The sequence below is a fragment of the Erinaceus europaeus genome, chromosome 11 (genome assembly GCF_950295315.1).
Source record: "Erinaceus europaeus chromosome 11, mEriEur2.1, whole genome shotgun sequence".
In the NCBI taxonomy this organism is placed as follows: Eukaryota; Metazoa; Chordata; class Mammalia; order Eulipotyphla; family Erinaceidae; genus Erinaceus; species Erinaceus europaeus.
This window is the reverse complement of record NC_080172.1, coordinates 69961175-70104845: the sequence shown is the minus strand read 5'-3', so window position 1 is coordinate 70104845 and position 143671 is coordinate 69961175. Positions and strand designations below refer to the sequence as shown.

Here is a 143671-nt window from a genome sequence, read left to right as displayed (position 1 = left end):
GACTAACAATGGCTCCCCCTTGCTATCTATATCAAGACAAAATTCCTTTCCTTAGCTTTTGGAGCCATTCTTCTTTCCCTCTCTTTTAAACTTCACATTTGATTACTCAGCCAATCTATTGTGGTCAGGCTATTCCCTTCAGTGTTGACTGGCTGATTGTCTCCACCTGTTTATCCCCATTTTCCTTCTCTCCTTCATGTTGTCCCATTATATGTCCTCCTTTCCTTCCCCCTCCCAGCTTTGTCATAGGGACTATCTTGGGTTCTATAACCACTGTGACTTCTTTTCTGGTCACACCAGCTCACACTGATCCTTCCATTTATTTATTTATTTATTTATTTTACCAGAGCACTGCTCAGATTCGGCTTATGGTGGTGTAAGGGATTGAATTTGGGACTTTGGAGCCTCAGGCAAAAGTCTGTTTGCATAAACCCTATGCTATCTATTCCTGATGCTGAGGAATTATTCTGATGCAGTCTCCGCCCCCAGGTTTTACCACGCCTCGTGAAATCCTAGCATTACCCCTTCAACCAATCCTGCCCCCACACATCACCCCTGGTTGTTGGCCAATAAAAGGTCACTCACCCCCCCCCCCCGCTCTCTCTCTGGGCCCTCGGCTCCCTATCTCTCTCTCTCTGGGCTCCTTCGGGTCGTGCTCTCGCTCTCTCTGAGTGGTCAGGTAGTAGGGATGGCCATTGTTGGCTGACTCCACGTGGCCTGAGCTACACCCCCATCCTATAATAAAAATTTGTGTACCCCACTTGTTCCAGACCTCCTCTCTCTCTCTTCTCCGTGGTGCAGCCCGACACCTGGCCACAACAACATCTGGTGCCCATCGTGTTCCTCACCCATGCCCCGCTGGGTGGCCTGGGCTGAGGTCCCTAAAAGCCACCCAGATACAGGTAAGTGGCATCCGCCCACCTCTGTGGCCCCACGTTTCCCTCCACCATGGGAATTTTTTCATTTTATGAGATGTCCCAGACATTATCTCCTTCTCTCCTGGGACAGATTCATGCTCTCAGAGACACTTTAATTTTCACTACACCGTGGGTTCTCATAGTTATAATCGCAACTTACAAGATATGTACTACGTGGTCTGCCTTGAGGATACGCAACCTTGAGGCTGAGATACAAGAGTTAAAGCATATGTGCTTAAGACTTAGACGCCCTAAGCGATCAGCAGCTAGACCCAAAGCTTCTGTTCCCACCAACACACACACATGTTCAGAGGCTCCTCCTTTGACCCCGCTGATCCTCCTGGCCCAGTTCCAGTTTCCGGTTCTCTAAACCCACCTTCTGTTGACCCCGCAGTCCCAGTTCCTGCTTTCCTAAACCCTCCCCCTGCTGATACGTCATCATTAAGAGACCTTGTGGCTGAGATATAAGAGTTAAAGGATATTTTTTTCAGCATTTAAGGACCTTAAACCATGTGCAGTTCACCCCGAGAGCTCTGTCCTCGTAGATACGGGTTCAGTTTCCCCTGTGGCCACTACAGCAGTTTGCACAGCACCTTCCACTTCTGTAGCTCTCTCCCCAGCGTCATCAGACAACATCCACACCTTCCTGGTAAATGTGGCCCCCTCTAGACAGAACCCTCAGGCGTGGCACCCATACACCTCTAAAGAGTTCAGAGAACTCAGACAAGCGGTCAGGGATGACGGGATTCATGCTCCATGGATTAAGTCCATTTTAAGGAGTTTTTACCAGCACCTTAACACCCCCCAAGACTGGAAAGACCTGGCTTGTGCTGCACTCCCAGACCCTCTCTACCTTCAGTGGAAAGCATGCTTCCACGATGAATGCTCTAGACAATCACAGGAAAATAGTAACAAACAGGTAGAATGGAATTTTGATGCTCTGTTTGGAGCAGGAACATTTGAATCCGGAACTCAGCAGGCAGAAGGCAGGTTTCCAACCAGTTATTTTGAATAGGTACGCATCTGTGCAACACAAGCATGGGAAAGGGTGACCCCACCCAATGTAGATTTGTCAGTTTCCATTAACTCTCTTCGCCAAGGCACTGATGAATCATTAGCGAGCTTAATCTCAAGGGTGAGGACAAGCTTAGAGAGAAAGGTTTATAATCCTGACATCCACTCTCTACTCCTGCGCTCTATTGTCTGGGATGGCATGATACCACAATGCCATCAGGCATGCCTTAATCTTGAACACCTACACCCAGATAATTGGATTTTAGTGACACAGAAACTTACATCAGGCAATTATGGGACACCCGCTACAACACAGGTTTATGCAGTTACCCCACGTAATCAAAACGGGGCCTGCTTTCAGTGTGGTTGCCAAGGACATTGGCATAACCAATGTCCAGATAAGCTGCGACCATGCCTCCAGTCAGGGCAACCACGCCTCCAGTCAGGGCAATCCTGCCTCCAGTCAGGGCAATCCCGCCTCCAGTCAGGGCAACCCCGCCTCCAATCAGGACAACCCCGCCTTCAGTCAGGGAGCCAGAAGCCACATACGGTCTGTCCAAGATGTCGTAAAGGGTTTCACTGGAAGAGAGATTGTTGGTCAAATTTTCACAAAGATGGCACGCCCCTTCGGGGCCTGAGATTTTGTGGACCACTCCTGATTTAGAACGAGGTCACCCTTCTATGACAATAAAGATTGGCAATATTCCTTTTAAATTTTTGATCGACACGGGGGCAGAAAAGACAATCTTAAGGCAAGAAGAGGTTCCCCAAGATTGGGAACTTCTCCCCGGACCCAGTATACATGGAGTAGGAGGGGTGACCCCATCATTTCGCACACAAGATTTGCTCGTGTGGGAAGACCCTGAAGGCTCTACCAGACACTTCCGCCCTTTGGTAGCTGATATCAGCACCAACCTACTGGTCAGGGATCTTCTGGAATGTCTTGATGTTAGGGTATCCACAGATGCCTCTGCAGAGCGTAACACTTGCTCCCGCGAGACCAGATCTAATCAGCACCCCCAATATTAAACGCCACTGTTCATAGCCGAACACCCTCCTTAAGCTGGCTTTCTAATGAGCCTGTCTGGGTGGAACAGTGGCCTTTACCTAGGGGTAAGCTAGAAATTTTAAAAGAGCTCGTCCGAAAGCAGTTGTCCTTGGGACACATTCGTCATTCTCAAAGCCCATGGAATACTCCTGTCTTTGTGATTAAAAAGCACTCGGGAAAATGGCGCTTCCTTCAAGATCTCCGTGTGGTAAATAAAACCATGCAGGTCTGGGGCTCCCCCCAAAGGGGTTTGCCTCTTGCTTCTGCAATTCCCACAGGAATTCCAATCATAGCTATTGATATACAAGATTGTTTTTTCTCTATTCCCTTGCATCCGCAAGATTGTAAACATTTTGCCTTCTCTGTTCCATCTATTAATAACGCCAGCCCTGCTGATAGATTTGAATGGGTGGTGCTACCCCAGGGTATGGCCAATAGTCCTACAATTTGTCAGGAGGCTGTTAAATCTGCCTTTGTCCCATATATTCATAAGGGCCTTAAAGTTTTTCATTATACAGATGATATTTTAATATGGGGAAAATAAGATACAGATCTCTATGCCTTACGTGATTTTCTCATTCCTGCATTAAAGAAAAGCAGCCTTAATGTAGCTCCTGAGAAGATACAGCTAATTCCTCCAATATCTTTCTTAGGTTCAGAGATTTCTCTAACGCAAATTCGTCCCTTAAAACCTAATGTCACCTTTCCTTCTAACCTTACTCTTGCTTCTTTACAAAGTTTTCTAGGAAATTTAAATTGGCTTAGGCAGTATGTCTATCTGCCTACAAGCTGCCTCCAACCACTGTTTGACCTGTTGAAAGGAAACAAACAGCCCTCCTCAAAATGTAAGTTAACTCCCGAGGCCTCCACGGCACTGGAAAGGGTTAACCAGGCCCTCCAGAACATGCACCTTGTTTGATTCTCCCCCTCCTCTCCGGTAAACCTTCTAATATTCAACTCCACCCCCACAGTAGTAGGGGCATTGTGGCAAGACCATGAGGTTCTTGAGTGGCTTCACACACCAGTAGGAGGAACTCCAAGACTCCTCACTGAGATAGACGCGTTGGCATTCATGATTCGCCAAGGGAGAAATAGGTCTGTGCAGGTCCTAGGGAAAGAACCGGATTTAATTATTCTCCCCTTTTCTCTCACAGATACAGATTGGCTTATACACCATCATTCCTGCTTTGCCATAAGCTTCATGGGGTTTCCAGGACAAATAGATAACCATTTTCCTTCTAATAAATTGATAGCTTCTTTACCTTTTCTGCCTCTACTAGCACCTAAACTTTTCTCTTGGGATCCCATTCCTTCTGCTCCTACTATCTTTACTGATGGCGGAAAAAAGGGAGCTGCTGCCCTTATATATTACCCAGACAAACAATCTCCTAAACCTCTCTTTACTGAGCTTCCTGAGAATTCCCCTCAGTACAAAGAACTTTATGCTGTTTTCCTTGCATTAAAAGCTGTACCAGAATCCTTCAACCTTTTTTCTGACAGTGTGTATACTGTTAACTTACTCCCATGGCTTGCTCGTTCTTATGTGAAAATTGATGACAACCCACCTTCCCCTTTCTTGATTCAAATCGCCTCTATGCTCTGTTCTCGAACCCAACCACTGTATATTCAACACCTTCATTCCCACAGCCCTCTTCCTGGTTCCCTGTCCGAAGGGAATGCTGCAGTTGACCGCCTTGCCTCCACAGGAACTTTCCCAGTCTCTGTCTCTGATCCTGCTAATTTTCATTCTCTAATCCATGTTAATCTTAAAGGCCTTCGAGCTCAATTTCCTGATGTTCCTGTACCACAGTTAAAACATATTCTCACTACATGCTCTTCTTGTGCAAGTCTCATAAAGACACCTGCTATCCAGACCCTTGGGGTTAACCCCCGAGGTTTAAAAGTTAATGCTATTTGGCAAATTGATGTCACCTACATACCAAACTTTGGCAAACAAAAATATGTGTTTGTCTCAATTGATACCTTTTCTAAATTTATGTGGGCTACAGCTCAGACAGAAGAAAGCGCTAAAAAGCTTGTAAGTCATATGTTCTCCTGTTTTGCTGTGATGGGCTTACCTCTTCAACTGAAAACTGACCATGGAACAGTGTTTACCAGCAAACAATTTAAAGATTTTTGTTCTCTCTGGAACATTACTCATACCACAGGCATTCCCTATAATCCACAGGGACAAGGCATTGTCGAGAGGGCCCATAAAACCCTTAAGGCTCAATTAGATAAAGTTAAAGGAGGAACATATCCCCCCAATATCCAGCTAGCAAAAGCCTTAACTACATTAAATCTCTTTAATATTTACAATAATTTGGACCTACCTCCTATTATTCTTCACTGGCAAACACCATCTACCCTCCCATCCATTAAAGTCAAATGGAGAGACCCACTCAGTAAAATTTGGAAAGGGCCTGACCCCGTTGACTATGGGAAGGGGTTTCGCATGCGTTTTCCCTCAAAATTTCTCTAAACCTGTCTGTGTTCCTGCCCACCATGTCCGACAATACCCGCAGCATGGTGCTGTTATCCCTGAAGAACAAGAAATACTACAAGAGGACCAGATGCAGGATACATCCCAGGACCTGTAATACGACATGGCAAAACCTACAAAATCTGGCTCACAGAGACCTCTCTCCTACCCTTTCCCTGAATATCTTATGTTATAACTGGCCAGTTGTGTTTTGTGAGTGAGTGTGCTGAATGACAAAAAAAAATTTTTTTTGCATGATCCATCTGCTCCGAGTACTCTAAAAGGTAATTGGCTTTATATAAAAATGCTGGGTGCAGCCAAAGTTTCTGGAGACGTCCAGAAACATTCCAAAATTTTTGTTTTTCTCCCTCTTTTGATTTTTATATATAGTTTTATATGTAAGTGTTTAGTCTTAAACTGTGTGACTAATGACAGATATAAATTTGTTTTTAAAATGATATGTTTTTATAACAAAAGTTCTTTTTCCTCCAGTGTGTTATAACTAAATGTTTATGGGCATGTCTCAAGTTTGGTAACACTAATTTAATGGTCAAAAGTGTAACCCTACAGCTACATTATTACCAGACATGGTAAAAATTAATTTGCTGAGGTAACTAACTATTTAAGGTAAAAGTCTAAATGTTTAACGTGACTATACATTCCCAAAACTAAAATATATAAATAAAATAAAATAAATATATAAATAAAATATATATATATAAATAAATATATATATATATATAAATAAAATAAATATATAAATAAAATAAAATATATAAAATAAATATACAGGACACCTTTGGAGGGCCCCCAAAAGTGCCCTGTAAACTATCTTGTGGAAATTAATCCACAACAGATCTGGCATCAATCTGGCACTGTAAACGTTAAAATCATTGTCATGAAAATGCGTTAACTCTCTAAGCAATTTGAGTCTGTTTAAAATACATATTTTAACTAAAATTGGTCTCAAGATCCTGCTGTAGAGACTGCTACAGGAGGTCACATTAGATGACCTTTAAATAAAATCATAAAGATATTTAAACCAATTATAATCATCGAGGTATCAACTATAACAAACCTATAACTTGTTACAAGTTCAAATTAACCACGAGAAGCAGATTGTTTGTGTTTCTTTCACAGGAATCCCGGAAAAACCATCTAAACCCCTGCACACCCAGACATCACCCACTAGACGGCATGACTACAGTGACACACCCCCCAAAACCCTAGATGTCACTTAACGCAATCTGAAGAACCTGATACACAGACTCCAAGGACAGAACTTTCTTAATGCCTGCTTCCTGTTCCTGCTTCTGATTTGCCTGTCATGTGTTGGCGGTTCCAGCTGGCTATCTACAGAAAAGCAGAATTCCAGCGGCTGACCTCCCTCATGCAGCATCTCATCCCCTGCCAATTCGTCCCCTAGCCACCTACTTTGGACTGAGACTTGTATCGGACTTGCTGGCATACCCTATAGACATTTTACACAATTTTAAAGCAGCTTATTTCCCTTCATGCTGCTGGTTTTTTAGACTGATCCTGAGTAGTTCATAGACTTTACAGACTGTTGCCTTGAGGACTATACAATGCCAAATAGCCCCTCTGTTTGGTGGGTCATGCCCTCCCGCCTCCCCCTCATTATGTACCCTTGCCCCTTCCCCCTCCCCCAAGCAGGGAACGTTCCTTTACACACCAACCCTTCCCTTCATACCACACTGGCTTTTACTACTCCCCTACTTGTCCCTTCCTGTTTTGTTATATCATTTAGGTTTATGCCCAAAAGGTTTCTGCTCCATGATAGTCTTTTACAGACTTTGAACCAAATTATGCTATTACTAGGTAGAAATATAGAAGAGATGTAGAGATATTGTGAAGAGATGGTTGAGCAGGCTGCGCTTAAACCTATAAGATGAGTCCCTCCAGGTAAGTCTCTCTAAAGAGGGGTTGAGCACAGGGGGACACATAAATCTCACAAGGTTGGCAGCCATTTAAGCCTTCCCTTCTCCACAGAAAGTCCTACATCTTCCCACCTGAGCACGGCACTCTTTAATAACATTTAAGCCTGCTGCATTCCATTTTTCTTTACTGTGTCCATTTAGATATAAAGGGAAAGGAGGAGATGTTGCTGAGGAATTATTCTGATGCAGTCTCTGCCCCCAGGTTTTACCACGCCCCGCGAAATCCTAGCAGTGCCCCCTTCAACCAATCCTGCCCCCACACATCACCCCTGGTTGTCGGCCAATAAAAGGTCACTAACCTCCCCCCCCTCGCTCTCTCTCTGGGCCCTCGGCTCCCTCTCTTTCTCTCTCTGGGCTCCTTTGGGTCATGCTCTCGCTCTCTCAGAGTGGTCAGGTAGTGGGGATGGCCATTGTTGGTTGACTCCACGTGGCCTGAGCCACCCCCCTGATCCTATAGTAAAGATTTGTGTACTCCACTTGTTCCAGACTTCCTCTCTCTCTCTTCTCCGCGGTGCAGCCCGACACCTGGCGACAACAACCTATTCCAATTCACCTTTCTCTCATTGATTTAGCAAGGTTTCTCTAAGCTCTTTCAGAGATCAAATACTATGTTAGATGCTGGTGAACATGTATTAAACAAGAAAACATTGGTTCCTGACTTCATGAATAAATAATTGCTATGAGGGACACAAATAGGACACCATGATACAAAACAATGTGAATGTGTGCATTTAGGGTATGGTGGGCATTTTCATGGGATAATCACAGAAAGCCTCCTGAGGAAGTGACAAATGAGTTAAGAACTGAAGGATAGAGAATTAGCCATTGAAAGGGCTTGAGTCAATAATATGCCCAGTGAAAGAACCAAGATCATGAATATGTAGATTCCCAATGTAAAGGGAAAAAAACCCTGGCATTATGAAGACATTGAAATTCGGATGCTTTGGCTAGAACATAGATAGAAGGGCACAAAGTGAAACTAGAAAGGTGCCTGGGACCTGGTAGGCCATGAAAGAGATACTGGATTTTGTACAAGTTATACTGACATCCCCTTAAAGTGGTGAAAAGAAGTAATGGGTATATATACATATATCATTCTGGTTACTATATGGAGACTAGACTGAAGGAGAGGAAGAATAGAAATTAAGAGGAGAAGCCAAGATATTGTCCCTGCGTTCATCTAAAAGGTGAGCAAACATATTAACTTCAGGACTAAGAGACTGCCATTTTGACTTCTAAGTTCAATAATGCCTTTATTTGTAATGACTTTAAGCTTTGTGTTTTTTTTTTAATAAAGTGTATGCTAGACCAAAAAAAAAATAAAGATAGAAATTAAGAAACTTGTATAATGGATCAAGTGAAAAATGGTAACTTGAACTAGAATGATAGGGGAGGATAGAGGGGTAAAAGACATGTTTTAGAAATAGACTTAAAAAGATTTGTTGATAGTTTTACTTGAGGAATAAAGAATTAAGACACAATGTATATGTGTGATATGAGGGCAATATGGGTGATGGAAATTCAGAAATTAAATCTAGAACATGTCAAGTTTGAGTGGTCTTAAAGACAGCCAAAAGATACTGTCAAAGTGCCAGTGGACCATGCAAGTCTAGAACTCCTATGACCAGGCTGACAGAGAGATATTCTAGGATCATCAGCATAAAGGTAATATTTAACGATATGTGACAGGACAAGTTAGAAGAATAAGTAGAAGGTTTTGGACCAAGCAGTTCATATACTAGTGGGAATGACTGAAATGCAGGAAGGAGTGGGGTTGGAGGTATGCTCACAAGACCCATCCCTTCTTTCTGTATAGCTCTGGGCTTTCAGTATGGAGCATGGTGATGCTGACAAAAAAATAGAGTCATATTCTATCCTTGTTACTGGTGTGTCCCTCTTCCATTAGATGTAGAGTCCCTGGAGGCAGACATACATTGTTTTTGTTGGATAGGGACAGAGGTAAATTGAGTGAAAGGGGGGAGACAGAGAAAGATTGAGATAGAGACAACTGCAACACTGCTTTACTGCTTGTGAAGCTTTCCCCCCTGCAGATAGGGACCAGGAGCTTGAACTTGGGCCTTTGCGCATTGTAACATGTCTTCTGTACTGAGTGCATCATCGCCTGACACCCTTGTAATCACTTATACTCACATTTTAGTGCTTAGCACAATGCAGGGTGCAAAGAAAACAAACTCAGTGCTTTTTGATTAAGTGATGGCAAGTTCATCTTATAACAGTTCTTGCCAAATCATGGATTCAGCTACACATGCTAGAGATTAAAAAAAAAAATTTTAAACAAACAAAAAAAGACTTAAAAAAATCATCTCTAGAATTTTTTTAACATATTTTTATTATTTATTCCCTTTTGTTGCCCTTGTTGTTGTAGTTATTGTTGTCATTGTTGTTGGATAGGACAGAGAGAAATGGAGAGAGGAGGGGAAGACAGAGAGGGGGAGAGAAAGATAGACACCTGCAGACCTGCTTCACTGCCTCTGAAGCGACTCCCCTTGCAGGTGGAGAGCTGGGACTCAAACCGGGATCCTTACACTGGTCCTTGCACTTTGCACCATGTGAGCTTAACCCGCTGCACTACCGCCCGACTCCCATGCTAGAGATTATTTATCTCCTGGGCCAAGTGACAGTTCATATTTTATATCAACATTTCCTTACTGGTATTATTATACTTTTAAATAATAATATTTTAAAGGACTTATAGGTACCTAGTACAATGGGAGTGAAGAAAATTCTTGGGATTCTCCAGCTTCAATGACAAGGAACAAAAAACTAATCTTCACTGCAGTGTGTTGATATTATGAAACTGGCATTTAATTATTTACGTATCTTACTAAATTAAACATATATACACAGTTGTATAAATAGCATGTGTATATTAAAAGTTCTTAATGGCTCAACTATTGACAAATAGAATAGAGAAATCCACCAATGCCTTTTGCAATCCTGGGGAACAAAGTGACAGTAATCCATGAACCGCTGGAACCAAAACCATTTTGATTGAAGACAGTGAAGAAGACTGGGGTCTCAGGCAGGGCACTGGACCATATATGCTGAGAACCAAGTCACCAGAGGCTGGAGCATCAGAGTTCTTGCCACACAGCTGAGGCAAGTGCTTAGGTCAGACTGCCTCATGGGTAAGGGCTGGTGCCTCCAGGGATAGAAGCGCCTGGGGGAGCTGTGGGGTTTCTATGTGGAAGCAGGGAAAATGTAAGCTTCTGGAAGCTTGGCAAGGAAGATAAATAAACACAGGCTCCCAAGAGTCTTTAATGAGAAGCATTTCAACTTGGGCCAAAAAGAAAACAATCTTCAAAACTGAAGTCAGTTTTCTGTAACAATTCATTAGACACTGAATACCATTGCAATTTATAAGTTCTTTCTGTCCTCCAGCTGGGCTCACCTGTGAATCCCGGTCCCCTCTCCCTGCCACCATGAAGACTTCCACTTTTCTAGGCTGGGGCTTTTAAAACAGGTCTTTGGAATCCGAGAGGTCTTCATAACTACTTCTGGCTATGAGGGAGGGTTTTACAAGGGAGTCCTGAGTTCTTGTGTGTTAGGTGAAATAGAGGATTTTTTCCATGCTTCAAATATACAAATAAATGATTTTTAAAAGATTGATTTATTAGGGGATGTGTCATTAAAAATGTGACTACTAAATTAAGATTCCCTAACTTTTTCTTGAATAGAAGACTTGCGACTTGGGAAAATATCTGGATTACAGATAAGAAAGTGGCAGTAAGACTCAAGTTAGTTTGACATATGGAAATATAAGAGTTTGGAATGTGTAGTTCACCTGATAGAAAACAATATTACAATGTGCAAGAACCCGTGTTCAAGCCCCCAGCCCATACCTGTGGGGAAGGGGGAAGATCCATGACAGTGAAGCAGTGCTGCAAATGTCTCTCTGTCTTTTTAAAAAACATTTATTTATTAATTTTAATCTGATAGGACAGAGAGAAACTGAGAGGGGGAAGGGAGATAGAAAGGGGAAAAGAGGGGGTTTGGTGGTAGCGCAATGGGTTAAGCACACATGGCGCAAAGCGCAAGGACCTGCGTAAGGATCCCAGTTTGAGCCCCCGGCTCCCCACCTGCAGGGGTGTCACTTCACAGGTGGTGAAGCAGGTCTGTAGGTGTCTATCTTTCTCTCTCCCTCTGTCTTCCCCTCTTCTCTCCATTTTCCTTTGTCCTGTCTAACAACAAATGATATCAACAACAATAATAACCACAACAAAGGCAACAAAGAAGGGGGGGAAGAAAGGGGAAAAAAGACACTGCAACACTGCTGCACTGCTCATGAAGCTTCCCTCCTGCAGGTGGGGAATGGGAGCTTAGACCCGGGTCCTTGAGCATAGTAAGTGTACTCAACTAGCTGTGCCACTGCCAATCCCCCCTCTCTCCCTGTCTCCCTGTTTCCTCTCATTTCTCTGTCCATAAAAAACTAGTGTGAGGATGAGACAGACATAGAAGGGCAGAATACTACTCAGCTCTGGCATGAGGTGGTGCCAGGGATCGAACATTCAGTCTCTGGGTTCTCAGGCATGCAAGTCGAGTACTTTAATGGACTGTGATATCTCCCTGGCCCAGGAAATCTTGTCAGAGCCTTCTTTTTATCTTCTTTCTATGACCATCTTTTCCTTACTCCTTGGGCAGTACTGGTTGCCAAGCACAACTAAGCGCTGAGCCAGAAAGTTAGTAGCTGAAGCATGGTCACCTAGAGGCAAAAAGCAGATTGTGTTTGTTAGTGTAACCCAGATAAGGAGCCATGTGAAAGGGGGGGAACAAGCTTTATTTACACAGTCATCACAGTTGAGCTGCCTTTTAACCAAGTTTATTATTTAACTCCCTCCAGCATAAAATGCTTCATCACATGTGGGCTTCATCCTTTATAAACTGTTTTAAATGTGTCATTAAAAAGTTAGTTTGACAGTATGGAAATATAAGAGTTTGGAATGCGTGTATGTGTGTTTTAATATTTTGTTTACTGGGCTGGGAAGATAGCATAATGGTTATGTAAGAGACTCTCATGTCTGAAGCTCTGAAATCCCAGGTTCAATCCCTAGCACCACCATAAACCAGAGCTGAGTAGTGATCTGTTCTCACTCTGTCTTTAAATTAAAATCACTAAAATAAAAAAAAAAATTAGGAGTCAGAGAGCAGGTTAAGCGCAGGTGGTGCAAAGCAGAAGGATCCCGGTTCAAGCCCCCAGCTCCCCACCTGCAGGGGAGTCACTTCACAGGCAGTGAAGCAGGTCTGCAGGTGTCTATTTTTCTCTCCCCCTCTGTCTTCCCCTCTTCTCTCCATTTCTCTCTGTCCTATCTAACAGTGATGACATCAATAACAACAACAATAATAACTATAATGATAATGTTGGTCAGTACACCAGCTTACCCCTACTTAACCCTGCGGTCTATTTACATAACCTGTTACCTAAGAATCGCCCTGCCTGCAGGGCACTGGTTTAATCCCACTAGTTCAAACTGTCTTTTTGCTCTGCCCCCTCTCCTTGTCACACCCTGATTTCCACCAATCTCTTTTTGCTCCACCCTCTCTATGTCACATCCTGTTTCCACCCTACTTGGCAAGTATATATACAGCTGCTCTTCTGGTTGAATACACTTGGGATTGCCTTCCAGCTCCAAGAGTCCCAGAGTCTCCTGCGACGCTAGCCCGGCATGAGTTCCTGATCCCTCTCCCACACAGCAGCCTAGGTTGGCTCCAGTCGAGTTCTCTCCAACCCAGAGAGCACTTGCTTGGGAAGAAGCACCCTCAGGCTATCCTGGCATCAAATCAAAATGATTATCTAATTGTCCTGGAAAACCCATTAAACTTATGGCAAAACGAGAAAGGTGGCATATGAGCCACTCTGTATCTGTGAGAGAAAAGGGAAGAATGATTGAATCCAGTTCCCTTCCTAAGACCTGTACCAATCTGTTTCTTCCTTGGCGAACCATAAATGCTAAGGCATCAATCTTGGTAAGGAGTCTTGGGGCTCCTCCTACTGGTGTATGAAGCCATTCAAGAATGCCATGCTTCTGCCACAGTGCCACCACAATTGTGGGGGTGGAGTTAAAAATGAGAAGATTTACTGGAGAGGAGGGTGAGAACCAAACGAGGTGCCTGTCCTGGAGAGCCTGGTTCACTCTTTCCAGTGCCAAGGAGGCTTCTGGGGTTAACATACACTTTGAGGAGGGCTGTATGTTTCCTTTTAACAAATCAAACAGTGGTTGCAGGCAACTAGTAGGGAACTAAAGATACTGCCTAAGCCAATTTAAATTTCCAAGAAAACTTTGTAAAGAAGCAAGAGTGAGATTAGAAGGAAAAGTTACACAAGGTTTTAAAGGACGAATTTGCGTTAGGGAAATCTCTGAGCCTAAGAAAGATATTGGAGGGATTAGCTGTATCTTCTCAGGAGCTACATTAAGGCCACTTTTCTTTAAGGCAGGGATAAGAAAATCACAGAGGGCGAAGAGATCTGTATCTAATTCTCCCCATATTAACATGTCATCCATATAATGAAAAACTTTAAGGCCCTTATGAATATACGGAAAAAGGGCAGATTTAACAGCCTCTTGACAAATAGTAGGACTATTGGCCATGCCCTGGGGCAGTACCACCCATTCATATCTATCGGCAGGGCTGGCGTTATTAATGGAAGGAACAGAGAAGGCAAAACATTTACAATCTTGTGGGTGCAAGGGAATAGAGAAAAAACAATCCTGTATATCTCTAGCTATGATTGGAATTCCTGTGGGAATTGTGGGAATTGCAGAAGCAAGAGGCAAACCTCTTTGGGGGAACCCCAAACCTGCATGGTTTTATTAAGTGCACGAAGATCTTGGAGGAGGCGTCATTTTCCTGAGCACTTTTTAATCACAAAGACCGGAGTATTCCTTGGGCTCCGGGAATGACGAATGTGTCCCAAGGACAACTGCTCTCAGACAAGCTCTTTTAAAATTTCTAGTTTCTCCCTAGGCAAAGGCCACTGTTCCACCCAGACAGGCTAGTTAGAAAGCCAATCTAAGCATGAACAGTAGCAGTTAGTACTGGGGGTACTGGTCAGGTCTAGTAGTCTCACAGGAGTGAGTGTGGTGCCCTGCAGAGGTGTCTGAGGATATTACTACATCCAAAGATTCCATCAATTCTCTCCCCAATAAATTGGTGCTTATATCAGCCACTAAAGGATGAAAGCATCCAGTAGTCCCTTCTGGATCTTCCCACACAAGGGAATCTCGTGTGAGGAATGCTTGCGTCAACCTTCCAACACCATGTAAGCGCAGTCCTGGGAGGAGTTCCCAACTCTGGGGAACCTCTGCTTGTCTTAAGATTGTTTTATCTGCCCCTATGTCAATCAAACACTTAAAAGGAATTATTACCAATCCTTATCGTCATAGTTGGGTGACCCCTTTCTAAAACAGGGGTGGTCCATAAAATCTCAGGCTCTGAATCTGAACCATTCTCTTGCTCCAGCCAGTTATTTCTATGCTGGAAGTTCCCACACACTGAGCGTTCCTCCTTCCGCTCACCCTCTGCCATTGTTACATGGCATGGTGGGCTGAGCAATGGGTTGGGTTCCAAGCTGGGCTTCTGTTTATGGGAGAAGGGCGTGGCACCAACTGTGCGACCTGCTTCATTCCCTCTTGAAGGCGGGGCTAAGGGATGCCCCACACCTAGTTTAAATCCCTGTTTACATTTGGCAGGGGCATGACATTCCTATGGAACCTTGACCAACAATCTCTCTTCCAATGAAACCCTTTCTGGCATCTGGAACAAGGAATTCAGGGTCTCTGGCTCCCTGACTGGAGGCAGGGTTGCCCTGATTGGAGGCGGGGTCGTGGTTTATTTTCTGGACATTGGTTATGCCAATGCCCTTGGCGACCACACTGAAAGCAAGGCCCTTTTCGCTTATGTAGGGTAGCTGCATAGGCCTGCATCATAGGTACCTGACAAGAGCTTGACCTAAGGGCAACAAAAGGGAACAAATAAATAAAATAAATATTTAAAAAAATAATAAATAAATAAATAAATAAACTTAAAAAAAAAAAGAGCTTGACCTAAGATCCTGTGTAGCTAAAATCCAGCTATCTGGGTGTTCGTTCTTAAGAGTGATACAGGCCTGTCGGAAATCTGGAATCATGCCATCCCAGACAATGGATTGCAGGAGGAGAAAATGGGCATCAGGATTATAAATCTTCCTTTCCAAACTCGACTGGACCCTGGCAATGAATTTAGCCAAGGATTTGTCTGGTTCTTGTTGAAGGGAGAGAATGGGGGCTCAGGCTGCTCCTGTGGGTGGTGTTAACTGCTCCCATGCTCTTAATGTGCAGAGGCGAACCTGATCAAAATACCTGGGTGGAAACTTGCCTGTTGAATTCCTGTTTCCAAATGACCTGTTCCAAACAATGCATCAAAATTCCCCTCTGGCTGATCTTGACTATTTTTCCGCGATTGTTGTAAACATTTGTCATGAAAAAATGCCTCCCATTGCAGGAAGAGGGGGCCTGGGAGCATAGCGTGAGTTAAATCCCTCCAATCTTGGGGGGTATTAAGGTTCTGGAGCAGGCCTTGTAAAATGGACCTGGTCCATGGAGCATTAACTCCATCATCCTTAATAGCCTGGCATAGTTTTTTGAGGTCTGTGGTGGAATATGGAAACCAGGCCTGAGGTTTTTGTCTATTGGGGGCAACATTGACCGGGAAAGTGTGAACTTGCTCTGATAGCTGTGTAGCAGCGTGGGGAGGAGTCACATAAGTGGAGGCTGCTGGATAAGCAGTGGCCGAACAAGCAGCTGTGGAGGCTGCAGGAAAATCCGGACATGTGTCTGCCAAAACGGGAGCCTTGGGGCAAGATGCAAAGGGCTTAGGATGGGTCTGGATTGGGACAGGCTTTGCTTCATCTTTTAAGCATTTATGGTGCTGGCTAAGTGCTATGACCATTTGCTTTAATTCTTGGACCTCAGCCTCAAGGTCCCTTAGCCTTTTGGGAGTTTGCCCTATATATCCCGTAAAAGCTGTGACCATGGTCAAAAGCATCCATGGTGTGGCCCCGAGAAAAATGTCCCAGAGATATAAAAATTGTATGTAGAAAAAAGAGTATAGGATTTGGAAAAGATCATGCATGGCGGAGAGGTTCAGAAAAATAATAAGAAAGAAAAGAGAGGAAAAAAAAGAATCACAGTGCCTTAAAACGAGGTTGCAGATACCCAAATGGTGTATACTTATCTGGGATGTCTTCTAGTAAGTCTGCTGGTTATGTGTCCCTGTTTGGGTGCCAAATGCCGGGATAGCCTGAGGGTGCTTCTTCCCAAGCAAGTGCTCTCTGGGTTGGAGAGAACTCGACTGGAGCCAACCTAGGCTGCTGTGTGGGAGAGGGATCAGGAACTCGTGCCGGGCTAGCGTCACAGGAGACTCTGGGACTCTTGGAGCCGGAAGGCAATCCCAAGTGTATTCAACCAGAAGAGCAGCTGTATATATACTTGCCAAGTAGAGTGGAAACAGGATGTGACATAGAGAGGGTGGAGCAAAAAGAGATTGGTGGAAATCAGGGTGTGACAAGGAGAGGGGGCAGAGCAAAAAGACAGTTTGAACTAGTGGGATTAAACCAGTGCCCTGCAGGCAGGGCGATTCTTAGGTAACTGGTTATGTAAATAGACCGCAGGGTTAAGTAGAGGGAAGTTGGCATACTGCCCAACAAATAAAACAGGAAATATTTTTAATATAAAACAACAAAAGAGAATACTTTTAAAATGCATAATATACATTAAAATGCATAATATAAAATCAAAAACACACTATAACTTAAAATACATAATATAATATATTTCATTTATATTAGTGAGAGACCAGAGCACTGCTCAGTTCTGTTTTATGGTGGTACCTGGAAAGGAACCTAGGACTTCTACACCCTCGGACTTGAAAGTCCAGGGCAAAAACCATTGTCCTGTGCTCTCTCTCTGCACCTAATTTGATGCTTTTTGCTTTAAATTGCCACTGGGCCTATCACTCAGGCTTGATGCTGGCACTATTAATTAATTAATACACTGATCTTGGACCAATTTTGACTTTTTTTCTTTCTTTTTTTACTTAACAGGACAGAGAGGAATTGAGGAGGGGAGGTAGGGAAAAAGATACCTGCAGACCTGCCTCACTGCTTATGAAGTGAACCCCCCCCCCTGCAGCTTGGGAGCAGGGGCTTGAACCCTGGACCCTGTGCAGGTCCTTGCACATAGTACTATGTGCGCTTAAACGGGTATGCCACTGCCTGCCCCCCAGTTTGATGCTTTTTAAAGCACAGATAAATCTGTGAGTTTAAGGATTTTGTAGAATGAGCAGGTTTTGATCTTCTGGTTCTCTCATCTTCCCTCAGCCTTTCTTTCACACCCCAGCAAAGCAACCTTCCTGAAGAAACCTGATCACCCTCCTTCCCTTACCTGAAACCTTGAAGTTCAAGCTCCCTAAGAGCCTCTCCAGGCTCTCCCCTGACCTTCCCTCTCTCTGGGCTCATGCCTTCCATCCACTTCCACTAAAGCCCTTCCAGTTTCAGCAAGGTCTTCTCTGCTGCCGTCTCCTCAGTGGAGATGCCTCTCTCTAGCCTCCACCCAGGAAAAGCTCCCTCTTTCTAGAGGATTCAGAACACTCCTCTGCTGAGGCTCCTCTGTACCTTCAAGTTCTCCACTCTGATGTGCTCTGTCATTTGGTCTATTTCCTTGGGTAGTTCCTTATTCCATTCTAAGCACAGTTCTTTTTTAATTATTTATTTTTCATTATTTACTATAAATAGAGACAGCGAAACTGAAAGGGAATGAGAGCGAAGGAAGAAAGACACCTGCAGCATTGTTTCACCATCTGTGAAGCTTCCCCCCTGCACGTGGGGATTAGAGGCTTGAACCTGGATCCCTTCATACTATAGTGTGAGCACTTAACCAGGTGCGCCACTGTCAGTCCCCTCAGCATAGTACTTAATACTTGGGAATTACTTTCTATTAGCAGGCCAGGCAGTGGCAGATGTGGGCTCAAGCCCCTGGTCCCCACCTCCAGGGAGAAAGCTTCACGAGTGATAAAATAGAGCTGCAGGTGTCTCTCTTCCTTCCTCTCTCCCTCTCTATCTCCCCCTTGCCTCTCAATTTCTCTGTCTCTATCCACTAATAAATAAATAAATTAAATTAAAAATTACTCTCTATTACCATGCATGAAAGGACCCAGGTTTGAGCACTCACTTCCTGCCTGCAGGGAGAACACTTCATGAGCAGTGAAGCAGGTTTGCTGGTGTCTCTCTTTCTCCTTCTCTATCACTCCCTCCCTTCTCAATTTCTTTTATTTTTTAAATTTTTTAATTATATTTATTTATTGGATAGAGACAGTCAGAAATTGAGATGGAAGGGGGCGACAGAGAGGGAGAAAAACAGAGAGACACCTGCAGCACTGCTTCACCACTTGCAAAGCTTTCCCCTGTAGGTGGGGACCGGGGGTTTGAACCTGGGTCCTTGCTCATTATAACATGTGTGCCACCTCCTGCCCCCCCCAATTTCTATCTCTCCTATCTAATAAAAAAAAAAAGAAAAAAAGAAAAAGAAAAAAACGGCTACCAGGAGTCGTGGATTTGTGGTGCATGCACTGAGCCCCAGCAATAAAACCCTGGTGGCAATAAATAAATAAATGGAAAAAGAAATCACTCTCTAAATAGCTGCTGAGTGAAACCCTGCTTTAAATACAACTTCCCTCTCCTCAATTTGAAAGTACTCAGCAAAGGAAAAGAAAATGGCTGAAGTCTAGACAGTTTAAAAGAATCACATTAGCCTGCCTGCCAACCCCACCCATCTCCAGACCTTGCTCAAGGGTCAAGAGAAGTGAGACTGAAGCTAGACACAAGGACCCCAGTACTGCTGTGGAGCAGCCGTGAGCTCTCTTGTTCATAAGAGAGAGGGCCAGTGTGTCACTTACAGGGCCCAGTGCAAAATGGAAATGTGGGGCCTCCAATTCAAAAATCACTTAGAAATTAACTCAAAAGGTGACATGAGAGCATTCAGCAAGGCTAGAGCCAGGGCTGCCACACTGGCCACATCCTTGAAGCTGCCCCCTGGTCACAGCTACACCGTGATTTTAATCACAAGTTGGGGGTGGGGAGTGCTAGGAAAACTAGGGCAGATTTTTGGATACATTTTTTAGAGTAGCTTAAAACTCCATAAATGTGTTCTTTTTTTCTTGTGTCCCACCCTTCATAAGAGCCATACAGTTGTTTTCTTTTTCATATATCAGTGCAGATTCTATTGTTTTAGTTCACATTGTTTTTGGGAAAATAGCACATACTCCTTAGTTCTTAAGAAGTAATGTTACTGGGGAGTCGGGCGGTAGCGTGGGTTAAGCGCACATGGCTCAAAGCACAAGGGCAGGCATAAGGATCCCTGTTCCAGCCCCGGCTCCCCACCTGTAGGAGGTCGCTTCGCAAGCAGTGAAGCAGGTCTGCAGGTGTCTTTCTCTCCTCCTCTCTGTCTTCCCCTCCTCTCTCCATTTCTCTCTGTCCTAACAAAAAAATTAAAATAAAATAATAAGTGTTACCTATTTTCCAAAACCCTGCTACTTGAAGTGAAGCTGCACATCATCATTACACTCCATTTTATCCCAATACTTTTATGTATTGGGAGGTTTGCTTGGGAAGTCATAGGATTATGTTAAAACTTGTTTATCATTCTTTCCTGGACTTTTAAGAATTAAGACAGTGGGCCCTATCATCCCAATTCTCCATGCTCTTCAAATGCTATCTTATTTCAGAATAGCCTTGTTAGAGATAGTTACATTTAACTCTGAATAAACTTTTCTTAACCGATATCATTGTGATGAAACGCTGTTGGTAACTACTGACAATGTAAATGAAAAGATTTCTGAGAGGGTCTTTTCAAAACAACTGCTCCACAGTGGGTAAATTGACTTGCACTGTTGCAGGTTGTCCAGCAGGGGGCGCTGTGTGAGGACCGCCATATCCCCAGCCTGGCAGGGTCCCACTGTCTCCTGCTGCCCCCCTCAGCAGGTACCTACTCTGCTTGGCTTTCTTATTTGGCTCCTGGGTTGGGACAGTAATAACAGTATCACATACCACTAGGGAGATGCAACCAGAAGGGAGGGCATCCAAGAAGTCAGACTGAGGACCAAATGCCAGATCCCACCCAACCTTCTTGGTGAGGGCTTTCATCTCTCCCTTCCTGTCATTACATTTCTGCTCTCAGTGATATAGTGCAGGGCTAGAGAAGCTAAGACTATGGCTATATTTATGACACATCCTCATTTTATTCCTAATCTCTCTAAAACATAAAAATTTCCACACCTGGGCCTATAGGGCATGCACCTTGCCATGCATGCAGGTCAGGCTCAAACCTTGGCACCATTTGGGAGATGTTATGGCAACAAGGGAAGTTTCTTATAGTGTCTCTCTCTCTCCCTCTCCCTCTCCCTCTCCCCCTCTCTCTCCGTCTCCCTCCCTCTCCCTCTCTCTCTCTCTCTCACACACACACACACACACACACGAAAAAGTCACATGCACAAGGTGGTATTGGCATAAAATAATAAAAATAAACTCCCCACCACCTAAGACCATTTAAACAGTTCTGATTGCATCAGTTCTCAAAGGAGTGAGCTCCACTTCCTCACTGGCAAGGCATGGTTAACACAGAAGCCCTCAAAAAGGAAGCCATGGTGGCAGATGTCAAATGGTCAGCTCATTTGTTGCCTGGGGTACCTACAAGGCTGAGCAGACACAGCACAGCTGCTGGAGAAGAAGGAAGCTCTCAGAAATATTCAAGAGGAGAGAGAGGAGTTGCAGGTAAAACTGAGGAGCCCTGACAGAGCCCAATTTGTGCCAGTTTGTCTGCAGATGCATCTGCACCTGCCTCTCCTCTCACCTAAGAAGCAACACACACACACACACACACACACACACACACACACACACACATCCTCTCCACTAAAACACCTACAGCAGCTTAGAGAAATACACACAGCAGACTTCACTGCATGGAAACACAGTTAGCACCTCAGACGTGCACCTTGCAGGAGGCTCACCACTGGGTTGGAGGTAGGTGTGGCAGAAGCTGAGTTACATGGACTGAGCAGGGCCAGCAGAGGGGACAGCACAGGTAATGTGTGTGTGTGTGTGTGTGTGTGCGTGTGTGTAGGGGGTAGGGAAGCAGGATTCCAAGGATTGTGGAAACCCATGCTTTATGAGCCCAGTAATAAGATTTCACCTCAACAAAATTCAAGGTCATTCTACAGGTTATTCAAGTGACTGAAAATATCATTTTGGTCTTCTTTAATTACTATTATGGTTACCTTCCCAGCAAAGGCCATTAGTTGCTTCTAGAGGAAAAGCTAAGCAATGGGCTTAGGGTCACTCTGTCTACAGCTAGGATATCATGGCAGAGATGGGAACAGGACCCTCCAAGTACATTTCCTCTGTAAAGGCTTTTTTTTTTTTTTTTTTTTTTTGCCACTAAGGACAGAGACAGAGTGAGATCATAGTACTGAAGCTTCCTTTAAAGTGGGGAACCCCATAGGACCTTTCACTCAACTTGCATCAACAATGGTAGAGAATGTTCCATCCTCTGAAGGAAGGATGGACAACATCCTCTATGCACCACCCAAGGAAGATGGGTCCTGAAATTGGGGCAGCTTAGTACATTCCTACTCATGACCACAGAATGTGAGCTTAGATCTACAGGGATGCAAAGGTCACATAGGCTCCTAAGCTGAATATGCGCCCCAGATCACATCAAATCGATGGAGTTTACAGTCAACAATATTTATGCCCCTTGCCAATATTAGGGAGCTACTCTCTTCCCTGATGCAGCTTTCTGGTCCTTTTTCCAGCCATGACATCATCTCCCCAGACAATAACTTGGATCCACCTGCATATCAGATTTCAGGTTCAGGGGAAAAAAACAACTAGTATAGCCACAGGTCTTTTGGAATATAACAAAAATATAAACTTATCTGTACCACTCCAGCCTTTAGGTTCATGATTAGTCAACGACTTGTTTGGCTTTCTGTATTAACTCTTTTCAGTCACCAGGTTCCAGATGCTAGCATGATGCCAACCAGACTTCCATGGACAGACAACCTCAACAATGTGTCCTGGAGCCCCATTTCCCCAGAGCCCCACCCCACTAGGGAGAGAGAGACAGGCTGGGAGTGTGGATGAACCTGTCAATGGCCACGTTTAGTGGGGAAGCAATTACAGAAGCCAGATCATCCACCTTCTGCATTCCATGACCCTGGGTCTATACTCAGAGGGATAAAGAATAGGAAAGCTATCAGGGGAGGGGATGGGATATGATGGTGGGAATTGTGTGGAGTTATACCCCTCTTATCCTATGGTTGTCAATGTTTCCTTTTTTTATATATTTTATTTTCCCTTTCTGTTGCCCTTGTTTATTGTTGTAGTTATTATTGTTATTGATGTCTTTGTTGTTAGATAGGACAGAAAGAAATGGAGAGAGGAGGGGAAGACAGAGGGGGAGAGAAAGATAAGACACCTGCAGACCTGCTTCACCGCCTGTGAAGCGACACCCTTGCAGGTGGGGAGCTGGGGGTTCGAACCAGGATCCTTACATCAGTCCTTGTGCTTTGTGCCACATGTGCTTAACCCACTGCGCCACCACCCGACTCCCTCAATGTTTCCTTTCTATAAATTAAAAAAAAAATTAAAAATGGGGAACCAAAGTCAAACCTAGGTCAAGCACATGGCAAAGCAATGCACTATCCAAGGGAGCTATTTCACTGGCCCCATAACACACAGCTCTCAACTCTAGCGCCAAGATGTCCTACTTCGGGGCCACACAGTAATTTGTCCCAAATGAAACACATCTCAGCCAGCAACAAAAAAAGGCAGTTCCATTTTTGTAAGAAACAATATATTTTATTTTTTCTGACACCACAGCTCTGGTGAGTGGTTTTGTACCAAATTTAATGGAGGTTACACAGAACATTTTACACATGGGAGGGGGAGGCAAAGGGGTGGAACCACAAAAATCAAAAACGGAAGAAAAAAAAATCCTGGATAGCTTTTAGCATCTGATCCACTCCCATGTTAATAAAATTCACTTGGGGATTTCTAATAAAAGGAGAACAGAAAACAGGTGGGCAGGGGAGGGAGTGCCTGGGAAGAGGAGATGGAGGGCACAGACCATTGGGCACCCAGGGGCTGACCTTCCCTCCTGGAGCCAGGACCACGGTGCTCTGCAGGGGAGGTGAGGCTTCCGGGAGATTTATTTCCCCCAAATAACACCGAGTATTGCAGCTGCCAAAGGGAGACAGAGGAAAGAAGCTAGGCAAGGGGTCACCAGCAAGGGGCACAAGGGGAGGAGACACACTGAACTGAGGAGCTGGGGCAGGCAAGTGAAAAAATGAGAAAAAGAACATGAAGGTGGATTTATGGGTTGGGAGAGGCTGACCAGACGGTGCTGAAGAGCACTTGGACTGCAAACAAATCTAAGTGTTAGCACTGTGAAAACGAAAAATGCCCTCCCACCCCCTACCCCTTGCTGAACTTAGTTCCTTTTTTTATTTTTACTTTTTATTTTTTGTGCTTTTCATTAATACTCTGCTCTGAGGTCGTAGTTTGGTTTTTTTTTTTTTTTTCTATACACTGGAGTTGAAAAGAAAAATAGTCCAAAGGTCTGAAGATGGATTCTCCACCTAAGGTAAACAGCCCAGCATTCCTGTTCTCCTCTTGTCCCAAAGACTAAAGTCTCTGCTAAAAATCCCTTTTACAATATAGTACAGTGTACACACACACACACACACACACACACACACACACACACACACACAGAAGAAAAAATTAACAAAGCCCAAAGTAAAAAAAAAAAACAACACGAAACCAGAAAAGAATCCTGGGAGAAGCCAGTCCAGAGGACGTAAACATACAGAGAGAAACGGTGCAACATGTGACCATGGCGATTCTCAAAGCTCGGTGACAGACCCCAGTGCCACCGAGGGGTACCCAAGTCCACAAAAATAATCTTTCAAAAATAAATCTTAAAAAAAAAAAACACAAAAAATTGAACACATCTGTTGATTACATGGATGATTTGTTTTCAGGTAAATCCATACATTCTCGAGTTCCCCCCTCCCCCAGAGCAGCCCACAGGTCTCTGCTCTATTGCATGACCAAATGGCAGGGTTCCCGGAACACCCTCCTGGCAGCTCCCAGGACCTGGAATCTCATCTCGACAGGGGTCGGTGCATCCGACCGTAGCAGCTTAAAACATCATGTTTCCCGGGTTGCCGGGGCCTTGGCTGAAGCCACCAAGGCCCACATCAGCGGCCATGCCCCGGGGCCTCATCTGTGGGGGGATCATGATGTTCTGTTGGGGTCCCATCATGCCCTGCATGGACATCATCATGCCTGGAGAGCCCACGGGCCCAGGGTGGGTGTAGAGCCCAGCCGGCCCTCGGTCCTTGCCAGGAATCATGCCCACAGCGGCAGCCGGGTTGCTCATCAGGGTGGGTTGGCCGGGCATTGTGGATTGTGCTGGTGACATCATCCGATGGTGAGGTCCCATCATGCCTTGCTGGAGAAAGGCTGGTGGTCTCATTGGGTTGTGACCAGGCATGGAAGGAGCTGTGGCGAGAGGTATGTCCGGAGTCCCCACTGGCCCTGGCCCGCCCATGCCAGGTAACGCTAGTCCCATCCTGGGGGCCTGCTCCCCCATCATCCCCTGCATGTGCGAGAACCCAGGTCCAGGGCCCTGGGGCTGTTTGCGGCCTGGGACCTCCCCTCGTGGGAAGTATTGCAGTGTCTGGCTCGGCTTCTCCGAGGGAATAATTCGAGACAGGTCAAATTCAGGTATTCCGGTGGCTCCAGGTCGGATGACCTCCTGCAGATCTGGATCTGTAAACACTGAAGGCATGTTGTTCCCCAGGACGGCGAAGGAGTCGGGACCTCCTGGGCCTCCAGGCTTGCAAAGTGCTGCATCGGCTGAACTTTGGGGCAGGTTGCCAGGGCGGCCCAGGGGGCCTTCTCCGGGGAAACCCATGCCTCCTGGGAAGCTGCCCTGCCCACCGCTGGGGCCATTGTGAGGGAAGGGGACCTGCTGAGGAGGAGACTGCACTGGAGGGAAGCCCTGGGGGAAACCCATCCGTCCTTGAGGTACCATTGGAGGCTCCTGGGACCCATGCCCTATGATAGGATTGTGTGACATCAAGCCAGGCCCCATTGGGACCCCATGAGGAGGTATGTTGGGTCCCATGGCATTTGGAGAGGGCATCTGATTGGAGTGAGAGAGTGGCTGGGTCATTCCCATTGGGCTGAGGGTTGGCATTGGAACCACGGGATTTGGACCTGAAATTCGAGGATTTTGTGTGTTAATGCCCATTCCTAGAAGAATAAAGATAGAAAAGGAAATCAAAAACTACAATAAACCAAATTAACAACAGAAGCTGCATCAAATGTGCATGGTCCTATGTTGGGAAAACATACATCATGTTAATCCGTCTCCAAGAAGATTATAATATATCCTGGGGCACACTATAAGACATGTACTGAGTCTTAAATTGTGTGGCATGAGAGTATATAAAAGATAGCTAGGATGAACACCTCCCATATGAAAAATGACAAGTTCATATATATACTCAAATGAATATAGTCTTTTTCACTGGAGATACTTTATCTAGAAGAAAAGAGTTGCCCAAATTGCTTTAAAATGGTTCTTTTTGGACAAAGTAAAAAGTCCTGGGAGTCAGGCGGTTAGCACGCAGGTTAAGTGCATGTGGTGTGAAGTGCAAGGACCAGAGTAAGGATCCCAGTTCGAGCCCCGGCTCCCCACCTGTAGGGGAGTTGTTTCACAAGCGGTGAAGCAGGTCTGCAGGTGTCTATCTTTCTCTCCCCCCCTCTGTCTTTCCCTCCTCTCTCCATTTCTCTCTGTCCTATCCAACAACAACAACAACAATAATAATAAAAACAAGGGCAACAAAAGGGAAAATAAAAATAAAGTCCTACAAGTCCAGAAATAAAAAATAACAAGCGAAACAAACGGGACATTCTCAATTGGCCTTCATGTTGTCTTAGAACATTTTTAACTCTAGGCTCTATCACATGTGGAAAAATTAAAGAGTTTTCCATTGGGAGAGAGTCAAAACCAAAATCCCAAGACAGAAGTCATGGTCTGTGTGCCACTCACTCAGTGTGAACATGTCTTAGAGTGTGTGTGTGTGTGTGTGGGGGGGGAGCTGGGCTGATAAATAAGTCAGAAGTAGACAGAGTAGAGAATAAAGCAACTCATTCCATCATCACTGCAGCCCCGAACAAAACCATTTTCTGAAAGGTAGGGTCTTTCTTTCCCCTGCTTCTTCCTATGATCTAAGGCTGCCCTCCCAGAGAAATTACTGGAGAAATTAAAACATGCCAGTTAGTATGCTAACAAATACACTGCCTTAGGGGCTGGGCAGGGACACATACAGTAGAGAGCACACGTTACAGTGTCCAAGGACCCAGTCTGAAGCCCAGGGCCCCAACCTGCAGGACTGTGAAGGTTGTGGCACAAGCTGTGAAGCAGTGCCACAGGTGTGTCTCCCTATCTCTCCCTTCTCTTTCAATTTCTCTATCAATAAATAAATAAATAAATATTAAAATGAATAAATTGCTTTCAGTACAGCTCCAAGAGGAAGGACCCCCTCGCAGGCCAAAAGAAAAAAGGAAGGGGGTGCACCAAACTATCAGGTCTAAAGAAGCATCAAAAGTGCAGAAAACGAGCTAATATGGAATTAAGCTAATAAAAACCATCATGGGTAATTCCTTCTAGTCAAGACAATTGAATAACACAATGTTCTGACCTGTTGAATTTCTCTGTCCACTAAAGTGTATGGCTACTGAGAAAACAGGTCAGAAGTGTGGACTTTGTGGAACACTGGCTCCAGATCTTGGCTTCCTAACCTCTTACCTGGCATGTTATTCATTGATGGCAAGTTGGGAGAACGAGCTGGAGGGGAGTCATCATCTGAGCTGGCCACAGTCTTGATGGCATCGTGATACAGTGGGGTAGAACTGGGCATTGCGAACTTAGACATTCGAGACATCATAATTGAGAGTGGGTTCTGGGAGAGGGTAGGCTCTGGAGGCATGGTGTAAGGTGTGCTAGAGGGCAGACTTCCGGGGAGATTCACAGAGGCAGGCTGGCTGGCTGCAGGAGGTGGGGGTCCACCTAGAAGAAGGCAGAGGAAAACAAGAATGGGCAGAGCATTAGATTCCTCTTGAAGGCTCCTGGGCCTCTGATTATGAACTAGCAAAGCCAGGAATGAGACAGATGAACAGGACAGTGTTATTAGGCTTGGGACATGAATCATCAATCTTCTAGCCATGCTCTGTGTGTGTGGAGAGGGAGGCTGGAGCGTGATGAGGAGGTGACGGCTCAGCAGATGGGAACACAAACACACCAAGGCCACATTAGGAATATCAGCTCAAGCTAGAGGAAAACGGGCTACAGACTACTGCTTTGCAGAGAAGGGAAATGAGCAGGCCTCTTTCCCCCACTAATCACAACACAGAACTCAGCTCAGGTGTTAGGATGACATGAAGCTAGAACAGCAATCTTAGCACAGGTACTAATGGCATTGTCTAACCCACACTCCTGACTGATTTCCTCCACCAATATGTCTGAGCCTGTGATTTCTGAGGGGAGGGAGACCCTAACCCACTGTACTGCTTAAGCAAAACTGCTCCCCAGCAGAGACAGGCACTTTAACTTGGTGGGAGAAATCTCTTACTCTGATTCCAGTCTTTCTCAAGTGGAGATAGTCCGGACCTAGCATTTACCCCTCTGAGCTCATCTACTGACCACCTCTGGTGTCACTTGGAAAACCACCATCATCAGTAAGAGCTGCTGCCAAGAAGAAAATTCTGACAAATTGCAAATGATCTGTGACAACAGCAATCTACCAAGGAGGAGGTTTTGGTAGCCATTTCTCTGGTCAATGGGTATTTTACAAGAATGACTCAAGTCTCATAAATGACATAGTGGGGGTTGTATTGTTAAATGGGAAACTGGGGAATGTTATGCATGTACAAACTACTGTATTTACTGTTGAATGTAAAACATTAATTCCCCAATAAAGAAATAATAAAAAAAAAAAGAATGACTCAAGTCTCAACAGCCTCCCCTCTTTGCTTTGGCTTAGACTCAGAGGGCAGAATCAGAGAAAGTCCTATGAATTGAAAAAACAAAATATATAGTCAACCCATACCTGTTAACCTTGGGAGAACTATGGTGGTTACTGCTGGAGAGGGATGGGGGCCCAGGACTTTGGTAGTGGGGGTGGTGTGGAATTACACTCTTATTAGCTTATAGTCTGTGAATTACTATTAAGTCACTAATAAAAATAACAAAATAAGGTCGTATGTATGCACTGTGAAGACATTTGATTTCACCTTTGATTGTTCACTGTGTGATGTCAATCATTCCATGAAATGACACTCACTTCCACTTTTGAAAGGTCCTATTAGACAAACACCCTTGTATTAAGAGCCCAGGCTCCTGTTCCAAGATGGGCCACTTACTGTGTATCAGTAAGTATCCCCATGGAAATAATGATTATACCCCTTGATAGAAACATCCATCCTGGCAAAGGTGGCCTCCCTTGGCTGCATAATCCAGTGAGGAAAATAGGTTTTTGTTACCATCAACTGTTTCACTTAGAGGCGGGGAAAGACATAGCACTAAAGCTTCCTCCAGTGCAGCAGGAGCTGGGCTTGCACCTGGGCTGTGTGCACAATCTAACCAATTTTCCCAAAGCAACCAGTCCATGTTATGAGCACTGTGGCTGCTAGGCATGCCTATGAGGCTGGGCCATACTGACCTGACTCCACACTGGCCAGCATAGCTGGGGAGGCCATGGTGAGGGGCGCTTTATGGTTGGGAGGGATGCCAGGACTCTGGAGGGGGGGTTTCGGAGAGGAGGTCCATCCAGGTGACGGGGCAGGAAGCGACGGAGACTTGAGGTGAACAGGCGAAGCAGCAGCAGACCCCAGGACAGGCGGGGATTTAATGGAAGCAGCAGCAGCTGGGCCTGCCAGCATGCCTGCCAGCTGTGATGGAGTCTGAGGGGACTTGAGGTTCCCCGAGGGGGAGCCCAGCATGGGCGACTGGACCTGGCGCATGGTGGGAGACTTCAGAGGGTTGATGCCGGGGGAGTGCACCTGGCCGCCTGTCACGGATATATCCAAGGGCTTGCGCCCCAGGCCGCGTTGCACTGGAGGAGCTGTGTTGAGGCTAGTGGGGTTGTTGGGAGGGTTGAGAGGTAGTGGTGGCATGTGACTGAGCCGGCTGTTAGTCCTTTGGTCGGGCCCAAGGGGTTCTCTGAGATTCCGCAGGCCGCCGCCGCTGCCGGGACCCTGAGACATGGGGAGAAAGGGCCGAGGGCCCATGCCGTACTCTTGCTGGGGGTGCTCTCCGAAGGGCAGGGGCACCATCTTCTGCTGAGTGGGCAGCAGGTCGGTGCCACCTGGGCGCAGCTTCATCATCTCCTCGGGGCCGGCCGTGGCCTCTCTCAACTTCTGAGGTATCATCTGAGAGTTGGAGCCCATGCTGATGTTCAGACCCACGTCACCCTTCAGCCCACCAGGGACCATCCCAAACTCCAGCTCCCGGCTGGGGCCCATCTGTGGGGGCATTCCTTTGGGGAAGTCGCCCCTCGTAGGGCTCAGAGGGCCCTCAACTGGTATCCGGGGGAAAATGGGGTTGTTGCTGGGCTCCAGATGCCGCTGGGCACCAGGCTGCAGCATTCTGTTCATCTCTAGGCCAGGCCGGATGCCCTCCATGCTCATGCCGGGGGGCAGACCCAGCTGCTTCTCTGCCAGCTGCTGCTGAAAAAGCTCCTCTGACAGCCCCTGTGGGTTGGGGAAGCGCTCTCCTCGGCCAGGCCCACTGAACACGCCCTGGCCACCAGCAGCGAAGTTTCGACCGTCTGGGATTTTTGGCACGTCATCTGGCCAACTAACTCCGGACAGACCAGGTCTGGAGGCAGGGTTGGGGACAGCCGGGCCCTCCATCTCTGAGTTCATCATGCCCGCAAACCCAGGGAGGCGCATCTGGCTGGCTGGCATGTTGGGGTGGGGCGCCATGCCCCTGGGGGGCAGGGAATGCGGCATGTTGAGCCCATCAGCAAAGGGTTCTGCACCCCCTGGGCCCCAGCCTTCACCAGGGGTCATCTGGTAGGGTGGGGGTGGCCCCCGGACCACACCACGAGGCCCGTGCTGGTGGACCATCATGTCCTGCAGGGAGCACTGTTGTACTACCACCTGCTCCTGCTTCCTCCGCTTCTCCTCGTAAAACTCCTGCTGCAGCTTCAGCCAGGCAATTTGCTCGGGGGTCATGTGATCCAGATGGTCAGGGCCTATGGGCCCGGCCTGGGCATTCATAGGGGGTGGCACCATCTCCTCTGGAGAGAAGGGCACATCCCGATGTCCTTGAGGGCCGAATGGGGCGCCCACGTCTGTCCGGGGCCCAGGTCCTTTACCTAGGCTTTGGGATTGTGCCATCATGGCCTGGATTGGCCCTTCTGGCTTTTTCTGAGGTCCATCTAACACCCCAGCATTCTGCTGGGGACCTCCGCTCTGTCCACCTGTGAGTTCTTTCTCATCAGGGAAAAGCATCCGTTGGATATCTCTGAGCGTCTGGAGGGAACGCTCCCGGTGCTCCAGCTGCTCCTGAGAGAGTCCATCTGGGTTCTCTCCCAGTGTGGGGGGGTCCCCACTGGACACGGGTGGAGGTGGGGGTGCTTTGGGATCCGCTGAAGAGCTATTGCTTCCCTGGGAGACAGGGGTGACTGCTCGGTTATTGGGTGTGGAGTTTGGCCCGGTGGCATCTGGGGGCAGTGGTGTAGAGCTGGCAGGACTGCCAGCAGAAGGGATCAGCTTGTTCTCCCCAACAGGACTCTCACAGTCCAGGGGGCGCGGGGGCACGGCAGGCTTGGGTGCTGGTGTCGGAATGGGTGGCGTTGGCTGTAGCCTGGCATTCTGGGAAGAATTCTGGTCCTGACTGACGGGCCCTGGGGGCTGCTGTGGGAGAGGTTTCGCATCGTTCCGAAGGGTAGAGGGTATCTGTGTGTTCTAAAGACAAAGAGAGATCGGAAAAAGTCATGGGCGAACTGAACAGAAGGGCAATAGAAAGAGAAGGATCTGCTGCTATAAAGGACTCTTCCCAGTCACAGTGATGTGCACTGACTGACACTTGGGGCTGGAAATCCACTCTGGACACACAGACATTCTGATTTTTTTCCCTTTCCACTTTACTGTCAAATGCCATCCACCACCCCCCGCCAGAAAGATTAGGTTTCAATAACTTTTATGAGCATGCCAGGGGGAGAGTCACTCTGCCGAAGAGAAAACATCTAAGTATCTATTTCAAGGAACAGGTTTGATATCACATGTCTACTATGTGTTTCTGATTCAGGGAGAGATTATTTTCTTGGTATGTGGGAGGCTGTACCTGACGCCTCTTTCTTTTCCCTGAAAGTATAAGCAGGTCTTAGAAGATTTCTCACTGTCAATCAAGGGGTCTGATGTTCTCACAAGGAGAAGGTACCTGTCACTAACACTGTGGAGGCAGCAGGCAAGACCGCTCCATTTTGGCATTTCCTCTGGCATGGTGACTACTGAGGCACTCCTCTCCTTGAGTTTCCAAGCGCCTGACAGCTCTGGTTTCTGTTTTCGGTCTGTGATCACTGATTCTATATTTGATAAGAACCTGTACATTAACTGCAGTAAGATAATCTGTAGGGAGGAAGAGTCTACAGGGAAATCTGAGGCCATCTAGCTCATGGTGCCTCTTGCTCTGTTCTTCCCAATCGACAAAACACTGTCCTTTGCACAGCCTGGAGGAATGCTTTATTATTTATTAAGGACCAGTGCTGTACTGAGTTCGGGATGAAGGCATGATCACCTATGACAGATAATAGGGACGGCTGGCGATGTATGTGAGAGAGGCACTTGTGCTCAAGGTCTAACCCTTGGTGTGGCTGAAGGTACTGAGAAGGGTTAGCAGAGCAGTTCACACACTGCATCTGCTGGTTCCCCACCAGCCTCCAGTGGGCCATGGGATCCCTGTGAGATGTTCATGTTGCTCCTATGTGTTTACTTAATCCAGTCTGCATCTGTAAATCCCTATGGTGCCCCTACTTACCTCCCTACTTGCTCTCTGGAATGATGACCTGCCTGTGAGCTAATCTGCACACCGAGAGTGCTGGGCATCCCTGCCCAGGAACAGTCTATGTTTCATCAACAGACAGAGTATCTCGAGCGCTCCTACCCTGCGGATGTACGCGTAGGTGCTGTACATGCAGGCACCATGAGCACATGTCTGCAGACAGACATGGTGTGGGGGAGACTAACTGAACCTGAGTGATTCTGTATGACCAAGGTGCTTTCTACATTCCTGGCTCCTTTACTGGAGTGTGCAGGCCACTCAAATTTTTCTTCCAGTGTCTCATTATAAATATGGCTTTCTTGGCCAGGTTTTGTTTGTTGGGGGTGGGCACAGGCTGTACAGATGGTAACCATAGCAGAAGACAACAGTTTTGTACCACCTTTTAATTTTAGGTTTAGAGCTATAGTGATCTATTTCCAGGTCCCCTTAGAATTCCTTTTCTGATACCATTTTAGGACCAGAGAAGGTGGAGGTGGAGGTGACAACTACATTAAGAGCTATATTAAGCCAAAAAAAGGGAAATGTTGGTTTGAGATGCAATGCACCCATACATTCCAGAACACTGTAAATTTCAATAGAGTTAGGGGAGGGCTAGGATAATGATCATGCAAAATCTTTGCTGCCTGAGGTACCAGAGGTCCTAGCTTCAATCCCCAGCACCACTGTAAGCTAGAGCTGAGCAGTGCTCTGGGGTCTCACTCTCTCTATTTCCCTCATTAAAAATGTATGATTTTGGGAATCGGGTGGTAGCGCAGGGGTTAAGCGCACGTGGCGCAAAGCGCAAGGACGGGCTAAGGATCCTGGTTTGAGCCCCCGGCTCCCCAACTGCAAGGGGGGGGTCACTTCATAAGCAGTGAAACAGGTTTGCAGGTGTCTTTCTCTCCCCCCCTCTGTTTTCTCTTCCTCTCTCCATTTCTCTCTGTCCTATCCAACAATGACAACATCAATAACAACAACAATGAAAAACAACAAGGGCAACAAAAGGAAAAATAAATATAAAAAATTATCAAAAATGTCTTATGTTTTTAATATAAATTAATACATTAATTAAAAAACATCTTTATTTTTAGTGTGTGTGCTTAACCAGGTGTGCCACCACCTGGCCCCTATTTTTTTTAATATTTATTTATTCTCTTTTGTTGCCCTTGTTGTTTTACTGTTGTAGTTATTGTTGTTATTACTGATGTCGTCATTGTTAGATAGGACAGAGAGAAATGGAGAGAGGAAGGAAAGAGAGAGGGGGAGAGAAAGATAGACACCTGCAGACCTGCTTCACCGCCTGTGAAGCAACTCCCCTGCATGTGGGGAGTCGGGGGCTCGAACCGGGATCCTCACTCTGGTCCTTGCACTTTGCGCCACTTGTGCTTAACTCGCTGTGCTACTGCCCAACTCCCCCCATCTATTTATTTACTTATTTATTTATAAAATATTTATTTTCCCTTTTGTTGCCTTGTTGTTTAACACTATTGTGGTTATTATTGTTGTTGTTATTAACATCGTTGTTGTTGGATAGGACAGAGAGAAATGGAGAGAGGAGGGGAAGACAGAGAGGGGGAGAGAAAGACAGACACCTGCAGACCTGCTTCACCACTTGTGAAGCGACTCCCCTGCAGGTGGGGAGCCGGGGGCTCGAACCGGGATCCTTTTGCTTTGCAACACGAGCGCTTAACCTGTTGCACTACCGCCCGACTCCCCCACCCCATTTATTTTTAATGAGAGAGATACAGATAGAGAGCCAGCGAGTGAGTTAGCGAGTGAGCGAGCATGTGCTGGGAGATATTTCACTCAGAAGAAAAAATAAATTAAATAAATTGGGCCAAGAAGGCTATCCAGTGGTGATATTGTGAATATATAAGTCCCTGGGTGAATTCTCTGGCACATATTAAAAAAATTCAAGGGCCACTGCATAATGGTTATGCAAAAGATTTTCATGTCTGAGGCTCCGAGTTACCAGGTTCAATACCCAGTACCACAAATAAGACAGACCTAAGCAGTGCTGGGGGGGAGGGGAGGAATCAATACATAATGTAATCTTTGAAAAATGAAAAATGGGGGAGCCGGGTGATGGGGCAGCATCATGGCGCACATGGCGGAAAGCACATGGAACGGCATCAGGATCCCAGTTCGAGCCCCCAGCTCCCCAGCTGCAGGGGGGTCGCTTCATGGGAGGTGAAAGCAGCTTTGCAGGTGTCTTTCTCTCCCTCTCTGTCTTCCCCTCCTCTCTCGATTTCTCTCTGTCCTATTCAACAACAACAACAGCAATAATAACAACAACGATAAACAACTAGGGCAACAAAAAGTAAAAAATAGCCTCTAGGAGCAGTGGATTTGTAGTACAGGCATGGAGCCCCAATGATAACCATGGAGGCAAAAAGAAAAAGAAACATGGGAGCAGGTGGTGGCACACCTGATTAAGCACACACATTACAGTGCTCAAGGACCCGAGTTCAAGCACCTGGCCCCCACCTGCAGAGGGAAAGCTTCACGAGTGGTGAAGTCGGACTACAGGTGTTTCTGTCTCTCCCTCTCTATTTTCACCTCCCCTCTCAATTTCTCTCTGCCCCATCTAATAATAATAAATAAATGTATATACACACATATATACATATATATGTGTTTGTTTAAAATAATGAAATACATAGAGAATATATACTTTTAAATACGTACATTTGCTTCTTTAAATAAAACATAAACATTAATGTATGTGTATTCATTTACCCTACTATATGTAAGCATCCTCTAGTCTTGAGTTGAGATGCACAAGGAATGTAAAATTTCTAAGTCCAAGAAAGTAAATCTTTGCTATATGTAGGAGATGGACTTAGCTGACAGATAACATCATCTTTTATTGTGAACTATTACTTCAGTCATTTACCTTTCCCCATTCCAATATCAGAGTTCCTGTTTCCTGAAAACAGGGACCGTATCTTGAATCTCATAGTTGTCCCCTTAGTACTACACACACATACACACCCCACACACATTTGATCCAGGCATGAAACAGACCAAAGTTTTCAGAATTTTCAGAATACTGAAGCAATTAAAAGCACTCTATGGCCAACTCACTTTGAAATAAAAGTAATCATTTTGAAAACCACTAATGCTAATTATTGTTTTATCAGCCTGTGCTTAATCATTTCAGTTTTAGTTGTTGTTATTTTCTCTGTTCAACTAACTCAAGAATGTTTTTTTTTTAAAACCTGGTCTGTACACAGGATCTGAATTCAGAGTCCCAGAGATGGTTACATGAAGAAAATGCTGATGCATAACTCCTCTTTCATTTTGCACCTTTCCTCTCCTTACCAGTTCACCGAGCTACCAGTTCTTCAGGGGAAAGCCAGTCGGACGTGATCACAGAATGCCAGAATTAAGTTAAGTGCCCAGAATATAACTCAAAAGCACCCAGACTACCTCCCTATCAGATCAACTCACCACCTGACACTTTTATAGTTACTGTAGAACCATTCAAACACTATCCCATCTCCAAAACTACGTACCAGAGGGGCTGTGCTTCTCTCTGTCTTGCTGTTGGAGATGTTCTGGATGTGGAAAGAGACAATAGTTTCAACCTGGCCCTTCAACACAGCTTCTGCAGCTCTGCAAACACACAGGGGTGACATACATGGGCTTGTCTCCGTTTCACTAAGTGCAATCCCAAGACACTTTAACCCAGACTGAACTTGTGAGAGAGAAAGGAAATTATAAAGAACTGCCAGAGATGTTGAGTGAGAAGAAAATAAAGACATTAGGTTTCCACTCTTTATTGCAATAACTTACCATCTAACTTATTAAAATTGAAAGAGACCCAGAAGTGAATTCTGAAAGAGACATTAAAGGCAAACAAGACTTTCTCCTTTAAACCAATCTATTGTGCTAAGTATTGTACAAAATTCCAGTTCAAAAGCCTGAGAAGGGTGAAAAAGAAATCCCATAAAACCTAATGACAGTCTAATGTGAAGACTCACTTGTATCTTAAGTGACAAAAAAAATCAGATAACTGTACGGAGAATATATTTTTTGATAAGTAAAAACCCACTGATCTGTCCATCCATTATAAACTTAAAACAGCAAGATGAATTTCAGAGTGTTCTCCTTTTAGTTATTAATATTTCATAGTTATAGTTATTCTGAAGTGAACATTATTACTCTTGTCATTTAGGAGTGATTAAAGGTGGGGCCAGGTGGTGGCACACCTGGTTGAGTGCACATGTTACTATGCACAAGGACCCGGGTTCAAGGAGCCTTCAGTTCCCACCTGCAGGGGCAAAGCTTCACTGAGTGGCGAAACAGTGTTGCACGTGTCTCTCTGTCTCTCTCCTTATCACCTCTTTCTCAATTTCTGGCTGTCTCTATCCAATAAATAAATAAAGATAATAAAAGAAATTAAACAAAAAAGAGTAACTATAGGTTGCTGATAAGTTTGGACTGTGCAATTAATCTCTTTCGCTTAAAAAAGTAGGGGCCAGGTGGTGGTGTACCTGGTTGAGTGCATGTTACAGTGCATAAGGACCAAGCTTCAAGCCCCCGTCCCCACCTGCAGGGGGAAAGCTTTGCAAGTGGTGAAGCAGGGTTGCAGGTGTCTCTCTGTTTCTCTCACACACTATCTCCCCCTTCCTTTCAATTTCTGGCTGTCTCTATCCAATAAATAAATAAATAAATATAATTTTTTTAAAAAAGTAGGGATATGTACAAACAAATTTTTTTCTGGAAGGAAGTACTATCAGTGGTTGTCTCTGGGAAATAGGAGAGAAGTTTTCTATTCTCTTGTACCTCTTTCTGTACTATTATCTTTAAGTGATACAACTGTGCAGATTAAGGATCAATCTTGAATGGAAATAAGACCCAGGTGCCCAACTGTGCAAGCTAGCCACCATCAACTTACTTATTGGCCATTTCAGTAGAAAACACATAGACCACTTTGGCGGGGGTCTTCTGGGCAGGGGTGGGCTCGGGGGCAGTAGTCTGGCCATGGGAAGGGGTGGAAGACCTGGGGGCCGGAGCATTTGATGGGGTCATTGAGTGTGATGTGTGCTGAGACTCCTGGGCCTTGATGTGGTCAGCAGAATTACATTCTGAAGGAGTGAAAAGACTCATGTTATAGAAAGAACGAGATTTCACTTGGCCAAAATTTACAGTATCACAACATAAGACACACCTTGAGAATTTCTGAAAGTACTTTGCAAAGAGGGAATCTCTTTGGCTCATAAACATGCATGTGTGCTTTCCACTAATGACTAGTCACACAGCACTCTTCTCCCACCTCCTGACTTCTCTGTTATGCATTCCTCATTCACTAAAGGTCTCTCTTTCTTGCCAACCTTTTAGCAGGACAAGAATGGAGGCCTTGTCAAATTTGACCCCACCCCCACCCCATTTCTATTATCTCAGCATCTCCCACACTGGACTATAAGTTTTCAGTGATATGCTGCTTTGTTGCACTCAGACCCTTGAAGACAGTAGCTGGACCTGTTCACTGCACCCCCACCCCCACCACACTGGCCTCTCAACCATCCAAGGAAGGAAGGAAATATGGGGGAGCAGTCACTCAGGTTTCCTTTTCAAACTTGGGCTGAAGAATCTCATTTCCATCCTGAGAATAGGGGCATCATATTTTGCCCTATAGTTAAGCTTTTGGGTTTTATGCATGATGAAGAAAAGCAATAGCCTCAAATTACAATCACTGGTCCCAAATTCTTTGGGGGTGGCCCACTTAGGGGTCTTCCTGATCTCTTATCATGTAGCCATTCATTCCAGCCACAGTGAAACTGGCCGTGGCAGACCTGGACCAGTACCCTTGGACATAAGGGTTGGGCCAGGCGCAGACAGCACCAAACCCAAGCCCTAGAAGAGTCCTCAGAACGAGGAGAGGAGGAGGACAAGATGCCAGGAGAGCTGCTCAGTGTGGCACAGGCCGGAACTACTGGCTTGATACTAGAGTACATACAGGCAGAGGCTAGAAACAGCCATAAGAACATGGTGAAGACTACGGAGCTTCCTACCACGCCCCTAACAGGTGTGCATCCTCAATAGCAAACACTCCTCAGCGAGGTGGCTGGAAACACGAGCCCTCCTGAGCCTCACAGCTACTGTCCCCACCAGCCAGCAGTAGGCCCTTGGGCCGCCATCAGCTACAAGAGGCCTTCCCGCAGGAATGCCTATTTCTTTCTGAACCTCAAAAATCTTGTAGACATACCTTTAATGTCAGAGTCATCGTTTGGAGTCCCGGGGTCTCTCTGATCAAAGGAGTCGGCGGAAATACTTCGCTCCCTTTTCCCCTTGCCCTTGGCACCATTTCCAGCCCCATTCTTCAGCCCCATGCTCCCACCTGGGCCAGGGAGTGCTTTAGGGGTGTGGCCCCCACTCTTGGAGTCACAGGGGGATGGCTGGGATTGGCTGGCTGAGCCCCCCTGTTTACCCTGATTGGAGAATTTGGAATCCAGCTGGGGGTTTCCAGATGGGGACATCACTGTGGGGGGACGAACCATCACCTCCTGCTTTGACTTAGGGCTACTAAAAGAGACAAACAAAGGGAAATCAGACACAGGACGCAGCTGCTCAGTGCAAGTCAGGGAGAAACAGTCTCTACCCGGGCTCAAGGAGACCTTGAGAACTAAACCACCACCCCATGCTTCCCATCAGCCATTCAATTGTCCCCTCCACCCCGCTCCCATCTGGGAGCTACTGACAGGGAGCAAAGTGGGAAGGTCTCGGGAACATTAGAGTCACATGGGGCCCCATCTCCAGGGCTTCTGTCAATAAAGAACAACGGTTTCTATGTACACAGAGAAGTGACTCTCACACCAAGACTAGCTTAGTGTAAACAAACAGGCATCGTTAAGATCAAAATACTGCCCACCCCCTGGCGGAAGACAAGGAACAGCTGTAATCAGAGCCCAGCCTCCCCTGCTAGAAAACACAAGCAGGTCCAGGAGAGGAAGCAGAAACCCTAGGGTGATGGGCAGGTGTGGGAAGCCCTCCAGGATACTAATTCCTCTGACATGCCGAATCACACCAGCTCCACTAACCACTGCTCCCAGGAGATGAGGAGCAAATGCTTTTACACTGTGGACCAGAGGAAACAGCCGCACAGCAGGAGCCCAGGGGCTGGCGGTTTACTGCTAGGACCTTGGGCCTCCTGGTCCCAGCTTCAATTTTCAGTTTCCTCCCTTCCCAAGTCTCCTTCAGTGGACAGCGATGCTCTTTCCTTTGTGTTTTGTTTGGGGGGTGGGGGCTGGGGACTGAAGGGGTGGCAGGTAGAGGGGTCAGAAAATGATGAACAGAAGGGTGAGAAAAGAAAAACGAAAGTCTAGCTGGCCCGGGAAGTGGCAGAGCAGTGGATAAAGTGTTGGACTCTCAAGCATGGTGGGCTCTCAAGCAAGGTCCTCCTGCTGCCTGAGCCTGGAGGTACTGGGTTCAGTACCTGCACTGCACATGTCAGAGTGATGCTCAGGTTCTCTGCCGCCATGTCTCCTCTCATTAATAAATTCATCTTAAATAATAAAATTTAAAAAAGGAAGGAACCATCTAACACAAACTGAGTTACCGTGCTTCCTGGCTACTCTGTTACTAGCACTCTTTCCACCTGGCCCTCCTTTCTCTGCTGGGTGTCAGTGCTCCTAATCTAGCACACACTGCCAGCAGTGAGTGTTCACAGAGGGCCTATGACATCCCAGGGGGCAGCTGGCGCAGGCCCACGTTCTCACCTCTGTGTGTTTCCTGATGGAGAGTTCCTCGCTTTTGGGTTACTGGAATGCATTGATTGAAATCCAGGGCTTGCAGTCACCAACAGGCCGGGCTCCCCGAGGGCCTCTCGGGCTGCAGCGCAGACAGCTGTGGAGGGCGGGCACGGCAGCCCACTGTGTGTAGGATGCGTCCCTCACTGCCGGCCACCTGTGCGTCTTTTTCCTCTTGGTTTTTCTCTGCTGTGGAAATGGGTCCTTTCTTCTTGCGGCTCCAGCATCCTCTGGGGGTGTGCCTCCTGCTGCCTGAGGAAAATCTCGCATCTCCAGGGCACACTGTGGGGAAAGTCCACCCCAACAAGTCGGGGGACAAAGTCACAGGTGTGAAACACATGGGATAGAGGTGAAAGCAGCAGTCCATGCACAAGATAGCCTCAAGGTCACTCCTCAGCTTCCCTCAGGCAGCTGATTCAGCAGTGAAGCAGTGTTACAGGTCTCTCTCTCCCTCTCTATCTCCCCCCTTCCCTCTTGATTTCTTTCTCAAATATATATATATATATATAACATATGTAATGCTAGCCCTTTCTTCTCCCCTGCATTGCTCTACTTCCTTCTTCTTCTAGCGCTTGCCCTTCTTCCGTAGCCAGTCAACAGCGTCAGGTTGAGCCTGATGTAAAGTTTCGAGACCTCCTTTGAATACACACCCTAGAAACTAGTGTTTGTGTGCATGCATGTGTACCTGTGCATACTCCCTCTCCCTCATTTCCAAACAACACCTTGAAACTACCCCAAACGCCCACATTCAGAGCAATTTCTGGCATTTCACCTCACATGGCAAATGCTGGGACCAAAATGCAGCAAGTGTACCTGAACTTCAAACCATGGGACAAATCCATCAGTTCTATCCACAGGGTCTTGGGGTTGGGAGACATTAAGAAATCAACTACTGAGTCAACACCATAGGCAACCCAGCTCTGTTCCCTGATTTCCATGATTTGTTAAATGATGCCAAGTCTGTGTTTCATGTTGCCCCTGCTACATGACAAGGACTGTATGTGTGGGTGAGCATGAGAACATGCGACCTTTTTTTGAAGTCAATGTGCAAGGCTAATTTGAAATATAAAGGTCAAGAAAGTATTCCCAAACCTAGCCAGAGAACAAATAAGAAGGGTCCTTCTAAAAGGATGTCTAAACTAGTTTGGGGACAGCCAAGATGTGCTTACAGTCACTACTCCCTCTAAGGGCATTTCAATTCTGACAGGTTTCTCTTCTAGCCACAACCTGCCCCACCTCTCTTGCCTCCCCTTTTCCGATATGCTACAGGACTGAGAAGAAAAAGGTATTAGATGCAGGGTTAGTGGCTAAAGAAGCAAAGGGAGGAAATTCAAGGTTACAGTTTGCATATACTTTGAGAGACTTGAGAATGGGACTAAAACTGGAACGATGAGTTATATAGTCTTGTTCTTTAATATGATCACTGTCAACTGTTAAAAGTCTATTTTTCCATTTAGAAATGTCCAGCAATCCCACCTATCTTACTTGAGACACTGGAAAGAATTGATGTGAGTTTTGAGTACACACAATTACTTTCTTTTTAAATATAGAAGTTAGGAAAAATGTGACAAAATAGAATATAAAACTAAATGTAAAATGTGACAGGATGTTTCTATACTAACTCTATGAGAAAATATCCTAAAAAAACCACTTGTTTTGATTATAATTAAAGTTGCATTTTTATTCACTATCGCCTTCACACACATCCCCACCCCATACCCAATCCCCCAACTTAAGACTATAAAATTGATCTTGGTTGCCAAGTCTGACATGTTGGGTTGTTGGAAAGTCATGGCATTTTTTTTCCATGCAAAAATCTGTCATGATGCTCCCAACAATGCAGTAAATGATCATAAACCATTCTTTATCACTGGCAAAACAGATGGAGCCAATGCATCTCTCAAAGTCAGCAGAAAGCATTTACCTCAAGAAAAGCAGCCACCACCTATATGGTGCCTTTCTGTACCCTCTGGCGATTCCTGTCCATCTCACACATTCTTGTACTGAATCTTATGCCATGGTGAATAGTCCTATGTTTGCATTTTATCTCCTAACAATAACTACAACCTGCCTTAAAAGTTCTTTGGCTTTTTGATTAAGACTCAATATGAGATCCTGAGGAGGTGACTGGGCCCTCAGTAACTTATACAGCTTTTCCCAGAATAGAAATACCTGACATGTGTGGCTCACTCTTCTAAAGGGACTCAAAACATATTACAAATATCAAATCACCTCGCTAATCCGCCAGGTATTTCTGATGAGCTGGCAGCAGAGATGCTTTCTAGCAATGATACTGTGAACATAAAACATGTTTGCTTTCAAAGTGCTTCTACACAAGGTTTCTTATTTCCACAGCCCACCCAGTCTTCATCAACAGGTATTTTACAAACGAACAGAGCCAGGCCCATGGCACATGAATGCCTTCTCTTTGTATTTTTTTTTTTGTTAAACCACAGTATCTGTCAGTTCTGGTTCAACACCTAGAACCCTGTGCATACAAGTCCCACACACTCTGCTGCGCTTCTTCCTCAGTTTCCAGTCAGTTCTCCCTGACCTCATTCTTTCTCTAAGACACCTCCTTGTCATCACTTTATGTAGAGACGACACAGAGATGAACCAACACGCCAGCTCACTACTGACAGGGAATAAAACCCAAGTTCTTTAATCCCTAATCTAAGGGAGTTGCTGAAATAAAGTACCCTAGCTTTAGCCTTTCTGACAAGAAAAAACAACCAGACCAAAAAAATTTAAAAATCTGCCAAGCATTTTCTATAGCTCCAAAGACTAAAATGAGGCTCTTCTGCTCCTGTATTTCAAGTCAATAATCAGCCGTTTGGCATTAAGGATTGAAAAAAATCTTCCAACCAGATCTTATAACCAGAGAGAGATCCCCCCACCCCTAGTATAACTGAATCTCCTAATTCCTTAGATCTACTTACATGATGTCTTTTCCCCCACCTTAAGTAATAATGTACTTAAAATATTTGTTTTTATTTCCTAAGCTGGAAAATGAGGGGAACCAGAGCCTTACTCTGGCATTTGTGGTGCCTAGGATCAAACTCAGGGCCTCATACTTGAGAGTTCAGAGCCCTACCTACTGTGGCACCTCCCAGACTCCTTAAAATATTTATTTACACCATGTCAGGCACTTGTGGAAGCATTGTTGAAACAGACATATTAATTCATCCATAGAAACTCAGGACAGGTGCTACTGCCACCCCCATTTTAGAGATGAGAAAATGGAGGTTCAGAAAGGTTAAGTAATTTGCCATGTTGGGTCAAGCCCTCTTCAGGGGTTGAGCTGGGGTAGAGCTATGAACCCTGAGCTTTTCATCACCACCACAGCATTCATCCAAAGGGCCTGATGCCAAGGTCAGCCAGTACACAGAAAGTGCCTGGCAACAGAGGATCAACATTGGGGTTAACTGTTACCCTGCTCCAATCTCTACTGAGAACTCTCTACTCACCTAATCTGTCCACTGCTATTTTGCACTTGGCTACCCACTCCACAAACCCCTTTCATTAGTACCTAACTTCTCTTTCTTCCCTTTTAGTGAAAGAGGAAACAGAAGAATTTAAAAACCACCTTCCTCCAAGGTCTTTTCACCAGAGAGCCTGGACCCCATCCCCCCCGTGTTTTCTGAGTGTCCCCATTCTTCACCATGGTCAACTCCCCCCTCTCCAGAATCTACTGGATCTATGCAACCAGCATTCAGTTAGTGGTATTTCCAGCTTTACAAATAAAGCAAATAAAGCGAAGCTCTAGATTCCATTCCCCTTCAGAATCCAGTTTCTCTAGACTCAACAGGACACACTTTCACTTTCTAACTTACCATTCAACCACTGTAACATTTTAAATCAACGTCCCCCCCAGATCACAGAGTTCAGTACTTCTGTTAAGGTCACTGCTTGTCAAACTTCATCTTATTTCACCTCCTAAGATGTTCCAGTTGACTGCTTCCTTCTTTAACTCTCCTCTCTTGGTTTCCATATGCCACACTTTTCTCTTAACCTCTCTAGTTCCTCTTTATCTGCTTCCTTTGCTGGCCTCTTTTCTGCTGGGTCCTCTTTCCTTATTGTTCTTTCCATGCCAGCAACTCCCAAATTTACTCCGACTCAGCTTCTTAGGGATGTGAGAAGTTTCTCCTAATAAGTGCTGTCTGTCTCTCTCTGTGTGTGTGTTGTGTCTGTCTCTCTTATCAGAGAGTTGCTCAACTCTGGCTAAAGGTGGTGCCAGGAATTGAACCCAGAATCTCTCCTATGCAAATCCTGCACACTAGTGCTGTGCTAGCTCCCCAGCAAACCACCCAGTGTGCCCAGCCCTGATCATACAACTGCCAACTCAATGTCTCCCTAGATGTCTCAACAAGATGAAAGAAGACATTCCTCCCTACACAGGCTCCCTCCCCCAAGTGTTTTTCCTTCAGTCTCCCACATGTTAGTACAATGGCACCTTGGCTTTTACCTAGTGTCCATGCCAGAAATGTGAGGGGTCATTTTCAACACCTCTCTCCCTGACTCCAGCCTTCCCATGTGAAGCTTTAATATTTATATCGAAAGAATTTAATCTCAGCTTGAATGTTTCTTCTTTGGAAAGGAAAGTCTACATAAAACCCCCTATCACCCATAGATGTGGAATTCTGTGATCATTTGTGTACTATTCACCGGGCTTACTAGGCTCAGAAGGCAGGAATCAAGATGGCTTGGTTCAGCCCTGTATTCCTCACACTTCCTATTAACTCTGGTGCACAGTATTTGCTTAGGGACTGTTTGCCGAATAAAAGCAGCAGCTTTGCCTTTAAACCAGACACACTATCGAGAGTGATTATCCACCAGGCTACTCACCAAAACCCCAAGGGTCACGACACGGCAGTGCTCATCTTGGAGACCAGGTGTTTGAGAAGTATAAGAACCCCTTGCTCAGAGATGATCCTCACCTGTGTGAGGATAAAGAAAAGAAGAAAACTTCCTAAGTGGATCTTGATTTGTTTATTTGCACACAAAACACGCACACTCTGGAGCACTGCTGTGACATCTGCAGTGCTGGGGGTTGAACTTGGGGCATCATGCATGCAAGTCCTGCACTCTACACTGAGTCACCTCCTGAGTTGCCTAAGTCGGTTTTTAAAACCAACAACAACAAAATCAACAATATCACTGTTAACTATCTTAATAAAAGAGGTTTCCTATGTACTCAGCATTACTAATTTTTTAAAAATAATTTATTAAAAGGTGTATTATCCAAGCTGTTGGTATTTCAAGGCCTTTATGACTTTCCTTCCTTCCCAACTGCACCTTAGAAATAAGGAAAAAAAAAAAGAAAACTTACATTTTTTTTGTTGCTGCTTATTCCTAATTAATATAGAAAACTGGAAGCTGACCATAAAGGTGAATTGGACAACATTCTGGGTAGGCTTGTGAATTCACAACACTGAAGATTATTCACAGTCCCTTTGTAGTCTCAACTGCAACTCTGAATAACAAGCATTTAGCAAGAAGATTTATTTTCCTTCATTTGGGGAGTAGGAGGGGGGGACTTGGGGTTGAACAACTTAGCCAGATGATTTCCTTTGATTGAGCACCTATAGTGTGCAAAACACTATACTGAACTAGATAAGTCAATAAATACACTAAGTTACTGGTCAAACAGAGCAATTCCCAAAATAGTCCTCATAAACTAGAATTATAACACTGAGCCTCTCTCTCTGCCCAGAATTTATAGTTTTGAAATTGCAAGGAAGAACCAAGTTCCAGACTGTCCCAAGGCCAAATCGTTTAGGAATCTTAAAAAAAGGAGACTATAAGGTTGACACAACATCATAAATAAATTCCCAAATTAACCTGATGGAGCTCAGAGTCACTTCTACAGATTTGGTTTGGTTTCCCTCCTCCAGAGTTTTACTGCTCTGAGCTGACTTTTTCAGAGACAGAGGAAGAGAGAGGGAGAGAAGGAAAGAAATCACAGCAAAAAAGGGACTGGGTGATGATGAAACTCAGTTAGGGACCCACATTACTATGTATAAGCACTCAGTTTCAAGCTTCCCTGCACATGGAGGGGAGAGACTTCATGAGCAGTGAAGCAATGCTATAGGTGTCTCTCTTTCTCTCTAGCTTCCCCCTCCCTCTTGATTTCTCTCTGTCCTAGCAAATACAAGAAAGAAAATGGATGCCAGGAGTGGCAGATTCTTCGTGGAAGTAATGAGCCCGTGATAACCCTGGTTGCAATAAAAAAAAAAGTAAAAATAAATAAATGGAGGGAGGAAGGAAGAGAAGGAAAAGGAAAGGAGAAGAGAAAGGTAAGAGAGGTAAGATAAAAGAACTGACAGTGGGAGTTGGGCGGTAGTGCAGCAGGTTAAGCGCACATGGTGTAAAACACAAGGACTGGTGGTCCAGGACATGGCACAGTGGATAAAGCATTAAATTTTCAAGCATGAGGTCCTGAGTTCAATCCCTGGTAGCACATGTACCAGAGAGATGTCTGGTTCTTTCTCTCTCTCCTCCTTTCTCATTAATAAATAAAATATTAAAAAAAAAACACACACGCAAGGACTGGCATTAGGATCCCGGTTCAAGCCCCCGGCTCCCCACCTGCAGGGGAGTCACTTCACAGGCCTTAAAGCAGGTCTGCAGGTATCTATCTTTCTCTCCCTTTCTCTGTCTTCCCCTCCTCTCTCCATTTCTCTCTGTCCTATCTAACAATAATGACATCAATAACAACAACAATAAAAAAGGGCAACAAAAGGGAAAATTAAAAATATTAAAAAAAAAAAAAAAAAAGAATTGACAGTACTGAAGCTTTCTTCAGATAGATGGAGGCCAGGCTTGAACCTGGGTCTTGTACATGGCAAAGTAGTGCACAAGCCAAGTAAGCTGTTTTACAGGCCCCATTTCCCATTTTTCTACTCCAAGAAGCCATCTTTACAACTACGTCATGTTTAACAAATGTCATTTCTGTGCTATGACCACTACTCCATAAAAGGCATAGTAGCAAACTGAGACTGTGGAACTAAAAGGCCTCAGGATTCCATCCTAGTCCGTTCTTAACTTCTGGCATGCCAACAACAACAACAAAAAAAAAACTTCCTCTTGGAAAAAGCATACAGTGGGGAAAACCTTTCTTTCTTTTTAATATTTTAAATTTTAATTTTACTTATTTGAATTGATAGAACAGAGAGAAATTGAGAGGGGAGAGACACCTGCAGCCCTACTTCATAATTCATGAAGCTTTCTCCCTGCCAGTGGGAACTGGAGGCTTGAACCTGGGTCTGTACGCATGGTAATAAATGCACTTAACCAGGTGCACCACCACTCCGCCCTGGAAAACCATTCTTTCCCCAACTTGGGAAAGAAAAAGAAAGCTATATAATGGGCACACAGAAAAAAAATTTGGCCCTCAAAAAGTGCTAGTGTATATTTTCAAATTCAAAGGGTTAAAATATATTACTGGCCTTTCAAGACAACAAACTTGAAACAAGCAAATAGAAACTTTTACCAAACTAAACAGTCTTGAAAAAACAAATTAAGCATTTAAAAATGGATCTTGGGAGTCAGGCGGTAGCACAGTGGGTTAAGCACACGTGGTGCAAAGCGCAAGAATCGGCATAAGGATCCTGGTTCGAGTCCCTGGCTCCCCACCTGCAGGGAAGTCACTTCACAGGTGGTGAAGCAGGTCTGCAGGTGTCTATCTTTCTCTCCCCCTCTCTGTCTTCCCTCCTCTCTCCATTTCTCTAGGTCCTATCCAACAACAATGACATCAATAACAATAATAACGACAACAATAAAACAACAAGGGCAACAAAAGGGAATAAATACATATTTTTTAAAAAATGGGTCTTAGTAGCCAGGTGGTAGAGTGAAGACTTTAATCATGCACGTGGACGTGGGTTCAAGCCCCTCATTCCCATCTGCAGGGAGCAAGCTTCACAAGCAATAGAACAGTGTCTCTCCTTCTGTCTTATCTCTCGCTGTGTCTCAATCTATATCAAAAAAAGAAGCAAAAACAGCAGCCCAGAAATGGTGGTGGAGATTTGCAGGCACCAAGCCAAAGAATAAACCTAGTGGCCAATAATAAATATCACCACTGGCCGGGTGACGGCACACCTGGTTGAGTGCACATGTTACAATGAGCAAGGACCTGGGTTTTAGACCCTGGTCCCCACCATCAGGGGAAAAGCTTTGCAGGTATTGAAGCAGTGCTGCAGGTATCTCTTTGCCTCTCCCCTCTATTTCCCCCTTCCTCTCAATTTCTGTCTATCTCTATCCAATAAATAAGTAAAGATAATTAATTTTTTAATAATAAAAACAGAATAACGGCTACTCAAAGCAAACCTTCAGCTCTGTACAAAGGCCTCCTTTCTGTGAGATTCTTATTTCCACCCATCCCTGGGAATGTCCTTTGTGGCCGCATAGCATTATGGTCACAACACCAATATGATCAATACTGACACTTAGAAACTGTGTCTGAAAAAAATAATAAAGGGGGGAGTCGGGCTGTAGCGCAGCGGGTTAAGCGCAGGTGGCGCAAAGCACAAGGACCGGCATAAGGATCCCGGTTCGAACCCCGGCTCCCCACCTGCAGGGGAGTCGCTTCACAGGCGGTGAAGCAGGTCTGCAGGTGTCTATCTTTCTCTCCTCCTCTCTGTCTTCCCCTCCTCTCTCCATTTCTCTCTGTCCTATCCAACAACGACAACAACAATAATAACTACAACAATAAAACAACAAGGGCAACAAAAGGGAATAAATAAATAAATATTTAAAAAATAAAAAATAATAATAATAAAGGGGAGAAAGAGAGAGAGAGAGAAGACTGTTCTACATGGACAAAAAAAGTCAAGAAGTAGGTCATCAGCTCACACCCAACACCTGACAGAAACTCAATAGATGCTGGTTGGCCCTTGTGTTAAAATGATTTTGGGGCTTGTGTACTGTGTTGCTCCCCTTCTCCACATTCACACACTCCACTGATGACAGGATAAATACGCATTTAACTTCTTACCACTGGCCTTTCCTAGGAAGTGAGTTAGTGAGAGGTTCCTGTTTGCAGAAAAGCATAAAGGAACCCCATTTACAGTTCTTACTCACATGGATGACCTGTGCTTTGAGAACTGCTACCATAATGAACACGAGGAGTATTAACTTACAAGTGAATCTATAGAAACAAACCAAAAGCAAACCCAACACTCTCAAATTAGGCTGAATCCCAGATGCTATGTGCTCACCATCAGGTTCTTTACCTTTCAAGATGTCTACTGTGCTCTCTTCTACATCGGGACATGGAACAGCTTGTCAAGAATGACTTTTGTCTCTCACAATCCGAAGGGGATTTTTAAGTCACAGTGAAGTGACACCAGCTAGTCTCACATTCGATCCTATAGGGATGAGAATGGAAAAATTCGTACTCTGATTTACACTGATGGCAAAGAAAACCACTCACTTTTCAGTGCTATGTGACAAAAACAGTATTTAGATGTAAGAAAACAATTAGACCAGGTGGGGGAGACAGCATAATGGCTATACAAGCAGACTCTTATGCCTGAGGTTCCCAGGTCTCAGGTTCAATCCCCAGCAGCACCATAAGCCGGTGCTCTAATTAAAATAATAATAATAAATAGAATTAAATTAAAAAGCAATTAACTCAAAATGGGGAAGGAAGGCAAAAAAACAAGAAGTTGGAACATAGCAGCCAAATCTATCCCACTGAAGTCTGAGGGTAGGGTCAACAGTTGAGGGGGGTGCTAAGAAAAGCAAAATCCAGCAGATACAAAAGTTTCATTCTAATCAGTTTTCACCTCCTTTGTAAGTACAGTCACCACCTTAGTATGGTGGAGATGCTGAAGATATATTGCAACTTCTAAAAATGCAAGTGCCTCTAAGATAATTTAATCTTCAAAAATCAGTTGGTCTACAGTATGGAGGTGTTAACCTACCTATCACTCACTGCTTCCAGCATGGAGACTCTTGGAGTGAGATGGGGAAGGGAAAGCTTATGAACTCGTTGGGGAAAACTTCCATCTTCACACTCAATAACCTCCAAATAAGGGTTAGCACCACCTTCAGGTAAGTAACAGCTGGAGGTGGTAGAAGGTGGTATCAGTAATTTGGTGACCATGCCACTAAGAGCAGCCACTAAATACTTTTACATCCCATCACAGTTGTTAGAGATAAAAACACCATATTATTTACACTCATCAGTACTCCCAAATGGCAAACGCTAGAAGAAGAAGTATAGTCCAAAAGTATAGTCAAGTTAGACTTGCAGCTAAATTTTGTTACTTGCTGTGTGAAAAGCATCTCTATGACTTTATCATAATTATTTAACATTTTGTTAATTATTTCCATGCCACTTGTAAGTATATGTATTTCACCTGATATATTTAAAAACATGGTTCTCAGAAGAAGTCTTGAGTGCCAATCAGATTGCTAAAAATAGTGGGGGGGGGGTAAATAGCATAATGGTTCTGCAAAGAGACTCTCATGCCTGAGGTTCACAAGTCCCAGGTTCAATGCCCTGCACCACCATAAAACAGAGATGAGCAGTGCTCTGGTTAAAAAAAAAAAAAAGATTGCTAAAGATGGTAGAGGACAAAGAAAGTTAAGAGCCTCTGATCTTGAGTAAATAGTCTCTACAGACCCCATCATCAGTCACCAAAACAGACAAGTAAGTCATTCCACTAACATGAGTTCTTAGTGGAAGAGAATTAAGTCACCAAGAAGCCAAGTATCGGGGGTCGGGCGGTGGCGCAGTGGGTTAAGCGCACGTGGCGCAATGCGCAGGGACCTGCGTAAGGATCCCGGTTCAAGCCCCCAGCTCCCCACCTGCAGGGGAGTCGCTTCACAGGCGGTGAAGCAGGTCTGCAGGTGTCTAACTTTCTCTTCCCCTCTCTCTCTGTCTTCCCCTCCTCTCTCCATTTCTCTCTGTCCTATCCAACAACAAAGCAACGTCAACAATGGCAATAATAACCGCAATGAGGCTGCAACAACTAGGGCAACAAAAAAGGGGGGGAAATGGCCTCCAGGAACGGTGGATTCATGGTGCAGGCACTGAGCCCAGCAATAACCCTGGAGGGGAAAAAAAAAAAAAAAAAGAAGCCAAGTATCAAGTCCAAGGTCGCACAAATTGTGGGTCAGCATCAACCTAGCTTCCATAGCCTGTATATTCCCTCTTTCCCTGGGGGGCCTATGATGACATTTCTACAACTGTCATCATTATTACTGCCTTGCCACTCAATGGGGAAGAAGTATCTTTCACAATGAATAAAAAAACCAAAACCTGGGAGTCAGGCGGTAGCGCAGCGGTTAAGCACAGGTGGTGCAAAGCACAAGGACTGGCATAAGGATCCCGATTCAAGCCCCTGGCTCCCCACCTGCAGGGGAGTTGCTTCACAAGCAGGTCTATAGGTGTCTATCTTTCTTTCCCTCTCTGTCTCCCCCTCCTCTCTCCATTTCTCTCTGTCCTATCCAACAATGATGACAGCAATAACAACAGCAATAATAAATACAACAATAAAACAAAAAGGGAAAATGAATAAATATTTTTCAAAAAACAAAACCTAGATAACAGAACAAGACAGATGTGGAAGTCACTCCCTTTTTGTCCCTTGATCAAGGATGCATCTGCAATTATTTGGTCAGAGTACTTTTTGAGAAGTGAAAAAAAAAAAAAAGTCGGGCTATGTAATCTTTCCTCAGAAGATCTCAGAGCTCTTAAGACAGGACTTCACTTCTTAAGCACTGCAATACATGATAAGGGTTGGGGGCAATGGTTCCTCCACCATTTATGTGCTGTGAAAACTGGAGAATAAATCACAAGAGATTTGGCCAAAGTCACACATAAGTCAGTGGAAGAGCCAGCTTCCCAACTCCTAGTTCTAGTCTCTAACCACCACGACCAAATATTTGATTGACTATAATGTCTGTGAAATCTCTGTATTGTTTTATACAGGTCAAAGAATATTCTCTTTTGATTCACAGAAGCAGACACTTCTGAACTTCTGAAGGCAGTGGGGGGGGGTATAACACAGAATAAATTCCAGTGTGCATAAGCACTTTCACACTTATGTTAGTCATCTAACAACCCAAGTCAGAAATCCTTAGTTTAAGAGCCAAGTTACATCCAGCATGCCTTATAAGAAGAGAACGTGATAGAAACTGTTCCCTTCATCTTTTAGTCAATGACCTCTCTCTCTACCACAGCTTTTTGAAACAATTACTTCACATTCAACACTCCCGATACAAAATAACGTTTTAATGGTTCAACACCAAGTCTTTTTGTTCCAAAACTAAAATGTCACCTATTACAACTTTTTATTAAATTATCTCTCAATCCAAACCACCCATTGGTGACTAGAACCTTTCTTACTCAAGGTACATATCTAGCTGCTCCTTTTATTAACCTACCTACCATTAGTAGCCTCAGTCTTTCTCGATAGTTTGGAAGGTGGTCTGTCTTAAATTGTACTTAGGGCCATAGCACTGTTCACACTAACATCCCTTCCCTGCTAAACCTTCCCAAATTAGTAGACTCCAGTCAAGAAACAAAACGCACAGGGCAATAACGGCACACACCCTCCACTGAGGACTCAAGGGTTCTTAACCCATAAGAGTCTTACCCCCAGTATCCTTTTGCACCCCCTACCCCATCTCTCAACCATTTTACTGCTTATTCTTCCGCCAGGTGACTGACTTGGCACTCTGCAGTCGGTGCAGAGTTCAAATCTCTGGCTCAAGAATGAACACTTAACTCTGCCATACTTCAGTCACTAACAAAAACTCCATTGCACAGCATGAGAGCAAAATATAACTATTCACGGAGTCATTCAGTACTCTTCCCACTCTAACCGGCGGGGATCTATCTCTGTTTGCCTTAACCAAACTTTGCACCAGTTCTTTCCTACCTTAGACTCTCCACCAGAATCTGTTAATGGTCCCTCTTTCCTCCTCTGATAACCTGTTCCTTCCAACGGGTGCTGCAGTTTAGGTTCTTAAGTTACTTCGCTATTACTTAAAACCTGTTCTCACCTGCCAGCCTGCAGGCCAAGACTTCGGGGCAGACTCCAGGCCTCCTCCTTCATGCTTGGTAGCCCTCGCAGAAGGCCCCCAGCAACACCACCACAGGCCGCCGCCGGCCCTTCCCTCCCAGCATAATCATCCAGCCTGCTGTTGTTTTCTTTAGGATATCTCCATTTCACCAAGCTCCCCCAACACGAACCGGTGACATCTTAATAGGCGGCAACTTTCAAAGGTCAGTGCCGGGGGCTCCACTGGGCAAAGCCCTGCGGTGCCCCCGACCCCCCACAATGACTCGGTGACCTCAACGTCGTCACCTCACCTGCTGGAGCCCTTTGCAACTCAGACATTCTTCTTAGTTCTCTCCCCCCACCTTCAACAAGTCACTGGCCTGCGAAGTCCCCTCGCCTCTCCATCCTTCTGCGAGGTCGCATGGAGCCCACCAAACTCAGCCGAAATTCCCTTATTTAGCTCTCACCGCGCCCCTCCAAGCCCCTTCCTCCCGGGACCCCGGGGCCGTCCCAGCGCCTCGGTGAGCCCCCCAAACACCGCTCGGGACGCAACCTCTACAAAAACCGCACTAGTCTGGGGGTCAGAGGACGCCCCCACTGCTCCCGCAAAGGGTCCCCGCACTCCGCTCAAGAGATCCGCAGCCTCGACCCCCGCCGCTTCCTCGGCCCCCACCCCACCCGGCGGTTCTCCGCGGCCCCGACTACCCCAGCACCCCAAACCCGCTCCCAACACGCGGACCCGGCCCCCGGCCCCGCACCCTCCCCTCCCCCCAGGTGCCACTTACCCCGAAGCGGGTGGGGGAGGGGCGGGAGGCGCGGCGGCGGGGAGGGGGCGGCGGTCCCGGGCGGCTCTCAGCCCCGGGGGGCCGGGGCCCGGGCCAGCGGCAGCGGCGGCGCAGCGTCTCCCCCCGGCGGCAGCAGCGGCGGCGGCGCCGTCCCACTCCCGCAGGCACACATAGGCTCCATTGTCCGCCGGCACCTCCCCCTTTCCGCTCCCCCCGGCCCCGCCCCTCCGCCCTCCCAGTCCTTCCTCCCGCCGCGCCGCGCCGCGCCGCGCCACCAAAGGCCCCGCCGCCCCGCCTCGGACGCGAGCGGAGCAGCGCCCCTCCCCCGCCCCGCCAGCCCGCCCCACCCTCGCGCCGGCCCCGCCGCCGGGAGGGCCCGCCCCCTCGGGGAATGTCACTCGCCCCCCTCCCGGGCCGCGCGATGGTACCAGCCGGGCCGCGGCAGCTCCCCGGCCCCGCCCACCTGGCCGCCCCGCCCCTCCCGCCACATTTTACTAGGGTCCCGCCCATCACCGGGCCGCCCTGATTTGCATGGATACGCCCCTCGTGGGTTCGTCACGGCCGGAGGCACCGCCTACTTCCTCACCTTAAAGCCGCAGAGTCCTCTTTCTCGACTGAAAGAGCCTCCCCCAGGGCCGGCGGGGTGGGAGGTGCGGCCAAGGACGCTCCCCGCTTCACTCGCCGCCTCCGGCTCACACTCGCCCAGAGTGCCCATCGCCTGAAGCCGCTCGGGGGAGCCGCCTGGGGAGGGAGCGGAGGGGGCAGGGCGGTGCGGAATTTGGCCATCTTTGAGGGAATGCGATGGGGAGCGGCCAAAGGAAGGGGTCTCTCCTTTGCCTTTACAGGATGCCCCGGGCCAGGCCTAGTCCTCAGTCCCCAAGGCTGTTCCAGGATGCATAACCACCCTGCTCCTTCGCTTCCCTACTCCTCCATCTCTGGACTACCTTCCCTAGTGGCCGCTTGCTCCCTCTCGGGGTCGCACCCTCCTCCATCCTCTCTCCAGCAGATGTTCCCCCAAGGTCCTGCGGATGTGGTAGCAGGTCCCCTTACACTCCAGGCCCAGCTTAACCGGGATCCCGCCGGGCTACCTAGTGCCCAGAGAGCACCTTCTCCCCAGATCCTGCAATTGCTTCCCAACAGCTTTTGCATCGCAGCATCATCTCTTTCCTTTCCTTTCCTTTCCTTTCCTTTCCTTTCCTTTCCTTTCCTTTCCTTTCCTTTCCTTTCCTTTCCTTTCCTTTCCTTTCCTTTTTTCTTCTCTCTTCTTTCCTTTCCTTAGAAGGCCTTTCAGAGCTCTGAGCTTGGGCATCCCGGCACTGCCCCCCTGTGAAGTGAGAAGCAGCCCATTAGATTGCACTTTTGCTCAGAAGGCAACATGACGGCGTCCTGGGGAGCGCGTGGTGCTGAATAAAGCTCGGCTTCAGTCTGCTCCTGTTTCATCTGTGTGGCCCTTGTCGCGGCTGGAACCAGCTGTTAGTACAAACCTGTCTGCTCCACAGCCCTCCCTCAAGTGCACTGTTGTTACAACCCTCGGTGTGCTTTGTAGAGTAGGGATCTAAAGATGTTTCCGCAACTCCCTGCACTGGTCCCACCGCCTTTCTACGAGCTTCAGCGGAGACTGCCTGTGTTACAACCTACTGCGCATTCTCCCCAGAGACAGATGGAGACTACAGGACAGTAGAAACATTTCCTACTGCTTTTGCTTCTCTCACCCAGGGTTTTAGCCAGGATACTTATTTCTGTGTCAGTCTCTATGGCTAATAGGAAACCTTCCTTGGAAGCAATCTTTGAAGGAATGGTGCTGGTTGTAGAGAATTGTACTAGAGAGCCCTAAAAGATAAAGCTCATTCATTGAGCTTTTGGAACCATTTAGAACTCTTGCCTGGTAGTTTTGAGTTCCTGTGCTGTGTCTTCCCACTGTTGGTTCTATGAAGAGCTTTTGTTTCACTGCAAAATATTTTTTCTGTGTCTTGCTAAAGCTAATATAAATTTAATGAAGACAATAGGAGGTCTAAACAATATAAATATAAAATCAGTTGAAGGATTCCAAGTAGGGAATAATTAAAATTCAATGTTTTGTCTAGTTTTAGTAACAATATGTATTTATCTAAATAAAAGTTAAATAAAAACTGTTGAAGAAGGCAGTAGGGTGAATTCAGGTATGAGTGTGAGAGAAAACAACTAAATCCAAGAATATGCAAGAAACATTTGGGATTGCAAGTGTGGGTGAAAAGGGATTCACAGAATATCTCTACAAGGAAAACCGCTCCAAAAATGAGCTTTAATCTGGGTGTTCCAGATCGGACCCGGTCTACACAGAAGCTGCAAAACAAAGCTCAATGACACAGTACACATGCAGAAATGTCTTAAGCGTTTTCCTAGGCACCACTCCCCCACTCAAGCATGTGTCAAAGATCAAATTTATTTACTAAGCCAGAAGAAATGTGTAAATGAATGCTAAATGTGCAACCCTAGTATAAAAGGACAATAATGCCAAGAATTTAAGCATGCTGGAAGTCATGAAACCTAAAGGTCAGAATCTACATAGTATTATTTTTCTGCAGTGCACCTAAAAATACATTTAAATTATTATTTATTCTAGTAAACAGTTACCTATTTCACTGGATTTTTTTTTTTACCTCTGAATTTCCTAACATCCATAATTTTTTTTTTAACTTCCATACATTTACATTCCTCTTGGGAAGAATTCTGTTTTGCTAAATAGCTATCTAGCGCACTCTTAGTACATAAATACTATTGGACAACAACAAAAATCATGTTTAGCAACCTGGGCAGTGGCACAGTGGATGAAGCACTGGACTCTGGAGCATCAGATCCCAAGTTTGACTACTGGGATTTTATGTACCAGAGTCAGACTCTGGCTCTTTCTCTCTTTGCTTCTTTCCTTTACTCTCACAAATAAATACTTAAATAATTTTAAAAAATCATAAAATCATACTATAAACACAAATTTAAACTGTTTCTACAATTTTAGAAATTACTAAGTTAAATAATATGATTTTTTTATTTCAATGACAAAATCTTAATAAGGCTTTCTAATACTAGAGAGACCTGAGTATACCTTTTTTTAATTTCTGAAAATATGCTTATTATAATGAGCGCTTACTGTGAGGCAAACATGGATGGTGTTTTCTTACAGATGAGAACTCTAAGGCATAGCGACCTTTAAAGACTTGCTAAGAGAATACTTACTTTGGGGGGACTAGAATTTAAGTCTGACATGCCATAGCACTGTTCTAACTTCCAAGAATCATTTGTTCCTAACGATATTTATTATTGTAGGAGAGAACAGGAAGTTCTCCTTTAGGGATGATGGATTACAACTCAAGAAGGCTGAATCCATTCAGCTGCTACTAGGGTTATCAGCAAGCCTAAGAAACTCTTGCTTTGCTCAAAGTACTGAACTCAGTTTGCTTACAATTTCTTGCTGCATTTATTGTTTCATACCCATCCATCTACCTCACTGTTCAGTGGACAGATCTCGATCCCAAAGGAATTTTACTAAGGGAGTCACTGAACATTGAAAATCTAACATTAAAATCAAATGGCATCTTGACTTTGACGGTGCCCAATGCTTAAGCCACGGATGGCTGGCGAGATAGCATAATGGTAATGTAAAAGACTTTCACGCCTCAGGCACCAAAGGTTCCAGGTTCAACACCCAACACCACTGTAAACCTGACTGAGTATAGCTTTGGTAAAAAAATAAAAGATAAATAAATCATTCAGGATATGACTGATTTACTGGGTTGCAAATATGAAGAGTCCATGAGTGTCCAGAAGAGGAAACACTTCTCCCTTCCTGGCCTTGACCAGTGCATCTAAGAGTTCACAGGCAATCTCAGAGCTTCATCTCAGCTGGGAAATTTTAATACAAAGAAATTTTTTTAAATATTTATTTTCCCTTTTGTTGCCCTTGTTGTTTTATTGTTGTAGTTATTATTGTTGTTACCGATGTCGGTATTGTTGGATAGGACAGAGAGAAATAGAGAGAGAAGGGAAAGACAGGGGGAGAGAAAGATAGACACCTGCAGACTTGCTTCACCGCTTGTGAAGAGACTCCTCTGCAGGTGGGGAGCCAGGGGCTCGAAGTGGGATCCTTATTCCAGTCCTTGCGCTTTGCACCACCTGCGGTTAACCTGCTGTGCTACCACCCAACTCCCAATACAAAGAAATTTTAAGTGTTTTTGGTCAGAAAGACATCAATGTTCCCTTGAAATAGGGAACCAAAGTAAAAAAACCTCTGGGTTGACGGTGAGGGTGGATGTTCAGTTTCACAAGGGGTGGGGGATGGGCATGGGACACAGTCTTTTGGTGGTGGGAATGGTGTTTATGTACACTCCTATTAACTTGTAGTCATATAAATCACTAATTAATATGAAAGGGGAAAAATTGATTGAATGTCTCAAGCTTTGTAATGCACAGACCATAGGCCGAGTCTTTGAAATGTTGACTCTCTTAAGAGCTTAGACCAGGGAGAACAGAAGCAACCAGTAGCATTACTCTATAAGACACAGCTATATACAAATAATATCAAAGGACATAAATTATGGTGATGTTGTGTATGATACAGCAAATCCTTACTAAGAGATTTTACAAAGTTAACCCAATTGCCAAATACTTTGATTATTACTATTGCCTTCTTAAACCCTAAGACAGCAGGAACCTCCTGCTTCCGTTATAGAGCTTATATTTCCCCCAGTCCTGGAACCTCTAGGGTGGGGCTCACTTTCCTGCATGCTTCTCTCAATTCATACCAAACATTATTGCATCTACTGATCTCAAGCTAATCAACGCAACGAATGCCACCTCAGCAGGCTTCACTTCAGATTGTGTCCAGAGACGTCAGGCGTGGAATGTCAACCCTTCAGCCTTATTACTTGGGTAAGACCTTTCCTTTCATAGGATTCTCAAATTCCATTTCAGGTGGTTCACTTCCTAACAAAGTCCCCAAACCTAGGTGTAGACCAGGTCCCATGAGATAGGGCATATGTTCACATGTGTCCAAAATATATACCTGAAAGCAAAGTGCACAATAGTCTGCAGTGAGTCAGTATATGGAGCAAGCAAGTAGAAAGACCTAAAAAGATACCATAAAGTTCATAATGAAATAGTGTCTACTTAGATACCTTCCTCACCTACTTCCTATTACACTTCCCTCAGTCACTCCAAAGCTACCCTTACCAAAGTAAGGACTACAAAAGCTGAATAAGGGCAAGAGACTGGCATACTTTTAATGATGACTCTGTAGTCACTATCACAGCACCCCATCAGTTGGGGCCCTAGTCGGGGAGTCCTGAGATTCCCAAACAGACAAGATGGGCCTAGACCTCGAATAAATCCCTCTCTCCATTGTTACCTGTCATCTCTATCAGGAACAACACAATGGACCCCACTGTGGGCCCCCATAGGACCTTGCCCTCAACATGGATCAACAACAGTAGAGAATGTTCTATCCTCTGAAGGGAGGCTGGACAACATACTCTATCTTCCACTTGAGGAAGAGGGGTCCTGAAACTGGTGCAGTTTGGAACGTTCCTACTCATGACCACAGAATGTGAGCTCAGATCTACAGGGATGCAGAGGTCACATAGGCTCCTAAGCTCAATATGGGCCCCCGATAAGATCAAACTGATGGGGTTTACAGTCAACAACATTTATACACCTTTCCCATTTTAGGGAGCTACTCTCTTCCCTGATCCAGCTTTCTGGTCATTTTTCTAGCCATGACATCATCTCCCCAGACAATATCTTGGGTCCACCTACATATTAGATATCAAGCTCAGAAAACAAACAAACAAACAAACAAACAAACAATATAGTCATGAGCCCTTTGGAATATAACTAAAATAAGCCTATTAACTATCTACAAAATGGAGACCCCCTCAACTCATCATCAGCCTTTAGGTTCATGATTAGTCAACAATTTGTTTGGCTTTATATGTTAACTCTTCTTTCAGCCACCAAGTTTCAGATGCTACTGTGATGCCAAACCAGACTTCCCTGGGCAGACGATCCCACCAAATGTGTCCTGGAACCCTGCTTCCTTAGAGTCCCACCCCACCAGGGAAAGAGAGAGACAGGCTTGGAGTATGGATCAACTTATCAACGCCCATGTTCAGCAGGGAAGCAATTACAGAAGCCAGACCTTCCACCTTCTGCACCCCATAATGTCCCTTGGTCCATACTCCCAGAGCGATAAAGAATAGGAAAGCTATCAAAGGAGGGGAGGAGATACAGAGTTCTGGTGGTGGGAATTGTGTGGAGTTGTGCCTCTCTTATCCTATGGGTTTTGTCAGTGCTTCCTTTTTATAAATAAAAATTATAAATAAAAGAAAGAAAGAAATCAGTGTTCTCAACCTCCTAGCCTCTTGCAGCTTCACAAGAGGCCACTGATGCTCTGGTGTGAGCTTGGGTCTTTATCTTGGTTACCAGTATCTGATCTACACAATCTGGAGCAGGTCTGTGATGGGACATTAAAAAGCCACCACCAATGTTTCCCCCCTATATTTTCATACTCAAACCTGCTATAGTTGTACCTCTTTCATCTGCTATCTTCTTTGCTTTTAACCCTTTTTAATTTTACTTATATATATTTTTAAGCCTGAGCACTGATCAACTCTGGCTTATGGTGGTATGGGGGATTGAACCTGGGACTTGGGAGCCTTAGGCATGAGAGACTCTGTGCATAACCATTATGCTATCTACCCCCACCCTCATCTGCTATCTTCTCAAAATCAAGTTTTGTGAATTATAGCTTGCCACTTCCTGACTGGTAAGTCAATGCTGATCTCCCTCTCAGGTTTTCCAATTTAACCAACATAGCTTACAGTCGGTATGTTCTGTGTGCCCTAACTATATCTGCTCAGATCACTTTATCTTCACATCTGTCCTTTTCAATACCACATTCTCTTTCCTCTTCTATTTTCACTAGGTTGCTACTTCATTTCTTGGTCTTAACCTCTTTTTCAATGGTGAATTCATGTATTTCTGCTACCTTGTCTTGTTTCTTTCTCCTAGATGTCTTTCTTAGCATTCTGCCCTTAAGACACACCCATTTTATATCCCCCAAGTCTTAGCTTCACTGTTGGACAATCTACAGCTCACATTCAACCTCTTCTCAGCTTCTCTGGAGCTGCTCCCCAGCCACTTCTGCTTTGTCCTCACTGCCATAGTTTCTAGTCAGGTTGCTTTCACTAGCCACAGTGCCTTTTGGTGTCCTTAACCACATCTCATTTCCAGCACTGGGAATGCTGAGATGTTCCCATTTTTCTGTTTCCACTTTTAGGCTGTCAAACATCTCTCTCTCTTAATCTGTTTTTTTTTATATATATATATTACAAAATTACATGTTGATAGGGGTTTGAATCCACACCATTCCTACCACCAGAGTTCCTCCCCACTGCAATCCACCACAGTTCCCCTAAGGTTGTGGACATGGGCCAACCATCTTCTCTACAACTATCTGTCCACATTTATACATAGTTACCCCCCCTTTTTTCTTTCTGATTGAATCCTCTCTTCCCCTCCAAGCCACTCATGACAACACAACTACCTCCATATTCCATCTCCTTTTCCTTCTCTCTCTCTGGGTGCTGATGGAGCTGGAATTCAGAGCCCTCTTTTCTTCATGCTATCACTTCCCCTCTGGGAATATGGATCAAGATTGTTTTTGGGGAACAGAAGGTAGGAGTTCTGACTTCTGTATTTGCTTCTCTGCTGAGCATGAGCATGGGCGCTGACAGGTCAATCCATATCCCCAGCCTGTCAAACATTACTCTGTAAGATCATGAAACCAAGAAAATGGACTCCCCACCAAAACTCACGCCCAATTGTTGATGAAGAACTTCACTACTTTTTTTTTACTTGCCTGTTCCTTTATGTATCTTCATTTCTTCCTACATCATTTCCCAAATTTTATCTACTACTATTTCTACATTGCAAGACCTGCTATATCTCACTAAATTTCTGAAGAATTTTTGCTCACTTATCTTTCTTTAATTTACTAATCCCTTGCTTTGGCATCTTCAGTAAAATCTTCCTTACACTAGTACTTCCCCCACCCCTTTTTTTATTTCCAGTTTTCCAAAGGGTATTTTACAGTCTCTGCCACCACAATTTGTCTTCTTCCCATGTGGTTAACCCAATCAGTTTACCAAAAACCCCTCTTCAATTTGGTTAAACCTAATTGTCAAATCCATCCAGTGATTATCTTTTCCTTTCTCACTCTATACTTTAAATTCCAAGATATGATGTCATTATGGCTTTGTTTTCTTCTTTCTTCCCACTCCCAATTTTACTGATACAATTGACACATAACATTGTATATGTTTAAGGTATACAATGTAATGAATTCATATAAATATAGTTATGAAATGATTACCCCACTAAATTACCTTATCTGGCACATTATAATTAAAACTGTGTGTGTGTGTTGTGTGTATATGTGTGTGTATGTCTGATGAGAACTTATAAGATCTACTTTCAGAGACTTCAAATGTGAAATACAATATTGTTGACTAAGAATTAATATACTGTAGGTTACATCCCCACAAGTTATTTGTCTTTTTTTACTTATTTATTTATTTATTATTGGATAGAGACAGAGAGGAATTGAAAGGGAAGGGAAGACAGAGAGTGAGAGACAGAGAGACACCTACAGTCCTACTTCACCACTCATAAAGCTTTCCCCCTGCAGGAGAGGATGAGGGGCTTGAACCCACGTCCTTGCACACTGTAATGCGTGTGCTTGACCAGGTGCGCCACCACTTGGCCCCAAGTTATTTGTCTTATAACTGGAAGACTGTACCTTTTAACACAATTATCCACTTTCCTACCCCTTGATCCTGTCTCTGATATCCACAAATCTATTCCCTGTTTTTATGAATTCAATTTTTTTTTAGATTCCACATATAAGAAAACATTCAGTATTGTCCTTCTGTTTATCTCTTAGCATCATGCTTTCAAGTGGCAGGATTTCCTTCTTTTTAGGGAATGAATAGTAATCTATCACACACACACATATTTTCTTTATTTGTTCATCTGTCAGTGAACATGTTGGTTCTTTCCATCTCTTGGCTACTGTAAATAATACTGCAATGAATGTGAGGATGTCAACACCTCTTCAAAATAATGATTACATTTCCTTTGTATATATATTCTGAAGTTTGTTTTCCTTACTGGCTTACTTTCTGCCTTTTGTCTCCAGTTTTGAATATTGCTTTAAGTTCTTGTTTCTTTTACTACTCCTCTCTCCAGTTCTCCCCAGGGTATCTTGTTTACTTACACATTAGACATCAGGCAACAACTCTTTGTAGATGACCCAATAAGCCAGGTTTCTCTTGAACTCAAACCCTGCATTTCATATTTATTTATTTATTTCCTTTTAGTTGCCTTTGTTTTTATTGTTGTTGTAGTTATTGTTATTGCTGTTATTGATGTCGTCCTTGTTGGATAGAACAGAGAGAAATGGAAAGAGGAGGGTAAGACAGAGAGGGGGAGAGAAAGACACCTGTAGACCTGCTTCACTATCTGTGAAGTGACTCCCCTGCAGGTGGGGAGCCAAGGGCTTGAATCAGGATCTTCATGCTGGTAGGTCTTGGGATTTGCACCACGTGCACTTAACCCGCTGCGCTACCACCTGACTCCCCCTGCATTTCATTTTACTCAGACTGCCAAAACAAAGTAAACTTAGCCTATCAAACAAACAAACAAAACCCCCCTCTGGGTGGGTGGGGAGAGAGAACATAGCAGTAGCACAGTTGGAATTGCATAGAAGCAGCTCCAGATTTAATGCCCAGCACCTTGGGTGCTAGAGCTGAGTATTTCTCCAGTCATACACACACAAACACAAAAAATTTGCTATCTTTCAAAATTAAATTTCAACTCTCAACTCACTGTCTTCTACCTAGGCTCACAACTTGGAAGCAATCCTGATTCAAAACTCCATCACCTGTCTTTGTATCTCTTTTGTCATAAGTGTTGACATATATACCTCCTTAAGTCAACTTCTTTTCTTTCCAGGTTGTGACTGTTATATTAATCCCCAAATAGACATTCCTACCTCCAGGTTCCCCACCTCCTCAGTCAATTCTTTTTTTGTTTTTAAATATTTTATTTATTTATTTATTGGATAGAGACAGTCAGAAATTGAGAAGGAAGGGGGTGATAAGAGAGGAAGAGGGGAGGAGAGACAGAGAGACACCTGCAGATCTGCTCCACCTCTTGCAAAGCTTTCCCCTTGCAGTTAGGGAGCGGGGGCTCGAACCCAGGTCCTTGCCCATTGTGACATGTGCGCTCAAGCAGGTGCGCCACCACCCGGCCTCCCTCTTCAGTCATTCTATCAGTCTTTCCAGATAGCTCTTTCTGAAAGATGCATTTACATATACCATAGATCATGTAGTGCCTGTTCTTTCCTAAATGCATAAGCCCTTCTGGTTCCTCTGGACCTAACTAGGATCCTTCTCTCAGACCTCAACAATGTGGTATAGCAACGTCAGTAATGGCTTTACTTACCCAAACCTCAGCTCAAATATTGGACTGCTTATTACTAGCCAGGTAACTTTAAACCAAAGGAAAGACGTGCTTTTTCCTTCCTCATTCATCCCAACACTAGATATCAACTTTAAATTACAGCTCAGATATGCAAACTGTTAATATCATCTACCTTTTTTTTTAAATTTTTATTTTATTTATTCCCTTTTGTTGCCCTTGTTGTTTTTTATTGTTGTAGTTATTATTGTTGTCGTCATTGTTGGATAGGACAGAGAGAAATGGAGAGAGGAGGGGAAGACAGAGAGGAGGAGAGAAAGATAGACACCTGCAGACCTGCTTCACCGCCTGTGAAGCGACTCCCCTGCAGGTGGGGAGCTGGGGCTCGAACCGGGATCCTTATGCCGGTCCTTGTGCTTTGCGCCACCTGCGCTTAACCCGCTGTGCTACAGCCTGACTCCCACATCATCTACCTTTTATTAGTTTCCAGATGATGATAATTACCCCATATCCAAAGAGGAACCAGCAACTTATACCTCTTTGTGTTTAACAGTAACTTAATCTTTGTTATGTTTATTAAGCACTTGATGCAGCGAAGGAAAAAACCCTGCTGGTGGGACTCAGGACTTGCATGCCTGAGGCTCTTGGTTCAATCCTCGGTGCTGCATGTACCAGAGTATTGCTCTGGTTTCTCTCTCTCATTCTCTCTTTATTGCATGAAATGAATATATCTATACATATATTTTAAAGCATTTATTAAATGTAGGGCATTTTGGGGCACATAAAATGAATCAGATGTACAGTTTTTACTTAATGTAATCAGATTTTTTTTCTCATGAATTATCTTTACTTTTATTTACCAGTACATTGTTTTTCTCTGGCTTATTGTGGTGCCTGAGACTGAATGTGGGACCTCTGGGGTCTGAGACCTGAGAGTCTGTTACACTATAGGTGATGCTATCTCCCTGACCCAAATTCTATTTAAATATTTATTGATTCATCCTTCCTTTACCTCCCTTCCCCTCCTTCTTTTTTCTGTCCTTTCCCTCTCCTCCCTTCCCCTCCCCTTCAAGAGTACTACTCAGCTCTGGCTTATGGTGCTGGAGACTAAAGCTGGACTAAAGCTCAGAGTCTTGTGCATGAAAGTTATTTGCATAACCATTACACTGTCTTCCCAGATTCATCCGTGTGTGTGTGTGCGTGTGCGTGTGTCTGTGTCTGTGTGTGAGTGTTTGTGTGTGTGTGTGAGAGAGAGAGAGAGAGAGAGAGAGAGAGAGAGAGATTAGCATACTGCTATGCTCTGACATAAGATTTGGGGGGGGATCACACATGGGGACTCAGGTATGCAAGTCCTGTACTCATTCTCCTGTCCTGTAATCAGACCCATATGGAGGATTTATTCGCTAAAATAAGCAATAAACTTGCATAATGCATGACACAAATTGGGCATTTACTAAACTCCTAGTAACTGCTGGAAGTTCAAATAATTATCAGACAAGTCCCCTGACATTGGGATCCAGGTTCTAACTAGGAACACTGAAGAGTCAATATTTATAATCAGTTATAAGAAAGGGGGAGATAGACTGGGAAGATAGCATAGTGGTCATATGAACAACTTTCATGTCTGAGGCTCCAAGGGCCCAAGTTCAATCTCTGATGCCACCATAAGCCAGAGCTGAGCAGTTCTCTCTCTCTCTCTCTCTCTTTCTCTCTCTCTCTCTCATTCATTAAAAACGAATAAACACAATATTAAAGAAAGGGGGCAATATGGGGACCCTTGGTCTCCAAGGAGAGGTGACTATCCCAGACATGAAGCAAGGAGGGGGACTGGCAGGGTAGGAGGGGTGGAGGGGATGCAAGAAGACCTAAGCAAAATCTTAACGAATGAGTAGGAGTCAGGCAGGAAAGGACTTAGCAATGTGCTGAGACTCAGCTGTGATGATGTGTATAAATAACCACAGTCTGAGATGGGAAGTAATAAATAAGGGGCAAAGCAGAGACAAGCAGTGAAATGGCAATCAGAGGAAATGTACTATTTGGGGGTAGGGTGAGGTGAGCAGAAACTGACTGGTGGAAGGGCATGGGAGTATTTGGGGCAACATGATTGACATGTTTGGGGTTGTCAGGTTAACTAGGACATGCTATGGGGCTAAAGGCCCAGGCCATGACTTGGAATGACTGTACACCTTATCTGCTGGGATAATAACAAGGAGGAGGAGAAGGGGTGTGAGTAGCCTATCAAGACACCAGCTAGATTTTTTCTTATCAAGTGGGTCCTTCCATTGTCCCAGAATGGGACAATGACTCATGAATCAGGCAAAGCCCTTTGGGATAGAGAGGCACCCAATCAACTTGCCTGGCTTTGGATCCCAACTCTAAGATCAGAATCGGGCCACCTGAATAAAATGTCTCAACTTGAGAGTGGGGCAGTAGCCCAACGGGTTAAGCACATGTGGCACGAAATGCAAGGACCAAGTAAGGATCCTGGTTAGAGCCCCTGGCTCCCCACCTGCAGGGGAGTCGCTGCACAGGCTGTGAAGGAGGTTTGCAGGTGTCTATCTTTTTTTCCCCCTCTCTCTGTCTTCCCCATCTCTCTCCATTTCTCTCTGTCCTATCTAACAACAACGACATCAATAACAACAATAATAACTACAACAACAATAAAAAACAAGGGCAACAAAAGGGAAAATAAATAAATAAATAAATATTAAAAATTTTAAAAATGTCTCAGCTTCTCTGGGCTTCAGGTGTTTTCTCCCACAAAGTGGAGTAATGAGCCCATTTCCTACATAGGGTGGCATGAGGGCTACATGAACTACTGCATGCAGACATGTAGGGAAGACTGTCTGGCCCAGAATGGGTGCCCTAAAATGCTGGCTGTTAATATCACACTGGTTTGTCTCTGCTTTAGCCACAGCAGGTCTGGGCTTAGAGGCAATACCTGGAAAATCAGCAAGGCTGTCTCCACCAAATCTAACTCACTGATATTGTTCCAACTCTCCTTATGCTATTCATTAATTCTACTATTAAAAAATCTTACCTGTGGCCCAGGAGGTGGTGCAGTTGAGAAACCCTTGGACTCTCAAGCATGCAGTCCCAAGTTCAGTTCCCAGCACCGCATGAGCCAGAGTTAAGCTCTGGCTTGCTCTCCATCCCTCCCCACCCCCGCCACACACACACCCCCCCCCATTAATAAATGAATAAATCTTTTAAAATGAGTCATTCCTTTATAAGTAAAACAGCACTACCTTGATGCCTGTTTTATTTTAATGTTGATAATATGTCTGATCACACCTATGTCTTCCTTAACCACTAGGTTTACTAAGGGGATTCTGTGTGAAAGAGATAACAGGCTAATTCTCAGGTTTGGAGAGTCTTTCCCAGAAATTCAAGCTAGATGAAAATACTGAGTGAGCTTTCTGAGAGCAGCTGGTCCTTAGGGATTAGAGGGTGAGATTGGCAAGAGCTGCCAAGAAGGGGTGAGGAAAACAAAAACAAGGCCATTTGTGACAAGCTTTGCTAAGGTAAAGAGTGCTGACCTTGATTTTGAGACTCATTTCCACCCCTCTCTGCATCTTATGCTGTGCTTTACAAGAAATAATTCCACTTAGACGAGTCTCAGTTCATATTAAAGGAGATGATACAGATGATGGAGAAAGTCCTGGTTTTAAAATTTCACAATTACTTTTACACATTCCTTTCAAAAAAAAAAAGGATTTATTTACTAACATGAAAGAGGAGAGACAAAAAGAGTGAGAGGATCAGAGCATCACTCTGGCTATGCAATACCAAGGACTGAACTTGGAACCTGATACTTGATAGTCCAATATTTTATTCACTACACCACCTCCCAGTCCATGCATGTTTATTTTCTTAGTTGCATACTGTCAATCAGAAATGAATAAGCAGCCACTATCTGTCCAGATACCAAAATAAATACAGTGAAAGTTTTATTAGAAGCTGAAGAAATAGTCCCTGTCAGGCATCTGACAGTATAGCTGGTGAAACACACAAATGAACTTTTTTTTTTTCTTTCCCATCACCAGGGTTATCAGCGGGGCTCCAGCACTACAAATACATTGCTCCCTGCAGCCAGTTTTTCTTTTCTTTCTTTTCTTTTTTTTTCTTCTTACCAGAGCACTGATTAGTTCTGGCTTATGGCAGTGCTAGGGATTGAACCTGGGACTTACGATGTCTTAGACATGAAGGGCTTTTTGTATAGCCATTTTACTATCTCCTTAGCTCCCACCCCCAACTTTTCTTTTTTATTTACTTGACATGGCAGAGAGAAATCAAGCAGGGAGTGAGGAGACAGAAAGGGAGAAAGAAAGATGCCTGCAGCAACTGCTTCATGGCTCATTAAGCTTGCCCTCTGCAGGTGGGGACAGGGACTTGAACCTGGGTCCTAATGTATGGTAATGTGTGCATTCAACTGGGTGCACCACCACCAAGACCCCCAATCTATGTTTAAGAGCAATTAATTCCAAAGTTATAACATGGACATAGCACAAACTTTAAGCTTAAAAACAAGCAAACAAAACATCAATGAGCAGAATCTGGAGCAGTAAAGGGATCATTTCGGAAGGAGCAAAAGTTGGGCTGAGCCTTGAAGAAGGAGCTGTTGGCCGCTGCAGAAGGGGCTGTGACTCAGCAGGATTCTAAGTGCCATGTTTATGTTGTCTCACTGAAGACACACAGTAACCCCATGGGGTATGTAGCGTTATTTACAGCTGGAGGGGCCAGATGCTTGGAGAGGTAAGGAACAGTCTAGAATTCATGCTGTGAAGTGGGAACTGAGAGCAAAACCCATGTTAGACAGAGGTGACAGCTCTTAACAGCTCCATGGTTTGGCCCCTCCTCCCCACAGTGCAGGTGGAGAAGGCATTCAAGAAATATACACTGTGGATATCTTCCAGTCCTGGTTTACTCAACACCACTTAGGAAACAGATACCTTCCTTACTACAGCATCTGGAATGTGATTTGTTAATTAGAGCCACTTTACAGGCAAGAAAGCCAAAGTGACCAGGTGAAATGGCTCTAGCCTGTGTAACAGCACAGTTGAGATCCAAACTCCAGGCTGATAGCAAAGCTGTTATTCCGTACCTCCTGCTCTCTTCTGGAGCAAGAAGAAAAAACTTATACCATCACAGTTTGCGTGGTTGTTTTCAAAGCACTTTCATAGTCACTGCCACATCTGATTTTTATGGTAACCATGTGAAGTGTTTGGAAGACAACCTCTTTTTCCTTATGAAAAATAAGGAAGGGTGTTATAAGAATCATTAAGGCAATAGTAGTATGGCCCTGGAGGTAGCACAATGGATATAACATTGGGAACTCAGGCAAGAGGGCCTGAGTTTAAACTTTGGCATCATATGTACCAGAGTGATGTTCTGGGTTTTTTTGTTTTGTTTTTTGTTTTTTTAAAAAGTACTTATTATTATTATTTTTATTTGATAGGACCAAGAGAAATTAAGAGGGAAGGGAAAGAAAGAGAGCGAAAAAGAGAGACCTGCAGCACTATATCATCACTTGTGAAGCTTCTCCCTGCAAGTGGGGGCTGGGAGCTTAAACACAGGTATTTGCACATGACAATGTTTGTGCTCAACTAGGTATGCCACTGCCCAGCCCCTAAGGCTCCAGTTTTCTACCTCTTCTCTCTCGTTAATAAATAAATGGACCATTTAAAAAATGATAACAATATTAGTGAGCAGACTGGCAAAACAGCTTACCTGAATAGTGTTTCTGCTTGGCCATGTGTGTGACTAAAGTTCAAGCCCAGCCCCTAGTGCACTGGAGCAAGAAACTTCAGTGCTGTGATATCTATCTATCTATCCATCTATTATCTATCTATCTATCTATCTATCTATCTATCTATCTATCTATCTATCTGCCTGTAACTACCTGAAAAAGGTTGACCAGAAGGATGAAACCCTGGCAGTAAGTAAAAGAAAGTAATAACACGGGAGTTTGGCGCAGTAGGTTAAGCACACGTGGCACAAAGCACAAGAACCAGCTTAAGGATCCCAGTTCCAGCCCTAGCTCCCCACCTACAGGGGAGTTGCTTCGCAAGTGGTGAAGCAGGTCTGCAGGTGTCTGTCTTTCTCTCCCCTTCTCTGTCTTCCCCTCCTCTTTCCATTTCTCTCTGTCCTATTCAACAACAATGACATCAATAACCACAACAATGTTAAGCAACAAGGGCAACAAAAGGGAAAATAAATAAATAAAATGTTAAAAAGAAAGTAATAACACTGCCTAGCATTCACTGACAGATACCTGACACTGTGCTCAGGCCGTGGCTGGGACCACACTATTGCATAAACACAAATCTACAAGGCAGGCTGTGTTATGTCCCTGGTCTTGTACATGTAGGAGGCTGGGCTCACTAAGTTACAGAGCAGCCTGGAGGGTACATGGCAGATTAGAACATGGATCAGTAAGATTTAAAGAGGAAAATGTAACAGGCAAGAAGAAAGGTGGAAAAGTAGAGAACTTGAGGTGTGAGATGATGCAGACCCAGGTAGGATCAGGTGAGGGAAGAGGGAAGGAGGTACTGTCTAAGAAAGTTTGTGACAGCAAGAGGAAGGAAGAAGAGCTTCAGCTCAGACTCACCATAAAGTTGGTGGGAAGGAGATCATAATGGGGAGAAGTTCCATAATACTGGCAGATAAAATTACCTGCCAAGTAGGCATGGTTATAACCAAATGGTAGGCAAGGTCAAGTGTTTTGAGAACCGGAGAAGAGCTGCAAGTGTGCTATTCTGCTGGTAGGAATATACAATGGTGGGCTCCCAAGGCCCGACAACCCTTTTTGTTTTTCCCTATTGCACGTTTTTGTCGCAAGTAAAATGAACTGGACTCCTGCTTTTGATTGTGAAATAAAGGATTAAAACATAATTGGGAGGAGTCGGGCGGTAGTGCAGCGGGTTAAGCGCACGTGGTGCAAAGCTCAAGGACCTGCATAAGGATTCTGGGTTCGGGCCTCTGGCGGCTCCCCACTTGCAGGGGAGTCGCTTCACAGGCGGTGAAGTAGGTGTGCAGGTGTCTATCTTTCTCTCCTCCTCTCTGACTTCCCCTCCTCTCTCCATTTCTCTCTGTCCTATCCAACAATAATAACTACAACAATAAAACAACAAGGGCAACAAAAGGGAATAAATAATAAATAAATATTAAAAAAAACATAATTGGGGAGGTAGGAGGATTATGCAAGAGACTCTCATGCTTGAGGCTCCAAAGTCCCAGGTTCAACCTTCCTTACCACCATAAGCCAAGAGCTGATCAGTGTTCTGGTAAAATAATAATAATAACAATTATTATTATTATTAATTGGGGGTGGGCTAGGGTGGAGATAGTTCACTGGATAGGGTGCTGCCCAGGTTCAAGCCCCAGCACTGTGGTCTATCTCAATGAAAAAGTGGTCTGGAGCTGTGAAATCACGCTTGCTCTGAAGGAAAAAAAATTCTGGGGGCTGAAAACAGAGGCAATGGGGATGAGGTGGTGATATACCTAGTTGAGTACACATGTTACCTTGCATGAGGACAGGGATGTAAGATCCTGATCCTTACCTGAAGGAGGGAGGCTCATGAAAGTGGTGGAGCAGTGCTGCACAGGTGTCTCTCCTCTTTATCTCTTTCAGACTGTAAGGATCCCGGTTAGAGCCCCCGGCTCCCCACCTGCAGGGGAGTTGCTTCACAGGCGGTGAAGCAGGTCTGCAGGTGTCTTTCTCTCCCCTTCTCTGTCTTCCCCTTCTCTCTCCATTTCTCTCTGTCCTATCTAACAATGACATAAATAACAACAACAATAATAACTACAACAACAATAAGAAACAAGGTCAACAAAAGGGAAAATAAATAAATAAATAAATAAATATTTTAAAAAATTAAGTGGTCCGGGAGGTGGTGCAGAGATAAAGCTTTGGACTCTCAAACATGAGGTCCTGAGTTCGATCCCTGGCAGCACATGTGCCAGAATGATTCTGGTTCTTTCTCTCTCCTCTTATCTTTCTCATAAATAAGTAAAATCTTTAAAAAAAAAAAAAAGAAGAAGAGAGAAAATGACCCTTGAGAATGTTGGAGTCATGCAGACACTGGGTCCCAGAGATAACCTTGGCAGGAAAACAAAAAAGGCAGGAGTGCTGGGTGGTGACCCACCCAGTTGAGTGCACACACTACCATACACAAGGACTTGGGTTCAAGCCCCCACTCCTCACCTGTGTGTGGGGGGGAAGCTTCACAAATTTGCAAGTCTCTTTCTCTCTTCCTCTCTGCCTCCCCTCTCCCTTCTCAATTTCTCTTGGTTCTATCTAAGAAAAAAAAGGAAAATTGCTGTCCAGAGCAGTGGATTCATCATTCAGTCACCAAGTCCTAGAGATAACCCTGATGGCAATAAAAATTAAATAAATAAATGGCAATGGAGTGTGGAAACTTTGCAATGGATTATGGAATAGGGGGTCCCTGTTGGGCACATCACTGCCTTCAGTACCACCCATATCTTATAGAATGGAGGGAGAGAGAATCAGCTAATACCTTTGGTTTAGGAATCAGAAAGTACAGGGGGAGGAGGCTAGTGCTAGAATTTGGATGGAGGAAAAGGTACACTATTACTCTCACTTCGAGACCTTCCATTATGCAGGAAGCCAGATATCAAGCAGGCAGAAGCAGGCCAGGACTTCCTTACCAAGAGAATCTCAGCCAGTAGACTGCCTTCATTAATGATCTAACAAAACAGCATGCGCATTAGAAACATATTGTTCTTGTGTTTGTCTTTTAGATGAAGAGAAACACAGAAAGTGAAAGAGACCGCATCATGGAAGATTCCTTCAGTGTGGTGGGCACTGGGCTAGAACCTGGGCCACAAACTTGGCAAAGTAGAGCACTACTCAACGTTTGGTCCCATTTCTTTACAACTATCTCTGTACCCTTAAATTTTCCTTTCAGAACCATTATTTTCTTCATATCAATCTGCACACCTTGGCAGATTCTGTCTGTAACCCCACTGTACACATTGGTGGGCACCCGTTGCACACATTGGTGGACTCTGTAACCAATCAGCTTGTGCCGCACCCACTTTGAAAAGTATGAAAGTTGGCTGCCAAAGTGAAAGTTTAGCAGGCTGGTAGGATCCTGACCTGCTGGATGTGAGGTAAATGTAACTCCATACCCCGCACAGGGTCTCGAGAGCTGAAACACTAGGGAACTGTAACACAATTTTTTTTTTTTATAACAACATGTCACATTAAAAACAAACAGTTGAGAGACTCTGACTGGGGGGGGGAAACAACAACAACTCTATTCAGAACTCAACAGCTTCAAAACGAGTTCCCCTCCCCCACCCCATCCACAGACAAGCAATCCCGCCTTTCGAGCAGCCTCCCGAGGTTTCCAGAGCCCATTAAAATGCAAATACTCCCACTGGAGAAGAATTCCTTGGGGAGTTCTGAGTTAAGCCCCGAAACAGGGTTGTTTGCAGCTAGTGAGCACAACCCCCTAGAAATTCAATGAAACACGCCTTTGTTATGCTCCAGCCACCAGGGCTGCGAGGGGGGGGGATGCAGAGGGAGCCGGGGTCCGTGAGAGAGACAGAGCAGATCCGGGAGAGAGAGATGGTCTCACTCCGCCAGGGTGCCTGCAGGCTGGTAAGAGGATGCACTCCAGCTTCCAGGAGGAGGATACGTTTTAGAAGGCAGGTCCCGCCCTGGGGGAAGAAAGAGACCCAGAAAGCGGAGCAGGACCCCGTGCCAGCAGCTGCTTGAACCCGGAACGCAGCTTCAGCTAGTTCAGTACCTGGGACCGAGTCCAACAGGTGAGGCGCGTGTACCGGCCTCTGTTCTGGGGCTGCGAGGTGACTCAAGACAGTAGCTTAGTGCTAATGGGATAGAGGAGAGGCCAGGAGGTTATAGGTGCTACAGGTGGCAAGGAGGAAGTGACACAGGAGCTAAGCCTCGTGAGATAAAGGTGAGAGAGAGAGAGGGAGAGGGAATGAAGAGAGAAGAGGGGAGGAGACGAGAGAGGGAGGAGGGGGAAAGGGGGAGGGAGATGGGGAAGAGGTGGGAGGAGAGGCAGCACATTCCCGCTGGGGTGGACGTCCAGAGCTTGCTCAGAAAACGGCGCAGAGTATTCAGTTAGGGCCAGGAGAAGAACCAAGCTAGAACTGGAACTGCAGCTGTAGGACGGGCTGTCTGGTTTACACCTTTTGGGGCAATCGGAAAGGACTTCCTGGAGGAAGAGATTATTTGAGCTGGGTCAGAAAGCGGGAGAAATTTTTCAACTGGTGAAGACGGGGCGGCACGGAAGCGGTTCTGGCTAAAGAAACCACACCTCCCAGGCCTTGGAAGGCAGAAAACCTGGGCCTTAGTGGGCACGGCTCTGAGTGGTGCTCGGGGCTAGGTAGCTGAGAGCCTCTCCCACTGCGTATCTGGGGGCGGCGCTGAATTTAGCAGCAGTTACGAGACACAACTGGGGCTGGGGGCTGGGGGCTGGGATAGCGACAAAGCTAGGCTCCTCACAGGCCCACTCAGTAAAGGGACTTCGCGGCTTATCAGCTGGGAAGCCTAACTAGGAAAGTGGGCTTTGCGGACAGACTCTGAATCTTCACACTGAAGAAGTACAATGAAGGTACAAAGAAGGACAATAAGGAGCTTCTGAGATGGATCAGAGAGAGGGAGAGTGGTGCCTATGGCTATGCTCAAGGGAGATTTATTTACAGGATGGAAGAATCTAGAATGGCAAGTGTGGGGCTACAGGTGAGGATTGTTACAGTGTTCCAGGTAGCTAGTGATCTCCACCTGAATGATCTGGGGGGGGCTGTGTGTGCAAAGGAAGAGATGAATGACAGAACCCATATGGCTGGGGGAGGGGAGTGCACCTGTTAGGTAGCCCAGCAGGTTAAGCTTTCATGAGCCCCCGGCTCCCCACCTGCAGGGGAGTCTCTTCAGAGGCAGTGAAACAGGTTTGCAGGTGTCTATCTTCCTTTCCCCCTGTCTTTCCCTCCTCTCTCCATTTCTCTCTGTCCTATCCAACACAACGACATCAATAACAACAACAATAATAATTACAACAATAAAACAACAAGGGCAACAAAAGGGAATAAATAGATATTAAAAAATGTGCAAGGACTCGGGTTTAAGCTTCACAAATGGTAAAGCAGTGCTGCAGGTATCTCTCTTGCCTTCTGTCTCTCTATCTCCGCCTTCCCTCTCAATTTCTCTGTCTTTGTCCAACTTAAAGTTAAAACATTTTTTCCCCCAGAAATAAAAGTAGGGGAGTCAGAGGCTGAGGATAATGGTGTGGACTCATGGGAACACCCACCTTGGTTTGTGGGCTGGAGAAGGCATGGGGGGTGACATGCCAGGATTGGGAGTGGGCAAGAAGAGCTGCAGGGCCCCCATTTATCACCATGTTTTAAGGATCCCCCAACAAGATGGCAGAAACAGGGACCTGAAAACCCCTCCTCCAGCAACTCCCATTAAGAGCACCTTCTTCTTTTCTTTTCTTCCTTTCTTCCTTTCTTTTCTTCTTCTTCTTCTTCTTCTTCTTCTTCTTCTTCTTCTTCTTCTTCTAACTAGGGCACTGATCAGTTCTGGCTTATGGTGGATGGTGGTGCTGGGGATTGAACCTGGGACTTAGTAAGTTTTAGGAGTGTCTGTTTCTTCAATGGGGACTTAGGTACTAATAAAACTCATTCATGCTAATACCCACTGATTCCACTCATCTCATGGGATAAGCCAGTTCCAGTCCCTCTGCCTGAATCAAGTGTGTCAGCAATGTCAGACAACAATAAATCCTCTACCTCCTGCACCATGATTGTCAATAAGGTGTCTTCTTAAAAATCAGATGAGACTAGCCCATCACTAACTTGGCAACTGCCTACAGAGTCTCTAAGAACAGATAATAGACTTGAAATGCTTCATTGTCAAGAACCAACCCCCCCTCACTGGAGCACCTAAGAGTGACCCTAATGCCTCTGTCACACCAGGGTCTAGACCAGATAGCAGTTCACCAGCATCAAGATATCAAGATTACTTTATCATCTCCTCTCAGTCTCCTATCAGCCTATGACTAATACCAATCACCCTCCAAGTACAGGCACACACACCCCCAGTTATACCCTTCCTCATACCAGGAGGCCACTTTTTTAGCAGACTAGTACCATATAGAATATTCTTATCTGGCTATAGCATAATGGTTCTGCAAAAGACTTTCATCCCCAAGACTCTGAGGTTTCAGGTTCATTCCCCAGCACCACCATAATACAGAGTTGAGCGATGCTTTGGTTTCTTATATCTTTCTCTCTTTATTATCTTTCATTATAAATAAACTAATAAAAAAGAATATTTGGATCTTGGGTAGAATGTGTGTGGTCCCCATGTTAAATGAAAAGAAAAAGAAAAAACAGCACTTCTAAAAACTGACCAAGATTGTAAATCCAATTTTAAAGAGCACATCTCTAACTATAGGTTCCATGCATAACAAATCTCTTAATAAATCCCACCACAGTCTCTGCTTTTCTGAAGAGCAGGCAGAGATATAATCACTCCCCCCTCCCCAACTCCTCTGTGGTAAAATCCAATTTTCACACCTGGTAAATGAAATAACTCCACTGTGCTCCAAGGTCAGCCCCGGGGTGAGCCGTTAACAGAAGGTTAGGGGCTGCATCTCCTGTAACAGCCCTTCTGGGGGCCCCTTCCAGAGATCTGCGCTTTTCATGCCAGTGCTGCCATTCCCCGGAAAGCCTCCCACTTCCCAGCCTACAGATGCTAAAGCCTTTGTCACCTGGAGTGATCGGGAATGAGTAGCACAAGGTCTGGCCTTGATCTTGAGCTGGGTAGGAAGCTTTCTTACCTCAAGTGTGCTTTGTTCTTAAATAGAATTTTTCTTTCTCTCTTTTTAAAAAATTTTTAAATTAATTTTATTTATTTTTTTAAATTTCTTTATTGGGGAATTAATGGTTTTTTGTTTTTTAATATTTATTTATTTATTCCCTTTTGTTGCACTTGTTGTAGTTATTATTGTTGTCGTCATTGTTGGATAGGACAGAGAGAAATGGAGAGAGGAGGGGAAGAAAGAGAGGGGGAGAGGAAGATAGATACCTGTAGACCTGCTTCACCGCCTGTGAAGTGATTCCCCTGCAAGTGGGGGGGGGGGGGCTGGAACTGGGATCCTTACGCTGGTACTTGTGCTTTGCGCCATGTGTGCTTAACCCACTGCGCTGCCGCCCAACTCCCTTTCTTTCTCTCTTTAAGATTTTATTTACTTATTAATGAGAAAGATAGGAGGAGAGAGAGAAAGAGCCAGACATCACTCTGGCACATATGCTGCTGGGGATTGAACTTGGGACCTCTTGCTTGAGAGTCCAGTGCTTTATCTACTGCACCACCTCCCAGACCAGTCGAATTTTTCTTTATTAGTGATTTCACATTGATTTACAAATTTACAAGATAACTGGGGTACAATTTCACACCGTTCCCACGAGAATTCTGTGTCCCCATTCCCTCCACTGGACTGCAGTGGTTCTCCCAAGGCCATAGATAGGGGTTGACTATCATTTCTATAACTATTTGTCTACTGATATATATTTGCCTATTTTTCCTATGGTCCTACCTCTTCTTTTCTTTCTTTTTAAAAAATATTTATTTCTCTATTCTCTTTTGTTGCCCTTGTTTTATTGTTGTAGTTATTATTGTTGTCGTTGTTGTTGGATAGGACAGAGAGAAATGTAGAGAGGAGGGGAAGACAGAGAGGAGAGAAAGATAGACACCTTCAGACCTGCTTCAACCAACGCTTGTGAGGTGACTCCCTGGGGAGCTGGGGGCTCCAACAGCAGGTCCTTGTGCTTTGAGCCACTTGCGCTTAACCTGCTGCACTACCGCCTGATTTCCCTCTTCTTCTTCTCTTTTTTCTATTATTTATTTTCCCTTTTGTTGCCCTTGTTGTTTTATTGTTGTAGTTATTGTTGTTGTTACTGATGTCATCGTGGTTGGATAGGACAGAGAGAAATGGAGAGAGGAGGGGAAGACAGAGAGGGGGAGAGAAAGATAGACACCTGCAGACCTACTTTACTGCCTGTGAAGCAAACCCCCTGCAGGTGGGAAGCTGGGAGCTTGAACTGGGATCCTTATGCCAGTCCTTGAGTTTTGCTCCACCTGCTCTTAACCCGCTGCGCTACCGCCTGACCCGCCTCTTCTTTTTTTCTAAGTCATATCTACACCTGTTACTACTTCCGATTGTCTTTTCTCTTCTCTCTGAGTCCTGATGGAATTAGAGTTCACAGCCCTCTACACAAATCCCCTAACATTTCTCTCTTTCTGGGGGTATGGACCAGAATTCTTTTTGAGATGCAAAAGGTGGAAGTTCTGGCTTCTGCAATTGCTTCTCTGCTGGATGTGGGCATTAGCAGGTTGATCCAGACCCCCAGCCTGTTTCTATCTTTCTCTACTGGGGTACCTTGTGTGTACTTTTAAGAGGTAAGCTTATACTGTATTCCTCATCAAGAGAAGGGTAACTAACACAATAAGTGTAAAAGAGAAATACATGGGAGGAAAAAAGTGTGTGTGTGTGGTCAGCCAGGATCTGTATACTGTACACCTGTTAGGAGCAAGAAAGTACATATCTCAAGGAGTGAACTAGACATCCCCTGTGTGGGAAAATTCATGACATGTTTTATGACACAACTTTTCTGACAACCCAATATAAAGTGGTGGTGCACCTGGTTAAACACACACATTACAGTGTGCAAGGACCCAGGTTCAAGCCCCTGGTCCCCACCTGCAGGAGGAAAGCTTCACTAGTGGTGAAGCAGGGCTGCAGATGTATCTTTGTCTGTTTCCCTCTTTATTTCCCTCTCCTCTCTCAACTTCTTTCTGTCTCTATCCATTAATAAATAAATAAAGCTAAAAGATAAGTATTAAAATTATTTCTTTATTTATGTACTCATCTATTTATTTTTGTAGAGAGACAGAGAGACAGAGGCAGGGAGAAAGTGAAAGGGGCCACATCAGGCAAGCTTTCTTTAATGTGGTGGGGGCTGGGTTTGAACCTGGGTTGTGCACATGGCAGACTAGCACACTCTCCAAATTAGCTATTACACTGGCCCAATTTATTCATTATTAATGAGAGAAAAGATGGAGGAGGGAGAGAGAAAACCAGAGTATCATTCTGGCAATGTGCAATGCCAAGGATTGAACTTGGGACCTCATGCTTGATAGTCTAACACCTGATCCACTATTCCACTTACCAAGGAATTAAGAAAAAAAATAATAAGGCCCTGAGTTCACATCATATAATAACGAATCCCAAAAGGACTAAAAATGGTAAATATTAAAAATATTTAAAATATGTTTTAAAAAAACCATGGACTATAGATGAATGTGTATCTAGGAACACATTCTTAGCATATATACCAGGAAAGTATATCCTTAAAATGGAAAATTAACGTTCAATAAATGTAACTAAATGAAGTACAAGTCTGGGGCCAGCAAGATTGCTCATCTTGCTACAAGATTGCTGTGGTGTCTTTCACTTTCTCTTTTTCTCTGTCTGTCTAAAACTGTCAGCCTGGAGGGGGGAGTTTCAGGTGGTGGTAGCCTGGTTGAGTGCACGTATTACAGTGCACAAGGCCCCTGGTCCAAGCCCCCACTCCCCATTTGCAAGGGGGAAGCTTCAGAAGTGATGAAGCAGTGCTTTATGTCTCCCTCTCTCCCTCCCTCTCTCTCTCCCCCTGCTGCCCTCCTTCCTTCTCAATTTCTCTCTATCCAAAATAAATAAATATATTTTTAAATATTTTGTTTATTAATGAGAGAGGAGGAGAGAGAGAAAGAAACAGACATCACTCTGGTACATGTGCTGCCAGGGATTGAACTCAGGACCTCATGCTTGAGAGTCCAGTGCTTTACTACTACACCACCTCCTGGAACACAAAAATAAAATTTTAAAGTCAGCCTGGAATGGTGAAGACCTAATAACAAACAAGTATGTATGTTAAATAATAATAATATGTTAAATAATAATAAAGCTAAAGGTAAATAGCCTATTGAAAGCAAAATGTCTTCAACAACTAGGGTTTTAACAAATATAACTGAAAAGATGTTAACATTCTTAGTACATAAATAGCTCATACAAAGCAATATGAAAAACATGAATATCTGAGTTGAAATTGAACATTTCATATACACAGAGAATAGAGGAAAAAGAAATCCCACTTAAACTTAATAAAAAATTTATTCTTACTAGTAATCAAAGACATATTAAGTGAATTGCACTTGCTATGAAGGCCTGGCACACTGTAAACACTGTATTTTTGACCTGCTTAAATTAGCAAAACACATGAAAACCCACACATTTAGTGTGTGGTCCAAGGAGCTTTCCGACATGCAATCTGTAGGATTCCATGCAGAAGTAGGGGTCTACAAACGACTATTTTTTTTCTCAGTTGGGACTTCACAGCTCCTGGTTGACTTTTGCAGAGAAAGAGAGAGGGAGAGAGAGAGAGGGAGAGGGAGAGGGAGAGGGAGAGGGAGAGGGAGAGGGAGAGGGAGAGGGAGAAACCACAGCACCAAAACTTCCTCCAGTGTAATGGGGCCTGGCCTCAAACTTGGGTCACATGGCAAAGCAGTGCACTATCCAAGTGAATTATTTTGTCAGCCCATACAAACTGTTTTAGTCAAGGGCAGAGGGTAAGTCTTTTCAGGTTTGTGAGACATACAATTTCTGTTACAACTGCTAAACACTGGCATTGTCCGGTGAAAGCAGCGACAGATAATATGTAAATAGATGAAGATGACCCTGTTCTAAAATTATACACTATTTATGCAAATAAAAATTCCATATAATCTTAATGCATTGTGAAATATTACTCTCCTCCCTTTCCCTCAAGCATTTAAACATATAAAAATCATTCTTAGCTGCAATCTGAGATCCCAAATTCAATCCCTGGCATCACATGTGCCAGAATGATGCTCTGGTTCTTTTCTCTCCTTTCCTTTCTCATAAATAAATTTTAAAGAATTTAAGGTATAATTCATAGGTATAACAAATATGGGCCATTGGACAAATTTGGTCATGGTTTTCTATATATTAGAGCAAAATCTCTGATGATCAATTTGTCACCAACTATCAAGAGGCTTTTAAAAGGCCAGATGCAGGGCTGCCAGTATTAAAATAATCAGGTACAAATATGTTATTATTGGGGGCTGGGCGGTAGCGCAGCGGGTTAACCGCACATGGCGCAAAGCGCACGGACTGGCGTTAAAGATCCCGGTTTGAGCCCCAGGTTCACCACCTGCGGTTGGGGGTTGGGGGGTGGGTTGCCTCACAGGCCATAAAGCAGGTCTGCCGGTGTTTCTCTTTCTCTCCCCCTCTCTGTCTCCCCCTCCTCTCTAGATTTCTCTCTATTCTAAAAGCAACGGCAACAATAACAATAATAACAAGGGCAACAAAAGGGACAACAAAATGGGAAAAAAAATGGCCTCCAGGAGCAGTGGATTCGTAGTGCAGGCACCGAACCCCAGAGATAACCCTAGAGGCAAAAAGGGGGGAAAAACCCCAAATATCTTATTATTAAATAACAATAGGCCTATACTCTTTTCTTTGATTGTCCTAATTAGTTCCCATTCTAAGAACTATTTATAGGGGCAGTGGTGCAGGGGCGGGTACCGGGAGGGATGGGACCGGGCTGGGTTAGGGAGGACAATTAAAAAATAAAAATAAATAAATTAAAAAAGGAACTATTTATAAAGAAAAAATATGGAAGGTCAGCAATTTATACAAAGAAATATCTAAACACCCAGCAAGAGATAAAATGGAAAATACACACACACACACACACACACACACACACACACACACACACACACCTACCTGGTACATTCACACAGTGAAATATACAGCCCACAGCTAGGGGAGTTAGCTAGGATAGTGGGAGGTTTTTGGTCTTGCAAGCATATGGTCCTAAGTTTGATCCATGGCACTGTATATGCCAGAGTTTGGTGTCTCTCCCGCTCTCTTTCTCTCTCTCTCTCCTCCTCCCCACTCATAAATAAATAATATAAATCCATAAACCTTTCTCAAAAATATTTTGTGACATGAGAAAAATGATGATGATATAAAGTTATGTGAAAAATGCAGGACAAAAATGTCTAAGTCCTAATTTTGCAAAACATGTACATACACTATATATAGTTGCAAACAAACACTCCAGTGGAACACAGAGAATGGAAACAAATGAACTTGCAAAGAAAAAAGACTGTCACTAAGGGAGTCGGGTGGTAGCACAGCGGGTTAAGCACGCATGGCGTGATGTACGAGGACCATAGTAAGGATCCCCACCTGCAGGGGAGTCGCTTCACAGGCAGTGAGGCAGGTCTGCAGGTGTCTATCTTCCTCTCTCCCTCTCTGTCTTCGTCTCCTGTCTTAACAACGACGGCATCAATAACAACAACAACTACAACAACAAGAGCAACAAAAGGGAAAATAAATACATAAAAAGATTTAAAAAATAAATTAAAAACCTTGTCACTAAGACTGAGATAACTATGATAGTTATCATTGCAGGGGAGGGGGGAAATGGACTTGAACTCTGGTGTGTGTGTGTGTGTATAAGAAGGGGGGGTGAAACTATTCCCCTGTTATTTTATAATCCTGTAAACCTCTGTTAATCACTGATTTAAAAAAGAAAAACAAACATATTCATAGAGAAAGACTGAAGGGTGGGATGAGGAGATAACATAATGGTAAGTAAAAAAAAGAAAGAAAGAAAAAAGTAAGGAGAAAAATCATGCCTGAGGCTCCAATCTTGAGTACCACCAATAGCCAGAACTGAGCAGTGCTCAGGCAGAAATTAATTAATTAACTAATAATTAAAACCTGAAGGACATGCAACAAAATGTAACTAGTGCCTTGGATATGGGGTTCATGGCCAATTTCATTCTTCATTCTTTTGTCCTAATTCTCTACAATAATAGTTATGCTTTTGTAATTAGGAAAATATACTAACATTATATTCAAAATAAAATAAACTGGGAGAAATAACCTTTGAGTTCAGAGAGAAGAGTCAGATGGAAGAGAGAAAAGAGGGGGAAGGAAGGGAGGGAGGGAGAGAGAGACACTAAGGGAAGTCTTTTAAAATGCAACCTAGATATCAAATCTTAGCAAAATTTGCGATGAAAAACAGACCCAGGCAACTGAAATTTGCCAGGGTCTAAAATTCAAGCAAAATCACAGGAGGAAAAAATAAAGTTTTGATCAAAAGCTTCTGAAACCTGGAATATGGGACTAACTCCACACTGTACCTGGGCAAGAGAAGCATGAAAGCCTTGTGTCCTGTGCACGGTGTAGGGGTGGGGGGGGGGGTGCAGGGGCTTCTTTTTCCCTCCAAATACCCTCAGCTCCCTGCAAGTAATAAGTCAAAAAGACATTCTGGTCTCAAGTTTTGAAGGGCAGAATTCTAAAACAAAGTGTGATTTTGGCATTGAAGAGAGCATTTTCTCATCCAAGTGTTAGCACAGTCCTTTATACCTGGGTATATCTTTTGCTAGAGAGTGAGAGGGCAGGAAATGGGAGGTTCTCAAAAGCAAACTTCAGTATATCCCAGTTTGGTATTGAACCTGACCTGTCCACAGTCAGTGTATGACGTTCTTTGGGGGGAAGTTTATTGTTGTCAATCAGTGTGCTACACATTTAATTCTAAAGTGAAGCCAATAAGGAGAACTTACCCCGGCATTATCTAAGCAATCATCAGGTTCTTCAAGCTAAGAAGGGGCAGAGCCAACAGACTTTCATGCCCGAGGCTCTGAGATCTAGGGTCAGGGCTCCCCATTCCCTCTCAATCTCTCTATCATAAATAAATAAATAAATTTAAATGGGGGCCAGGTAGTGGCACACTTGATAGAGCAGATACATAAAGTGCAAAGACCAAGGTTCAAGCCCCGGCCTCCTCCCACTTTTAAGGGGGAAAGCTTCACGGGTGGTTGAAACACTGTTGCAGGTGTTTCCCTCTCTCTTTCTCCATCTCCATCTCTCTCTTCCTCTTCCCTCTATCACTATCAAATAAATACAATATATTTTAGAACTTTAATTTTTTTTGGCCTCAGTTTCCTTGCCTATAAAAATGGGAGCAATAGGGAGTCGGGCAGTAGCGCAGCGGGTTAAGCACAGGTGGCGCAAAGCACAAGGTCAGCATAAGGATCCCGGTTCGAGCCCCCGGCTCCCCACCTGCAGGGGAGTCGCTTCACAAGCGGTGAAGCAGGTCTGCAGGTGTCTGTCTTTCTCTCCCCCTCTCTGTCTTCCCCTCCTCTCTCCATTTCTCTCTGTCCTATCTAACAACGACAACATCAATAACAATAATAACTACAACAACAACGAAAAACAACAAGGACAACAAAAGAGAAAATAAATAAATAAAATATTTTTTAAAAATGGGAGCAATAAAACTTGTCTCTTTGAGGTTTGGAAATTCATAGCACCAAAACTTCCTCCAATGTGGTGGGCTTTGGGGTTTTGCACCTGGCAATGAAGGTATACTGCTGAGGTGAACTAATTTGCCAGCTCTCACAAAGTTTTTTCTACTGAAGTGAAGCCTGTTTGTAGAAGAGTAGGAATACCAAGCATATTCCTGCTGAAAAAACTCAGTCTCACTGAGCCTAGGAAACAAACCAGAGGAGAATATTCTACCCACAGAGGAAGGTGATGATGAGCTTCGCTTCCTTTGTGGTTTTAACCTAAACCATAACTCCTCCTTCTTGGTGATAAGTCTTTTTTCTCCATACATTCAGATGGGCTCACTTTCTTCCACCTAGTATGTCACTCCCTCCCCTGCTCTATAGAAAATTATCACATGCTTCTCTTACTCCCAGGAAAGCTTGTCTAGCACTACCAGGGTCCCAGCAGCTCTCACACCCATTTCTTCCTCTCTGTAGCTTATCTGTATAAGAGTCTGTTTCCAGAGATCTCTGGAAGATTCCTGAGTTCTTCCAATGCTCCTCCCTCCCCCATGGCTTTGAGGCAGGAAGGATCAATAAAAAGCACTGTACAGAGCTTAAGCAAAAGCTCTGGAAAAAAAAAAAGTGAACATCAGGAGACAAGTGGAGGAAATAGAATGTTTTGCTTTGCTTTTTATTTTTATCTTTTCAACTACTTTTTCAGAGAGAAGAATGAATGAATTGGGTAAAGGGGGTGCGGTAGGGGGTGAATGCCATGCTCAAGGCAAGGAAAATAAAATGAGAAAACGCCACTGAAGTGGCCAGTTCAGGAAGGTGGGCAGACTGCTGTGGTGGCTACGAGTTAATATTTGCCAGACTTAGCATTCCTGCAGGTACCTCTGGGCTCAACCCCCCTCCCCACTGTGCCACGTGACCCCTCCATCTCAGCCAGAGGATTTCACCTGTCATGTGCTCATGCTCCTGCTCCTTTCGAGGAAATGATCTTCCTGAAGAAGGAAGCAACACAAACCATAAGCACATCTACTTTGCAAGGCAACTGTGGCTAATAGGCAGTGCTGGGCACAGCTGCTGGGTGAGTAGCTACACACAATAGTATGATACAAACTGTGTGTACAGGAGTACTGTGAAATGCAAATTAAGAATACAAAATCTGATTTTTCATCCAGAAAGGTTTCTCTGGAGGAAGGTGCAAAGGATGTGAGGGATAGGAATTCTCAGAAATCGAGTCCAACAACCATTTTCCAAATGCGTAGTAGGTACAAAGCACTTGGCACAGAGAAGAGGAAGCACTTGATGAATGTCTGCCCTAGGAGACAGCAGTACTAACTGGACTTGTTAATGGTGAACAGGGAGTAAGAGGACTTAGTCACACTTTTATTAGCCAGCAGGAGACCAGCAGATTCTAGGGCATATTGTGATGGCGAAGAAAAACTCACCAGGAAATATGGAGGGGCTGGCTCTGAGCAGAACTCAAATTGTCATAAGATTTTACAAAGGGCTGGGGAGACAGCAAACTGGTTATGCAAACAACTTTCTTGCCTGAAGCTCTGAGGTCCCAGGTTCAATCCCCAGAACCACCAAAAACCAGAGCTAAGCAGAGCTCTGGTCTCTCTCTCTATCTCTCTCTCATTAAAATAAATAAATAAATAAAAACTTTTCAAAGATTTCATAGAGGGGGTGCTTTCTAAATGTAAACAACGTCAAGGGGAAAACAGCAATAACAATTTCTTTTTTTCTTTGGTTCTTCACTGAGACTTTACCATTCTAGACAACCTTGTTTAGACAAAAAGACAGAGAGAAAGATACCACAGCATGAAGCTTCCCCTAGTGTGATGGGACCAGATTAAAGCCTGGGTCATGCCCATGAATAAGCCAGTGCACAATCCATTTAAGCTCTCTTGCCAGTCCAGTCACCAGGAAATATGGAGGGGCTGGCTCTGAGCAGAACTCAAATTGTCATAAGATTTACAAAGGGCTGGGGAGACAGCAAACTGGTTAAACTTACATTTTAAAAGTATCTGGAGGGCTGGGGAGACAGCATAATGATTATGCAAAAAGACTTTCATACTTGAGGCTCTGTGGTCCCATGTTCAATGCCTGGTACCATCATAAGCCAGATCTGAGCAGTGTTCTGGTATCTCTCTGTTTTTCATTAAAATAAATAATAAGTGGTGGCACACTTGGTTGAGCACATACATTATAGTATGCCGGGACCTGGATTCAAACCCCTGGTCCCTACCTGCAGGCTTGAAGCTTCACAAGTGGTGAAACAACACTGCAGGTGTCTCCCTTTCTCCCTTTTTCTCCCTCTTCCTTGCCAATTTCTCTGTCTCTATCCAAAATAAATAAATAGTAAATAGTTTTTTAAAAATGTATCTGGGACTTATCCTTACAGGCATATGTTTTCTCCCCCCCCCCCATCAAGTGCCTACTTCATATGTATCCTGCCATTTAATCCTCCAGGCACCCTATGTGATGTATGCTATTACAGGCCCAGTTTTACCTGAGACAAGGAAGTGGAGCCACTGTATAGTCAAATGACTTTCCAAGAAAACTGGGCCAAACCCAGATCCCTCTGGCTCTAAGCCCATGTCTCTAACCACCATGGTACACTGCCTCTCAACCTGCTGAACCAGAGGTCAGTTTCAGTTTGAGCTGTACCAAGAGCAGAACCCATGACAACAGTTTGCATGCATGCGGCTTCTCTGGGAAAGTGGTCCCAGGAAATCCTGTTAGGGGCATGAGGAAGGGAAATAAGCAAGGAGTATCACTAAGCAAATGACCACTGGGCAACAAGAACTTAGTTCTGGAGCCAGATGAAGCATGTGCCTCAGAGTTACACGCAAAATGATAACCGGTGAGGGGGACCCTCATGGGAGCAGATACAACATCAGATATACTCAGAACTTGGCATCAAGTGACCCAGGGGGTACTTAGTGGATAAAGTGTTGGACTCTCAAGTTTGAGTTCCTGACATCACATGTAATAGAGTGATGCTCTGGTTCTTTATCATATATATATATATATATATATATATATATATATATATATATATATATAATCAGGGAGACTCAGGACTCTGACTTGGCAAAGCTATTATTGATCCAAGGCAAGCAGCATTTCTCATTTGTGTGTACCACATTTCAAACTTTAGTATTTCATCAAAGTGCCTGTAATAATACCTGTAAGAGACACCTGTAAGTGCAGCACTGCTCCACTGTGTGTGAAACTTCTCCCCTGTAGGTGGGAACTGGGGGCTGGCTCCTTGTGCATGGTAGCATGTGTGGTCTACTGAGTGTACCATCAGTCCTGAAGTACTGATTTTGAGAGTGCTAGTTACACTGATTTTTTTTTTTTACAGAGTTCAATGATACTTCCATGCACAAAAGTTCTTCTCTGGGGCTGAGAAAATAATAGCACAGCAGTTTGTACAACAGACTTTCTTTTTCTTTCTTTTATTTTTGGGAGATATTTATTTATTTATTTTTTATTTATAAAAAGGAAACATTGACCATAGGATAAGAGGGGTACAACTCCACACAATTCCCACCATCACAACTCCATATCCCATCCCCTCCCCTGATAGCTTTCCTATTCTTTATCCCTCTGGGAGTATGGACCCAAGGTCATTGTGGGATGCAGAAGGTGGAAGGTCTGGCTTCTGTAATTGCTTCCCCACTGAATGTGGGCATTGACAGGTTGATCTATGCTCCCAGCCACAACAGACTTTCATACTTACTGCACAAGAGGTCCCAGTTTCAACCCCTAGCATTACCATGAGCCAAAGCTGAGCAGTGCTCTTTCTAGTCAGAAGAAAAAACAAATTCTTACTTGGTTTACTCCCATTCTTTTAGGCTTATTAGAGACAAATGCCACTTATTTTCGTAAGAACGAAACTATTAAGTTGTAATACATAGTTGAAGCATTCAATAGATTCTATTGCAAAACTGTAATATAGCATTTTGAACTGAGGGGAAAGAAATTTATTCCCCATTCCTCCCCGAAATAGACATCTGTCATATTTGTACTACCTAGAAACATAATTTGGGAACTTTTAAGCATTAAAAAGAGGAAGCATGATGCAATGGAAAGCATATCAACTCAGAGCCACACAGCGTTAAGTTTGAATCACTCTGCTTAATGGTTAGGTGACTTCTTTTTTAATAAAGTTTTTTTTTTTTTTTTTTTTTTTTAACCAGAGCACTGCTCAGCTCTGGTGGTGTGGGGGATTGAGCCTGGGACTTTGGAGCCTCAGGTATGAGAGGCTCTTTGCATAACCATTATACTATCTACCCCTGCCCTGTTCCTTTATTTTACAAGAGAGAAGGGGAAAGATATAGATAGACAGACAGATAGATGGATAGAGCTGACGAGAGCACTGCTCCAGGATCTGCAGTGCTGTGGTTCTTTGCAAGGATCCAAACCCAGGGTCTCAGGTGAGCGAGTCCTGTGCTCTATTTGCTGAGCCACCACCCTAGCAACATAGTTGGATAACTTTGGGCAATTCATTCAGTTTTTATTTGTTAAGCACCTACTACATGCTGGTACTTCAATAGGTCCTGAGCACTCAGCAGAGAGCAGTGGACAAGGCAAAGATGAGCTTATCATTTGATGGAGAAGAGGGTCATTTAGTTTTAATATATCTAGAGTGGTCTCCTGGAGAAATGATAAGCAAGAAAAGACCTGAAGTATGACCAAAGTCAGCCTAGGGAAGCAACTACCTCATCTGCGGGTCCCTGACTGTGAAAATGGGGTGAAAATTACTATTCCCTCTTATCCTATGGTTTTGTCAGTGTTTCCTTTTAAAAATTTTTTAAAAAATATTTATCTATTCACCTCCCTTTTGTCGCCCTTGTTGTTTTTTATTGTTGTAGTTATTACTGTTGTTGTTATTGATGTCATCATTGTTGGATAGGACAGAGAGAAATTGAGAGAGGAGGGAGGAGGGGAAGACAGAGAGGGTAGAGAAGCAGAGACACCTGCAGACCTGCTTCACTGCCTGTGAAGCGATTCCTCTGCAGGTGGGGAGCCGGGGGCTCGAACCGGAATTTTTAGGCCGGTCCTTGCGCTTTGTGCCATGTGCGCTTAACCTGCTGTGCTACCGCCTGACTCCCCTGTGTTTCCTTTTTATAAAGAAAAAAAAAAAAAAGAATTGCTATTCCCATGGGTTTCTTTGCTGTCTTAATGAATTTTGTAACTGAAAGCTTTGAGCACACCTGGCACATAGTAAGTGCTCAATAAATATAGCAACTGTTGCTGCTGTTGTTTTGTATGATCTTCTCTGGTTTACACATGAAGCAGTCTTTTAAAAGGATGAAGCTTAGAAAAACAACCCACCAGGCCAGTACTGACAATCCCCTGTATAAATCACAGGAGAGGGGAGGTGAGAGGAGAGAGGAGTTAGACATCCTCTCAGCACAAATGCCCTGAATTCTGTTTAGCGCCCTCACCCAAGAAGGCAGCTTTCCCAAACTGGTTTTTATCACATGGTTAACATGTTCCGTGAGTCATATCTGAAGTCCTGGACCCCTCAAAGGCTGCCGGGTCTCCCTGTTTAATCAGACATGAAACAAATCGTGAGCTGCGGCAGAGGCGTACAAACACGCTTTAATTACAATATTGTAACACCAATTAGAGATCTATCTAATCGAGGACTCGGCACTTCCTGCTCGGATATTACTCCCATGTTGGGATAATTACTGCTAATTAAGCTTGGAACTAATTAGGCTAAATGATCTCATTTATACCAACAAAGATGACTTCTAGGAGTTCATAAGAAAAACTAGGGTGATTTTTATCATTCCTGGACAGTTTGGCATTTCATACTGGATATAAAACACCAGTCCTAGCCAGCAAGGTACATGCTAGTCTGTTCCCCTGGAATTCTGCTCCCAGATGGCAGCAGGCTCTTCATTTGTCTACACAGATGCTCCTATATGGTGACATAAATACAGTCAAAACACTGTCTGCTCAAATCATACTGTGTCCTTCCACAAATGATAATCAGATGCAGGGGCAGCCAGAGAGAGTGGTGACAGCAGTGAAGGGGGGGGGTCCACAGCCTTTTCAGAGTCCCTTTAACTTGTACTTACATCTAATACATTTCTATATTTTTTAAAGATTTATTTACTTAAAAATTATTTTAAATCTTTAAAAAATATTTTATTTATTTATTCCCTTTTGCTGTCCTTGCTGTTTTTATTGTTGTAGTCATTATTGTTGTTATTGATGTCATTGTTGGATAGGACAGAAAGAAATGGAGAGAGGAGGGGAAGACAGAGGGGGAGAGAAAAATAGACACTTGCCGACCTGCTTCACCATCTGTGAAGTGACTCTCCTGCAGGTGGGGAACCAGGGCCTTGAACCGCTTTGTACCACCTGCGTTTAACCCACTGCACTACCGCCCGACTCCCAAAGATTTAATTTATTTTAACATGAGAGGGGAGGAAGAAGACCAGAGCATCACTCTGGCACATTTGACATCGGGTGGTAGTGCAGCAGGTTAAGAAAACGTGACGCAAAGCACAAGGACTAGCATAAAGATCCGGTTTGAGCCCCTGACTCCCCACCTGTAAGGTAGTCCCTTCACAGGCAGTGAACCAGGTCTGCAGGTGTCTTTCTTTCCCCCTCTCTGTCTTCCCCTCCTCTCTACATTTCTCTCTGTCCTGTACAATAACAGCAATAATAACTACAACAACAATGAAAAACAAGGGCAACAAAAGGGAAAATAAATATAAAATAATAATAAAAAAATGTTCCTGTCCCTGAAAACAATATCCAGTCTTGGAGCAGGTGAGACTGCTCACCTGGGAGGTTGACTGCTTTGCCATGTGTGTGGTTCTGGTTGGTGCCCCAGGCATACCACATGGGGGAAGCTCCAGCACTGTGGTGTCTTTCCTTAAATACTACTACTACTCAGTATTACCTCAAGTATTTGCTTGTTTCTAAAATTTCTTTCTTGTTATGCTATGCTATGTCATGTCATGTCATGCCATGTCATGTTATTTATTTTGCCAGAGCACTGTTTGGTTCTGGCTTGTGGCGGTGTTGGGGACTGAGCTTGGGACCTTAATCGCTCATGCATGAAAGTCTTTTTGCATAACCATTATGTTATCTCCCCAGCCATCTTTTTTGAAGGAATAATTAATTAATGAGAGAGTGAAAGAGCTAGATCATCACTCTGGCACATGTGACGCTGGGGATCAAACTCGGTATCTCATGCTTGAGTGTCCAGTAAGCTTTATCCACTGCATCAACCTCTGGGTCGAGTATCTGTTTAAAAGGATGATGCACCTGGTAGAACACTCAAGTTAGTCTGTGCAAGGACCCTGTGCAGGCCCCACCTGTAGCAGGGAAGCTTCCTGAGTAATGAAGCAGTGTGCTTTTATCTTTTCTTCTTTAGCTCTCTCAGTCTCTCCTCTTAATTTCTATCTCAAAAAAAAAAAAAAAAAGGCCACCAGGAGCCTTTTGTGTGTAAGCATTGAGCCCCAGTGATACCTCTAGTGCCATTAAAAAAATAAGAAAGAATCTAATCACACATTTGGTGGTAGAGGATTATTAGAATTTCTCTACTAAAGACCTCATCATAAGGTCTAACTTCAACATGGGTCTTCTAAGAAGTCTTTAATGTGAATCTTCCTTATTGGGCTTGAACTCAGGGCCTCATGCTTTTGAATCCAGCACTGAGCCACAACCCATTTTCCCTTTTTATTTAAGCCCTTGATGATTCATTTATTTACTGAATTGGCATTAACTGGTTTCCAGTTTGGAGCCCCATGTTCAGCCAGCTCTGGGAAGACAGTATACAGTGAAAGAATAATCATTCCCTAGTCACTCCTCACATTTACCCCCACAGCCAAGAGCAGGTGATCACTTCTTTTTTAAAGATACATCTCATCTAGAATCTGATTTCTTTTATTTTTTAAAATATTTTATTAATTTATTTATTGGGTAGAGGCAGAGAGAAGTCAAGAGAGACTAGGGAGATAGTGAGGGGAGAGAGAAAGAGACCTGCAGCTCTGCTCCACCACTTGTGAAGTTTTTTCCCAACAGGTGGGGCCTAGAGGCTTGAATTCAGATCTTTGCACATTGTAGCGTGTATGCTCAACCAGGTGCACCACCACCTGGCCCTCTTTTATTCTTTAGATTTATCTGTTTACTTTTAAGTGAGAGAGAGAAATCAAAGCACCACTCAATTCTGGAATATGGCAGCACTAGGGATTGAATTTGGGGCTTCAGATGTGTAAATCCTATGCTCTAACGGTGGGATATCTGCCCATTCCTTTACCATTCTCCTTATATGAGAAATGTTTTCCTCTCCTGGAGGGGTAAAGAGGGACAAATCCATAATTGGCTGGCTAATGCATCTGAGCTTCTTCAGGCAAAGGTCACATATTACCAAACTTAGAGCTAAAGTAAAACAGGTAGGCTGACAGACAGGCAGATCAGTGAACAAAAGGGCAGAATCACAGAAAAGAAGTGGTTTATTAAGCTTCTAGATACTAAAGCAAATGTCAGATTTGAAAAGGTCTTGTTCATTCATTCATTCATTCATTCGTTCACTGGACAAATGTGTGTTGAGCATCTGCCGCTTGCTAAACAAGGGGCAGGGCTATAAGATTAAGGGGAACACCTAGGATGGTAGAGATATCATAGTGATTATGCCAAAAGTCTCTCATAGCTGTAGCTCCAAGGTCCCAGGTTCAATACCAGGGCCACTATCAGAAGTGAATAGTGCTCTGGTTAAAATAAATAAATAAATAAATAAATAAATAAATAAATAAATAAATACAAATGAGCAGCCTTATTTTCATCATATTTGGAAGAGGAGACATACTCACATACACAAAATTATGACAGAAGTAAAATAAGTCCTAAAAGAGGCATGTACACTGCTAGATGGGGGGGGAAATCCTGAATTTGGAGACTTTTTTTTTTAAGTGGCGTCAATAGATCCTCATGATTACTTGGGCACAGAAGTTAAGAGAAATATTTCAATGAGTTCCTGATCCACCTTAGGGGATTGGACGAAAGGTGTTAAAAGTCATGATGAATTTTTGCATAGAAAAACACAGAAAAAAATACATTAGGACTTTTATGGCACTCTAGTATTTAACTAGAGATGGGAATACAGATGCAGATTCAGGCTTTTTAAATTAAAGTGAATGTCTTTTGTTCTGCTCAAGGTACCCTCCACTGTTACGATATGCACAGGTAGCTGGATATTATGTCTGGAATTCAGGAATGAAGTCATTGTTGGTTTTGGGAGAGTGAGGATGTGTTTGCATCGGGGAGCACAAGATGGAAGAGAAGAGGGAAAGGCAAAACAGAGAGAATATAAGCATGTAACTTATGACCCAGCAATACCACTCGAGCATTTATCCAGTGGACACTCAAACACTAATACATACACAGGCCTATGCTCATAGCTGCACTATCCACAGTAGTCAAAGTGTAGAAGCAGCCTAGATGCCCATCATCAGATAACTGGCCAAAAAAGTAATGGGATATATATTCCATGGAATACTATTCTGCAATCAAAAAAGATGATATTGTGTTGTTTGGGGCAAAACGGATAGAACTGGAGGTGAGTGTGCTTATTGAAATAAGTGAAGAGATGGAACTACCATATGGTTTCACTCATATGTGGAATCTACAGATTTGATTTATACAAACTTGCCAAAAACAAAGGAAGGAAGAAAATTCAAACAAAACAGAAGCAAGTGGGGGCCAGACAGTACCACACCAGGTTAAGCGCACATAGTACAAAGCACAAGGACCAGCACAAGGATTCCGGTTCAAGCCTCTGGCTCCCCATCTGCATGGGGGTCACTTTGCAAGCAGTGAAGCAGGTCTGCACGTGTCTATCTTTCTCTTCCCCTCTCTTTCTTCCCCTCCTCTCTCCATTTCTCTGTGTCCTATCCAACAATAACATCAGCAACAACAATGGAAAAAAGATGGCAGCCAGGAGTAGTGGATTCATAGTGCAGGCAATAACCCTGTCAAACAAAACAAAACAAAACAAAACAAAACAAACAAAAAACCCAGAAGCAAGCAAACTGTATGACTTAATGAGAATTATGGTGGTTATCTTTGGGAGGTGGAGATATAGAACTTTGATGGTGGATGTGGTATAGAACTACACATTGTAATTTTACAATCTTGTAAGAAACTATTAATAACAAAAATATTTTCAAAAGAATTTGAGGGGTCGGGCGGTAGCACAGCAGGTTAAGTGCATGTGGCACAAAGCACAAGGACTTCCATAAGGATCCCAGTTTGAGTCCCCAGCTCCCCAACTGCAGGGGAGTCGCTTCACAGGTGGTGAAGCAGGTCTGCAGATGTCTATCTTTCTCTCCCCTTCTCTGTCTTCCACTCCTCTCTCCATTTCTCTCTGTTCTATCCAACAATGAACGACATCAACAACAACACTAATAACCACAACAAAGCTCCAACAACAAGGGCAACAAAAGGGGAAAAAATGGCCTCCAGGAGCAGTGGATTCATGGTGCAGGCACCGAACCCCAGCAATAACCCTAGAGGCAAAAAAAAAAAAAAGAATTTAAAGGGCCTGGGTGTTGGTGCACCTGGTTCAGCGCATACATGTTACAATGCACAAGGACTTGGGTTTGAGCCCCTGGTCCTCACCTGCAGGGGGAAAGCTTTGCAAGTGGTGAAGCTGTGCTTCAGGTGTCTCTCTGTCTCTCTCCCTCTATCACCCCTTCCCTCTCTATTTCTGGCTGTCTCTATCCAATAAAAAAAAAGAAATGCCTTAAAAAAAAAAACGTAATGAGAATTATGGTGGTTATCTTTGGGAGGTGGAGATATAGAACTTTGATGGTGGGTATAGTATGGAATTATACATTGTAATTTTAGAATCTTGTAATAAACTATTAATAACAAATTTTAAAAAATTAAAAGAATTTGAAGGGCCCGGGTGGTGGTGCACCTGGTTGAGCACACATGTTACAATGCTTAAGGACCCAGGTTCGAGTCCCTGGTCCCCACCTGCAGTGGGAAAGCTTCATGAGTGGTGAAGCAGTGCTGTAGGTGTCTCCCTTCCTCTCTATGCCCCACCCCATTCCTTCTCTATTTCTGGCTGTCTCTATCCAATAAATAAAGATAATAAGAAAATTTAAAAATAAAAAAAGAATTTGAAAACAGGATCCTTATCTTGAAGAAGATGGCAGAGCTAAACTTCTATCTAACGCTTCTACTGACGTCACAAATGGTTTCAAATTGTCAAACCCACATAGTGCCTTCCAGCATGCATCTTGCTCTCCTCTGTGGGTGGGGTTTGTGCCTTTTCCCATTTCCTCATTCCCACACTGCCTTAGAGAGTCTGTGGATTCTCACCCCAAAGTGATTTATTAGTATTATTTTCTGGTTATTGTAATGACTTCATTGTTCTGGGTCATCTTTTTCAGATAGAAGGAGACAGAGTAAGGACCAGGCTAAAAATCTGAATCACACATATGGCAGACTAGGTGCACGACCAGAACTATCTCACCAGTCATAACTTCAAAGGTTTTTTTTTTTTTAAGATTTAATAACTTTATTTATTTATCAGCATAAGCAAAAGGAAGAATCAGAGCACCTCTCTGTCACATGTGATGCCTGGGGAGAACTCAGGACCTCATGTTTTAAAATCCAACACTCTAGCCACTATGCCACCTCCTAGCCCATCATTTCCATGGGCTCTTGCCACCTCCCATCTATTTCACAGTGAGAGAATGTTAAGTTAGTATTTTTGCCACCAGTCTTGCCCTATTGCAAAGTACTGTTAGAAAGATCTCAAGAGATGAAGTTCAACTTCCTTTTTTAATATTTTATTTATTTACTATGTATTGGACAGTACAGAGAGAAATTGAAAGGGAAGGGGAGATAGAAAAGGAGAGAGAGGGAGAGAGGGAGGGAGGGGAGAGAGAGAGAGAGAGAGAGAGTCCTGTACCACTGCTTCACTACTCATGAAGCTTACCCTCCTGCTGGTGAGGACTGGGGGCTTGAACCTGGGTCCTTGCATATGGTAATATGTACCTTCAACTGGATGCACCACCACTCAGTCCCAAAGTTGAATTTTGTTGTCATAGGGCAAATTCTTTTTCTTCTGGTCCATTGTTTAGCTTCTTATGCTCTTCCAATAAATCTTTTTTTTTGAGATGTTTAATATTTTATTTATTTATTTATTTATTTATTTATTTACCAGAGCACTTCTCAGCTCTGCCTTACGGTGGTGTGGAGATTGAACCTGGGACTTTGGAGCCTCAGGCATGAGATTTTCTTTGCATAACCATTATGCTATCTACCCCCAACCCCCAATAAATAATTCTCTACAAGAAAATTAGTATTTACTGGGTTGGGGAGATAGCTCAACTGTAAGATACATGGCTTGTGTATCATGAAATCCCAGTCCTGCATATATCAGAGCTAAGTGGTGCTCTGGTCTCCCTTTTTCTCTCCCATAACAATAAATAAAGAATTAAAAATACTTTCTTCATCCAGGAAATGGCACAGAAGTAGAATACAGGATTTGTATGCTTAAGCCTTTGGGCTTGGTAGCCCAGGAGGTGTTGAAGAGAGTAGAACAATAAACTTTCTAGTGTGAGGTCACATGTTTGATCCCTGGCACCAAATACATCAGAATGATACTCTGGTCCGCTCTCTGTGTTTCACCCCACCCTGCATAAATAAATAAATAAATACATTTTTAAAAAGAAAGGGGGCTGGGGAGAGAGCATAATGACCATGCAAAAGACTTTCATGCCTGGGACTCCAAAGTCCCAAATTCATTTTCCAGCACCAACAGAGCTGAGCAGGGCTCTGGTGTCTTTCTCTAAAATAAAATAAAATACAAAGAAATAGAGAGAAAGGTTGTGAGTTAGATCCTTGGAACTGCATATACCTGAATGACCTTTTCTTCTTCTCATAAACAAACTTGTTTGTTTTACTCTGGTTTATGGTGGTGCTGGGGATTGAACCTGGGGCCTTTGGTGCCTCAGGTATGAATGGCATTTTGCATAACCATTATGCTGTTTCTGCAGCCTATAAATATGTTTTCTTTTTCAAGGGACATGTTTTTATGACTATGGAGATCTATTTACAATATGATATTTAAAAATTTATTTTATTTAATCTGAGAGAAAGAGAGAGAGAGAAAGAAAGAGAGGTGAGGGAGAGGGAGAGAGAAACCAGAGCCCCACTCTGGTCCATGAGATTCCAGGGTTTAAATCAGGAACCCCAGGCTTGCAAGCCCAGTGCTCTCTATCTGTTAAGCTATTTCCCTGGCCTATATCAATGTTTTTCAGAGCAAGTGTTTACTAAGAAGTCTCAGCACTTAGTAGTCTGTGACTTTGCACATTATATTCCCTCTGCTTATCCTCTGCACTCACTTCCCTGTGAATTCATTCAGCAGACCCTCTGGAGACCCCTGTCACAGCTCAGCCTAAGGGTTTTTTCTCTCTCATTCTCTGACTTGCCCCGGCTGCCTGGTGGTTACTTTCCTTCCTGCAGGGGTCTGTTAATTTTTCACTTTCTATTAGGCTGTTTATTCATCACTATAGGATTATACAGCATGCTCTGTAAGGGAATGCCTTTTATCTCATGGCTTCCAGGGCACCTTAGCACCTGGCACAGTGGTAAATACCCAGGAATAACTAAACTGATAAGTGGGTGAGAATGATTGGTGGAAAAAGACATACATATGAAAAGTCACAGGGAAATGTAAGAAACCATCTATGCCACACAGGAGATGCACCTTCTCTTGGAATGCCTTCTGCTCTGGACTTGACAGAAGCAGATCTTTCCTAAGAAATCCTCAGGTCTGATTACTTAACTTACTATGTCTTTTCTTTAAAGATTTACTGTACCACTAAGTCATATCTTTTAGGAAGATCTGTGGGAAAGAGGAAAGCAGACAAGAAAAGATTTAGAGGGACAAGAGGTAACTCACTTGGTAGAGTGCATACTTTAATGCATACTTTTTCTAGCACCTTGCACCGTATGGGAGCATCATGCAAAGGGGAAAAGGGGAAGCTTTATGGGCAGTTGAGCAGTGCTGTGATCTTTCTCTCTCTCCTCTCTCCCTTCCTCCCTCCCTTATCTCCTCCTTCCCTCTATGTCTCTCACCCTCTATTTGGAAAAGAGAGAGAGAGAGAGAGAGAAGAATGAAAAAAGAGAGTCTGCCTGGAGTTGTGGAATAGTGTAGGCGCAAAGCCCCAGCAGCAAAAGATACTAATAGCCCCCATGCATTAGCCCTTCTAGGGAGCCAGATAGTGGTACACCTGGTTAAGTACACACACTACAGTGCCCAAGGACCCAGGTTCAAGCACCCTGTCTCCACCTACAGGAAGAAAGCTTCACAAGTGGTGAAGCAGGGCTACAGGTGTCTCTGTCAATTTCCCTATCTCCCCTCTCCCATCTCAATTTCTCTGTCTCTATTCAATAATGAATAAATATAAAAAGAATTAGCCCTTCTATTTCATCTTTTGACTTTCTATAACTGAGAGAAAAAAAGAAGTCAATGGACCCTGTTCATATATATAAAATCAACTATTATTTTTTGTTCTGGTTGGACCCAAATGAAATGACTGAGAAACCTGGGTTGCTTTTTTTTTTCTCCTGAACTTTTCTGGTTCAACAATTGCCTTGCTGTAAAATTTAATAAGGGCATAAAGTTCCAAGTTGAACCAGGTACCATGCAGCGATCTCTTACTACTCTGTAACTTTGTGGTTCCATGAAGTCCAATATTCTAGGCTGGATAGGGTAACAGAATTTGTTAAGAATTTGCTCTGTTAAATTAAATGCTCTCAAACCCATTGCACTATACCTCTGAGCAAGTAACCAGACTACAGTTTTGCCCTCAAAACACTTCAATTTTATGACAGGGTCCTGCTGGGAGAAATAATATGACTAGAATTTTCTTGGGAGGAAAGGTTGGTCAGGACATTGCTGAAAATAGCTTTGGTTACAGAAGGTGGGTGGGTTATTAACATAGTCAAGGCTTGCTTTGTGAGGGCTAGCTTTGTAAGAAACATTGGTTTTGTCAAAGAGAACGTATGGGCTTTGAGCAAGTTTGTGTGAGTGGCACTGCAGTATACATGCAGTTTGAAAGTGCAATTATTAGAGCCAAAATGGCATGTAATACCTGAAATAAAATGGCCAGCAGGTGAACAGAAAGGCAGTCAGACCTGCTGGGTCACTAGCGACAGCACTCTCAAAAGAGATAAGGGGATCTCTGCATATGAAGGAAGGAGAGACTGCTTCTGAGATTGGGTTGAGGGTCCTTGGGCCAGATGGGATTTGAATTTCATGACTATTTGCTTTGGCTTCTGTAGTCTCATGTTTTCCTTATATAATTTCCTTCAACAGAGTCAGGTGTGATTCCTCACTGAAGGTCTGCTACATGCCAAGTTTGATGCCTTAGAAAAATATTGATTTTTGGGAAGTTGAGCGGTAGCACAGTGGGTTAAGTGCACATGGCACAAAGCACAAGGACCAGCACAAGGATCCTGGTTCGAGCCCCCAGCTCCCCACCTGCAGGGGAGTTGCTTCATAAGCAGTCAGCAGGTGTCTATCTTTCTCTCCCCCTCTGTCTTCCCCTCCTCTCTCCATTTCTCTCTGTCCTATCCAATGACGTCAATAGCTACAACAATAATAACTACAACAATAAAAAGGGCAACAAAAGGGAATAAATAAATATTAAAAAAGAAAATATTGATTTTTGTACCGTTTTATGTTGAGCATAAAAGTTTGTTTTTTGGGAGTCGGGCGGTAGCGCAGCGGGTTAAGCGCAGGTGGCGCAAAGCACAAGCACCGGCATAAGGATCCCAGTTCGAACCCCAGCTCCCCACCTGCAGGGGAGTCGCTTCACAGGCGGTGAAGCAGGTCTGCAGGTGTCTATCTTTCTCTCCCCCTCTCTGTCTTCCCCTTCTCTCTCCATTTCTCTCTGTTCTATCCAACAACGACAGCAATGATAACTACAACAATAAAAAAAACAACAAGGGCAACAAAAGGGAATAAATAAAAAAATAATAAATAAATAAAGTTTGTTTTTTGATGTCATTTCTCCTTCCTTCACTGATCTGAAATAAATGAATAGGTTCCATTTTGTTATTCCCTCCTAAATTTCTCTTTGGGTACATCCCAAGTAGGAGTGACATGCCAACTTAATTAAAATATTTCTTAGTTACCTATAATTATGAAAAACAGGTGGTAAGGGTACACTTACTGATGATATTACTTTATTTATTTGTTTGTTTGTTTTAGATACAGAGAGGGAGACAGACAGTGAAAGAGACCACAGCACTGAAGCTTCCTTCATTGTGGTAGAGGCCAGGCTCAAAACTGGGTCATGCATATGAAAAATCAACACACAGGAGTCAGGTGGGAGCACAGCAGGTTAAGCGCACGTGGCACAAAGTGCAAGGACTGGCATAAGGATCCTGGTTCAAGCCCCTAGCTCCCCATCTGCAGGGGAATCGCTTCACAAGCGGTGAAGCAGGTCTGCAGGTGTCTAGCTTTCTCTCCTCCTCTGTCTTCCCCCACCTCTCTCCATTTCTCTCTGTCCTATCCAACAACAATTACATCAATAACAACAACAATAATAACTACAACAAGGGCAACAAAAGGGAATAAATAAATAAATGTTAAAAAAAAGAAAAATCAACACACAATGCCTATGAGCTATTTCACTGGCCCATAATATTACTATTGTAACAGTACCACATTAAAGAAATTAACACAGGATGGGGAGTTAACAGCAGAATGGTTATGCAAAAGACTTTCAAGCCTGATGCTCTTAGCTGCCAGGTTTAATCCCCAATACTACTACTGCAAGGCAGAGTGGTGCTCTGGTAATGTCTGTCTGTCTGTCTATCTATCATTAAAAACAAATAAAATATTGTTTTCAAATAAAGAGATTACTGTTTACTGTCACTGGTTACTTCCATAGAGAATGTCATCATGGGCCCTCTTGTGGACCTCTCCAGGACTTCGCCCTCACTGTGAACTAGCAATGGTAGGGACTGTCCCACTCTCAGAAGGGAGCCTGGGTCAGCCTACTCTGCCACTTGAGAAGACTGGTCCTGAGATGAGTGCAGCCTAGAATGTTCCCAGCTTTGACCAAGGATTGTGAGCTCAGACTGACAGGGATTCAGAGGTTATACAGGCTCCTATACTAATGTGAATGGATGTGGGCCCTGGGTCAGATCAATGTGGTAAGCAGTTAGTTGTATTTATATATTATCTTCAAGTTTGGTAGCTACTCTCTACCCTAATCTGCCTTTCTAGTTCTATTCTGAACTCTGACATTATCTTCCAGACAACATTTCTAGTTCACTTCCATGTTAACCATCAAGCTCAAGCAATAATTACTAAAGATATGGGCCCCTAGGAACATTCCTGAAAATAAACTTCCTAGCTAAAGAAGTTCCCTGTTCTCATCTGCTCTGTTCCTACTTTTTGGTTCTTATTTATTACACAGTTTGTCCTGCTTTATATTTCACTGCCTTTTAGCTACCAAGTTGCAGATGCTACTATGATTCCATCCTGACCTCCCTGGGCAGATGACCCCACCAACACTTCCTAGAATCTCACCTCTCCAGAGCCCAACCCCACTAGGGAAAGATAGAAACAGTCTGGGGATGTGAAACGACCTGCCAACATCTAGGTCCAGTGCAGAAGCAATTACAGGAGCCAGAACTCTCATCTCCTGTACCCCCCAAAAAAATTTGGTCCAAACTCCCAGAAAGGTAAAGGAAGAAGTGGAAGACCAAAGGGCTCTGAATCCCAATTCTACCAGGACCCAAAGCGTTTGTCACTAGGAATCTGGTTTGTTGTACCATCACAGAAAGGAAAATGAATCTAGAAAACACTAAAAGAAACCAGGTAATCTTTCCCTTATCAAAAGAAAAAGAAAAAAAAGAAAGGACACCCGGAAGTAATAATAGGTGTAGGTGTGACTTAGAAAGGAATTAGAGACAAATGTAGAAAAAAATGGGCAATATATATATAGATTTACTGATATAAAGCGAACCTATTTCTGTGACCATGAGAAAACTACTGCAGTTTCCAATAGAGGGGATGGGGAATGGGGACACAGAACTCTGGTGGTGGGAATGTTATAAAATTATATTCTTATTACCTTATAATATTGTAAATCAATATCAAATCACTAATAAGAAAGGTAAATGCTATTACATTATATCCATAAATACCACATTTTCATAAATTATGTATGTATTGACACCCAAAAACTGTAGACATTAAAAAATAATAGGAAAAAGCAAAGAGATTAAAGCAATGAACAAAAACTTCTGAAAACCTTAGCTTGCATTCCTACTTTCTGTACAGTCTATGAATTCAATCTTAGTAAAAAAAAAAAAAAAACAGTCATTACCAAAGTTTTTAAGATAATTCCTGTTGCAGGGCTTGAGAACTGGCACACTGAGTAGGACAGTGAACTTGGAAGCATGAGACTCTGAGTTCAATCCCTTGTACCTCATGTGCCAGAGTGATGCTATGGTTGTCTCTTCCTCCCTTTCTATCTAGGGAAAATAAATAAATAGATAAATAAATAAGGGTTAGGGTTAGGTCACAGATATAGGTTGACTTTTTATCTGTAAATACATATATATACATAAATATATATCCCATTTTTCTATATTCCTGCCTTTAATTCCTTTTTTTTTTAGAATTTTTTAAAACTTTTTAATTTTTATTTTGTTTTCTTCCAGGGTTATGGCTGGGGTTGGGTGACTGCACTATGAATCCACTGCTTCTGGAGGCCATTTTTTCCTTTTTTTTTTTTTTTGTTGTTGTTGTCATTAGTGTATTGTTGTCGTTGGATAGGACAGAGAGAAGCAGAGAGAGGAGGGAAAGACAGAGGGGGGAGAGAAGGGTAGACACCTGTGTGTGAGCGAGACATAGAGAATATTAGGACTTCCTTTCCTTCTTTTTTATTTTTTAAGATTTTTCTTTAATATTTATTTATTGGCTGCTCTTCAATGACTTTCCCCCCTTTCCTCCTCTTTTAGAAACAGGGTGATAAAAGAATACAGTACCCCTTCATGAAGTTAATAAAACTGCGAACAGCTGTTAGTGATGGAGTGGCACTGCCTTCCCCACTCTTGAAGGTGCTCGTCCCTATTTTGAGCTTTCTCATCAACTAGATAACATTTCCTATAGACTCCGACTCAACTTCTTTTCCATCTTCCAAACAAGATTTGTTAATAAACTGTGCCTGGTGGAGTAACCTTACATACCCAGAGGCCCTCTAGGGTTAGCTGCCACCCAGTCTACACCTCCTATGCAGACATTTCAAACACAGAAAGGTCCATCTTACATACAGAAGACAAACACAGAAGTGTTAGCTTCAGGGCACTTTTCTTTCACAAACCCTTTGCAAGGTCTCTCCCCTAAGTGATTTGGAATTTTTTTTTTTTCCTTAGGAAGGTCCTCAGTGAATCAACTTCAGGTTCCCCTAAATGTGGACCCACCTCTGCTTGTTCCTATATTTTGTTTCTGGCTAATTCCTTCCTCAATAAGGTTCCAATGACCAACTAACTGCTTCACTAGGAGGGGGACTCCAGAGTCTCAGTACATCCACTCAGTGCAGATTGCCTGGTATCCTTCCTATTTCAAGTGTAGAATATTATCTCTAGAAATGCTTTTCTAGGCTGGAGAGATAATATAGTGGTCATAAAAAAAGACTTTCATGTCTGCAGCTCTGAGGTCCCAAGTTCAATCCCCAGCACATCCAAAAGTCAGAGTTGAGTAGTAGTACTCTGATTTAAAAAAAAAAAAACCCAAAACAAGACACTTTATTTTCAACCATGTCCACTGTCCTTATGATGTTTTTTTTCCTGAAGATAGTAGAGTCTATATATAGCAAATCTACAGCCAACATCATACTCAGTGGTGAAAAATTGGAAGCATTTCCCCTCAGATCAGGTACTAGACAGGGCTGCCCACTATCACCATTACTATTCAACATAGTGTTGGAAGTTCTTGCCATAGCAATCAGGCAGAAGCAAGGAATTAAAGGGATAAAGATGGGAAGAGAAGAAGTCAAACTCTATTTGTAGATGACATGATAGTATACATAGAAAAACCTAAGGAGGGAGTCAGGCGGTAGTGCAGTGGGTTAAGCACAGGTGGCGCAAAATGCAAGGACCTGCGTAAGGATCCCGGTTCGAGCCCCGGGCTCCCAACCTGTAGGGGAGTAACTTCACAAGCGAAGCAGGTCTGCAGGAGTCTCTCTTTCTCTCCCCCTCTCTGTCTTCCCCTCCTCTCTCCATTTCTCTCTGTCCTATCCAACAACAATGACATCAATAACAACAACAATAACTACAACAATAAAACAACAAAGGCAACAAAAGGGAATAAATAAATATAAAAAAAGAAAAGAAAAACTTAAGGAATCCAGCAAGAAGCTTTTGGAAATCACCAAGCAATACATTAAGGTGTCAGGCTACAAAATTAACATACAAAAGTCAGTGGCATTCTTTTACAAAAACACTAAGTTAGAGAAGAAACCCAGAAATCAATTCATTTTACTGTAGCAACAAAAACAATAAAATATCTAGGAATAAATCTAATCTAAGAAGTGGAAGACTTGTATATTGAGAATTATGAATCACTATTCAAGGAAATATAAAAAGACACAAAGAAGTGGAAAGATATTCCATGTTCATGGGTTGGGAAATTGACATCATTATAATGAATATACTACCCAGAGACATATACAAATTTAATGCTATCACCATCAAGATCCCAACCACATTTTTAAAGAGAATAGAACAAATGCTACAAATGTTTATCTGGAACCAGAAAAGGCCTAGGATTGCCAAAACAATCTTGAGAAGAAAGAATAGAACTGGAGGCATCATACTCCCAGATCTCAAATTGTACTATAGGGCCAATGTCATCAAAACTGCTTGGTATTGGAACATGAATAGACACACTGACCAATGGAATAGAATTTAGACCCCAGAAGTCAGCCCCCACACCTATGCACATCTTAATCTTTGACAAAGGTGCCCAGACTATTAAATGGGGAAAGGAGTCTCTTTAACAAATGGTGCTGAAAAAAATTGGGTTGAAACTTGCAGAAGAATGAAACTGAACCACTATATTTCACCAAACACAAAAATAAATTCCAAGTAGATCAAGAATTTGAATGTTAGACCACAAACTATCAGATACTTAGAGGAAAATATTGGCAGAACTCTTTTCCACATAAATTTTAAAGATATTTTCAATGAAACAAATCCAATTACAAAGAAGATTAAGGCAAGCATAAACCTACGGGACTACATCAAATTAGAAAGCTTCTGTACAGCAAAAGAAACCACTACCCAAACCACGAGACCCCTCACAGAATGGGAGAAGATCTTTACATGCTATACATGAGACAAGAGTCTAATAACCAAAATATCTAAAGAGCTTGCCAAACTCAACAACGAGAAAACAACCCCATCAAAAATGGGGAGAGGACATAGATAGAATATTCACCACAGAAGAGACCTGAAAGGCTGAGAAACATAGAAAAAATGCTCCAAGTCATTGATTGTCAGAGAAATGCAAATAAAGATAATAATGAGATACCACTTCACTCCCGTGAGAATGTCATACATCAGAAAAGGTAGCAGCAACCAATGTTGGAGAGGTATGGAGACAAAGGAACCCTCCTGCACTGCTAGTGGGAATGTCAATTGGTCCAATCTCTGTGGAAAGCAGTCTGGAGAACTCTCAGAAGGCTAGAAATGGACTTGAGCAAGTTGTGACATATATACACAATGGAATACTACTCAGCTATAAAAAATGGTGATTTCGCCATTTTCAGCCCATCTTGGATGAAGCTTGAAGAAATCATGTTAAATGAAATATGGGTGCATCCCGTGAGTACTCATTCATTGGGGAAACTGACGATCCTTCCTAGCTGACTGAATCCACATGGATCCCAGTCACTTTCAAAGCCATTAACTGGCTACGGAAGAAGGGCAAACGCTAGAAGAAGAAGTCAGAAATAGAAGGATGAATATGGGATCATCTCACTCACCAGCAGAAGTTGGGAAATAAGATCAGAAGAGAAAACATGAAGCAGAACTTGGACTGGAGTAGGTGTATTTCACAAAAGTAAATGACTGGGGTGGGAGGGAGTGTTCTGGTCCTGGAACATGATGGCAGAGGACCTAGTGTGGGTTGTATTGCTATGTGGAAAACTGGGAAATGTTATACATGTACAAACTATTGTATTTATTGTCAAATATAAAACATTAATCCCCCAATTAAAAAATTTTAAAAAACTGGTCTTGGATTCCAGCAACTAGAAGATGGGATAAGTGTTGTATTGGTTATCTAGCAAGGCTGACAGCTGGTGAGCGGATGGTATGGAAATGGGTAGAGCTGGAGGCAAGGAAATTAACTATGTTCCATACTATGTATCCTGAGTTATTTAGCATTTTGCATCCACACTGCACATAACCTTAGGGAAAGACAGTCCCCATTTTGAATTCCTTTGCAGATTTTTGTTGTAAAGTCCCTATCTTTCATGATTATAAAGGGGAAGTGAGGTCAATCACAAGGTACCTGAGCTATTCTGGGGAATTTATTTGAATTCAGTGTTACAGAATTTTGAGGTAGTTCTCCTTTTAGGGTACTTGTCACTTAAGCATGCCCACACTGTGACATGGGGCCACCAGCAGCACTTGGCCAGAAGAATGCCTAGTGATGATAGCAAACAACTTGTAAATTCTCAAGCATTTTTTTTCTGAGGTTAATGCTTTAGCTGCCTATCAACAGGAATATGCCCCTGCTCTAGTGTTCATGTGTACATAGTTATACTCTGAAAAAAAGCAGTGGAAATCCATGGAAGATTGTATGAACTCAACCAAGAGATTCTCACCTCTTTGGGTTTAAATTTTCTCTTATATAAAATCAGATTAATAGCAACAATGGCTAACATTCTTCCCACTCTTGACATTGATCAATAGCCACTGGCAAATACATTGGTTTATGAACTGAGGGTAACTTAGTTTTGCTGTAGTTATAGAACTTAGAGAATACACATGAAAATGGGACAGTGGAAAAATAAACAACAGCAATTATCCAACAGAACTTCCTAGAAAGACAAAAATGGTGACACAGTAGGTACAATTATGGGCTCTCAAGAAGGAGGTCTTGAGTTCGATCCCCAGTGCTGCATGTGTCAGAGTGATGCTCTAGTTCTCTCTATCTCCCACCACCCTCTCTCAATCTTTAAAACAATTAAAAAACATTTTCCAGTATGATAGTCTATGGTCATTATTAGATGTTCATACTGAGGCCAGTGTAAATAAAGAATAAAAATTTTAATTCTACTTAAGTTTAATTAATTCAAATGACCACATGTAAGTATTGGCTATCAGTGATGGAGAGGAGAAATATAAACTTCATCTGTGTCAGCACTTTAAAACTAAAGGAATAAGGGAATGGCTTAAGAATCATTTCCATAGGTGAGTAGAAGGCCTGGGTATAATTTAAGCTTTTTTTTTTTTTTTTTTTTTTTTTTTGCTGGGGCTCAGTGCCTGCACTAGAATCCACTGCTCCTGGAGGCTATTTTTCCCATTTTGCTGCCCTTGTTGTTGGATAGGACAGAGAGAAATTGAGAGAGGAGAGGAAAACAGAGAGGAGAAGAGAAAGACAGACACCTGTAGAACTGCTTCACCACTTGTGAAGCGACCCCCTGCAGGTGGGGAGCTGGGGGCTCGAACCAGGATCCTTACTCGGGTCCTTGCGCTTTGCGCCATGTGCGCTTAACATGCTGTGCTACCGCCCACCCCCAATTTAAGCATTCTAAAAGATTTTTCATATTGCTTTAGACCTTCTGAAAAGAAGGATGGGCTCTGATTTTGTAATGATGACAATGGTAAGAGCATGAAGATATAACTTCATGCTCTCCAGAGTTCTCCCATGACTGTAGTTTGATCCTCACATGAACTTTCATGATACAAATGATAAGTAAATGTTATCTCATTTTATAGATACAAATTGAGACCAGTGCTAGTCCAAAGTCACAGACTTCAAACAGCAGTGAAGTAGTAATATACATAAAATTTTTGCAGTGCTGGGGGCCTGGCATGTGTGATGTCACTGTTCTTGGGTCACTTTTTCATGCATATAGAGGGACAAAGAGAGAGAGGCCACAGCAATGGCACTGCTCTCAGTTCCACCCTACCTGGTTAACTATCTCCTAAGTAGTAATTGGAAGCTGTCACTTCAGATTTTGGTTACTTTCACAGACAACATAACTACCTTTTTTTTTTTTTGGCCTAACTTCCCCACAGGAGGGGTAACAAATTATACTATACTCCTAAGTATGACAATAGAAAGATGAGGACAAGTAAGAGTTGACTGTCCACAGCTAGATAATCAAACATTAGAAAAGACAATAGCTATCAATATTGGAACACACACCTAATAAACAAGGATTCTGCTCTACAGCTTCTAGATGATTCTAAAGGTCATACCCATATTCAAAGCAAAGGAGAAACTCCCTCTCTCCCACAAGACCACCCCACCACCTTATTAAAGAGAATGTTACAGAAAACAAACAAATTAAGACGCTGGTCAAGCATACAGGCTTTGCAGATTCAGCTGAATTTGAACCACATCTCAGGACACCGTTTAAGGGATATTTAATGTTTCTGAGCCTTAATTTTCTCAGTTTTCTCAAGTGCAAAAGTAATGAGCTTTTTTTAAAAAGCTATTTAATACAATTCTGAGGTGGATTAAATGAGATGATATGTGAAATCAGTACAGTGCCCGCTGCCAAGTGCTTAGTGACTTATTGTGATTTGAATTTTATGTCATTACTTAGATGCTACAAACTATGGGCAACTCTAAAACAGACATTTCAAAAAGATCTTTGAATAATGTAGCACTTTTACTGAAATCTACACAGTACACATTTCTTGAACCCAAGACACATGGACCCTGCAGGTTAAGTAGGAGACTGTAGCTTCAGAATGCTGACTGAGGCAGATGTGGTGAAGTGGTGCCTTTACTCAAAAAGGTCCTGGATCCACAATACTTTTTCTTTCTAAAGATTCATTGCTTTCTCAACGAGGGGGTGGGTGGGAACCAGAGCATCACTCCAGCACATGCGATGCCAGGGATTAAGCCCAGGACTTCCTGCTTTTTAAGTCTAGTGCTCTAGGCTTTGTGCCACCTCCCATGCAACCACCACAATATGTTTCTTGACTTCATCTCTTTTTATTTATTCCCTTTTGTTACCCTTGTTGTTTTATTGTTGTAGTTATTATTGATGCCATTGTTGGATAGGGCAGAGAGAAATGGAGAGAGGAGGGGAAGACAGAGATGGGGAGAGAAAGATAGACACCTGCAGACCTGCTTCACCACCTCGAATTGGGATCCTTACGCCAGTCCTTGCGCTTTGCACCACCTGCACTTAACCTACTGCGCTACTGCCTGACTCCTTGACTTTATCTCTTCTAACACACATCAATCTTGGTGCTCACGGAGACAGCTCAAGGGTAGAGTGCAGGACCTGTACACCGTAAATCGCAGGTTTAATCTCTGAAACCACACATGCCTGAGTAGTGCTCTGGTTTTTGCTTTCTCACTCTGCACCTCTCACTCTGTCTAGTTAAATACATCTTTTATTTTTTTAAAAAAGGCAAACATCAAACCTGACCCTATTTTGAGTTCTATTCCTGCACATTAGAGTCTTTGTTGCTCATCTCTACCTGAACGTTCTACCTGCATAAAAAGTCATTCAGAGACAGTGTAGTAGCCCACCTGGTTGAGCACACATGCTACTATGCCTGTGGACCTGGGTTCAAATGCTTAGTCCCCACCTGCAAGGCAAAAGCAGTAGAGCAGTTTAGTCTTGGTACAGCAGAGCAGACACAAAGCAGACAGATAAGTGAGGACACTTCAGACTCTGGAAGGCACTATAAAAAGTTTAAAACAGGGAGAGAATGTAATAAAGGCAGGGCCGGGGGCACAGGGTATAGCAATTGACTGGTTAGAAGTCACTTTGAAGAGATTTCATTCCAGATGAGATCCGGCTGACAAGAAAGGAATCATGTGATGTTTGGGGTAGAGTGTTCAAGGAAGAGAGGATAGAAATGCAAAGGCCATGGGGCAGAAAGACAGTTTGGTGGACTGAAGGGACTGTGGGAAGTTTGGTCTGGCTAGAGCTGAAGCGGAGGAGCCTGCCCAGAGATGAGTACAATGAGGACCAGGGGGCAGATATTGTAAAGCTCTAGGTGGGGCTGCAGGAAGGAGTTTGGACTGCATTCTAAATTCAGTGGAAGACCATTTGGAGATTATAGAGTAGGGGAGCTATGAGATTTAGTATGCCTTTTAAAAAGATTATCCCTAGTCCCACCATTCCATTGCCTGGACACACAGGCACAAGCACACAAGTGTAGACACCCCGTTTCTCTTAAGAGAATCACTGTTTTTGCTGTTCTCTCCGACACACATTCAGTCTGTTGCCAAATCCCATTAAGTCAGCTCTGGTGTTTGTGAAGCACGAGCCCTCCTTTTTAGTTTCACTGCCATTGCCACAACTCAACTCCCCATCACCTGAATTACTTCTGTAGCTCTCCAACTGGTCTTCCTTACTATTGTCTGCCAATTCTGCAATCTGCTATATAAACTCCCCCAAAGTAGAGTTGTGCTTACATGACTGTTCTGCTCATGAACTTTCAATCGCTCCCCCCTGCCTCTACCCAGTGAAACTGTAAATCTCTCTACCTGGCTAGATCTGTTCTGTGTCCTGGCTGGCTGGTCTATTTGTTGTTCTCAGGACATGTCCTGCTTTGATTTATGTCATTTATCAGGAGCTCAACTGATGCTTCCCTCATTTGCATCTTTTATGATCCTATACTCTTCAGTTCCTAGAGTGGAATGCTTCAATTTCCATGATGATTTTCTCTGTGCTCTTTCTGACTAGATGTAACCCTGATATGAAATTTTGTCTGAACCTTTGAAAGCTTTATATTGTTCTTTGTACTATAGTTATTTGTGTGTGTCTTCCTCCTCTACTAAATCACTAGCTTCTTGAGGATGGGGGCTGAATCTTACTCCCTCTTTATGCTTGTTAATGCTTCACAGAGAAACCGGCACATGGTGGGAAGTGCTTGATAAATATTTGTTGAATGAATGAATGAATGAATGAATGAATGAATGAACAAAACCCCTAAGGTGGTGCTGTTCAGAAGGACCAAGCTAAAAAATTATGAATAATCATAAGAGAGACTAGGAAGGGTCTAGCCCTTTCATCTTCACCATGGCCTTAGAGGCTCCTGGGAAACACAAATAAGCATGGAAATGAGTTTCCATTGTTTTACATAGAATGGATGTCAGAAAAAGATACCTGGGGATTGCTGAGAATTATACACTATGTTAACAGTGCTCTAGGACATAGATTCTGCTTCTGTGGTTCCCCAATACCCAGAGTCCTTGAATCCCCAAGGTAGGTTTATAGGAAATAATGCAGAACATTTTCCCTTAGCAATTAATTTTGAGTTGAACGGTTCCTTTTCAGAAAAAAAAAAAAAGATAAAAGTTTCAGCTAATTCCCTAATTCTTCACTGTACTATTTTAACATTTCAGAATGACTGAACTGGTATGTTGTGTTGGTGAATTCATTTGTCTTATGTGACTTTGCTTTGGAAGAAAGGTACTGAATACACTTCTTCACTGAGTGGAGACTTCACTTTAATATAGAAAATGGGTACATTTGCTTGGGAAGCCTGGAGACATTTCCTCGCACAATTTTTTGCTTTAAGTAGTGACCTGGATTCTCTTTAAAAATTAAACTGGGGAGTTGGGCGGTAGCGCAGCAGGTTAAGCGCAGGCGGCACAAAGCACGAGGACCAGCGTAAGGATCCCGGTTTGAGCCCCCAGCTCCCCACCTGCAGGGGAGTCGCTTCACAGGAGGTGAAGCAGGTCTGCAGGTGTCTATCTTTCTCTCCCCCTCTCTGTCTTCCCCTTCTCTCTCTATTTCTCTCTGTCCTATCCAACAACAATTACATCAATAACTACAACAATAAAACAATAAGAGCAACAAAAGGGAATAAATAAATATTTTTTTTAAAAAAAGAATTTAACTGAAGGGGAATCAGGAGGTAGCATACTCAGTTGAGTGCATATGTTACAGTGCACAAGGACCCAGGTTCAAGTCCCTTGTCCCCACCTACAGGGGGGAGCTTCACGAGTGGTGGAGCAGTGCTTCAGGTGTCTCTCTCTCCTCTTTCTTCTCCCTCTCTCTCAACTTCTCTATATATATTCAATAAATAAATAAAATATTAAAAAATTAAACTGAAAAGTTTCTATATAGCAAAAGGAACTATCATCAAAACAGAAAGATACCCTACAGAATGAGAGAAGATCTTTATACAACATACATCAAAGGGCTAACAACCGAAATACAAACGGATCACTTAATGCAGCAATAAAAATTCAAACAACTTCATTTAAAAAATGATGCAAAGACATGGACAGATCTTCACCAAAGAGACCCATGGGGCAAAGAGACATATCAAAAAGTGATCAAAGTCACAGATTATCAGAGAAATGCAAATAAAGTCAACAGTGAGAATGTCATACATTAGAAAGGGCAGAACAGCAAATGCTGGCAAGGATATGGGGGTCAAAAGAATCCTTCTACACTGCTGATGGGAATATAATTGGTCCCCCTTTAGTGGAAAACAGTCTAGAGATTTGTCAGAATACTAGAAATGGACCTACCATGTGACCTAGAAATTCCTTTCCAAAGGATTTATCTACAGATAACAAAAAAATCTGTCCAGAGAGAGCTGTGTATACCTGTGTTTATAGTAGCACAATTTGTAATAGCCCAAACTTGGAAGCAACCCACAACAGACAAGTGACTGAGAAAGTTATGGTATATATACACAATGGAATACTGCTCAGCTATTAAAAGTGATGATTTCACTTTCTTCACCTCATCTTGGATGGAGCTTGAAGGAATCATGTTAAGTAAGATAAGTCAGAAAGAGAAGGATGAAATGGGATGACCTCATTCCTAGACAGAAGTTTAAAAATACTACCATGATGCCAATCTGCCTTCCCTGGGCAGATGACCTCACCAGTGTGTTCTGGAACCCCACCTCCCTAGAGTCCTACCCCACTAGGGAAAAGCAGAGACAGGCTAGGAGTATGGATCAACCTGTAAATGCCCATGTCCAGCAGAGAAACCAGACCTCCGACCTTCAGCACCCCATAGAGATCTTATTTTTGTCCCATACTCCCACGAGGAGTAAAGAATAGGGAAGCTTCCAGTGGAGGGGATGGGATATGGCACTCTGGTGGTAGGGGGTTTACAGTCAACAATACTTATACCCCTTTTCCATATCAGGGAGCTACTCTCTTCCCTGATCCAGCTTTCTGGTCCTTTTTCCAGCCATGACATCATTTCCCCAGATAATAACTTGGATGCACCTGTATATCAGATTTCAAGCTCAGTGGAAAAAAAAATTAGTATAGCCATAGGCCCTTTGGAATATAACTAAAATATGCCTACTAGCTATCTACAAAATGGAGAACCCCCAACTCTTCACCTGCACTATTCCAGCCTTTAGTTCCATGATTGGTCAGCAATTTGTTTGGCTTTGTATGTTAACTCTCTTTTCAGCCACCAGGTTCCAGATGCTAGCAGGATGCCAACCAGACTTCCCTGGATAGACAACCCCACCCATGTGTCCTGGAGGTCTCCTTCCCAAAGCCCCACCCCACTAAGGAAAGAGAAAGGCAGACTGGGAGTATGGATCGGCCTGTCAATGCCCATGTTCAGCGGGGAACCAATTATAAAAGCCAGACCTTCCACCTTCTGCATCCCACAGTGACCTTGGGTCCATACTCCCAGAGGGTTAAAGAATAGGAAAGCTATCAGGGGAGGGGATGGGATACGGAGTTCTGGTGGTGGGAATTGTGTGGAGTTGTACCCCTCTTTTATCCTATGATCTTTGCCAATGTTTCCTTTTTATAAATAAAAATATATATACTCATCTTATTCCACAATATTCTTGACCATTATTAAATCACTAATAATGATAATAATAGAGGTTAAAAAATAAGAAAACACAAAGTAGAAATTAGACTGGGTTTGGTATATTATACCAAAGTAAAGGACTCTGGGGTAGAGGGAGGATTCAGGTCCTGGAACATGATGGTAGAGGAGGACCTAGAGGGAGCTGAATTGTTATGTGGAAAACTGAGAAATGTTACACATATACAAACTACTGTATTTTACTGGTGACTGAAAACCTTTAATCCTACCCAATAAAGAAAAAAAAGTTGTGGTATATATACACAATGGAATAGTACTCAGCTGTTAAAAATGATGAAATCATCTCCTTTGACCCATCTTGAATGGCACTTGAAGAAATCATGAGATAAGTCAAAAAAAGAAGGGCAAACACTGGGTGATTTCACTTAAAGGTGAAACTTAAGAAACAAGGGAGGAAAGGGAAAGCATAAATGATACTTGGACTGGGTGGAGTGTATAATATCAAAATGAAACACTCTGGGAACAGAAGGGAAGTGAAAGGGTGGAGAGGACTTCTTAGGGTCCTGGTGCATAATGGGTCTGGGGGGTGAGAATGTTTTGTGGTACCCCATGGAAGATAAATTGTACCGGGAGTTGGGAGGCAGCGTAGTGGGTTAAGCGCAAGGACCGGCCTTAGGATTTGGGTTCAAGCCCCTGCCTCCCCACCTGCAGGGGAGTCTCTTCACAGGTGGTGAAGCAGGTCTGCAGGTGTCTTTCTCTCCCTCTCTCTGTCTTCCCCTCCTCTCTCCATTTCTCTGTCCGATCTAACAATGACGACATCAATAACAACAACAACATTAATAACTACAACAACAATAAAAAAAGGGCAACAAAAAAGGGGACAATAAATACACAAAAATAAAAAAAAGAAATTGTACCTATGTGTCAATAACCGTAGTGTAAACCACTAACCAACCCCCTCAATAAAATGATCAAAAAGAGGATAACTAGATGTCCCCATTGTACTTCAAATTATATACCTGTTTGGGCCATTGCTGAGACAAAAACCATGTTATTAATTATGTTTGAAAATCAGAAAGCTTCCATGAAATGATAGTGTCTTGTTTTTATTGCTTTTTCATAGTTAAAAAAAAAAAAAAAAAACTCCTCCAGGCAGACTAAGGGATTCACTAAAGATCAGTCCCTCAGTGAGAGAAATGTTACAATAATAAATGATTTAATTATAACTTCACTCAACCTAAACTGCTGCCCCTGATGAGTCCCCCCTACAAGAATAGACAAACCTGAATACCAAGGCAAGATTAGCTATGAGAGAGCACCTGTCTCAACTGCTGTATCAATGCAAACCCAGAAGAATTTGTTGGACCCAGAGCCAATCATTTCCCTAAGGATGAAAACACAGAAGCAAACAACTGGATACAAGATGGCAATTAAAAATGTCCTCAGTATGCCCCTGGCCCTCAATACTGTAATAAAACCTGTCTCCCCAGCACAGGAGCTGCACTTCTGCTAGGACATTTGACTTCTTGAGGTCACAAGAAAGGGAAAGTTTTATGCCATGACGATAAGGAACTATGAATGTTCAACTTGGAGAAGGAAGTCTTAGTGGGCCAATCAAAACTGTTTTCAAATGTGGGAAGGGTCACCTGGCATAAAGATAGCAATGCCAACCTTATTTATCTCCAGAGATAGAAGAAGGAAAAAAAAAAACAACCACTGTTGATGAAACAAAACTCACAACAGATTTTAGGAGCTGCTGTTCAAAGCAGCCCTACTCTCTGATGCTCTTCAGACCTACATGGCTCCTTTGGGGAGGACTGTCATAGGTGCTCAAGCATCAAATCAGAGGTTGGAACAGAGGAGCTCCCACTTTCCTCCTACTCTTAGAAATCTGTGGCTGCTGTCAACTCCAGTGCTATTCACTGTTGTCCCCTAGGAAAGATCTTTGGGAGCTAGGTCCAAGGCTAATGTTATTTCAAGAGTATAGTGTTTACATTGTTATCATCACCAACATCATCATTATTTTAATCTTTGAGTTCTGGGCAAGCACGGATTTCAATCAGCAGTAAATGCTATAGTAAAGGCACTGAACGTGGAGACAGGCTAATTTGGGCCATACTCCAGCTCTAACACTAACCTACTGTTGGACTTTAGGCAAATTACTTGACTTCTCTGCTTCTCACTTTCTTCATGTAACAGTATTAACATGTAGTTTAAGGCTTATTGGAATGATTAAATGAGGTATGAGAGCTCCTTAAGTATAAATGCATATTTTACACATTTTAATGGTTCTGGAATCAAGATTTTAACACTGATGGTGCATCATAATTTAATTGGGATAATTCAGACTTTTTTTTTCCTTTTTTTTTCTTCGTGGTACAAAAAGTAATGTAGGGTTTATAAAAATCAATGGCAACTTATATTCAAAGGCAAATGCTAACATATATTGAACACTTAGCATAACTAGCACACAATGAGTGTTCAACATAACACTAATTCTATTGTTTGTTTTCTAGACACTGGCTTCACACACCTTAAGAACAGAGATATCCTTAAGAACGAATAATGGGACAGACAAGATAGCTCATTTGGACAGTGCGCTGCTTTGCCATGCCTTTGACCAAAGCTAAAAGTTGCCCTCTACTACACTGGAGGAAGCTTCAGTGCTGTGGATTCCGCTTCCCCCACTCTCTCTCTCTTTCTCTCTGTGTGTCTGTCAAAAATCAACCTGGAGTGGTGAAACTACAGAGATCACAAAAGAAAAAAAAGAGAAGGAGGAAATAATTTTATGGATCACACCAAATTCTGTGGACGATGATTATTTCTAGAGAGGGAGTGCACACATGTGCGCGCGCACACACACACACACACACACATCATTTCCTGTGGTCATGTAAACTTACTGTAATTTTCCAACTTTGCTCACTGAGGATATTTTAGTTCAGACATTTACTGCTAAATGTTTTTGCCTGCTTTGGTTTCAGAAAGATCTCCCTGACCTCACCAACACTCCCCACCCTCTGCCCCCTAAACCAAGTACTTTCCAAGGGAGTGTCATTGACACTTCCAGTGCCCTTCAGAGCCCCACTTCTATCCTCTTCTGGTTCTCAGTTCAAGAAGCCTTACACTCACAGAAACCCATAGTAAAAGCTGCAAAGATCAGGAAAGGAAATGTTTTCTTGACCTGGCTGGCCCCGAACATAATCACCAGGGAGACTTTTGTAGGCAGATAGATATTGTGATTGTAAGTGCAAATTTTTCCTCCTGTAAGAGCATATCTAATGCTTTACACTGTTAGCAAGCCTATAATCTCACTGTTATTTTGGGTTAGTGAGCTACCCAGGTTAACGACACATTACACATGATCTACTTTATAACTAAGTCACATTGAACTATTTGATGATATATTCTCTCTCTCTCTCTCTCTCTGTCTCTCTCTTCCCCCACCAGGCTTATCTCTAAGACCCAATGCTTACATGACTCTACCACTTCCAGCAGCCATCTCCCTCTTTTCTATCCCTTAGACATAGGGTGAGAGACAGAAGGAGAGGAAGATAAAAAGAGAAGGTGTACTACTCTACACTCATGAAGCTTCTTCCCGGCAGGCACTTCCATGTGGTGGCTGGGGCTTGAACCAGGGTCCTTGTACATGGTTACCTGTGCACTCTACTGAGTGAGCCACTTGCCAGCAACAGTTTTGGAAATTCACTTATTAATTCTGTTCTCTTCTGAATAGCAGAGGATTGTTCCCTAGAATCCCCATAGGAGCTATAGAGTGGCAAACCCGAATTGTCTTTTTCTCTGTTTGGTCAGACAGTTAGTTAGTCCAAATTTACTGCAGGCTTGGTCCCAAAAACACTAGTTCCACTGAGCACCCTGGAACTCAGTAGGAAGACAAAAACTAAACTTTCAAGGCATTCACCTTCTAGGGCAGAGTCATTGAAGAGAAGTCATACTGGACAGGGGAACTCTTAAGTGACTGACGCATAACAGGTTTATCCACAGTCTTCATTCTTTCTGTGAAAGACACAGGGTTTAGCAGCTAGGGGACTAGCTCAGTGGGTAGAACATGGGACTTTTGAGCATGAAGTCCCATGTTTGATTCCCAGCATCACACATGCCAGAGTGGTGCTCTGGCCTTTCTCTCCCTCGCAAATAAATAAGTATAGTATATATCTTTTTTTAATTTATTTCACACTGGGGTCTCACTGCTCCAAGCAGACTCCCCTCTCCCCCAAACAGAAAGAGACACAGATAGGGATAATGATAATAAAGACACTACAGAAGCAAAGCTTCCTCCTCTGCACTGTACATTATAATACGAGCACTCAACCAGGTGTACCACATCCTGGACCTGTCTCTATCTGAAGAAGTCAGTCTGGTGAAGCCCTGGTAACAACTGATATTAAAAAAAAGAAGGAAGGAAGGAAAGAAAGAAGAAAGAGAGGAATAAAGGAAGGAAAGAAGGAAGAAAGGAAAGAAAGAAAGAAAGAAAAAAAAGAAAGAAAAAAAAGTGAGCTAATTAAAAAATGTATAGTCAGCTTAGGTGTAGGAGAGTCGTCTGTAAAAATCACGAAATCTGGAAAAATCTGATTGTCTCACAAATATCTTTAAGAGCTTGCTGCACTTTAAAGGACCAAGTAAATGATTGTGAAAGCTTGGAGGTGTGACTTATACAAGGAATGGGACTCAGAACTCTAATGGGAGGCCTGAGCTCAAAAGACAGGCTTTGGCCCTACATCAAAAACTTCAGGGATGTTTTAAGTTGAAATAAAGGCTTAAGGGATGATCTCACCATTTTGTGTGATTCCTGCTTTAACTAACTTGTTCAACTAAATCACCAATTACTACCTGAGCAGGGTAGAAGGATACCTACTGTTGTTAGTATAATAACATGTTAAGAAGGATAAGAAGTAAGGAAAGGCCAGTCACTGCTCAGGGTATGGCTCCTTACAGCGTTAGTTAGTTTTCCTGACTTTGTAAATCAGTCGGGGCCAATACAGCACAGGCTGGACTCTTTTCTGTGTCGTGTCTTTCTGCAAGTCAAAGTAGTGGCAGGTGTGCTGCAGTGAAGGAAATGTTTCCCATCTCTTCTGAACCTCCCTGACATGAACACAGGCAGTGGAATATTCTAGAGAAGGGGAGGTGTGGGCTAAACCCCCAAATGCCAGGAGAACTCTCTATACTCTCCAGACAAGTGGGGAAAGCAGCGTTCCTAACAACCAGCAGTCAATATTACACACCGCCCACTTCCAGTTCATTCATTCAGTCCTCCCTCCCCACAACAAATTTGTGTAGCAGTAGCTAGGGAGACAGCATAATGGTCATGCAAAAGCCTTTCATACCTGAAGTTCTGAACTTCCTGGTTGAATCCCTAGCACCACCGAAAATTAGAGCTAAGCAGTGCTCTGGTCTCTCTCTGTCTCTTTCTTGATTTTTCTTTCTGTAGCTCTCATTCACTAAAGAAAACAGAACTGAAGAGACAATATAATGGTTATACAAAAAGACTTTTGGGGGCTGGGCAGTTGGCGCACCAGGTTAAGCGCGCATAGTACAAAAAGACTTTCATGCCCAAGGCTCTGACGTCCCAAGTTCAATCCCCAACACCACCATAAATCAAAGCTAAGTAGTGCTCTAGTGTCTGCCTCATTAAAATAATAAGAATATGGGAGTTGGGCGGTAGCGCAGTGGGTTGAGCACAGGTGGTGCAAAGCACAAGGACTGGTGTAAAGATCCCGCTTTGAGCCCCCAGCTCTCCACCTGCAGGGGAGTCGCTTCACGGGCGGTGAAGCAGGTCTGCAGGTGTCTATCTTTCTCTCCCCATCTCTGTCTTCCTCTCCTCTCCCCATTTCTCTGTCCTATCCGACAACAACATCAATAACAACAATAATAACTACAACAATAAAAACCAAGGGCAATAAAAGGGAATAAATAAATATTAAAATAATAATTATATATATGTATTGCCAGTATTATCATTTTATAGATGAGAAAACTGGGCCTCACCAAAGTTAAGCACCTCACTCAAGGAAGGATAACAGATCATAAGCAAAGAGGAAGAACTAGAACCCTGGTTACTGGGTTCCAAATTCTCAACAGTCAGCCTGCATCTCTGAGGAACTCCATAGTTTCCTGACCCTAAGGCACCTCTGTGTTGTATTTGTTCATCTGCTAAAACTTTTCACTAGACAGGAGGTTGTAATGAATACCCAAAATGAGGGTGGAAGATTATCAGGGATTTCAATTACCCTGCCAATGTCTGACCTCCATTACCAAGGATAATCAGAACCTCGCTCTAGCAATTTTCTGAAACTTTCATTAATTTTAAATAAATTTATACAATGGCATGTTCCCTCTTTCATCCATATTAAAAATGTCCTTGTCTTTGCAGCTTCTCCTTACAGGCAAATCTCTTCTCTGTCTTGCAGCCTGCCTGTTATTTTTCTCTGGGTCTTTTGTATTTCTGCTTTGTTTTCTTGGAAAATGAAAGGCCCCCAATGCTGAATTCTGATTTTTTTTAAGGTGAAGTCACAACAGCAATGTATATCATTAAAATGTTTTATTGTAATTACAGAAATTGTCAATGCCAAATTATATGCGCTATATTATTTTCTGCATTATTCTTTATCCCATTCTCAAAGTTAATACAGCCTATTATATCTCATTCATTCTTCTGACTGCCACCGCACAGCAAGCAGATGTCTCCATTGAGCAATCCACAATGAATCCGCGATCTTTTTCCTGAGCACTTACAAGTAGAGTAATTCAGAGCCCATCAGCGAGCATGAGCTGCTTCAATTGTTCTTCCCTACGTACATTAGCTTGCACTTGTCTACATAAAATTTCAAAGAATCACAGATATTAGAGATGGAAAAGACCAGTTGGTTGATCAAATCTGCCCACTTTGCCAGCAAAAGCAAGCAAAGGAAGTTATTCTATCAGGACACGCTATTTTAACGATGCTTACTAATAATTATAATCACTTTGTATGTATTACACGGTTCCTTTCATCTCAAAATTGGCTAAGACTATTTTTTTTCTTTTTTTTTCTTTTTTATTTAAGAAAGGATTAATTAACAAAACCATAGGGTAGGAGGGGTACAGCTCCACATAATTCCCACCACCCAATCTCCATATCCCACCCCCTCCCCTGATGGCTTTCCCATTCTCTATCCCTCTGGGAGCATGGACCCAGGGTCATTGTGGGTTGCAGAAGGTAGAAGGTCTGGCTTCTGTAATTGCTTCCCCGCTGAACATGGGCGTTGACTGGTTGGTCCATACTCCCAGTCTGCCTCTCTCTTTCCCTATTAGGATGGGTCTCTGGGGAAGCTGAGCTCCAGGACACATTGGTGGGGTCTTCAGTCCATGGAAGCCTGGCCGGCATCCTGATGACATCTGGAACCTGGTGACTGAAAAGAGAGTTAACATACGAAGCCAAATAAATTGCTGAGCAATCATGGACCCAAAGGTTGGAATAGTGGAGAGGAAGTGTTAGGGGGGTACTCACTACAAACTCTAGTGTACTTCTGCCTTCAGGTATATATTTTGCAGTAGTTTATGGATACATGTGAACATATGCTCTCTCTCACAGAAACTGGTGTATATCTAGGTAAGACTATTTTTTTTAAGCAAAGTTTCTTTATCATAAGGGAAGGATGGAGGCTCAGGCATCAGTGTTTATTTATTTATTTAAATTTGGTAGAACAGAGAGAAATTGAGAGAAGGGGAAATAGAGAGGAAGAGAGATACCTGTAGCACCACTTTACTGCTCATGAAGCTTCACCCCTGAAGGTGGGGACCAGGGCCTTGAACCCAGGTCATATGGCTGCTCTGACCATTCTAAGAAAAGCACAAGATGGCATGGACACCATGGGAATACAGAGACTTCTCAAGCTCTAGGAAATGTCTTTGTTAGGAAAGGGACATTTGAGCCAGGTCTTGACTGAAGGCTGAACTTAATGTCTATTAATAGAAGTTGAGAAAAGAGGACTTGAGCAAAGAACCAAAATAAGAAAAGCTTTGCTGTGTTTCTACATTACAGTATAAAGATGAGTATATGCATTCAAACTCTAAGTGGATAATACCCATAGACAGAAGATGCCCTTGTGTTTACATGGCCTCAGGGTGTGGGGATTAAATTGAATTCACAAACTGAAACAGCAACTAGAACACGAGAGACGATTAGTCAGAATATATGTATAGGGGGCATGATAGAGTGTTTTAATTAGGCCAGTCCAAAAAAAAAAATCATGAAGTGTAGTATTATACTTAAGGAAAATTGGATACTCCCAACTCTACATTAACATCTTCAGTAATGGGTAAGTGACTCACTTGCCAGTACTCAGTACACAACTCAGATTACTACTGATAATGCTATACCATCTGACCACACGAGGGATTATAGGTCCTTGTTGCTTTACTAGATGCCAAAATAGGATGTATAGAACAAATCATCTCATTTTCTGGCTTCTTCAGTGGAACTATGTATAAATAAAAACCCAGAAAATGCCAATATAGTCTCATGGTTAGCAAGAGTAAGTAGCTGTTCACTTTTATTCAGAGAAACAAACTTTTGAAAACACCATCATGCTTAGAGACTTCCTATCACCCTTCATTACATCACTGATGTGAAGGCATCCAGCGATTTGGTATCTGTTCCCTGAAAGACCACTGCAAGTTGCTCAACAATTTGTTTGGCTTTGTATGTTAACACTCTTTTCAGCCACCAGGTTCCAGATGCTAACATGATGCCGACCAGACCTCCCTGGACAGATGATCCCACCAATGTGTCCTGGAGCTCAGCTTCCCCAGAGCCCCAGGGAAAGAGAGAGGCAGGCTGGGACTATGGATCGACCAGTCAATGCCCATGTTCAGTGGGGAAGCAATTACCGAAGTCAGACCTTCTACCTTCTACAACCCACAATGACCTTGGGTCCATACTCCCAGAGGGCTAAAGAATAGGAAAGCTATCAGGGGAGGGGATGGGATACGGAGATCTGGTGGTGGGAACTGTGTGAAGTTGTACCCCTCTTATCCTATGGTTTAGTCAATGTTTCCTTTTTATAAATAAAAAATTTTAAAAAGCATCTAAAAGTAGATGTTTAGACTAACTTATCATCATGCACTCATTACAGTACCAAGTTCATTGTTCATTCTCTGAAGCACAGTAAGGTATACAACACATTTGTTACACCAGTTCATCAGATCTGCAAGAACTTATTTGACATATTTAAATTATTTAAGGTGTTTTTTTTTTTTTAATCCCTAGTACCCTTTCTAAAATTTGACCCTGTCTGTCTAGTCTTGGTGCTCAGATCCAGACTTAGAATTAGGTGTGTGTGTGTGTGTGTGTGTGTGTGTGTGTGTGTGTGTGTGTGTGTCTAGCCTGCTTTCAATCAACATTAACTCTGGGAATGAATACAGAAGTACTGCCCTAAAGATCAAGTACTGCCCTAAAGATCTGAATCTTATCTCAATTAATCTCACTTTCATCATTTAGGTGATTCTGGAAACCTGGTCAAATTAACCTAAGTTCATATAGACTTACACATAAATACTAATTGTCAACTACTAGTTGTACAACAGTGCAAATTTAACTTATTAGATATTAGTTTCCTTAACTCTGAGATGTAGACATGAGTAGTACTTATTCTGCTTTAAATGATGTCTTAAAGACAAGTGAAAACTTAGTCCTTTGCTCATGGCTAATATTCAACTAGGTTTTATTGCAGTCAACTGAGGTAAAGAACAAACACCTCATCACAGACCCCTGAAAGCGTCAACTCGGCTTTGACCTAGCACGTTATGATTGGGCCCTCCTCAATCGCTATGGAACAGGCCATGGCCGGTGCGCCACTATGTTCCATCGCTGGGGAGCCAGAGACTACCCGAACTGCCCCTGCGGCTACAGACAGACTATGACCCACATAGTCAACGACTGCCACCTCTCCAGATTCAAAGGAGGTCTCGAAACTTTACATCAGGCTCAACCTGACGCTGTTGACTGGCTACGGAAGAAGGGCAAACGCTAGTAGTAGTAGTAGTAGTAGTAGTATTGATCTTCACTTAAAAAGTAGAAGTAAGGGAGTCGGGCTGTAGTGCAGCGGGTTAAGCTCAGGTGGCGCAAAGCACAAGGACCGGCATAATGATCCCGGTTCGAACCCGGGCTCCCCACCTGCAGGGGAGTCGCTTCACAGGCGGTGAAGCAGGTCTGCAGGTGTCTATCTTTCTCTCCTCCTCTCTGTCTTCCCCTCCTCTCTCCATTTCTTTCTGTCCTATCCAACAACGACAACAACAATAATAACTACAACAATAAAACAACAAGGGCAACAAAAGGGAATAAATAAATAAAATAAATATTTAAAAAAACTTAAAAAAAAGTAGAATAATACAAATCCTTCAGGACTATTATAGGAAATAAATGATAAAACATGTAAAATTTGCTTGGCTCAATGATCAGTCTAGATTTCCTTTCTTTCCATGTCTTAGAAAAATTGCTACAATTGAGCATCTATTATGTTCTTGGTGAAATGTAAAGATCACTTTAAAATATTATCCAGTCTGGGGGCAGGTGATGAACCTAGTAAAGTTCACATGTAGTGCCATTATACCTATGAAGAATTCTGGCCTCTGGGTATAGTTTTTAGTTTTTATTTATTTATTTATTTCTAAAATATTTATTCCCTTTTGTTGTACTTGTTTTATTGTTGTAGTTATTATTATTGTTGTTATTGATGTCCTCATTGTTGGATAGGACAGAGAGAAATGGAGAGAGGAGGGGAAGACAGAAAGGGAGAGACAAAGATAGACACCTGCAGACCTGCTTCACCGCTTGTGAAGCGACACCACTGCTGGTGGGGAGCCGGGGACTGGAACTGGGATTCTTAAGCCAGTCTTTGCGTTGAACCCGCTGTGCTGCCATCTGACTCCCTGCTTATTTATTTTTAACAGAGCAGCTCTGGCTTATGGTGGTACTGGGGATTAAACCTAGAACCTTTGATGCCTCAGGCATGAACAGCTTTTTGCATAGCCATTACATTATCTTCTCAGCCCTGTGAAGTTCATGTTTTCATGCACAGGGACTGAGTTCAAGCTCTGGTCCCCACCTACAGGGTGGAAGGGGATGGAGGAGCTTCATGAGTGGTGAAGCAGTGCTGCAGGTGTCTGTCTCTCTTTCTGTCTTTACCTCTCCCTTCTTTCTCAATTTCTTTCTGTCTTATCAGATAAATAAGTTAATTAATTAACTATTTAAAATTATGCAATCTAATTTCATCCTTTTCTGTTACTGAAATGATAATCGTTATTCCTATTTTAGAGATGAATAAATTGAATTTCAGAGAGAATAAATAATCAGGCCAAGGTCACATCACTATGTTGTGACAGATTGTTCCAGAAACTAAAGGTAAGAGTGGCCAAGTACACAACAGTAAAGTAGAGGAAGAAAATGGGGGTGGGGGTGGGGGTGGGGGGGGAGTGGAGTACAGGCAGAAACTCCTTAAGGAGCTTAGAATTCCTACTTATCCACTCCCTTTCCCCAGTTCCAGGATTAGGCTTGCTTTTTGAACTTGCCTCTGGGACCTACATCAATATAGTCTCACCCCTGCTATTTGCCTCCTCTAAATTTAATGTATGAAATGATATTACTCATATAAGATCTATCAATAATTCTCATGTATTTATATCTCCTAATTTTCTTCCTGGTTGTGAATTTGTTATTGACTCTCCAATCTTATTTCAACTATACTAATTGTCATTTGTGAAAGGTTTTAATTTTTAATAGCCTGGTTAGCCTTAATTTCCTAGATTTTCATAATGAATTTATAAGAGATGTCAAACCTGCTTGTTGTCAGCTACAAAAGAGAGAAAATGACCCTTCTACAAATGCTACTACTACAAGGCAATCCAGCTTCCTCTTTCCCCAATTTTTTATTTGCAATTAATAGTGGGTTACAAAATTGTATGGTTACAGTGCATAATTCCACACAACACCCACCACCAAATTGTCTCAATCTCTCCTTCCAAAGATAACTACCATGATGATTCTCACAAGTCTTAGGAACAATTTGCTAAGGCGACCCAGTTTTATACAAGCCCTAAGCCCCTGCCCTACCTCCCTCTGCCTCAGCATCCTGGACCAGAGTTGTGCATCTGGCCCTTGGGCAACTCTAACCATAAGATGGTTAGGAACCAGTAAGACATGGCAAGAAAATGATGTGTTGGGTTAATTGGATTCTTCTTTGGGAATAGAAATTGGGGAATTCTGAGCAAACGAAGCAATTATGGGGGGGGTGTATTACAATTGAAAGAAGGTAAAGAAAAAAGTCATGAGGAAGAAGCTATAATTGCTACTAGCAGGGAGAGTAGAATTCATGAAGCTCTCAGAAAGTCAGAGCAAGAACTTACTTTAGCTTTAGCTAAGTGACTGAGAGAGATGATTCAGGGTGTAGATCAAAAATGAAACCAGGGCCAGTGAAATAGCTCACATGGAATAGTGCACTGCTTTGCCTTATGAGTAACCCAACCCAAGTTTGAGCCTGGTTCCTACATCTTGGATCAGTGATGACAAAAAACAAAAATGAAAACTAAACTAAACCAGAGGATCTCAAAAGGAACTCAAGCACAGTCAACACATGGTGAAAAAAGGAGATTGATGTGAGAGAGGAGGTTGTTACCACAGTGCCTGAGACAGTTCCAATTCTGATGTCAGGCTCACCGTGTAAGGATCATCAAAACGAAATTTTAAAAACTATTTATCTAATTAAAAAATGTATGAGTGAGAGTGGGAGGGGGGAGGGAGAGGGAGAAAGAGAGAGACAGGTGGAAAGAAAGGGAACCAGAACATCACTCTGGTACATTTGACTCCAAGGATCCAACTCAGGGTCTCATGCTTCAAGTTCAAGTTCAATGTTCTTGCTACTACTACATTACCTCCTGGGACCTGCAATGATATTTTTATTTTCTTGAGGAAACCTCAGTGAGTTCATGTGTTTTTGTTTTGTTTTGTTTTTTGCAAACAGAAGTTTCAGTGCTTAAAACCTTGTTAAAAGAGAAAACTAAAATTTACCGTCCTCATTTTTGTTTCAGAGTCCGAGAAGTCAAGTATCATTATCTTGATCATTCAGATCCTCAAAGTTCTCTTTCAAAAGTGTCATCAAAGGCCAGGCAGTGGCTCACCTGGTTAAGCGCACACATTATAGTGCACAAGGACCCAGGTTCAAGTCCCTGGTCCCCACTCACAGTGGGAAAGCTTCATGAGTGGTGAAGCAGTGCTGTAGGTCTCTCTTCCTCTCCTCTCAATTTCTCTCAGTCTCTATTAATAATAAATAAATAAATAAATAAATTTTAAAAGATATTATTATTGGGGCCAGGAAGTGGTGCATCCAGTTAGAAAAGTGTCACCAACTCATTTAGTATCTGTGATTCATTGACAAAACAAAAGAACAAACAAACACAACACTCCCAGGTAAGAGAAGCACCAAGTCAAGAATGGGAAACAAGGCAAATAAGCACTAGGGTAGTAAAAGAAAAGCTTTGGGGTTATACAAAACACTTCAGGACAGACAGAAGAGTAAAATACCTGGGGGGAAATGCTTGAAAAACAAAAACAAAAACACAGAGTTTGATCTAAGATGTCAGTCTTTCTGTGTTTAAATGTGTCAGTCAGTTAGATTTCAGCTTGAACTGCTCATTCCTTCAACTGAACTCATCGGTCAGCAGTGCTGGTTCAGCCCAAACAAATGATGATTTGGTTCCTTTCAACTGTTTATTACTTTTTTTAAACTTGCAATATCTATCTATCTATCTATTTATTTATTTTTAAGGAAAAGATTCTAGATTGCATGCAAATGACTAAGTGCAGCGATAGGGGTGGCGACAGCATCAGAGTTATACAAAATGACTTTCATACCTGAGGCTCTGAGGTCCCTGGTTCAATCCCCTAGACCACCATAAGCCAGAGCTTAACAGTGCTTTGATGGAAAATGACTAAAGCTCTCCCAAGTTTAGAGTTTAGAATTGAGCTGGAGGCTCTGTAAATCTTAAAGTGAATAACATAAAAATGCTTCTAATAATTACTTAGCTCATTAAAACTTATATTGGTAACAATAATGTATAGATTATACTTTTCTTTCCCTTAGCATTCATTGAGCAACAGACATTTCACTTAATTCTACAGAGTATATTCTCACCTTCTATAAAGCTTGCTGATAAGCCATTTCACAAACTTATTCCTATTTTCCCACCTTTAATGTCCATAACACATTTCTCTTATGTTTCTACCTCTTAGAAATGTTATGCAGCTAAGCAAAATATCCAATGTTAGGAATGTTAAGCAACCAGGAATAAAGAAACAATACAAGTCAAAAATTATATGTGGTCTTCAAAATTCTTTTCTCCAGTTAGAAAGTAATTCTCTCTCTCTCTCTCTCTCTCTCTCTCTTCCCCCAGATAGAAATAGGGCCAGTTCAAAGTCAAGGGTGTACTAATCCTTAAAGCAACCTTGAACCAGTCTCCCTTGCTACCAAACAGATGATATTCCTGAAATACAGTAGGTGAAGAGCCACCATATGCACTTTTAAAATGATGGGTTTTTTTCCCTTTTTTGATTTTGTCTTTGTGTGTGTGTGTTTTCCAAAGGTTTAACAAATTTCAAAGGAAATAGGACTTAGGCTCATTCACAGAGAGAATGTGATTAATGAAAACACCATGTATTCTCTTACCTCCTGTCTTACTCTTGGTCACAGCCAGAAAGTAGTTCATTACTCACACCCCCCGAGGTGTGTGAAATACATGCATGCACACACACAACCATGCGCACGTGTAGTTTATACGAGTGTCATCCCACCCGCACAGCTTCAGCAAGATCCTTCAGGAGTCACATATCATGAAGATTGTCAACAGCCTTGTCATTTCCAGAAGCACAGTGCTAAACACAAAGCGTGTGTCACCAGCCCTCCAGTTGCTTCAAAGGTTCTCTCGCATCCTCAAAACAATCTGTAAGCACAATACAGAGAAGAACGGCACGACTTCTCTGAGAAAGAAAGTGTGTGAGAACAGTGGGCCTGGGAGATGTACCCTGGGCCCGTCCATTTTAAATTCAGACTTATTATACAGGAAGACGTGCATTCAAAACAGCCTATTCTTTGGAAAATGGTTCTTTCGTCTCGCACATGTGCCTGCATGCTGACTGGCAAATTCTCTGAGAATCCATGCATTCACATCCTGCTTGTTCCTATGGCTTTTCACTTAGGAACATCAACAGCCTCTGCCGATATATAAGGAATGAATCCCAAAAAGCCATAAGGCTCGTGGCATTTCCGCAGTGGCAGCCATAGCTTTTGCTCTGGGACTTATATATATGAGATGACCAAAGAACCAAAGCCAGGAAGCAGCCTATTCACAGACACAGAGAAATCCTGAATGACAGAGCTGGAAGGGAGCCTATAGTTGGCTTAGTCCAATCCTCTCATTCTAAAAGAGGTTCAGAATGGAGAATCCTAAGTCATATAATAGCAAAAACCCAATCAAGAATAGGACCTATTGACTCTGTAAAGAAAAAATGGCATTCAAAAAGTGAGAATTGTATATTCTTTTTATAAATCAATACTTGAAATCTTAGTCTTAAAAGAGCCCAAACTAAGGCCATTTCCCCCCTAAACCCATTTTTTAAATTATTTAATTTAATCTAACTTTATTTTTGTCCTTGCTGGGCCTTCATAACTTAGGGCTAACTTTTTCAGATAGAGAGAGAGAGAGAGAGAGGGAGAGAGAAAGACATCACAGCACTAAAGCTTCCTCCTGTGTGGTGAGTGCTGTCCTAGAACCTGAATCCTATGCATACTATGCAGGTGAGCTACCTTGCGGGTCCTAATGGGATTATTCTTCCTTCTTTCCTTCTATTCCTTTTTTCCTTCCTCCCTTATTCCCTCCCTCCCTCCCTTCCTTCCTACTTTTCTTTTTAATAGTATGAGAGATAGAGTGAAGAAGAGACACCTGTAGCACTGTTCCAACACTCAATGAAGCTTCCCCCCCAACACACACACACACACACACACACACACACACACACACTGTCTTGCAAGTGAGGACCAGGGGCTTCAACCCAGGTCCTCTCACATGGCAATATGTGCCCTCTACCTGGTAAGCCACCAACTGTCCCCCCGCAATGCAACTATTTTTTAAGAATTTTTTAAAAATATTTATTTATTTATTCCCTTTTTGTTGCCCTTATTGTTTTATTGTTGTAGTCATTGTTGTTGTTGTTGGATAGGATAGGCAGAAATGGAGAGAGGAGGGGAAGACATAGAGGGGGAGAGAAAGATAGGCACCTGCAGACCTGCTTCACCACTTGTGAAGCAACTCCCCTACAGGTGGCGAGCCAGGGGCTTGAACAGGGATCCTTATACCGGTCCTTGCACTTTGCGCCACCTGTGCTTAACCTGTTGCGCTACCACTCGACTCCCAGCCAATGCAACTATTTTATCACTGTGTCAAGACAATACTTTTGATCTGAAAACCATAGTGATTGATTCTTTTTTTTTTTAGAGAAAGAGGCAAATTGATAGACAATAGAACAGAAGCCTCCTCCAATGTGCTTTGGGCCTGCTTAAATCTGGGTCTTGCACATGGTGATTGCCTCACTTCTTTGCTTCTAGTCTCTTTAAGCGATATGAGTTAAAGGGGAGATTTAATCAGCTTCCCATCTCTCCCCCTTATTTCCTTTTGAGTCTTGGGGTGACTCACACAACCTTAGTCAAGCATAACAGAAGGAAAATAATGTTACTTCATTCACAGGGCTGTCAGAAGATAAGACAAAGCAGGTATTGCTGTAAGGTGCATTAAAATGTCAAGGCTTAAAAGAAATTCTTAAAAAAACTTTAATTTTCCCATCTTATATTTATGTCTCTTAAGGAGACACCTCCCATAAAACTTTATACAGAAAGCAGTATTTATAACCAGCAAGTCTGGGAAAACCTGACACATTGTGCTGGTCTCACAGCCAGTAGGACTAAAGGTGTTGGCATTTTTATTTAGACACAGCAACTGTTTGGTGCATGTTTTACAATGCCATCACAGGGGTGAGCCAGATCACAGTCTAGCTTCAGGGTTCTGTTGAATATCCCCTCACCCCAACCAGATCTCGTTTTTTTTGTTGGTCACTTCTGAACCCCTAATCAGATTATTCCTTTGAGGATCACTCTTCCCAGCTCCCCAGATACTCTCCCCCAGAGGCAGCTCCTCTGGTGGGGGTGTGGGGAATGAGGCAGAAGTGATCAAAGAATTGCAAATGAAGTCAGAGCACTAGCTAGCTAGCTAGCTGGCAGGGAAGGTTATGGCCACTGGTGCCAAAGGCAGGGGACACTGGCTGGGGCAGGTGATTCCATGTGGGCTGGGCACCCAGCTGTACTCTGACTCACAACTTCAGCAGCAGCGTGGAAGTGACTCTGATTTTGTTCACTCACAACTCAACCACACAACCTGCGTGGGTTCATGAAGCAGAGGCATCAAACCTATGATTTCTGTGTGGGTGAGCATGTCTTTCTTCATTTCCAACTACTAAATTAATGTGAAGGGGGTAGGGGAAAGGAAGACAGATTGATAACACCGAAGACAACACTTCTCCAAGTACGAGGGAAAGTACACAACATAAAGCCTGGTGATACAACCATCAGGCAAATCTGCCTCTGTGGAAATAACTGTCATTTCAACTACAGTCTCTCCAAGCCAGGCTGCAAATTGGGAGTCGGGAGGCATTGTGTTCTTATCTTTGGCTTTGATTTCATCAAACCAATGTGATTTTAACAACCTAACCTAATCAAAATGGGGCCCATGTGTGTGTGGGTGAGTGCACACATGACACACACAGATACATATACTGGTCCTTGTGAAAAGCCATCTTCTTACATAGCTGCTCTCTGGAGTTCCAGCTAAGTGTTCAATGGGAAGCGGGAAGAACTATGGAATAAGGAAAGTGAGACAGATGTGCTCCAGTGCTGGTTAGAGTTTAACAGCATCACGCCGATACTGTTCACTAAATAATGTGAACCAACACCCGGCCAAAGGCAGAGATGGGCTGCCTCATGAGTGCAAGGTTATTTCACAGTGTATAAAAGGTCAACACATGGCATTTGTGTTTCTGTTGTGTTCTGTGAAAGGAAACAGAGACAACCTTGTACTGCCATTGGAAACTTTGTGCATTGTGAGTAGGAGTTGGTTGGGGCAAGAACTCAGTCACAACTAGCAAAGGACAGTTAGCTTATGTCCAGTTACAGGTCTGCTCCTTAAGCAAACTGACGCCCCAATCTACAGTGCCTTTGAGCTGCCCGATGGATATCATCAATATTAGGCTGACTTATTACTTTACCTGTGTGGTTAGCATCATTTGCATCACCAAGACTGAAAGTTCCCTAAGAGCAAGGGCTCACTTCTGTCCTTTCCTGCATCTTTAGTACATTTTAGGTGCTTGGCAAATAGCAACTACTCCTAAAACATGACTTAAATAAGCAAGCAAATATAGAAATGAATTTGTGCAAATTCCAGGCTGGACGAGAATTTGCCATGCTCTGAGACTGTAGGCCACAGTCAGGGCTGAGTGTGCAGTTATTTTCCAGCTCAGCATGCAGAGTCCCGTAAGGTGCCAGTTGTTGGCTGGCATCTTGTGTTGGAATGTAAAAGTCAAGTATAAAGGGTCCATGAGGGTGGCTGGCATGGTTGGAGACCCATAGAAGACTCTAAGTCCCAGGGTGTGGTAGGGTTGGTACTATGTTATCACTGAGCAACCTCAAGACATTGCTTCTCTTTCCTGGGTTTTCATGTCCTTATTTAAAACCTGATGAATAGTGATTGGGAAATAGCTCACCAGGGAGAACACACACTTCCCTATGCTCAAGGGTTGGGATTCAAGCCCCTGGCACCATAAGGGAGCAGCAAAAATGACAGGTGTTTTAATCTCTCTCTCGCTATCTTGAATTAAAGGAGGACAAACATCCCCTGGAGCCATATGGGCATGCAGCCCTGGAGTACAAATAAAATAAAACAAAACAAAATAAAATAAAAATAGAACTAGGTGCATAGCCTTTCTTTTTCTTTGCAGATCTTAAATGCTAACATTTCAGGAAGCTCTCTCAACCCCGAAATCTGGCCAGAGACAAACTATATGGTAGGAAACATCTTCTGCTGACAAAGTAGAAGACAATTACAATTTAAAATAGGAAGTACACTCCTATTCAAATGAAACATTATAATGGGGGGAGGGAGGAGGGATCTTGCAGATCCAGGCCAATCAATACCTTTCCTTTATCTTTTCTTATGCTCAGAAAGCAGGGTCTGTAGGCCTCTGTGGGGAGGGTATCAATATTCTCAGCTAGGACTGGTTGCAATTTCTAGCTACCACACGGAGTCTGAGAAACATTGACAGTTAGAATGGAAGGAGGATGCATCACCTCCCAGATTTTTACAGAGTATTTTCTGTTTGTTTGTTTTGGATAAGTAGCAGAGTCACAGAAAAACCTAGAATTAGGTAAGAAAGCACTATCCCTCCAGAGAATTCCAACAGAGCTTCAACTGGGAGGCTGGGGATACAGCAGTGGAAGAAGAGGAGAAAGGAAATTCATGATTTCAGAAAACAGACTAGCTTCTTTTCCTTTATTATTATTATTAAGAAGAATAGTAAGTGCTGAATTCAGCCCTCTATTTCCATCGCTTTGGATGCTACTTGAAAAATGCAAAGGGTTGTATCCATAGAACCGCCAGTGAGTAAACAGCCCTTACATTCCTACCCTGTGGGCACACAGCAAGATATTTACTCTCTGCTAAACAGCGATAGCAAATAAATCTCATTTAATCTCTAAAAGCCACAATAAAAATGTTGAACCTCCATGGTGGAGTTTACAGATGTGTCTGCATGCTCTATCAGAGCCGGTTGACACCAGGTTCTTGGATAAACTACCAGGATAGGCGGCACATTTTCTCACTCCAGCATCTCCCAGAGACCTTCTTCTTTAAAATATATATGTACAAGGGAGGAGGAAAGGGGAACAACCGACCCCTCCCACCCCATTCTTTGAGCAAATCAGCCAATAAATCTCCCAGAATGACACAAGAAGCTAGGACAGAAGCCAACAGGTGGAAAAAGGCTTTTTGTTTCCTTCACTTGATCTGTGTCCCCCGGTCTATTTGTCTCGGGGTGTCTCTAATGATGGTTTCATTATCACCATGAGGTTGATGGAGACGAATGATAACACTTTCCACTTTGTGGTTCCCCCAGCCGTGGCCAGCTCACAGATCTCCCCAATCTTCTGAGACCTCTGAAGCTATTCCGTGTGTGGCATGCAGCACCCCCCTCCCACCTTCCAGATAGGGAAACCGAGGCACGGGGCAGCCTGCCATTCCTTTCTCAGTATCTCCGACTGGCGACATCCCTGAGACAGGCAAAAGTTTCTGGATCTGCTTGGGGCAGGAGTTGTCTGGCTCTCCCTTGCCGCCTGCCATGCCTCTCTAGCTCCCTCCCCGAGTCTGGGTTCTTGGGGGTGGGGGAACAGGGTTGTCGTTCCTCCTATACACAATGAAGCAGGCCAGGGCAGTGTGTGGCAACTGCACACACACAGGCACGGACACACAAAGCTCTATGCAATCTCCGCAGACAACTCGACAGAGCAGCAGGCAGCCCCGGCCCAGTCTGAGAATGCAGCGCTCCCCGCCGGCGCGGCCTCGGGGCTCCGGGCTTGGGGCTGGGCTGCGGGGAGCCGGGGCTCTGCCCTCCTCTCCCTCTTGTTCAGGCTTCCCCTTCTGCTGCCTTTTTCTCCCCCACGCCTTTCACCCTCACGCCTGCCTCTCAGCCTTCTCCAGTCACCCTTTCTCTCCCCAGCCCCCACCAACCCAGAGGCACTGGGAGCGTTGTTTCTGGGGTTCCCATCAAAGAGGGGGCCACCCCCTCTCAGAGCGCCTTGAAAGACTTCCAGGGGTACGGCGGGCGCTCCAATCGCGGGACCCCAGCGCTCCTCCAGCGCCGCGCAGGATGAGACCCCTCTCCCAGCCACAGGCGAGCCAGCCTGCCAGCGGAGAAGGAATTGTTCGGGGGGCTCTTACCTTTTTTATGAGGAGAAATTCTGGAGAAGCATTTCAGAAACTGAAGGGGGGAAAGTGAATGAAGACAAAAAAAAGCCCCTTTCCCTGCAATCCCCGGCCTCCCGGTATCAAGACACTAGGACAACATCAAAGCAACTTAGGGGGAACACTTTAGGGGCCTATTGTCTGCTCTGGTCTGATCTGTTTTTCTTCTGACTCCCCCTCTAGCCGCCGCGACACTTGGTACGGCCCAGGCATTCATGCCAAGTAGCTTTCACACATGGAAGCTTGTCTCAAGCAATTGCTGACAAGCCACAAACAAGACATTCTCCCTCCCCTCCTCTCCCCTCCACCTTTACCTCCCCCCCCACCCCCCCCCCCAGTCTCCCCTCCTCCTTTCTTCTGAATGCGAACTAAAACTCTCCAGTGACAGGCAGGCTCAGGCTTGGCCTAGCTGCGCACGCATATTCTCTCTCTCTCTCTCTCTCTCTCTCTCTCTCTCTCTCTCTCTCTCTCTCTCCTCAGCTAGTTGCTGCTGCACTGGTGGAGTTAAGAGACAGGAAAAAGCCTGGGCTGAGTGGGGGGCAGGGAGAGAAAGAGAGAGGGAGAGAGCCGCCTCCTGTGTGATGGTAAAATGGCAGAAGAGAGGTGAGCCCTTTGGAAAGGCAGCAGTGGCCACACACGTGCGTGTACGCACACACACAGGCACAGGAGGCAGATTCAGCTCCAGAAGTGTGAAATAAATGACTCCACAAAGGGAAAAAAAAAGCCAAGTCCCCTCAGTTTGAGATGGGGGAGTGGGGCACTAAGCAGTTGGCCCCAGTAGGCGCTTTCTGTTGAAGGTCTGGGTGGTTTTCTTTCTAGCAGGCAAAAACGTGTTCCCCGAGGATACAGTCTTTCTTCACTGCATAATTGAGCATAGACCTGAGCGACTGGTTAACATGAAACCATGAAATGTGTAACTGCAAGTCAACTTCACTGTGGGTTCAACTTGTACCCAGGATATTTTTTGTAAAGCAGAGCTTTAACAAAATAAAACAAAACCAGAAACCCTGGAGAGCAGTAGCAAGGAGAGTAGTAACAAGTAGCGTCAACTCTGAGTGCTGTGAAGTGTGCTGCTGAAGTTACTGAGTGCCAGGCTGCTGGAATTTATGGAGGCTTGGCTCTGCAAGCTGGGGGGCGGGGTGGGGAGGCGAGTCTGTGAACTGTTTTCTAGGAATGGGAGGGGGGTGGGGGTGGGGGCTGCAGGATGAGGTAGGAGAATGAATCTAGCCAGAAGCAAGCAGAAATTCGATTGGTGTGGAGGGAGAAGGAAGGTGGGGGTGTAGGGGAGAGAGAGAGAGAGAGAGAGAGAGAGAGAGAAAATCCACTCAATGAAAAAGGAAGGAGAAAATAGAAGGTCAGAGGTGAGAACACCAGGAAGTAAATTAGATGGCAAAAAGAGGCTGAAAATGTGAGCACAAAGGCTGTACAAATACGCAGATGGCATGGAATCAGGAGGTCCAGTCAAGCTCAGGAAGAATGGCTAGATGATTATGTGACATTTGTCTGTTGAGCATGCATGCTGTGGACAGGGCCAGGAGGGTCGCGCCTCTGCAAGCAGGAGTGTTGATGGAGGCTCAGAGCTCCTGCCTGAGTCAAACCAGATCTGCATTTTTCATTTTTGTGAGAAGGTGCTTATACTCTTTTCTTGAGCCCCCTCGACAAAACAGAAGTTAAAAGAACACACATATCACTCATCACTCCTTTGGAAGGATGGCATAAGGAATAAATTGTGACTTCTTACTTTTTTCTCCTCCCTACGTGGCTGGTCTCTATCCAGCCTGCACCACATCAAAGACACATCTTGTTCCTCCTACCTGCCCCCTTGCTTGGCTTCCCCATCATGATGGGTCTCGAAAACTGTCTTCCATTATCCCAAAGTATCTTGCTTCCTGTTAGTGACGATAATAATGGTGAAAAAGACAGTAGTAACGGGACCAGGCAGTGGTGCATCTAGTAGAGTGCATATGTTACTATGTGCAAAGACCCAGGTTCAAGCCTCCTGTCCCCACCTGCAGGGAGGAAACTACACAAGTAGAGAAGCAGTGCTGCAGGTTTCTCTCTTTCTCCATTACTATCCCTTCAGTTTCTTTCTGTCTCTAACAAACACACACATACACACACACATACACACACACACACACAAACACACACATATGATAATAACAATTACTTTCAACAGAACATTTACTTGATTCTCTGCCTTTCCAAGCACTGATATCATGAAATTATTTCCAGGGGCCAGGCAGTGATGCTTCTGGTTGAGCACACATTTTATCACGTTCAAGCCCCCAGTCACCACCTTCAGGGGGAAAGCTTCAGGAGTGGTAAAACAGGGCTGCAGGTGTCTCTCTTTCTCTCTCCCTTTTACCTCCCTCTTCCCTCTTAATTTCTCTCTGTTCTATCAAATAAGAAAATCCAAATAGACAAAAAACATAAAGTTGTCTCCACTATAAACCATCAGGCCCAGTGAGGTTCAATCTCTCTCCTGGGGTCACAAAGCAAATGAGAAGTGGAGTTGGAATTCTGCTCAGGTCAACACAATTCCATAGTCCCACCATTGTTTTGTCTCTGGGGAATGTCAGCTTACCCAAGCATGCCAAATCCATCCATCCATCCACATGAGTTCTATTGTGGCCCAGAGGTAGGATGCCACCTCTCACTTTGTGCCCAGAGACCTTCTGCCCTGCCCTCGACAGAATACTGATTCACCATCCCCTTCTGAGTGGTGGTGACTCATGACACACAATGAGGCCTCCTAGGGAAGTGCTCCATTAATGGTCAACTTAACCTTGAATCACTGCACAGTTTCTAGATTGTCAGGCAATGAGGAAAGCAACTCAGACCAGGAAGCTTTCTCTTCCTTAAACAAACAAACAAACAAACAAATAACTAATGTTCAAAAAGCAAACTCAAGCTCCCCTACGAAGTGCTTTGATGGTGATGACGCTACTCATGCAACTATTATAAGTATCACACAACTTCCTAAGGCATGTACTGTTATTTTTTCCTTTACTGGATGCAGGAGCAGAGGCTCAGAAGTTCAGTGCTGTGCTAAGTTCTCTCAGCCAGACAATGTTGGTTGAACTAGGGTTCTGGTAGAGGGATGGGGGGGTTGCCTCGCCAGAAAACATTAGCCTGTATTTCTAAAGGGGGTGAGGAGTAATAGAATTCTAACCCTCAGTACTCACAGAGAAAGAAGAGAAAGGCATTCTTTTATTCTGATATTGTGACATGTCTTACTTAATGCCGGCACATATCCATGAAAGCTTGTTCCAGGGCCCCAAACAGTCTTATTTTCTGCGAATTCCTCCACCCCACTTGGTAGAGGACAGAGAATGCTCACCCTAGGGGTCAGAACACATAGGAACATAGGATCAGACTACCAGCTGGCAGCACTCATGGCTCCTACCTGCCAGCTACAAAGAGAAGTTAGAAAAACCCAAGTAGATAAATGATCCAAGTCAATACCAGACTATTACAGTCTTTATTCCCCTTTCTTTTCTCTTTCCTTCCTTCCACTTATTTATTTATTTATTCATTTATGTATGTATTTTTGGTGGTCATCAGAACTTTACCACTCATGACCAACTTTTTTAGATAGGTGGATAGACAGGTAGATAGATAGATAGATAGATAGGCAGATAGATAGTAGATAGACCAAACAACCACAGCACTGAAGCTCTCTCCAGTGCGGTGGGGACTGGACTGGAACCTGGTTCTGTGCTTGACAAAGGTGCCTACTCTACTAGGTAAATGATGAGCTATCTTGCAGGCTTGGAAAAAATATCCCTAACTTAACTTTTTTACGACTTCTGAATACTAAGCATGATATAGATTAAAAAAAAAAAAAGCTCTAAGTTCTTGGGTGAGGATCTGGAGTTTAATGCTGATTTAACCAAGTACTTGTGTGAGAAATGAGTTTACTATTTGAGTCAAGCTTCTTTAGTTATAAAATGAGCTGATGCCCTTATTTCTGGAAAGTTTTCCATCACCATAATGTTATTGCTTTATAATCATCTGGTTGATTAGGGAAAGACTAGGAGCCCAGGTAAATTATGAAATCCCCTCTGTTTTCACAGGTGGCTGGGTTCTTGTATGTATCTGCTTTGGAGAGGATGTTGTATCAGGAGATAGAGAGGAAAGGCCCTCCTTGAACTGATTTACCCATATGATGGCAGAATTTTTCCAGAAATATCTCCTAGCTGTTTGCTACTCTATTTTGTCTCAGAGCTAGAATTCCCACAAGTGATAAATTCCCTTCCATTATTAATAATCCTTTTAAAATGCAAACACCTCTAGAAGGAATAAGGAAAAGCAGCCTTTCCCACTTTAGTGTAAATTGTCTCACTAGACTACTTTTCTCCAAGCAGCGGATTCAGATTAAGTGGCTGTTTAGGTGGCTGGGGAGGTGGCACCACAGGTAGACTGCAGGACCTGAGTACATGGGTCTTTGTGTGACCCTTAGAATGGCATGTGCCAGAGTGACATTTATGTTTCTCTGTTTCCTCTATTTTTTCCCCCAGAGCACTGCTCAGCTCTAATTTATGGTGGTGCTGGGGATTGAATCTGGAATCTTTGGTGCCTTAGGTATGAAAAAGTCTTTTCATATAACCTTTAAGCTGTCTCCCCAGATCTCTCTCTAGAGAATAAAGCTGAACAACTGAGTGATGCAAGTGAATTGTTCTATTTTTATTTTTAAAGTTGTATTTATTTATTTATTTATTTATTATTTATTGGATAGAGACAGAGAGAAATTGAGAGGGGAGAAGAAGAGAGAGAGAGGGTGTGTGTGTGTGTGTGTGTGTGTGTGTGTGTGTGTGTGACACACACACACACACACACACAGAGCTGCAACAGGGCTTTACTGCTCATGAAGCTTTCCTCATACATATGGGGACCAGGAGCTTGAACCTGGGTCCTGGCATGTTATGTGTACTCAGCCAGGTGAACCACTGCCCAGCCTGTGGTGGATTGTTTTAGATAGAGTTAAGATGACTCTTTGGTGTGAGGCAGGCCTGATGATTCTGGAGTTGGTCAGGGCAAAGGAAGATAAGGAGACACTAAGCAATGGCATAAACCATGAGAAGGTGAAAAGATACGACATACAGCCTGTTTCAGATTTTTATTTGGGACAAACCTGAGATTAAGGCAAGGAGAAGGGCCCATGCTCCATCTTCTGCAATACTGTTTCCTTTCTCTGAATCTAGCATATACTGAAGAAAGATTCCTGTGAGGTCCTTATGAGGTTTAAGTTCCCCTTTTAAAGTATGGTTTAAAGGCTGGCAAGAAAGCTCACCTGGATATTGTGTCTACATTGTAGTGCTCAAGACTGAGATTTGGTCGCAGACCCCCACCCCATCAGAGGAAGCTTTAGTGCTGTGGTATCTCTCTCCCTCTCTCACCAAAAATGTTGGTCCATAGTGATAAAACCTTGATCACATTTTAAAAAATCTTTTTTTTGCTGTATTGCACCAAAGTAAAGGACTAGGGGTGGGGGTGGGGAAGGCTTTCAAGTTTGGTGCATGATAGAGGAGGATTTAGGCAGGACTTAGACTTAAACTGAGAAATGTTATGCATGGTGGTCTGTGAATTGAGTTGGCTCAGTAGATAAAGCATTGGATTCTCAAGCATGAGGTCCTGAGTTCAATCCCTGGCAGCACGTGTACCAGATTGATGTCTGGTTCTCTCTTTCTCCTTCTATCCTCATGAATAAATAAATAAAAGATTTTTTAAAAAGAAATAAATTTTATGCATGTACCAACAACTATATCTACTATAATTTATCTTCCCAATAAAAAAATTTTTAATTATAAATATGATTTTTATGAGAAGAAAAATTCAACTTTCCAAACATTCAATTTAAGTGATTAACTTTTTTTTCTTTATTCCCTTTTGTTGCCCTTGTTGTTTTATTGTTATAGTTATCATTGTTGTTGACACTGTTGTTGTTGTTGGATAGGACAGAGAGAAATAGGGAGAGGAGGGGAAGACAGAGAGGGGGAGAAAAAGTTAGACACCTGCAGATCTGCTTCACTGCCTGTGAAGAGACTCCCAGGGCTCGAACCAGGATCCTTATGCCTGCCGGTTCTTGTGCTTTACACTGCCTGCGCTTAACCCACTGTGCTACCACTCGACTCACAAGTAATTAATTAAAAAAAAAAATCCAGTCCATTCAAAATGTAATATCTATTTGCTGGTATATATTTATCTATGGGACAAAATGTGGAGGTTGCATAAAAAGAAGTTTCTCTGTCTTCCATATTTCTAGAAGGTAGATTATCTGACATAAAGAAGAGAACCAAATAGGAGTCAAAGAAACAATTTTAAATATTTACCAATATAAAGGAGAAATTCAGAGGAAGGCAAGTCTAGAATTGACCTAATCTGAATAGTCACCTTCTCTAATGATAAATTAAGTAAATGATGTAAAAATGTAGTCAACCTACCAAGGTTTAAAAGGAAGGGTGTAGTTATGGGGCTCTGAAATGCAAAGAATCTTTTATATTAATGTTCTCAAAAACTAAATGACCTTGCTTGGTCAAGCCTTTTCACATTTTAAAGGCACAGTTTTCTAATATTTCATATGGTATCATGAACTAATGAGTTGTTATGACAATGGATTTTACGAAGAGTAAAGTTCTATACAAGTTTTGACAAATAATATGTAATAAGAATCACAACATTGTGGCTAGGAAAATGGCTTAACTGGTAGAGCCCTATAGATATTTTGCCTGAGGTTCCTGGTTCCTACCCCTAGTCCTGCATGTACTGTAATCCAGCCAGCCACACACTTTACATGAATTATCTCATTTAAATGTCACAATCTAGCCTGTCAGAAGGGTGCTGCTCCAGGTGCATAGTGTATGGTGCTGCCTATGTTCTAGGTGTCTAGAGTCAGACACACTTGGCATTGTGTTACAGGCTCGGTCACTCTGTTATTCTAGACAAGTTGTTCAACCTTTCTGAATTCCATTTTCTTAATTTTTGTTTTATTTGATAGCACTGTGAGAAATTGAGAGGGAAGGATATATATATACATATATATATACATAGATAGATAGATAGATAGATAGATAGATAGACAGACACCTGCAGCTCTGCTTCACCACTTATGAAGCTTCCCCCCTGCAAAAGAGAAACAAGGACTTTAGTCCATGTCCTTGTGCATGCATGGTAACATGTATGCTCAACTGGTGTACCATTGCTGCCCCCCATTTTCTCTTTTGTAAAATGCATATTACTAGGACTATCTTCATGGGATTATTTTTAGGATAAAATGGGACAATAAACACATGTGACATAATTAGCACAGAAACAATCATCAACAAGTGTTAGATACTGTATTTGTCCTCATTTTTCAGATTTGGTGAGGTCAAGTATTTCCCAAGGTCACATAGTTCACAAATTGAAGGGACCCAAACCTATTTGCT

General features: G+C 43.5%; 2 protein-coding genes across 3 annotated transcripts; both read right to left on the bottom strand.

Moving 5' to 3' along the window:
- Positions 1 to 24033: 24033 nt before the first annotated feature.
- Positions 24034 to 40452, bottom strand: BCL9 (BCL9 transcription coactivator). Its single transcript, XM_007528674.3, has 7 exons — positions 40319 to 40452; positions 38809 to 39125; positions 37498 to 37687; positions 36113 to 36212; positions 29269 to 31519; positions 27357 to 27617; positions 24034 to 25795 (listed from the first exon to the last, which is right to left on the bottom strand). The coding sequence occupies exons 1-7, from the start codon at positions 40369 to 40371 to the stop codon at positions 24678 to 24680; spliced, it is 4290 nt and encodes a 1429-aa protein (XP_007528736.1). The 5' UTR covers positions 40372 to 40452; the 3' UTR covers positions 24034 to 24677.
- LOC132541411 (uncharacterized) lies at positions 40358 to 136343 on the bottom strand. 2 transcript variants are annotated; one of them, XM_060202016.1, is made up of 4 exons: positions 136218 to 136343; positions 49582 to 49716; positions 45194 to 45285; positions 40358 to 40630 (listed from the first exon to the last, which is right to left on the bottom strand). In XM_060202016.1, the coding sequence occupies exon 4, from the start codon at positions 40616 to 40618 to the stop codon at positions 40358 to 40360; it is 261 nt and encodes an 86-aa protein (XP_060057999.1). In that variant the 5' UTR covers positions 40619 to 40630; positions 45194 to 45285; positions 49582 to 49716; positions 136218 to 136343. The 2 variants fall into 2 exon arrangements, with proteins under 2 accessions (XP_060057999.1, XP_060058000.1); XM_060202017.1 differs by lacking the exon at positions 136218 to 136343 and adding an exon at positions 54150 to 54329.
- Between the last annotated feature and the right edge of the window lie 7328 nt (positions 136344 to 143671).

Bases quoted from the DNA above. Each gene is read 5' to 3' on its own strand.
- LOC132541411 (XM_060202016.1), bottom strand. From the start codon at position 40,618: ATGCGAGATTTTCCTCAGGCAGCAGGAGGCACACCCCCAGAGGATGCT.
- BCL9 (XM_007528674.3), bottom strand. From the start codon at position 40,371: ATGCATTCCAGTAACCCAAAAGCGAGGAACTCTCCATCAGGAAACACA. The intron at 36,213-37,497 runs GTAAGTTGATGG...GTGTGTTTGCAG, and splicing joins TCTACTGAAATGGCCAATAA to AGCTGCAGAAGCTGTGTTGA. The intron at 31,520-36,112 runs GTACGTAGTTTT...CTTTGTCTTTAG, and splicing joins AGAGAAGCACAGCCCCTCTG to AACACACAGATACCCTCTAC.